The sequence below is a fragment of the Benincasa hispida genome, chromosome 8, assembly GCF_027475165.1.
Source record: "Benincasa hispida cultivar pf3 chromosome 8, pf3_genome.v1.1, whole genome shotgun sequence".
NCBI classification, from domain to species: Eukaryota; Viridiplantae; Streptophyta; class Magnoliopsida; order Cucurbitales; family Cucurbitaceae; genus Benincasa; species Benincasa hispida.
This window is the reverse complement of record NC_143485.1, coordinates 39,473,366-39,584,305: the sequence shown is the minus strand read 5'-3', so window position 1 is coordinate 39,584,305 and position 110,940 is coordinate 39,473,366. Positions and strand designations below refer to the sequence as shown.

The following is a 110,940-nucleotide window of genomic DNA, read 5'->3' as shown; positions in this document are numbered from 1 at the left end:
ATGTTAAGGAAAAAGTTGATGGTAGGAAAGATATTGGTCAATGGGGTGTTTGGTAGAGGCTTTTGGACATGGTGACATGGTGAGTAAGTTGCAATGATAGGCTTGTAGATAAGGAGGAGGTTTGGATATTTTGGTGGATTTTCTAGGCAAAGGCTGTATAGGCAAGATTGGTGAAGAAAAGACTAAATTGGATGATGAAGTTGAGGTTTGTGAGGAAGCTTGTGAAGGATATATTGAGGTATATAGAGGTGAGGGCTGCGATGGGAAGAGCTGATCAGAGGAAATGAGTGATATAGGTTATGAGGAAGACTGATCTGATGGATTAGGTGACAAAGACTTTAAATGGGAGGGTTGGTCTGAGGGTTTGGAGACTGATGTAGAGGGTTGGACAGAGGGATGGGCTGAAGAGTGAGTATCACTATTAGTGACATAGTTTGGTGTGGATGGGTTGGCCCTGTGTTGTTCCATATTAAAAGAATTAGCAGAATCAAAAGATTTGGGAAAAACAAAGCTAGGAAATGGACCAACACTATCTCCACTCTATGTAATATTATGAAAAGGAAACATTTCTCCATGAAAGATAACATCCCTTGAGCAAAAGAAACATTTGCTCTCAATATCATACAATTTATATGCTTTCATACTAGGGGGATATCCAACAAAAACTGCTTGTATGGCCCTTGGTTGAAACTTATGCCTTCCTTGAGTCAATGTAGATGCAAAACAAAGGGAGCCAAAAACTCTCATCATTTTGTAGTCCAGTATAGAACCAATGAGCTATTGAAAAGGAGATTTCCAATTATGTAGCTTGGATGGTGTTCTATTGATGAGAGACTGCAATCAAGACACATTCACCCCAAAAACTCAGTGGCACACGAGATTGGAAGAATAGAGCTCTAGCAACATTGAGAATATGCTGATGTTTTCTTTCTACCATAGAGTTTTGTTGGGGGCAGGCTACACATGAGAATTGGTGAATAACTCCTTATTCCTTAAAAAAGTCAATGAACATTAGTTCAGGAGCATTGTCAGACCTGAACTGCTTTATCTTCTTGTCATATTGAGTGGCAACAAGTTTAAACAACTGAGGAACAATGACAGAAACATCAGACTTGTGTTTGAGTAAGAAGAACCAAAGTAAACCTAGTTGCATCATCAACAATAGTGAGAAAATAAGAATGACCAACATGAGTAATAGTGGAAAAAAGGCCCCAAATGTTTGCATGAACTAAATCAAATGCATTAGAAGACAAATGATTGTTTGAAACAAAGGGTAAATGTTTTTGTTTTGCTAGGTGACACACATTACATGAAGAATTCTTTTGGAGCAATCTAGGGCTCAAATCCAAAACAGTAGATAAAGTAGTGATGCACTCATTAGAGGGATGATTCAATCTTTGATGCCAGAGAACAACCTTGTTACCAGTTACAGCACATATATGATTCAACAAGATGTCAAAACTTTGTGTATTCAGGAGATATAAGCCACGCACAAAACTAACATTGCCAATCTTCCTTGAAGTGTACTTGTCCTGAATTATGCAACCATTAGAGTCATTAAGCCCCATGAGAAAATCATCAGGTGCTCAGTTTGAAGAAAAAGAGCCATATCACGAATTCCTCCACAGTGACATGTTCCACAGGTACAAGAAGGACGATAAGTATTGAGTTCATCAATGAGAGTCTTAAATTTGGTGAAGTACATACTCCCCGAATCTTAATTTTGAGACAGAGTAGCAAGATTCCTTTTGAGTTGGAAGATACGCGGAGCATTTTTCTTCTGGAATCGTTCTTAAAGGTTAAGCCAAATCGATCGTGCAGAATCAGCAAAAAGAATGTTGGCAGATATCGGCTTTGAAACTGAGTTCAAGATCCATGAAATAACAATATTGTTATTTTGAATCCTCACGGGAAGAAACTCACTGGATGGTCGAGGAAGAGAGTCGTCGACGAAGCCAAGTTTATTCTTGACAGAAAGGCCGATCACCATAGCTTGACTCCAAGAAACATAGTTATCTTTAGTCAAAAGTCAGAAACAAGAGCGAGACTGGTATTGTCATTATGATGGACATAATATGAATTGATGTAAGAATCAGATGGACTCTGAGAAATTGAAGACGTGAGAGAGTGATTTGGAGGAAGAATGTTAGGATGAACCGGGTCTTGAGTATTGAATGGAATGCTCTCGTTGGTCATGGTGGGAAAAAATGAAAAGGAGCGAGAGGGTGAAAAAAAAACGAGAGGGTGAAAAGAGTGAGAGGTTGAAATGAGCGAGAGGGTGAAAATGAGGAACGAAAGAGTGGAAAAATTAAAAGAAAAATACTTATGATACCATATTAGACATGAGCTAAAAATTTCCTCACACTTTATTAAATGGCCCATGCCCAAATATTTATACCGAGAGGAGTTGAGCTTAACAAACTATAACAACCTAACAAACTTAAAGTGATTGGGCCTTAACAGAATAAAAACTTAATTGGCCCAACAATTGAATAAATACTATTCAGATATAACTCTAAATTTTCCATTTCCAAGACCATAAGTAGCGTCTTGTGTCGGGATTTCTTAAACCACTTGCATCCGTGTTAATGTTGTTGCATTTTTCTTCCTTCGCTTACTGAAAACTAGAGGTATGCTCGATGCTCATCGCTCGATACAAAGCATCGAATAGCGAGCCTCGAGCATAGTGTATTAAGGAAGCCATGCCAACTCCTCATGGTCTTGTAGAGGAAACCATGGCAGCTACTCGATGCTCTATGCTCATCGCTCGAGACACCATGCTTGCCGTTTGCTGCCCGATACTCTTACTTCATCCTCCTGGCTTGCTCCTCATCCGTTTTGTAAAGGAAGCCATGGCAACTACCTTCAAAATCCCGTCAGTGAACCCAATAAAACATAAAATATGAAAAAAAAATGCACAGAGCATGAAGGAAGATGTTGAAAGGAAGATGAACTAGTAAAACAAAAAGATGAAAAAAATGAAAAAATTTCACAAAATGACCTAAAACCCAAAAACTTTTCTACCAATGACCTATTCTTAAAAGTTTTTCTACCACTAACCTTTTGTCCATGCAAAATTCCAAAATTATCTCTAGTTTTTAAAACTTCTCAAACTGTACCACATTTCTATTCCTTCAACGATTTCTTCAGCCATTCATTTAATATGCATTCAGTACAACACCAACATTTCACCAAAACATTTATTCCTAGCTAATATTGTACCAATAGTATTGAATGACATTGGTATGAAGAGAATGGAAGGTCACTCTCAGTATTCACTTTCTGTCGAACTCCCCACGAAATTCTCTCATTGTTCTCTCGTAGCTTTCTCTCAGAGTTTCAGTCCAACATCTTCATTGATCTCTTTCATTGTTAGATTCAGAAATGAAGAGAATGTAAGTGATATTCTACGATTTCTTGTCCCATATCGCTTTCATAAGTGTCGTTTAACATTAAATGAACAATCGTATAGTAATATATACACAATCGTTCATTACAATATAAACGATTGTTCATAAATTATTAGACGATCATTCGTTACAATATAGACAACCGTTCATAAATTACAATATGATTGTATAGTTAATTATAAATGATCGTATAGTAATTTATACACGATCGTTTAGTAAATTATAAACGATCGTGTAGTAATTTATCAACAATCATATAGAAATTTATAAACGATCATGTAAACATTTATAAACGATCGCATAGTAATATATAAACAATCGCTCACTTATCAATGATTTGCTTATCCCATTGTAGATTAATGACGCTACTTCGAATCTTTGTACGATTTGGTGGAGATTGGGATGAGTCCGAAAGAAATTATGTTGGTAGTCATATGAAAGGTCTGAAAGTTAGAATGATATAACAATCAATGAATTAGTGAGTATGATACACCAACGATTGAATATTGATCCTAATATGTTTGATATACACATCAAATGTTGTTACAATTTATTGGTCCCAGCTCCCCCAATTGACATAATCGATGATGAAGACCTTACTTTTTTTTAGAAGGCAGTGATGTATACCGGGATGCCGTTATTTGTATCAGTCACACCTCATGAAAGTCATGGAGTACACATGGACAATATGTACCAGCATTGCATCATACTCACTAATTTATTAATTGTTATATCATTTTTGATTTCCAGACCTTTAAAATGACCACTAACATAATTTCTTCCGGACTCATCCCAAGCCCTACCTAATTGTACAAAGATGCGGAGTAGCGTCATTGATCTACAATGGGATAAGCAAATCATTGATAAGTGAACGATCATTTATACATTACTATGCGATCGTTTATAAATGTTTACACGATCGTTTAGAAATTACTATACGATTGTTGATAAATTACTACACGATCGTTTATAATTTACTGAACGATCGTGTATAAATTACTGCACGATCATTTATAATTTACTAAACGATTGTATTGTAATTTATGAACGATCGTCTATATTGTAACGAACGATCATCTAGTAATTTATGAACGTGTATATATTACTATACGATCGTTCATTTAATGCTAAACAACACTTATTATGAAAGAAATTTGGGACAAGAAATTGTAGAATATCTACATTCTTTCCATTTCTGAATCTGACGATGAAAACGATCAACGAAGATGTTGGACTGAAACTCTGAGAGAAAGCTACGAGAAAACAATGAGAGAATTTTGTGATGAGTTCTACAGAAAGTGAATACTGAGAGTGACTTTCCATTCTCTTCATACCAATGTTATTCAATGCTATTTATAGTATATTAGTTGGGAATAAATGTTATGGTGGAATGTTGGTGTTGTATTGAATGCACATTGAATGAAGGACTGAAAAAATCGTTGAAGGAAGAAGAAATGTGGTGCGGTTTGAGGAGTTCTAAAGACTGGAGTAATTTTAGAATTTTTGCATGGGCAAAAGGTTAGTGGTAAAAAATTTTTTAGGAAGAGGTCATTGGTCGAAAATTTTTTGGATTTGGGTCATCTGGTCAAATTTTCCCCTCTCATCCTCTATTTCTTCCCCATCTTACTTTTCTCTTCCCCTTCTTAATCTCTGTATTTATTCCAGTTTCTTAACCACCATTACCATCACAGCCTCTTTTATGTCAATTATCAACCAACTTTAAGTTCAACTCCACCGCGTCCGTTGAGTAAAACCCTATGTACCCCATCACTAACCCATATATCCTCCGCACACCGTTCAGTTTCCACAGGCCACTACCCAGCTCTTTGATCATTGTATTTTTTAATTTCAATTTAATAGGCAGAAATCATTTATAAGCTAAATTTGGACATTTAAAAATACATAGATGAAAATAAAATAACAATCAAATTTTAGGGATCAAAATGATATTATATATATATATATATATATTAAAAAAAATGTCTCTTTGATTTACGTGGCTTCTTAAAGTAGCCATTGACTTCATTCTCTCTGTCTTTTTTAAAAAATTATTTTATTTATTATTATTTTCTTTCTTTCTTTCTTTTTTCTTTTCCTATAAATAAAACACTTTTCCGATTTCAACAAAAGTAATTCTTTTCACACATATATTTCCAATCTCTATCTTTTTCTTTTTATTTCTCTTTCATTTTAAACTCCTTATCCAACACAATTTACACAACTAAATACCCAATAAGTCAAAAATAACCAAATACTAGAAGGTTTAAAAGTGAGTCTTACACCACGTTACAATTAAGCTATATGGATCATGGTAAGAAGAATGAGAATAATGAAAATATCAATAGATTTTAGTACTTAAATATTTTAACAAAATTCTACGTTAGTAGTTGAGTATGTGTTAATAGTCAAATACATTTGTTTTATTTGACAATTTATCGTTTTTATATGTTTAAACATTTAAGGGAAGATTTTGATTTTGAAATTTTGTGAGATTTTGTGGGATTTTATGTTTAAACTTAAAATTTTGGTTTTTAATTTGATTGTCGAAAAAATTGGTATAAAAAATGGAAAGATAGGAGAAAAAGGAGAATATCTATATGAAAAAAAAAAAAGAGGATATCTATATAATTTGTTTTAAAATTGGTTATTTTTTAGTGCACGAAAACTTGAAACAAATTCTTCACCATACTAATGATAGGAGAATTTTTTAACTTTCTTTTTAAAATTTTTGAATTATTTTTGCAATGAAGTATTAACGATTTATATTCATGCACTAACGGTGAGGACATTTTTACTTCTTTAGGTTAGGATATTCTTGAAACTTTTAAAAGTTTAGAGTTATTTTCGGAACAAAACTTTAACAGTGTCCTTCCAAAATTAAACGTAAGAATATTTGTTAACACTTTTTAAAAATTTAAGAGTAATTTTGAAACTTTGAAACTTTATGTATTTTTATCCTAAAGTTTAAATGTATTTTTTATATATAATTTAGCCTTCTTATTCATTTTTAAATTTCTATGTTATGTTGCTTGCTTTTTATCCATGTTTTTAAAAACTAAACCAATTTAAAACTAAAAAAAAAAAGTTTTGAAAACTTAGTTTTATTTTTAGATTTTTAAAAACCAAATTAAGCCAACTCCATTCCTTTGTCGCTGTCCATGATGAATTTTTGGAGTTTATGAACTTATCTTCCAATTCTTGTCAATCTTGTTGAGGTATGCCAATGGAGACTTTAGTTATGTGGGTGGCGATTTTTCTGGGTTGTTGAGGAAGAGTTATTTTTTAAGTCATGAAGATGGGATTCAGTTTGAACTGGAATGCCCTAAAATTATAAGTGGTGATGGATAAGAACTTTTTATCTTTCTTATAAACTATTTTTGCATTAACCTGTCTATAATATTTTGAGTTTGATTGTTTCTTTTACTCCTTTTTGTAAAACAATCTTGTGATCTAACAATTTATTTGCCAATTGTTTTCCATGGCAGGAAAAAGTGTTCAATGGGAAAAGGTCGTCATAGGTAATTATTATTCTTATGGTTGGAAAATGAGCTAACTTGACTATCAAATGGAAATGATATATTCTACAACTTGATTTCACATTACTGACATTAACTTGACTATCAATGTAAACCCCGTACTCCATTTTTCCTACATAATTGAGAAATAGGCATGTTAAAGTAAAATTGTGAAAAGAAGTAAGAAAAGTAGGAAGATGAAGGAAGAAAATTCTAAGTATTGGAAAAACCCAGTCTTGGGTGAGTTTTAGATAGTTTAACAAGTAAAAAATTGGCTAAGTATAAAAGCCAAGAGAAGGCATGCGTTGGTGTTGGAAAGCATTGACGCATGAGGTTGTGTGTAGTAACCGAGGCTTGTAAAGGTTGTGTGAGGATAAGTGTTGAAGCCAAAGACAAACTATACGTTGGAGCTAAGGATGAACGCATGAGTTGAAGGATTTTTCATGATACGTTGATAAGGCATGCGACAGCAAGGGGTTTGCGAGGATAGTGAGCTTGCAGGCAAGGCATGTTGGCCGTTGGCGCAAGGCTAAACATTGAGCCTAGCACACGCGTGCAAGGATGTGCTTAGGCTTGCGCGGTCGTGCAGTGAGAAGGAGCCATCGTGCAACAAGTAGACCAGGTGTGAGAGAGGAAGCGCTCAGTTTCACGCGAGCAAGGCGCTGGGCATTGAGGCATTGCACGAGGGTGATCACATGGGGTATGCGATGCGCGCATGACTAGACGATGAGCGCAAGGCTCTGAGCATTAAGGCTAGGCGTGCGCGCTGACCAGTGTGCGGCATTGAGTGCAAGATGTTGAAACTCGATGCACACAAAAGCTATGTGATGGAGCGAGTAAGTATACGATGACATATGCGATTGCACTGGAAGGATGTACAATTGCTTGGGAAGCGTTGGCAGTCTTTATGTTAAGATTAAGCCATGCATTGGTCTAGGTATGCAACCAAAAGAGGGACGCGATAGCCTCAAAGTAAGCTATGCGTTGGCCAAGTTGGGTAATGCATTGTTTGAAGGAGGCATGCGACCATGTGGTTGCAAGTGTTGGCTTGGGAGTTGACCCTTGCGTTGATGACCAAGAGGAAAGGATTAGCATAGTGACTAATCAACTAAGCCAACTGTCATGCTCAGGTTTGTTGTTATCTCTTTAAGGATGAGGTGATAGCTTGACATTGAGGGGTTATCATGCAACTGCTAGTATAAAAGGGAAGCTGGGCTTTGAAGAGAGGGTTTGATCAATTTACTCGTGCAAATGGAGTGTCAGAGCCATTCAAACCCTGAGTGTGTCTAATTGTTGAGGTTGAAGTTTTGGAAGGAAATTTTAGAGGAACTAGGTTGGAGATCGAAAAATCTGGCTGAAGGTCGAGCTCTCGGGTAAACTTGGGCCAGCCTTGATGATTTGAGGATTCCAACCAAACCACGAGGAGTTCTGAGCTGAAATTTGAAAGTAAGTTTGCTAAGACATTTTAGAGCAAGTTTTTAGAAGGAAATTTCTAGAGAAAAGGCCTGAAAAATTAGTTATTTAAATTTCAATTTAAATCTTGAATCTTAAACAAGCAGACAGGTGCTTGGGATGAACAAGCAAGCAGCTTGAAGGGCCAGAGGATGATGCTGAACGCATGCGCTGAGACATAAGTTTCGCGTAAGGGATGTGTTGGCCTAGGCGCAAGGATGCCTTAAGATACGTTGGACCATGCAACACATGCTAAGGATGTAAGTGCAAGAGAATGATGAAGGCATTGGTCCGTACGACTGAGTGAGTGTTGGACTGTGCAAGCAGGCGCGCAAGGTGTTAGGTGAAGGAAATCAGACATGAGGATTTTCATGAGCAGCAGAAGGATCGTTCCAAATTCCATTCAAAATTGAACATAAACAATTACAGTACAAGAACGAAAACTAACAGGTCATGCAACAACTAGAAATTACTGCATGCTAACAAGATAATCAAAGGATAGAGTATGCGTACCTTTGAAGAAACATTCTTCAAACTCCCTTGATCAATCTACCAGCGTCCACAACAATACAACCCTCGAATGCAATGACCGGTGCAACACGATCACTAGCACAAACACAACGAACACAATGATCACGAACCCAACGAACGACCTTCAGAATCTTGAAATCAATCGAGTTGAGTGAGGAAACCACCATAATGTTTACCTTGGTATTCTCGATGTGAGAATTCAGGAGTTGTGGGCTCTGTATGAACTTGGTTAGAGGAAGAGACTAGAGGACAACAATCATGTAGATGATTGAGCAAGTGGGAGATGACACAGTCTATCATATAGACGATGTGCTCAATCGTGTAGAAGATGACAGCCTATCGTATAGACAATGTCACACGATCGTTTAGCTACGACTAGCTAAATGAACTATCGTATAGTCAATATGCACGATTGTTTAGTCTTTCTATGAGCTATCGCTTAGTGAAACAATTTCACTTGATAGCCTTGTCCGTGAGTTAACTTTCCGAAAGTAGCAACTCATCTAAATTTAGGAAAACCTTTTTCCTTTTATCTCATGGTTACCATAAAACCATCAATAACCTCACACTCAATTGGCTATTAGAAAAAAAGAGAGAATTATCAAATAATTATTATAAATAAATATGATAACCAACTTACCATATTATATTTATAACCTATAGTTTTAATATTTCATCTCATGAAACATATAAACCATAGTTCTTTTTCTATTTTATGGTACTTAATGTAAATCATATTTACATTAATCCTCCACTTGATGTATCTTATACATCACGCCAATTATATCATATAATTGAATTTCCTCTTGTCAATATTAACATTTCAAATCAACCCCAAGAACTGATTCTCAACTTGAATCCATTGAGCTACCAAAGAGACCTTATGGACCTGTAGCTCTTAGCTCCAACGGTACGTGAATAACTGACTAAACTCTTTAGTCACAAGATCCACCATCAATTAACTGCTGGGCACTCCACTAAAGACCGACAACTACACTCTCTTTACTATATATATATATTGTGTCCATATCAACCAATCAACAGTGCAATAACCCTTCACAGATCGCTCATAAGTACAGCTGGGCCAATTTACCGTTTTGCCACCATAGTTACATCTAACTTCTTAAGTACCACTAATCCCTCTAATGAACATAAGTCATAGTCCTACTATGACTGAGTCCTCTCTTCCAAAGAGAGGTTGTGGCCGCTATGTTCAAGACTCGGAATCAGCTCTTAAGAGAGTAATCTATCTACTAACCTCTGCTTCGAGGAAGGAGTGATTCCATCTTGTGTAACTGAGTTCCCAACTCCCTAATCAGACAAATCCTCAAAAAGGTAGGCTTGTTGAGTCGGAAATCTGGCCACTTTCACCCATACTAATCAAAGGACTACTCTCAAAGGCTGGAGTTCCCAAAACACTCAGGATTAAGGTCATGTCACCTATGGACGTTTAGGTGAGATGTAAGTCTCAAGTATCAACAGCGTTATATAAAGAGACAAATCATTTCGTGGCCCGATCTTATACAAACTCTTTGTATAGGACACCCCCGCTCGCATGTCTTCACATGAATGGTCAGGATCAGACCATCTGTAGTAGTTCACAATACTTGCAAACCTCTACAAAGCGGGTCATATTCGTAGTGTCACCAGGATAAGGTATCCCTCTTTATACTACAGACCTTTTTAGGTTATTACTTAAGGCATGATCCACTTGTATATCTCATATACATGCTTAAGTTTACATATAATAATCATTGAGCTTTTTTTTTTATTGGATATGAGTAAATGAAAAAGAAAATAATTCTTATTTTATTCATAACAATGTGTACAATATTTACAAACTACGAGACTCCGGGAGAATTAGGACACCATCCCAACAAGGCGCAAGGTTGCGCTGGAGCATGTGGGCGTGACTGGACGAATACATGGGGCATGTGTTGATGTGCCACAAGATGGGCGCATATGTAGTATGACGCAAAGGATTAGCCATGCAATGGGTTGTAGGCATGGGTTGGAAGCTTGAGCGCATAGGAGGCGTGAATGCCTAAGGGAAGGCATGGACGCAAGCAATGGACGCATGGTGAAGAAGTTGCTGCCTAGTCAAGTTAAGGCCTAAGAATTTGGTTAAGCGTTCAACGCACAGTGAGCTTAGCATTGAAAGGTAAGGCTGTTCACTAGGACAAAGTAAGATAGTTATGGAATGTTAGACCCAAAAAGGGGGCCAATACTAATGAATAGAATGCATTGTGATGTCCGCAGGTTTGACATCAAAAGGAGAAGTACAATAAGAGGATTTTCCAAAGACTGTGAGTGACTTTAAATGCTTTAAATGCTTTAAGTAAATTGAAAATGCTTTAAGAATGTTTTAGCAATACATGTTTACTCAAAGCTATTGATGACAACTATTCTCAAATAGTTTCCAAGTAACACATCTCTCTTTAATGTTATGTTTATGCTATGCATTTCCATGATCACGAGTATGCATTAGTATTGAATGCTTTAGGGCAACTAAGTCATAAAGAGATAATAATGTGCCTTAGAACATATGAATAGCTTAGTACTGAGGGACTAAATGAGAAGGTACTAGAGCTTAGTCTTGGATTTGAATAGCTTGATACTGAAGAACATAGAGAAGGTATCCGAGCAGCTCAATACTGAAGAACACTGAGAAGGTATCTGAGCGCTAGTACCTAAGTTACGACGGTACTTAACTAGAACCACGTGCACGTAAGTGGGGTTGACGTTGGTAGTGTTGAGATTACTCCACACCAACTAAGGATTGACGTTGAGGAATTGAGAAGGGTTCTCTCTCAACTAAGAATACAAGTTATGTTTTTTTAGAGAGTTGAACAAAATGGTTCCTTCTCGTTAAGTAGTAATGCAGTCAAGTATGGTAAAGAGTGAGTAAGAGGGCCACTCTCAACTAAGGCATAGTTCAGCAAAGCATATATTATGATTTGTTATGTTTCAGTTAAGTATGATAAAGAGTGAGCAAGAGGGCCACTCTCAACTAACGCATAGTTCAACAAAGCATAAATTATGATTTGTTATGTTAATGATTACGTGAATAATGGTTGTCTAAGTTTATGTTTTCAGTTAAAGCTTTCAATTTTACTATCAGATTAATGTATGATACTTATGTTTTAAGAGTTAGTCACTCGCTAAGCTTTTAGCTCATATTTTCAATGTTTTTCCCCCTTCAAGTAATGGTAAGTTCTCAGAAGACATCTTTACTGCTGCTCTGCCACTCAAAGACTCAGGTTGAAGGAAGCTTAATTGATGACTCTGTATTAGTTAGTACACATGTGTCTGTCTTATAGGGACCAGTGTTGTATGTCGGGCTCACTAAGAGTAAATGCGATAAGTTTCGAGTAAGTATGTTGAAGAAATGTATGTATGCAGGGTTCGAAACAAGTTAAACAGGTTTGTTAGGCAGTAAGTGCCAGCAAAAAGGGTTGGTAACTGCAGCAGTCACATCTCCTTCTAGGTTAAGAGGATAATCTGAAGCGGGTTGTGAGAATCAACCCCGTTTTTCAGGTGCTTTGAGAGCTATCATTATGCTAATAATCTCTATTCTCATTATCTCCATTTACTATATGATAAAAAGCATATCAAACAAAGTCACCAAAGTATAAGAAGATATTCCACGCAAACACCCAAGCGATCTAGTTACTCAAAGCTAAAAAAATCACCGACTCCTTCAGGAACAAACTTGGCTAAGGAGGATTTAGCACTGTCCACAGAGGAAAGCCACTCGACGAACGCGATGTGTGGCTATAAAACTTTTGAATTAGTTTAGTGAAAATGACCAAGATTTTATGAAGGAAGTTGTTAGCATCACCAGAACTTTGCATGTACATATAGCCTCACTCTTAGGTTTTTGCTATAAAAGGAAGAAAAGACTTTAATTTATGAATATATGTCTAAAGGGTCATTAGATAAGTATCCGACAAAGAGCTACAAAGAAACAAAGTTGAGTTAGATTGGAACACACTCTATAGGATCGTTACCAGTGTAGCTCGATACTTAGAGTACTTGCATCGTGGTTGTAATATAATGATTTTGCATTTTTGACATCAAACCACACAATATTCTTTTGGATGGTGACTTTTGTCCCAAGATTTCAGATTTTGGGCTTGCCAAGCAATGCAAGGTTAAAGAAAGTCATGTGTCGATCATAGACGTAAAAGGGACAGTGGGATTCATTGCACTTGAATTAATGTTCAGGAACTTTAGTAGGATTTCTTATATATCTGATGTTTATAGCCATGGAATGTTAGCAACTGTGAGACAAATTGTGGCCTTTGCTTTTGTTCTGATGGATATCATCTTGAAACCTACGAAGAGGGTAACTTTCTAGAAATACTAGTTGTGTAGAATAGGAAATAAATTTTGTATGAATGAAATAAAAATGTTTGCTCACATTTTTTTAAACTTTTGTTGTTGTTCCAACAATTCTCTCTTTTCCCTTCTTCGCTCACAATTTTTCTGGTGTCGGATCCATTCTCTTCTGTCTTTGAACATCTAATCTTAGCTTGATACTCCAACATACAGAAGCACAACAACAACTAATCTCCACTGATCCAGGGTCGTGAGTGAGATGGTGAAGGAAGAGAGAAAGAGTTTTTTATTTGAGAGAGGGAAATGAAAATGGAAGAGAGAAATATTATTTTATTTGATAATTTTGGTAGGAAGGAAACCAAATTTGAGAGGGAAATGAAAATAGGAGAGGGAGGGAAACAAAAAATAAAGTGAAAATGATATACGATCACCTACCAAATGCTACACGATCGCTGAGCTCGACTACACGATCGCTGAGTAACAAAATGTTATAAAATCGCCTACCCAATGCTATATGATTGCCTACCAAATGCTACATGATCGCTGAGCTCGGCTACACGATCGTTTAGCTTTGCTACACAATCGCTAAGTAACAAAATGCTATACGATCGCCCACCCAATGCTATACGATCGCTTACCAAATGCTACATGATCGTTGAGCTCGACTACACGATCGCTTAGCTCTGCTACACAATCGCCTACCAAATATTATACGATCGCTTACCCAATGCTATACGATTGCCTACCAAATGCTATACGATCGCTTACCAAATTGGAGGCCTATCAAATATCTGAAATATTCCGTCAATCTCTGCTTTTTTAACCCTTTTACTTGACACGAAAAAAATGTCAAGTGAGAGCTTCTTATACTTGACACAAGACCTTATATTACTTGACATGAAAATCATGTCAAGTAAAGGTTCACATGAAAATATCCGAAATATTTTGTCAATCTCCGCTTTTTTAACCCTTGACACGTGACCTTATATTACTTGACACAAAAATTGTGTCAAGTAAAGGTTCACGTGAAAATATCCAAAATATTCCGTCAATCTCCGCTTTTTTAACCCTTTCACTTGACTTTGTTTGTCCAAAATTCATATTACTTGACGTTTTTTCCACATAAACGTCAAGTAATTAAAAACTACAAGTGTCAAGTAATGTAGATTTTGTAGTAGTGATCTTTTTTTGTTGAGTTAAACAATTGACTACTTCAAGTAGGAAAGCAACCGTAGATATACTCAATGACGAAATCTTGACTTAGGTGGAGTGGGGTCTTCACTTATTAACGAGACTGATTTCCATTTCTGACTCGTAGACCAAATATGTTAAAATTCATAACATATATTTTATTGGGAAATTCTTAAAGTTGAAACTTGCTATGTATTTGTCCTAAGGGCATTTTGGTCATTTTACATTGCTCTACTGTATTAAGGTTTGTCTTAGTCTATTTATATCTTGGGTCTGTGATGTATGGATAAGTTGAATAACAAAGAATTCTTCTATCGTTGTTTTTCTCCCTGGTCTAGGGTTTTTCATGTAAAACTTTCGTTGTTCTTCTTTATTTCAATACTTAAGAAGCAGAAATTGTCCGTCGTATCAAGCATTGCGTATAAACATCAATGTTGATGAAACAACAACGTTGGATAAAAGCCTGTTCCCGTATCCTAGCGACGATCTGAACAATAGGAGCACCAGTTATTAGAGATATTAAAATAAACATCAAATGAGAGATACAACATTAACACACGTTCTTCAGTACTAGCAATTGCTTTTGGACGAATATTTCTTGTTATGAATTGATCATATCAATTTTTCTTTTTTGTCTTTGTTTTAACAAGGGTAACTTGGGGAGAAGAAGATAATACTTCTCAGATTAATTCATTAATAATAGTTGCATATATTTATGTAGAGTGGGTTAACTAACTAACCACTCAAGAAAAAGAAATAGAAAATAAAATGCAACTAATACTTCCCCTCAAGTTGGACTAAACCTTTATAATTCCCAACTTGGATAACAATGGATACAAATGAACAACACACCTAATGTCTTTATAGACATATCAGCTAATTGAAATTGACTTCAAAGAGGCAACAACTTGACAAAACCATTTGCTACTCGATCTCTAACAAAATGGCAGTTCAACTCTATGTGTTTCGTTCGTTCATGAAAAATGGGATTAATGGCTATGTGCTTTGTTGCTTGATTGTCACAAAACAATAGAAGTGGAGTTTGAACCTTAATTCTCGAATCTATGAGCAAAGAAGAAAATCATATTAATTCACAAGATATCAATGCAAATGCTTTATGCTTTGATTGATGATCTTGAAACTATACTTTGTTAACAACGCTTTGGTATATATCTAAGAGACAAATCCATATAGACTTCAAATAATTCACCATGGAGAAAGGTATTGTTAACATCTAGTTGAACAATAATATGCCAATTTTTGGAAACTGTTATTGTAAGAAGACCTCAAACTAGGACAAGTTTAGTCATAGATGAGAAAGTTTCAATAAAATCTAGCCCCTCCTATGAAGTATATCTATGCACCTTGTAACGCTCAATGAACCCAAGACCTCAAACTAGGACAAGTTTAGTCATAGATGAGAAAGTTTCAATAAAATCTAGCCCCTCCTATGAAGTATATCTATGCACCTTGTAACGCTCAATGAACCCAAGACCTCAAACTAGGACAAGTTTAGTCATAGATGAGAAAGTTTCAATAAAATCTAGCCCCTCCTATGAAGTATATCTATGCACCTTGTAACGCTCAATGAACCCATTTATAACTAATGCTATGCTTATTCTTGGTAAAAGAACAATTGTCCAAGTTCTAATTTCATAGCATCTTTCCAATGAGCATAAGGCAAGGTTTGGTGGTAAAATTGTGGTTCATGGTGAGAAGAAACCTATAATAAAAAGGTTCTGAAGGAAGAAGACAAAGGGTGATATAAAAAAAAAAAAAAAAAAAAAAAAAAAAAAAAAAAAAAAAAAAAAAAACATATTTGTGGGGAGGATAACAGGTAGATGACTCAGATGATGGTAGTGGATGGTTAAGGAGATTGCAATAGTAATCTTGAAGATAAGATGACATTTTAATAGAACTAGAGGATTTGCATGGTGCTAACATTGGAGCAGTAGGAATGATAGGAGATAAGGAAGAGGAGCCTCAAGGTGAGGCTTAGGATGAAGAGGAAGTTGTGAAAATAGAAGGCTGAAGTAATTGGTCTGAAAAATTAGGTAATGATGAAGTTGTGGTAGTGGAGGGAGTTTCTGAATTATGGATAGGAGTGTCAGTAGGAAAAGAATTCTCTGGTGTATTTTCTGGAGTGTAAATATTAGGCAAGGCATTGGGCAAAGTTGGATAGTTCTCTGGCGTAATTTTCAGGTGGTGAGGGATATGGCAGATTAAACGCACGACTTGGGTAACACAACATTAAAAAAAGGGTCGGTTTGCTCACTATGCTTTTGAAAGAAACGAATATATTCTCATGAAAAAAAACATCCCGGGAGACAAAAAGAATTCTTGCTTATTTGTATCAAAACTTAAAAGCCTTCATGCCATGAGAGTAACCAACAAAAACAATTGGAACAACTCTTGGAGAGAACTTAGTTCGTTTTGCATGCATTATTGAAGCATAACATAAGCATCCAAAAACCTATAACAAAAAATAATCAACAACTACTCCATTTAACAATTCATTGGGAGTTTTCCATTTCAATGAATTGAACTAACCGTCAAAATGCATTTAGACCAAAGATTAAACAAAACTCGGACTTCAAAAAATAAACCACGTGCCACATTTAAGATACGTTAATGTTTCCGTTCAATAATTGAATTATGTTCAATGTACAATCTCTTTACTATGAAAAATTCATCAAACAACAATTTCGAGACATAACTAATCGAAAGGCTTTAGACTCTCAAATAGTCATCGAGACTTAACATTCAAATTCTGGACACCAAATGCCTCCTTTATATCTTCCCATATTGTCATAAATGCACTCTAAACGAACTTCGTCCTTTTTACCCACTTCTTGAAATTTTAGATCAATCCTTTCCCATTCTACACGACCAAAATTCTTCGAAGTCTTGTCCTTTGTGTTTTAAAATGTGGTGGGAACCTATAACCAACCAAGTTCATGATCATATTTGGACCGCCCATGTTGTCCATTGTTTTAGATGTAAAAAAGAGCTCGCAAAGTTTGTCTTGATTTTGTGCGAGATGAAGAAAGTGAAACCACACTTTCAAAAGGAATTTGGAATCTTCTATTAAATGTCATCAAAAGTGTGGAAGTGATCTTAAGTTAATTCTTATGCCACAACATTCTCAAAAAGAAATCTTCTGATCATTCTATCCAATTGTCCCACCTCCAAAGTCTTCTTCTGAATGATTTCAAAACGTGTTATTGCTTGAACCAAGATTTGTCTTTTCTTATCCTAAAATAAAGATTTCAAGGACTTAAAACAAGAAACAAACCCCCAAACCTAATCCAAGCATTGGTTTCGCATACAAAACACTGAAATTCTCCTTCAAAACCACCCTCCATTCTCCCACCTTCCTGTAATTCCTTCACCTTCTTGTTTACTCTCAACTCATCCATTCCTTCCATTTATGGATTTCAAGGCGACCACTTTTCTTCTTATCATCTTCTTCATCATCGTAACTTGCCAAACTCTGTCTTCAGACCAAAAGACTGAAGCTTGTGCTCCAAAATCCTGCGGGAAAGGTCCAAATATAAGCTACCCTTTCCGGATAGCTAATTCACACAGCCCCTTCTGTGGAATCCCAAGCTTCGATATTGCCTGCAAAGATGAAAACCCAATTATCAGAATTGCAGAAGATGATTATATTATCAGAGATATTTTCTACAAAAACCATTCTTTTCTTTTGACAAATGCTGCGGCTTATGATGTGAACTCCCCAACTCCTCTTCATAATTTGAGCCTCCAACGAACCCCCTTCAGTTTCAGTTCAAATCCTTATGGATTCTTCTTCTTCTACAACTGTACTTCCCTTCCTCCCGATCATAGCTTCCCAATTGGTTGTTCTAGCACAGGCAAACTCCATTCTTTTGCTTCTTTCAGTGATGGATCTTTGGGGTCCATTAACTCCTCTTACCATTCTTGTCAATCCTTGGTTGCGATGCCTTTGCACTTCAGTAATAATGAGGAAGAGGATTTTAATGAGTTGTTCAAGAAGAGTTATTCTGATGTCTTGAAGATGGGATTCAGTTTAAATTGGAGTGCTCAAAATTGTAGCAAATGTGAGACAAGTGGTGGCCGATGTGGATTCCAAAGCAACAAGTTTGTTCGCTTTTGTTCTGATGGATGTCATCTCGAAACCTGCAAACAGGGTAACTTTCTAAAAATATTAGTTCTATAGAATAGGAAATGAGTATTTGTATCTATCAACTGGAATTTTTTGCTCATTTGTTGGCGGTCTTTTTCAAAACAAAGTTTTCTAAATTTTTGTTGTTTTTCCGGTTTTTTTTTCTTTTCCCCTCTTTGCTCACGATTTGTTTGGTGTTGGATCCATTTTCTTGTGTGTTGGAACGCCTAATCTTAGCTTGATACTCCAACATACAGAAGCAGAACAACAACCAATCTCAACTGATCCAAGACTTCCAGATTTGATTACCTTTCTTCCTTGTAGTAAACAATTGGCAAATTCATGCAGGAAAGGAACTGTAGTCTGTAGATATAATTAATGGTAAAATCTTGACTTAGCTGGAGTGGGGTCTTCACTCATCAATGAGAGTGACTCCCACTTATGATTTCCCAGATCTATTAAATCGACAAGGTGTCTCATTGGGAAATTCTTAAGAAGCATTGTTCGTTGAATCAAGCAATCTGTTCAAACATCTATGTTGACTAAAAGTCGTCTCCTTCGCCATCTTTTTTTTATGATATTATTTTAGCTCTGCCTTTCTTAAAAGTTGACCGTCCGCTCGGATTTGATTATCTGTTTATGAGCATTTGTAGTTCAAGAAATTGGAAATGCGTCTCAAATTTGACCTCCCTAAACCCCAGCATCAGCAACATCTTCTTCATTTCCTTCATCGCTATTCATCTTTTCCCATGTTTAGGGTTTAGGATTTAGGGAGAAAATTTGAATTCAAGTGCAACGACAACAAGATCACAAGGATTGAATCAACTCATTGGAATGGAATAAAACGTTGTGAACATCAGCCAATCGAATTAAGAATGACGGTGCAAGATCAGACCTCTTCGATGATTACTGACCTGAAAATCAAATTGAAACAGTGAATGTTGGATAAAAATCTTGTGTTTTTCTTCACCATCGTTTGGTTTGAACTTTGATCTTCAGCTCTGTTTCGGCGATGAGGCCAACGACAAATTTAAAGCTTGCGATGTGGATTATAACTGCGGAGATTTGGTTTACATATCGTATCCATCTGGGGAATGAGCGGCAAGAGTTCTGCGATCGGCAAGAGTTTGGACTGAATTGCAAAGACAACAAGACCACAACGATTCAAATCAACACTATGGAATATAACGTTGTGGATATCAGCCAATTGGATATAGAATGAGGATAGCAAGATCAGAGTTGTTCCTTGCTTGGGAAAATGGGTTAAAACACTCTTTCTCAACACAAATGATTTTTGCTTACTTTTTAAGGTTTAAGAAGACTTTTTGCTTCCTCATCATTAAGCAATTTTACATTATTTTTTTTCATCTTCTTTCTATGCGATCAACTTCGACAATTCCACACAGTCACTACCACGAGCTCTGACCTTCTTCTTCTTCTCTCCTTTATTCTCGGGTGTTGCAGAGTGAGAGTGCAAGAGTAAAACTACGAGAGAAAGAGAGACAAGAGAGCAATCTATGAGAAGAAAGGGAATGGGAAAGCTAGAGTACAAAAGCGAGTACAAGAGCGAAAAAGCCCATTCTCCATGTGCGAAATTCATATTTGGCAATTTTACCCAAATTTGACGTTAATAAAGGGTTAAAAAAAAACTTCATTTTCAAAAAGTGGAACAAATCTCTTTTTTCCCCAAATTTGGATTATTCATTCGGCGAACACCTCATACAAAATTGATTAAATGACTCCTAAGGCTCAAAATGATTTTTTGCCCCATGTTTTAAAATTTAAGAAATTTGACCTTCTGCTTACCTCATCATCAATTAATTTTACAAAACTATCCTTATTTCTTTTTCTTCCGGTGCTCTTCTTCTCCAATGCAATCAACTTCGATGAGACCAAGCACTAGTTTCGGTGACTCCACACGAGCAGCACCGGTCGTCCTCCTCTTCTTCTCTCCTTCTATTTAGTTTGTGTTGTAGAGCGAGACCAAGTGTTATAGATCGATCTGTGAGAGAAAAGGGAGAGAGAAAGCTAGAGTGCAAAAGCGAGAACAAGAGAGCGAGATAGTGACAAAAAAAGAGAGGAGTGATCTGTGAAAAGAAAGAGAACAAGAAAGCGAGAGTATAGAAATGAGAAAACTCATTCCGCATGCACCGAAAAAAACCTCATTTTAAAAAGTGGAGCAAGTGTCAATTTTTTCTCCCAAAAATTGGCACATCCATATGGTAACCATTAGGGTACCGGGTCTCTGTGGGCTAATTCTCCATTTTGTTTGTTTGTTTGAAATTAATTAAAATTGGTTTAACCTACAAGTCACAGTCATTATTATTATTATTTGGAGTACAGTATTATTTTTATTTTTATTTATTTTAATGAAGGATTAAAATTTTTTTTAGCATTTTTATTGTAAACTTAATACAAAAAGAAATTATATTATGAAATTAAATTAAAAATGAAATAAAATAACACTAATACAAACACTAGATTACAATTTTTTTAAAATATATATATAGTTATTAAAAATATTAGAAAATACATTATATATGTTAATATATTATTAAAAAAACAATTAACAAATATTCAAATCGAGTTCAAGGTCGGGGACAAGGAAGGTTGGGGACTCGAATTCTTGGTCTTTTCTAATTATACTGTTTTTGGATTAACCTAATGCCTAATTTTATTATTGAGTTTGACTTTTTCTTTTACTCATTCTTTTTGTAAAACAATCTTGTGATCTATAGATTTGCATGCCAATTACTTCCCATGGCAGGAAAAAGTGTTCAATGGAAAAAGGCCATCATGGGTAATTATTATTCTTATGGTTAGAAAGCGAGCTAACTTGACTATCAAAAATAGAATGACATTATTCTAAAACTTGATTTCAGGTGCATCTGCTTCAGGAACCATCATTTTGATAATCTCTGTTATCATCATCTCCATCTACTCTACGAGAAAAAACATATCAAACAAAGACAAAATTGAAGAAAGTATAAGAAGTTATTCCACACAAACGCCCAAACGATATAGTTATTCAAAACTGAAGAAAATCACTAACTCCTTCAAGAACAAACTTGGTCAAGGAGGATTTAGCACTGTCTATAGAGGAAAGCTACCTGATGAACGCGACGTGGCTGTGAAACTTTTGAATCAGATTAGTGAAAATGGCCAAGATTTCATGAATGAAGTTAACATCACCAGAACTTCGCATGTAAATATAGTCTCACTGCTAGGTTTTTGCTACAAGAGGAAGAAAAGAGCTTTAATTTATGAATATATGCCTAGAGGGTCATTAGATAAGTTTATATCCCACAAAGGGCCAAAAAGAAACAACATTGAATTGGATTGGAACACACTTTATAGGATTGTTATCGGTGTAGCACGAGGCTTAGAGTACTTACATCGTGGTTGCAACACAAGGATTTTGCATTTTGACATCAAACCACACAACATTCTTTTGAACGATAACTTTTGTCCCAAGATCTCAGATTTTGGGCTTGCGAAGCAATGCAAGTCCAAAGAAAGTCATGTGTCGATGACAGGCGTAAAAGGGACGGTAGGATTCATTCCACCCGAAGTAATATTTAGGAACTTTGGTAAGGTTTCTCACAAGTACAATGTTTATAGCTATGGGATGTTGGTTCTTGAAATGGTGGGTGCAAGAAAGAATCCCAATGATGGAGTCGACCAGAGGAGTGAAGAGTATTTTCCTGATTGGATATACAAGGATCTTACCCAAAATGAAATAGATGGAGGTCGTTGGTGGGGCATCACTAAGGAAGATGAAGATATGGCAAGAAAAATGATAATTGTGGGGTTGCATTGTATTCAGACATCGCCCGATGACAGGCCGTCAATGACCGATGTGGTTGCAATGTTGGAAGGCAGTGTTGAAGGCTTACAGATTCCACCAAAACCCTACTTGTTCGGACGTCCAGTCATTGAGCGGCCCCAATCTTCTTCTTCTTCTTCTTCTTCTTCTTCTTCATCCAACTGAATTTCTAATGATAGTTTGATATTCTAACCGAGTTGCAGAACAACAATCATATTTTCCCTTGAAGGAAGACTCAGATTTCATGTCCTTTATCCTTTTGAGTAATACAAACTTGTATATGATTTGATGACAATCACAAAACTATAAAGTGGAGGAAAATTTCACCTGAAATTTTGTTTTAAACTACGCATTTGATGAATATTTAACAGTCTGTGGTACTGTTTACAATTAGGGTACTTGGTTTACTTTTACATATCCTCCTTCTAGGAAAATGAGAGGGAGAAGTGTTGTGAGCTGTAAGAACCTGAGTAGGAGATGATAATCATATACAAATCTACATTTAAAATTAATTCGTTGGCAATATAACCTGAAAATTAACTAGTTAAATCATAGAATAAACCGTCAAGATCATACCTCTACAATTTTTGTCACAAAAATAAAATCAAAACATTTCTAAAGAAAAATTGCAAAACCTGATGAGCTTCCATGGCAGACAAGGTTGAAGATTGGCATAGAGACAGCAAGTGCTCTGGCCTTTGTTCATGCTTCTGAGACCATCTACCGTGACATTAAAACCACCGACATTCTTCTTGACAACAACTATGGTGTTAAAAGTCTCCGATCTCGGACTATCTCGCCTTTTTCCTACGCAGGCCACCCGTGTTTCAACTGATCCACAAGAAACTCCTGGCTACGCCGATGTGGAGTATTACGAATGTTATCAACTTACAAATAAAAGCGACGTCTTTAGCTTTGGAGTAGTAGTGGTTGAGCTGATTCAAGCAAGTTTCGTTTAACTTACAAATAAAAGCGACATCTTGTTTATTCTCAACTCATCCATTCCTTCCATTTATGAATTCCAAGAAAACCCTTTTTCTTCTTGTATCTTCTTCATCATCTTAACTCGTTGAACTCTGTCATGAGACCAAAAGTTTGATGCTTGTGCTCCAAAATCCTGTGGGAAAGGTCCAAGTATAAGCTGCCGTTTCTGGATAGCTCATTTGCACAGCCCTTTCTGTGGATTCCCAAGCTTCAAAATCGCCTGCAAAGATGAAACCCCAGTTACCAGAATTTCAGATGATGATTATATTATCAGAGACATTTCCTACAAAAACCATTTTCTTTTTTTTTGACAAATGCTACGGTTTACGATGTGAACTCCCCAACTCCTCTTCAAAATTTCAGCCTCCACCAAACCCTAATCACATACAGTTCAGATACTTATGGTTTGTTCTTCTTCCACGACTGTACTTCCCTTCCTCCCAATTATAGATACTCAATTAATTATACTTATGGGAACCATGAACTCTCTGTTAGACCCCGATCATTCATACATATAAGAGGAGGGGTAAAAGGGGAATTACTCCTAAGATAGTGGGAGAAGGTTGTAACCGTCAAGGTAATGGAATTCCAGAGGGGGGACCACTGGGTTGAGCTTTACAACAGAAGGGAGGGAGGCCTTAGGAGGCAGGAATCTTTTAGGGAAAGCTGCCATAGCTGAAGCCCTCTCCAATTGGGTGTATTGCTGCGTTCTATTCTTTATCTTTATTATCATTTCCATTTCTTGTCCTTTTTTCTGGTGTATTTTTTATTTCACTGAGTCTGTGAATATCTTTTGATAATAAAATAACTCTAGAACAGAGGTTGTTGCCCTGTTTCTTCTGGTTGCCATTGTTGTTGGTGTTGGGTTTTACTGATTGCAAGGAAAGGTACCTAACACTCTCTTACAATTCTTGTCAATCCCATGCACTTTAGTAATAATGAGAAAAAGGATTTTTCTGGGTTGTTCAGGAAGAGTAATTCTGATGTCTTGAAGATAGGTTTCGGTCTAACTTTTTGTTGTTTTTCCGAATTCTTTTTCGCCCCCTCTTCGTTGGATTCATTCTCTTCTGTGTTTGAACGCCTGACCTTATTCTCGATACTCCAACATCCAGAAGCACAAAAACAACCAATATCCACCGATCGAAGACTTCCAGATTTGAATATCTTTTTTCCCTTGAACTAAGCAATTGACTAATTCAAGCAGGAAAGCAACGGTAGATTCAATTAATAGTTAAATCTTGACTTAGCTGTAGTGGGGTCTTCACTCATCAGCGAGAGTGACTTCCATCTCTGACTTCCCTGACCAAACATATTCAAAATCATAACTTATATTTTTCTGGGAAATTCTTAAGAAGCAGAAATTATTCGTCGAATCAAGCAATCCTCTGTTCATGTTCATGAGCTCTCTTAACGGAAATGAAAACTCCCGTCCCTCTATTTCTCTTCTCATTCTTCTTCAGAATCGTGTGGTTTGATCTTCAGCTCTGTTTCGGCGATGACGCCCACGAGGAATTCAAAGATTGCAGTGTGTATTACAACTGTGGAGATTTGGTTAACATCTCGTATCCATTCTGGGGGAATGACCGGCAGGACTTTTGCGGTCGGCGAGAATTTGGACTCAATTGCAAAGATAATAAAACCACCACGATTCAAATCAATTCTATGGAATATAATGTTGTGAAAATCAGTCAATCGGATCATAGACTGACGATCGCAAGATCAGATCTGTTCGATGATTACTGCCCTAATAATCAAATCAAAACGGCGACCTTGGATCATAGTCCGTTCAAGTATTCTTCGAATGATCTGAATCTGTCTGTGTGGTACGATTGTCCACCTCTAGAAGGATTCCTGGGGGATTTCAGGTTCTCGTGCGGATCGGAAGTGGAAATAATCGGGAGAGCGAATTATGCTTTGGAGACGAAGGATGCGATGTATTGGAGAAAAAACATGAGCGACTGTGAATTGCACATTGAAGTGACAATTACGATGGAGGTATTGAAAGAAGGAGAAATGAATAGAACGATAGTGGTGGAAAGGGGAATAAAAGAAGGGTTTGAAGTGGAATACGGGGATTTCTATACGGTATCGTGCGAGGGGTGCAAGGAATATGGAGGCAAATGCGGTGGAAATGCGACTCATGAGTTTTACTGTATTTGTGGAAATGGAGATATACATCCTTATGTTTGCAAACCTCCTTCCTCTGCTCCTCGCGGTATGTTTAATTCCTTCTTCATTCTTCTTCTCTATCATTAATACTGCAGTTATCAATGATAGTAATAGATAATACATTTATCAAATTAAAAGTTATAAATGATAGTAATGGATAGCACATTTCTTAAATTAAAAGTTATCAATGATAGCAATTGATAGCACACATGGATAGTGATAAGTTGATAACAACTATCATTGATACTCACTACTAACAACATCACTAATAGTTAGTACATTTCTTAAATTGAAAGCTATCACTGATAGCAGTTGATAACACATTTTTTAAATTGAAAGTTATAAGTGATAGCAACGGATAACACACATCTCAAATTGAAAGCTATCACTAAGAACATATCAATGAAAGTCACTGACAGCAAATGTCAATGATATTCACTAATAGCAGTTATCAGTGATAGCAACTGATAGTATATTTCTCAAATTGAAAGTTATGTAGTGCACAAAATGGTGTTGGGCGTGGGTTTTTTGGTTTTTTACCATTTTTTGTTCTATATATGCAATCATTTTGTCCTTATACTACATATTCTATTATTTTGCACTTGAATTCCATTTATGCAACTAACTCTTACCATAAAATTTTAAAAGAATATTTTTTTTCATTTTAAAATTGAGATTTGACTAAAATTGTAATTTAATTTAATTTATTTTCCATAATTTAATATTTTAATTTTACTATGTCTTAAAATAAAATTTCTAAACTTTTATTAGTTTAACTAATTTGATAATGATTTTTTTACTGTAATATGCTAATATAAAATTAAAATAAACTAGTATTTTAATCTTAAAATCAATTCTTGAAAAATTATATATTTCTAAAGTTTAAGGGGAAAAAAATTTTAAAGTTTGAATTTTATTTTTTTATATGGTCTCTAAATGGTTAAAAACCAACCTTTCATTCGAGTTTAAAAAGTGATTCTCAACCTTCACAAGCTAGTTAAATTGACTAAAAAAATTGAAAATATAATTAAATTAAATTAACCAAAAACATTATTGTTACCTAGAGATACCTTGTGCAAAGCACACTAATAAAATTTGAATGGTAACTTTGAAATCAAAGACACGATTATTTAATATAATAACACTTTATTTTAAACTAATAAGAAAGGTAAACGAAATTTTGAAAACTCATCTAATAACAGTAATAATATTTTAAAAAAAATCAAAGAGAAAAAAAAGTTAGGAGAGAGAGAAAGAGTATTTAAAAAAATTATTGTTGCAATTAAAATAAATTTAAATTTTAAAATAAAGAAAAAAAAGTAACCCATGAAGTTAAAATTGGGAAAGGTATAAGAAATCGAGTCTTTCTAGATCCTTAGTGGGACTTAGAATGTCTAATTCAGCTCAAACACAATCCATAAGACAATATCAGAAATAGGTGTATTAAGTTTCTAAGATTTCAAGTTGTACTATTTTACTTCTCGAGTTTTTTGTAAATAGGGTTAAAAGGTAACTTTTTAATAATTATTTTAAATATTAACATGGCATTTAATTTTTTTAAACAATGATCTTTTCTCTCTACCTTCGCTCCCACCTCATTCCTAATTCTTCTTTAATTATATTGCTAATGAGAGTGTTGAAATGAATGCATCAAACTTGAATATAGCTCTCAATTAATTTAAGATATAAACTCTCTAAACATGTTATTGAATTATATACATTGCAATTATGAGTGACATGTTTACGCGTAAATATATTCATGACAAATTTTGGTAAAAAAGAAAAAATTGGATGCATAATATCACAATTTATGCAATATAGCACAATTTTAAGCTTCACAAGATTAGAGTGAAAAGTTCAATCATTACCAATCAATCTATACTAACGAGTCACAGATCACTTATTGAAGTCTATCAATAATAAGTGATATCGTATTTTTTTGGAATTTAAGAATGGTTCCAATTCTCGTCAATCCTCGATTGAGGTGCCTATTAAGACTCTAGTGACGTGGATGGTGATTTTTCTGGGTCTTTGAGGAAGAGTTATTCTGACATCTTGAAGATGGGCTTCAGCCTTCAGTTTAAATTGGAATGCCCTAAAATTGTAGCAACTGTAAGACAAGTGGTGGTGAATAATATTCTTGGCCTTACTTATAAACTGTTTTTGCATTAACTTGCTTATAATATTCTTGAGTTTGACTGTTTCTTTTTTCATTCTTTTTTTAAAACAATCTTGTGATCTAACGACTTGCTTGCCAATTGCTTCCCATGGCAGGAAAAAGTAGAACACGGGAAAAGGCCATCATAGGTAAAAACTAGAACTTGATGTTAAATTATAGACATTATCAGTCTTGTGGTTGGAAAGTGAGCTAACTTGACAATCAACTGGAATATAATGACATTATTCTAGAACTTGATTTCACATTAGAGATATTAACTTGACTATCAAACCCATTTTTCAGGTGCTTTGGGAGCCGTCATTGTGTTAGGACTCTTTGTTATCACCATCTCCATCTACTACACGAAAAAAAGCATGTCAAACAAACAAAAAATTGAGGAAAATATAAGGAGATATTCCACACAAATACCCAAGCGATATAGTTACTCAAAGCTGAAAAAAATCACTCACTCCTTCAAGAACAAACTTGGCCGAGGAGGATTTAGCACGGTCTACAAAGGAAAGCTACCCGATGGACGCGACGTGGCTGTGAAACTTTTAAATGAGTCAAGAGAAAATGGTCAAGATTTTATGAATGAAGTCGTTAGCGTCACCAAAACATCACATGTAAATATAGTCTCACTCTTAGGTTTCTGCTACGAGAGGAAGTACAAAGCTTTGATTTATGAATATATGCCTAGAGGGTCATTAGATAAGTATATATCTCATAAAGGGCTACAGAGAAACAAAGTTGAGTTAGATTGGAACACACTCTATAGGATCGTTATCGGAGTAGCACGAGGCTTAGAGTACTTGCATCGTGGTTGCAACACAAGGATTTTGCATTTTGACATCAAACCACACAATATTCTTTTGGACAATGACTTTTGTCCCAAGATCTCTGACTTTGGACTTGCCAAGCAATGCAAGGCCAAACAAAGTCATGTGTCAATGACATGCGTAAAAGGGACGATAGGATTCATTGCACCTGAAGTAATATCAAGGAACTTTGGTAAGGTTTCTCACAAGTCTGATGTTTATAGTTATGGAATGTTGGTTCTTGAAATTGTGGGGGCAAGAAAGAACCCCAATGATGGAGTGGAGCAGAGGAGTGAAGAGTATTTTCCTGATTGGATATATAAGGATATTATACAAAGTCAAATAGTTGGAGGCTGTTGGTGGAGCAACACACATGAAGATGAAGAAATGGCAAGAAAAATGATAATTGTTGGGCTGCATTGTATTCAGACATTGCCTAACGACAGGCCGTCCATGACTGATGTCGTTGCGATGCTGGAAGGCAGTATTGATTGCTTACAGATTCCACCAAAACCCAACTTGTTCGAACCTCCAGCCATTGAGAAGCTCCAACAACCTTTTTCCTCTTCATCTAACTGAATCTGTAATGATAGTTTGATATTCTAGCAGAGAAGCAGAACAACGACAATCATATTTACCCTTGAAGGAAGACTCAGATTTCATGTCCTTTACCCTTTTGAGTGATACAAACTTATATATCATTTGATGGCAATCAGGAAAGTATAAAGTGCAGGAAAATTTCACTTAAAATTTTGTTTTAAACTACACACTTGATCAATATTCAACAGCCTATGGTACTGTTTACAATTAGGACTAGAAGACTTAGTTTTGGTTTACTTTTACATCTACTCCTAGGAAAATGAGAGGGAGCTGCAAGAACCTGAATAGGAGATGATAATCATAAACAAATCTACAATTAAAATTAATTCGTTTGGAATATGACCGTCTGAAAATTAACTAGTTAAATCATAGAATGACCCGTCAAGATTATACCTCCTGTACAATTTTTGTCGCGAAAATAAAATCAAAACATTTCTAGAGAAAGATTGCAAAACCTAGTGAGCTTTCATGGCACACGAGGTTGAAGATTGCCGTAGAGACAGCACGTGCTCTGGCTTTTCTTCAATCCACCGTGACATTAAAGGCACCAACATTGTCCTTGACAACAACTTCGATGTTAAAGTCACCGATATTGGACTAGCTTACCTTTTTCCTACACAAGCCACCCATGTTTCAACTGCTCCACAAGGAACTCCTGGCGACGTCGATGCGGAGTATTACGAATGTTATCCAACTTACAAATAAAACCGACGTCTTTAGTATTGGTTGAGCTGATATCTTCAAAGCCTGCAATTGATATCACTATTTTTTATTTTACTGTTTTACCCTTAAACAATTGGCTTTATTATCATTGTATTATCTCTCCTTTTTGGTTATTTTACTCCAGTATGAGTATTGTATTTAACAGAGGATATTTTCTCATTGATGGATAAGATGATTTTCATTCCTCTCAAGTCGAGTAATATGTTGGAACTCCTAAAGAAGCACGACGACTAATTTCCCCTGGTCGAGGACTTTCAAATTTGAGTATCTTTTTTCCTTGAAGTAAAGTAAACAATTGAATAGTTCGAGTTGGTAAGATTCGATGCAAGCATGAAAGCAATTTTAGATATATTTAATGGCGAAATCTTGACTTGGAAAATTTGTTTAAACTTAGCTGGAGTTGTTCTTCAATGAGAGTGACTGGTACTTCGCAGACCAAATCATGTGATTCATAACAATGTTTTTATTTGGAAATTCTTAAGAAGCAGAGAAGTCCGTTGAAGAGAGCAAAGGTAACTAAAAGTCCTCGTCTCCTATATTGTTTTTAAGCTCTCTTTGAATTTGAAGAAGACAAAACCAAATGACTATGTTGGATAGGGATAACAACGCTCCAACTATCTCCATAATAGTATGATATTGTCCACTTGGGGCATAAACCCTTATGACTTTACTTTTGGTTTCGTCCCAAAAGGCTTTATAACAATGGAAATAGTTGTCTTCACTTGTATACCTATGATCCTCCCCTTATCCAACAAATGTGGGACTTTGGCAGCATTCACAACAATCTCCCTCGAACAAAGAACCACTGAGCCTCCCATTAAATAGTCATCTATCCGTTCAACTCTTATCTAGGCTAGTTCCTTTTCATCCCAGCACACCGTGTATGCAAGTTCAACCACGAATCACACCATGACTACTTCCAAGGCTCCACTATACATCTTTGTTCTGAAATTAAAGATTTTATCGACATGGCTAAGTTAAGCGCATGACTCCAACTACTTGATAGGGGACAATGACCCTTCAACTATCTCCACAATGGTATGATATTGTCCACTTTGGACATAAACCCTCATAACTTTACTTTTGATTTTACCTCAAAAAGCATCATACCAACAGAAACACTTTATCCCCCGCCTATGTACTTTCTCAACATTGAGACATGGAAAATATTGTGTACTGCAGACAGAGACGGTGGTAGTGTCAACCGATAAGCCACAGAGCCGATTCGCTCCAAAACTTCGAATAGCCTCACAAAACGCAGATTGAGCTTCCCCTTCCTTTCAAACCTAAAGACACATTTCATAGGTGCTACCTTCAGAAACACTTTATCCCCCGTCTCGAACTCAAGACCTCTACCCCTAACATCAGTGTTTTTTTTTTTTTTTTTTTGTCTGTCTATGCTATTAGCATTCGGACCCTAATCTTTTACATGACTTCATTTTTCATATGCATCAGCTCAGTTCCCATCAACTTTCACTCACCAACTTCACCCTTTGTAAACGAGAGACCTGCAATCCTTACCATACGGGGCTTCAAATGGCGACATGCCAATAGTAACCTGATAGTTGTTATTATATGCAAACTCTACCAAATGTAGGTGAGTATCCCGACTCTTTGAAAACTCCAATGCACTGGCGTGCAATATATCTTCCAAGATCTGTTTCAAGCGCTTTGTTTGCCCATCAGTCTGAAGGTGGAAGGTTGTATTGAAATTCAATTGAGTCCCCAATGTTGCCTGAAGGCTCTTCCAAAAGCTGGAGGTAAAACGAGGGTCTTTGTCGGACATAATTGACATTAGCATCCCATGCAATCTCACCACCTCTTTCATATATAGTTGCGCCCATTTATTCACCAGACACGTTGGCTTCCTTGGAATGAAATGTGCCATCTTAGTGAGTCTGTCTACTAACACCCAAATTACTGTATAACCCTTAGCTAATCTTAGTAAACCCACAATGAAATCCATGGAAATACTCTCCTTCTTCCATTATGGTACACTTAAAGGCTGTAACAAACTGGCTAATTTCTATCTCGGGGTCTTCACCTGCTGATAGACCAAACATTTACTGAAATAATAAGTTATCTTCCTTTTCATATTGAACCACCAATAAGATCGTTTCAAGTCTTGGTACATCTTAGTGCTATCAGGATGTATCGAGAATGGGGAGCTATAAGCTTCTGCCAACAATTCGCTCTTAAGAGCACTATTTGCAACTACGCATAAACGTCCCTGATAAAGAAGACCATAATCCAAGGACACCGAAAATTCATTGTCATGTCCTAACTCCACCTGACGAAACTTCTGGACAAGGAACAAATCTCCCTGTTGTGCATCTATAATTCTCTATCTCAAAGTTGGTTGTACTGTCAATTGTGCTAACTACGAGGTGACTTCCCCCTACTGTTATTGCGATCTCAGCTCATTTAAAATCCTTACGTAGTTGAGCCTGTGTGGTGACTAAGGCCGCAGAGTGAGTCGTCTTCCTACTGGGAGCATCGACCACCATATTTGCCTTGTCAGGGTGGTAAAGAATCTCACAGTCATAATTTTCACTAACTCGAGCCACTTGCATTGTCTCATATTCAACTCCTTCTAGGTGAAGAAATATTTCAAACTCTTATGATTAATGAAAATTTATATCTTTTTCCCATACAAATAGTGTCTCCAAATCTTCAAGGAAAAAACCACCATCGCAAGCTCTAAGTCATGCATAGGATAATTCCGCTCATGGTTCTTCAACTGCTGGGAGGCATAGGCAACCACTTTACTATGTTGTATAAGCACGCAACCTAGGCCCTTCTTATAAGCATCACTGTAAATCATAAAACTTCTGGAACCATGTGGTACTGTAAGAACCGATGTAGAGACCAGCTTTTGCTTGAGGTTCTGGAAACTATCCTCACAAGCCTTGCTCCAAAAAAATGATGCTCTCTTTCTGGTCAACCAAGTCAAGGGGGTGGCTATGCAAGAGAAATTCTCTACAAACCGACAGTACTAACCTGCCAACCTTAAGAAACTGTGCACCTCTCCAACTATCATGGGGTGGGGCCAATTCATAACTGCCTCAATCTTAGCTAGGTCCACAGATATGCCATCCTTTGACTGCATATGCCCAAGGAAGGACACTCTACGTAGCCAGAATTCACACTTGTAGAATTTGGCATACAACTTATTCTCTCTCAGCGTTTCCAAGACCTTCCTAAGACGTTCCTTACGTTTTGCCTCTATCTTAGAATAAACCAAAATATCGTCAATAAAAACTATCATGAAAGTGTTAAGAAAATCCTTGAACACTCTGTTCATCAGGTCCATAAACACCATTGGAGCATTGTGAAGGAACTCGTTTTACAGAGAACCTTTGAGCAGAAGTGGATCATCCAAATCCCATTTCAATTGAACACACACATTTACAGTAAAATAAACAGATTATGCATAAAATATAAATTACAGCATGCTTCTGAATAATAAAAAAGAGTTTAAAGATTATACATTTGAAGAACTCTTCTTCAAGTAAATCCCTCGAACTAACTCGTTCACGAACGCATCGAACAAATCACGAACACTCCAAACGAACAACAACAAATAACAACGCAACTCTAACCAAAAGGTAGAGGACACACCACTTAGTTACCTTGGTATTCTTGGTATGAGAACCCAGGAGTGGTGGGCTCTGGCTATTTTGGTTAGATGGTGTTTTGGATTTGGAGGAGGAAGACGATCGGGGAGGAAAACTCTCTATTGCATAGAAAGAATTCTCAATCGTTTAGTTAACCGAGTCTATCGCATAGGTTCTCAAGGTTGTCGTGTAGAATCTTGATCGTGTAACACTTGTCTATTCGGAATAATAAAATCATATTTTCATTTTATTCCAAAAGCCACAAAAACTAATTAACTTCCCACTAAGGGTGGTTAGAGAGAAGAAAGGAATTAATTATCAAATAATTAATAATATAAATAAATATGATAACCAACTTATCATATTGTATCTATAACCTATAGTTTTAATATTGTATTATATACAATATATAAACTATAGTTCTTTTTTCTCTATTTTATGGAATTTAATATAAATAATATTTATATTAAATTTAACAACTATTAATCTTATTCAGAAGATATATTTTAATTATATTCAAATATTTATTCCTTCAATTAAACAATAATGTATCAAATATATTATGTCAATTATATCATATATAATTGCATTGATTTAATTATATCATATATAATTAAATTCACTCTTATTAATTTAAACATTTCAAATTAACCCAAAAACTGATTCTCCTCTTAAATTTTTTGAGCTACCAAGGGGACCTTATAGACCTATAGCTTGAAGTTCCTACGGTACGTGAATAACTAATTAAACTCTTTAATCATATTATCCACCATTCGTTAATTGTCGGATACTCCACTAAAGACCGACAGCTACATTCTTCGCACCATGTGTCCATTGGATATAACCAATCAATAGTACGAGGACCCTTCATAAATCGCTTGTAAGTATAGTTGGGCCAAATTACCGTTTTTTCCCTGTAGTTACATCTTAATTCTTAAGTACCACTGATCCCTCTAATGAACAATAGATCATAGTCCCACTATGACTGAACCCCTCTCTAGCCAAGAGAGGGTGTGGCGTCACATTATTCAAGACCCGAAACCAGTTTTTAACAGAGCAATTTATCTACTTACCCCTACTTAGGGGAAGGAGTGAATTTCATCTTGTGTAACTGAGTTCCCAACTCCCCAATTAGACGAATCCCCAAAATTTGTAAGTTTGTTGAGTCGACGATCTGACCACTCTCACCCATACAAATCAAATGATCACCCCTATAGGCAGGAGTTCACAACTATGGTCATCCTAGTAAAATAAAAGTCTATATTATGAACAGTGTTTTATAACAAGACTAAACATTTCATGGTGCGGTCTTATACAAACTCCTTTGTATAGAATATCCCCGCTCGCATGTCTAATACATGAATGATCAGGATCATATCATTTGTAGCACTTTACAACGTTTGTAACACCTACAAAGCGGGCCATACTCATAGTGTCACCAGGATAAGGTATTCAGCCTTATCCATATACTACAGACCATTTAGGTTATCACTTAAACATGATTCACTTGTATATCTCCACATATATGTTTAAGTTACAACGATAACCATAGATGTTAGTTTATTGGTTTGTGGTTAATGCGACTAAAATATCATATATTTCATAGACAAGATGAATAAAATATCATATATTATTAATCAGAAATGTTTGTTCATGCAAGGTTTACAAACTATAGGACCCTACGAGATTTAGGGCATCAACCCCAACAATCTCCCACTAGACCCTATGAGATTTAGGGTATCAACCCCAACACATTGGTTAAATCAAACAACATTACAATGAACTCATAATGTCCATGTCTAGAATGGAACATAGTCTTAGGGATGTCGCTATCTTTTATCCTCAGTTGGTGGTAATCTGACCTAAGATCAATTTTGGAGAATATTGTAGCTACCTATGGCTAGTCAAACAAATCATCAATCCTAGGGAATGGGTACTTGTTTTTTAAAGTTACCTTGTTCGAATTCATGTAGTCTATGCATAGGCATAATGAACCATCATTTTTTTTTACGAATAACACTGGCGCACCCCAGGGTGACACACTTGGGCGTATGCAACCCTTGTCAAGCAGCTCTTGCAATTGAATCTTCAGCTCTTTCTATAACGACTGAATCCTTACATATTATGGTTTGACCACTACGACATGCATACTTAGACTTTTCTATCATGGGATGAGTTTTGGCAAAAATCTCAAAAGAACATATCTAAGATTTTATTAATTAGGTAGAAAACTATATAAAAAGTTTATTTTACAAAACACTAGGATCCATAAAACATTAGTGTAGTGATACAAAAATGCATATGCCTATAATAGTGAGTTTGATGGTTGGCCATTTAAGCGACGTCCAATTCTGCCACCTACGTTGTGTCCTTACCTACAAAGTCTGTAAAAATAGGATGGGTATATAATATACCCAGTAAGTAGTTCTCACATAGGGTAGTGACCAAATGCACAATCACATGCAACATGTCCTGGAAACATATGATTGGGACTGAAAACATATAATAATATGTGGTGATCGGTTATGCTTCTAACATAAATTTCTCCGCCCTGACAGGAAGATGAAGACTTAGGCGGAAACTAACCCATCTGATGATTAACGGGTTATGCAGTCAGTAGGGCCAAAGTCGCATCCAACATCAACCATTAACATAAACGTAAGATTGGACTAGAGGGGTATAACCATACATACCCTGTTAGTCCCTAGCATAAACTTGACATAGAATTGGGTCTAGAGGGGTGCAACCATACATGCCTTGCTAGCCTTAGAAGCATAACCTTTATCTAATTAAAATTTAGTCTTATTTCATCGTTGTGAACAAGCATAATGCATGAGGTCCCTAGTCGATAAACATATTTTAAACATGTAATGCAACATAACAATAACATAATTATGCAACATATTAAAGGTACACTACCCTGAAACACTTCAAGAGAGGGTGAGATAAACTACTTACCTTGACTATGATCCTAGTATTCTTTATGGTTTAATCAGTAGAGCTTTCCCTTTTAAATCAGAAGAAAATTTTGGGCAGCACTTCCCTTGCGTTTCCTCCTTCTAACTAACAGAATTACTTCACCCTTTTCATACGATTTTTACTACTGAGTTTTGTTTGAGAATCCGTTTAACTTCCAGCCTAAAGCCTTCTATTTATAGTTGTTTCCAGCTTTTCTCTGTGTGACAACTCATCCTACAAATGGCTTCTTTAAAATTACTTAGGTTTAAGAATTTCTCTTAATAAGACACCTAATTTTGGCTAACGTTTGCCCTTACGTCATCAACCTTTGTTTGTATTCCATTTTAGGGTTCTCCATGTATAATTTAGAAGATCGTGGCCAAATTCAACGCATAATCCATGCTTCTGTCCAAATCTCGCTCTTTCTGTTCTCAGAATCTCGCTCTCTCCAGCTTTCTCGTTGGTTTGGCTCTCACTCTCGCTCTCGTGGCTCCCGCTCTCTCCCACTGTCTCGCTGAGAATCTCGCTCTCTCCACTCTCGCTCTCTTCAATTTTCTTTCCAATCTCGCTAGTTTTCACGCGTGAGTTGCTTTCACTGCTTGTGGATTCCACTTCCCCTTTTTAACTCTTTCAAATTTTAAGAGTATATGGGTAATTAATTCACCTCCAATTCTTCCAATGAGCAGTGCCCAAACAAAAAGTTATCTATTGCCCTTTGTCTCCTGAATTAGCTAGCGTCCAACTTCTAATTAATCCTCCCTGATTCTGCCCCTTATTCATTATTTTTGGATAATTAATAAATTTCTTATTTTTTTTCAATTCTTAATTTCCATCCGATTTTCCTATTAAGTTTATATATTTTTCATTCTTAATTATATATTTTATTTTTTTTTCTACTTTCTAAATTAGGGTTAGAGTATTACATTTACCACCCCTTTAAATAAAATTTCGTTCTGCTTAACATTTGACATTTAATTTCCTGTAGTGTATACGTACAAATTTGGGTTGTTACACTTTCAGTTCCGTTGGAGCCATTCTATAAGGGGCTTTAGAGATCGGGGTAGTTCCTGGCAACCCAGGAGATCCTTTGGAAAAATGTCTGGATACTCCCTCACAACTAGCTTAAATGATAAGGTAACTTCAGGGTTTCTGGTATCAACTGCACTGGCCAAAAGGCCCTAAGCACCCTGGCTAATCAGTCTTAGCTCCTCTAAACTTGAAGCTAGCTCCTGCAGGCAGGGTAAAGACAACCTCTGTACGAAAATAATCTATGATGGCATGGTTGGCAGCTAACCAATCCATTCCTAAAATAACATCAATCTTATCATATCCATGACTAACAAGGTCATATCTAATATATGCTATGCTATCACAAGCTGACATGCTTTTACCTTCTGTATCACATGAATTATATCTCCAAATGGAGTAGAAACTAACAACATATAATACAACGTCTCTAGTTCTATACTAGCATGCTTCACAAACACAGACAATATGAATGAATACATCAAACCAAAGTCAAACAATACAAAGGCATAATGTCCAAAAATAGGGAGTGTATTGTCACCATTGAGCCTGACTTTTCTGCCTCACGCGGAGTTGTGGCATAAACTTAACCCTACTGTTGCTGTCGATTTGAACTCCCCTACTGAGAATTCGGGGGATGACCCCTACCACTTCCAGAACCACTACTAGGGCATTGGTCGGTCATATGTCTTGCCTACTTACACTTAAAGCAAGTCCCTGTACCGATCAAACAACGCCCTTAATGTCGCTTCCCACACGATTTGCACACAGGCCTATCCTTCCAATCTCATCCTAAACTAGAAGCTTGCTGCTTGATATGTCCCAGCGATCTGTCTGTATTCTGACTTTTTGTGGAAACTCTGAAGTTCTTTAATTCTTTTTTCTCTTTTGGCCTGAGATGGGTTCTACTTCCAAAGACTTAATAAACTCTAGCCCTTATGGATAGCCTACTCGTGTTACCGCATGAAAGCCTGCTGCATAGGTGGTAGGCTCAAATGCTTGCACAATGCCTCACACCCCATCTCGAAGTCCTTGAATAAATCTTTCAGTTTTCTTTACTTTAGTGGACCCTAAGTCAAGGGTGAAACAAGACAGCCTGTCAAACTTCTCCTCATACTCTTCCACTGTCATGGTCTTCTGCTTTATGTTCATAAACTCGGCTTGTGTGTTGTATCTCACGTAGACAGAGAAATACTTTTTGTAAAATCGTTCTTTGGATTGGTCTCACGTTGCCTGGCCTCCATTGGCATCTATCATTCTCTCTGCTGAGTGCCACCAACGTTTGTCATTATCAATGAGTACAATATGGCACACTACAATTTTTGCTCTTCTGGGCACCTCATGTCCTAGAAGATACCTTCTATGGAAGACATCCATAACTCCGCATTAGTGGGGTCCTTCAAATGTCGGAGGGTCATATTTTTTAAAGTTCTGTAAGTGCCTAGCCTTCTTGGTTCAAAGCTTGATTCTGATTCTACCTTGTGGCATCAGAACCTATGGGGGTGGTACCTGCTGCGACTGATGAGATATTTGTTCCACCACGATGTTCTTTAGTTGCCCCATCACAACCTTCGTAACCACTTCTCTAATTGCAGCCATGGCAGTATACTCAATCGGGATCTCTAGGGGTGTCGAACTCGTAGGGGTACAATTGAATTTTAGGGCCCGCTTCTTGTTCTAACCCTTTGCCAGGTCGACCTAGAAGGGTCAAAAGACAGTAAGAGGTTCTCTTATGCAGGCGGGTCCTATGCTTCTGGGTTTTGCACCCCAGGGTCTTGTACTTCAAGGTCTTGCTCCTTTTTAACATTTTTACCTCGACCTCCCCTTCCTATAGTCCATGATGTCATCTCCTGATAACCATACGTAATCAACTTTAACAAAATCCCTTACAAGAAATCCTGTCAATTACGACTATAACTCAGCTAACATTTCATGCATAAAATCCTAAAGGACTTTCCTTTAAGGGACATACCTTGCAATGATTAGGAATCCATTTGTGGCCAATTTATCTTAAATATTTATTTCCACATTTATTTAAGGGAATTGATTATTCATCTTTTGATTGTGAAAGTTGCATTTTCGCAAAGAATCATCATTCGGCATATTTTCCAAAATCTTACAAGGCTTCAAAACCTTTTTATTTGATTCATACTGATGTTTGGGGTCCTTCTAAGATTACGACTCATAGTGGAAAAAGATGGTTTGTTACTTTTATTGATGATCATACTCGTTTATCTAGGGTTTATTTAATGTAGAAATAATCTGAGTCGAAAGAAATTTTTAAACATTTTTACAATATGATTGTAACTCAATTTCAAACCAAAATCTGCATTTTACACTCTGATAATGGAGCCGAGTACTTTAATGAGTTTTTTTTTTGTGAATTTTTGAAAAACAAAGGTATCATCCATCAGTCTACATGTCGAGATACTCCTCAACAAAATGGAATTGTTGGAAGAAAAATAGGCATTTACTTGAAGTGGCACGTGCTATAATGTTTTCTATGCAAGTTCCAAAATATCTATGGGGGGAAGCAATTCTTACAGCTACCTAAATAATAAATAGAATGCCTAGTAAGATCTTGAATTTTAAGACTCCTATCAATTGCCTTAAAAAAGAATTTCTAACATCCCGCATGTATTCTAAATTACCCCTTAAATTTTTTGGGTGTAGTATGTTCACATACTAGATCAATTCTAGTCCAAACTTGATCATAGAGTTGTTAAATGCATTTTTGTGGGTTACTCTTTAAATAAAAAAAGGTTATAAATGTTTTGATCCTTTGATAAAAAAAATTGTTTGTGAGTATGAATGTGTCTTTTTTAGAAAATCAACCCTATTTTCCCCAAATTCCCTTCAGGGGGAGAAGTCAAATTTGGAAGAAATTTTTTGGGATGTTTATATTCTTTTTTCCAGTCCTAATCATACAGATGTTACTAGATCTATGATGCCAAGTATAGAAACTTCTCAATCAGGGAGAGAAATATTACAAAATGATCATATTGATCAAGTGCCCGAGTTTAAGTTTTATAATAGAAGAAAATTCAATCAAGGGAACCAAGAAAAGATAGTTGGTCCTTCACACGACCAATCTGAGCCCCCGACGACTGAAACTGGTAATTCTTCTTCTATTCCTACTCCTTCAACTACTCAAAGTACTTTTCTAGTAATGTCTGATCTCGATGTTCCCATTGCCCTTAGAAAAAGTATTCGCAGTTGCACCAAACACCCTATTGCAAACTTTATGTCATATAAAAAATTGTCAGATAGTCATAGATCTTTCACATCAAGGATTGATGACTTGTTTGTCGCAAAGAATATACATGAGGCTTTAGATGATCCAAATTGGAAATTAGCAGTGATGGAGGAGATGAATATGATAACGGGCAAAAATGACGCAGTTGAGTGTTCATTCGATCCACCACCCTGCACGTTATCATAGTGTTAAGTTATTAAATAATGATGGATTGCATTGATAGAATATGTTAAATTGCATCCATTAAGCATAAATTCTATCATATTGCGGTCGCATGTGTTCAGCGTAGTAGAACTATTGATTTTTGTATTTTTGTGCAGAATATGCGTTAACGCAATGCAAGATTGCGATCATAGGAAATTATCGATCGAGCATAACTTCATCGCAAGACTTTGCGTTGATCGTGGTCGCAAACATTCGTCCGAGAAGGATCGTCGCAACTTGGTCAGCGCAACATGGTGGACACATCTGGGTGAAGGCAAATTAAGAGCGATGAGACAGAAAGCTGGCGACAGTCGAATCCTAATTAAGTTGACAGCCTATAACGGTCACAAAGTACATTCAGCTTTATCGGTAACAATCATTCGGTGCGTCAATCAGGAATTAAAGCTGTCCCATCTGTACAACCGGGAGAGAGAAGCCGCCTTTCACCATTGATGCCCTATAAATACCAAGTGCATTCTTTAGAAAAGGGGTTGATCGGTTGATGAGTTAACCAGTTGCTTCTGTTCATAGTTTTCTTCCATTTTTAAGGCAGAGCAAAAGAAGAGTTGTGGCACCGGAGATCGCCCAGCGCAACTCGAGAGAGAACCTTTGGGCGTAAGAACAGAGAGCGGGCTGACTCTAATGAGAGCGAGAATATCTTTAGAGCACGAGTAGAAAGAGTGTAAACGCCTGGCAGCAAGAAATTGCTACCAGGATCTTTATTATACTTACATTGTTATTTTGTACTTCATCTTCATATCTATTCAATGGAAGTTCTATTTCTACATCTGCTCACTCTCTTAATATGCATGAGTAGCTAAACTAGTTGAATGGGTTGAGAAGAACTAAGCTGACATGACCTAGGAAGTTCATTGCTTGCGATTGTTTTGTTTTATGCTGTGCAAAATACCCTTTAGAGTTACTCGAGAGAGAATCTAAAGAAAGAACCTAATGTCTCGAGAGAGCTAGGTTAGAATCTGGACTCGAAAGAGCAAGATTAGGCTTGCATAATTAAGAGATAGGAACTTAGAGATAAGCTTCATTTGTCAACTTGCATCGCATGCATCCTAGGAATGGGAATGATATTATGTGGTCGCATATTTGTGTGAATGTCATGTTGTCATCGCATAAATAGAGATAGAGGTTTATGTGTAAACCCTATAGACTTATCGCATATTTATAGCATCCAACTAGCCTTAGAAGTGGTAGCATTCACGTTGAGAGATGGTTTACTATTGTACGCATGTTGCATGATTGCAAAGCATGAACGCATTCTAGGGAGTGTTAGCCGAAACTTTTCTCAACCCGTTCACCGCATATTCATCGTATTTTCCATTTACCAACTCTTTTCAAACTCTGCCACAGTCGTTATTTATTTTCATGAACGCAAACAACAAACCCAAAGATTTATTTATTTAACTAGTTACCGCAAGTCTTCATAAAAGTCACCAACGCATCTATTTTCACAAGTCCCTGTGTTCGATCCTGGACTTACCAGGAAACTCAGAGGAATTTACACTTGAATTTCGCTGGGGAAACTTGAGTGCACAATGCAATTCCATCAACGCATATCATCCATATTTCCACTAAATAAAATAACGCACCAGAATGCTCTAAAATAAAATGGAACTTGGGAAATAGTAGAATTACCTAAGAATAAGAAAACAGTGGGGTGTAAATGGGTGTTTGCCATTAAGTGTCATGTTGATGGTAGTATTGAAAAATACAAAGCCAGACTGGTAGCTAAAAGATTCATTTAGACATATGAAGTTGATTATCAAGAAACATTTGCTTCTATTGCAAAAATTAACTCTATTAGAGTTCTTTTGTCTCTTGTAGTTAATTTAGATTGGCCGTTTTACCAACTTGATGTGAAAATGCTTTTTTGAATGGTGATCTTTAGAAAGATGTCTTTATGAGCTTACCACCAGGTTTTGAGAAAGAGATTGGCTATAATAAAATTTGCAGATTAAAGAAATCTCTCTATGGTTTTAAACAGTCCCAAAGAGCTTGGTTTGAAAGTTTTGGAAAAGTTGTGTCCAGTTATGGATTTCTTCAAAGTCAAGCAGATCATACATTATTTTATAAACATTCAAAGAATAATAAAATCTCAATTTTGATTGTTTATGTAGATGATATTATTCTCACAGGTGATGATGAAGCAGGCTTAGCTGATCTTAAGAAAAAACTGACTTGTGAATTTTAAATTAAGGACTTGGAAACGTTGAAATATTTCCTAGGAATGGAATTTGCAAGATAAAAAAAGGGAGATCTTTGTTAACCAAAGAAAGTATGTCCTTGACTTACTTAAAGAAACAGACTTGCTTGGTCGCAAGGCTGCAAAAACTCCTATTGAACCTAATATAAAGCTTCAAGTAGCAAAAACAGAAGAAATAAAGGACAAGGAACGATATCAGAGGCTTATTGGTAGATTAATTTATCTGTCTCATACGCGTCCTGATATTGCATTTGTTGTGAGCGTGGTTAGTCAATTTATGCATGCTCTTAGACCAAATCATTTTGAAGCGACCTACAAAATTTTGAGATATCTTAAAGGGTCTTCTGGAAAAGGTATTCCATTAAAAAGGAATAATCATTTCCAAATAGAAGTCTATACTGACATAGATGGTGCTGGAAGTACTATAGATAGAAGATCTACCTCTGGTTATTGTTCCTTCGTTGGAGGAAATTTGGTTACTTGAAGGAGTAAAAAAAAATGTGGTGGTCAGAAGTACTGCTGAAGCAGAGTTTAGAGTCTTGGCTCATGGATCAAAAGGATACTTGAAGAGTTGAAGATTTCTTTGAGTATGCCTATACGTATTTATTGCAACAATAAAGCAGCAATTTCTATTGCCCATAATCCAATTCTACACGATAGAACAAAACATATTGAGGTTGATAAGCATTTTATTAAAGAAAAAATTGAAGTAGGAATAATATGTATTCCTTATCTTCCTACATCGGAGAAAATTTCTGATGTGCTAACTAAAGGCTTTCCAAAGAAACAATTTGACAGATTGATTGACAAGCTGGCTATGGAAGACATCTTCAAACCAGCTTGAGGGGCTGTTGAAATTTCTATATTTGTATATGAAATGTTTTTCTTTATTGTCTTTATGTTTATTTTTTCCTCTATTGTCTTTATTCTTTCCATATTTATAAAAGGTCTTTCTCCTATATAAGAAGATCTTATATGCACATATTGAATAAGAGAAAAAAGAGATTAATATTTCTATTCCTCCAATTTCTACATTTACCAAAACCGCCCAAAGTTGATCCTTAACACCACGGGACAACGGCTCCAAAGGCATCAAACCTTCAATTTTAAAATCAAAATCATAAGATTTAGGCTAAAAACTTAATGGGCATTAAGGAATCAAACAAAAAACAACCCAAATTGCCCAAAATAAATCATAAGATTTAGCCCAGAAACTTAATGGGCATTAAGGAATCAAACAAAAAACAACCCAAATCGCCCAATATCTTACCCCAAATGGCTAAACCCGACGAACTCTGACTAGAAAAATGAGGTTGGCGGACGATGGCGGTCGAAGGGCACCGATGAGTGATGGACGGCAATGCTTTGCACAGTTGGGTGGTCAACAACCGCGATGCAGCTAGTGTGAACCACGAGCGGCGTGGTTGGCATGAATTACAGACGGTGCAGTTAGCTGGTCGGAAAAACACTGAGTGGCAACGCGACGAGCAGCGGCGTGGCTTTGTCTGGAGGTCATTGTCGACTGGGGAATAGTGGCATGACTAGCCGACATTTGGCAAGGATCCTCTTGGAGGGGGGAGGTCACGTACTGCTCAATGAAGAATGAAAAGAATTTCCTTCTTTTACTTTCATTTTCTTTTTCTTTGCTTTGCATGCATACCGAGGCACCTCTTTATATAAATAAAAACTCTTAAAACCTTAATTCTCAACTTTTTCCCTCAATCAAAAAATATAAACCAAAAATATTTCTTTTCCCCATCAACCATAAATTTTTTTTTTTCACTTCAAACCTAATAATTAAGTTTCCAATAGGATTTTAAATCTCCATCAAACTCTAGTTAGAATCTAATTGAAATCCACCCATTCCAAAACCAAAATGAAATTCTATTCCAAAAAATCGTATTAATTTCATATCTTTGACCAAGTTTAATTTGAATTGATTTAACCGAAATCAAAAAATTCCAAATCTTTAAAGTTCAAAATCCAAATCTAAATAATCAAGATAAATACATGCAATTTCTTGGAATTTGGCTTGTTACAATAAACATAAGCCAATCAGATCAAAGAACGAGGATCGCAAGATCAGACCTCTTCGACGATTACTGCATCCCAATATACCAAAGGAGAATTGCAATATTGGAAAGAGTCAGTTGGTGTATTCTTCGAAAAATCCCTTTCCATTTGGTATGACTACACAGACCTACTCGAATTTTATTTAAGTTTTTGGTACGATTCAGAAGGGGAAACAACAATTTTTTGTGCCCTGCGTGCCTTCATGTTTTATGACCCGTTCCCCACTATCTTATGAATTATATCCTTTTGCTTATGTTAGAGGGCATTTCAGCCTTTCCAATGAACTTTCGCTCGGGATAAGATCTCTAGTCCGGTGTCTTTTTCAAAGCCCGAACCCATTACTATCATAAAAATGCGATGAAGAAATTTAAGGGGAGACCCGACGACCTAATGATATCAGGTTAAGGATGAACTTACCGGGTCGATTGTTTTTTGAAGCCCTAACCTGATTTCAAATATGAAACCCCATTAAAATCCAAAACTCAGATGACATTACCCATGACATAGCAATAAGGGTGAACATCTCAGCCCAACAATGCCTTTTCTAAAGCCTTAACCTGATAATAAATAAAAGGCCCGAAATTCAAGTTTATTAATCATAATGAAAAAAGCATAATCCAAATCAAATATAGTATGTACATTAACTCTATCTCCACCTGTCACTACTTATATTGCTTAATAATGGCTGGTTGCATGTTGTCTGATTGTGTCCTTGATTTCTACACCTTGGGCACCTTTGGGTTGGAAGGTGTTCTCCAATAGATGGAATTTTGTTAACACGTGGCCTACCAACATTGATTGCTATTTTTGGTGGTAGGATAACACATTCTATGTAGCCTGGTGGTTTCCTCCACTTAAAATAATGTTTGATTGGGAATATTTGTTCTGCGTATGCTAGGATTAGTGATTCCACGCTATAAATTTGATTACAAAGTGTGTAGGGGTTAATGTTCCTCGACCTTGTAGCAACTATTGCATGTGAGCATGGAATCTCTAAGTAGTCGAACTGTTTGCATATGTACTGATGGGTGTTTAAATTGGCGACACCATCCAAGTGACCGTCCTTCACGATGAACGTATGACAGTCAATTGAGCTTACTTGGTACCACCTACCACTCTTGAATTCCTTAGCCACCTATTTTTTGGCGTAATCTGAATATAAGGACGTACTTGTGGACCATTCGGTTATGTATTTGAAAAACCATTCCTGGAGCTTGTCCCTAATAAATTCCAACAATAATATGATTGGTAAGAGTCTAGCCTTAGTTGTAAGTGCATTGAAGCACTCCACAGTGTTGTCATACTGTCATACTGTCATACTGTCTTGAAGATCGATGACCCTGGTCCATCGCTCAAAGCCAACGTTCTCTAGGTACTGCATTACAGCCCTGTTCTTGAATCCACGTAGTTTCTCCTAGTACCTGTTGAATTTGGATAGTCTGTATGCCCTCGCTGAATCATTGAAACACTTCAGAATTGTACTATATTTGAAGTGCGTTGCTACGTTATTTTTTAGGTGGTAAGTACACAATGCATGGAATGTGTTGGAGAAGACTCGATTCTCTACATTCGATATACTAATGTGGCGGTCAGAAACAATGACCATGTTCGGCACCACAGTTGCAATTGGGTTAGGGCTTCGAAAAAGGCACCGTCGAGCTGAGATGTGCACCATTATCGCGATGTCATGGGTAATGTCATTCAAGTTTTGGATTTTATTACCCACGTTTCATGTTTGAAATTGGAATAGGATCTTGGAAAAGCAATCGGGCTGATGAGTTCATCCCCAACCCGATATCATTAGGCTGTCAAGTCTCCCCTAAAATTTCTTTGTCACATTATTATGATAGCATCAGGTTCGGGTTTTGAAAAAGGCGTTGGGTTAGAGATCTCATCTAAAGTGCGAATTCGTTGAAAAGGCTGAAAGTGCCCTTTGACATAAGCAAAAGGTTATACTTCATAAGATAGTGGGGTGGTGAGTTAAAAAACATAAAGACGCATGGGAGAAGGTCATTCGTACAAAAAAATTAGGGAAACAACAAATAGAAGAAGGAGTTATGCTCTAGAATCGGAGGCGATGGATTTAAGTGTATATTTTGAAACATGTTTCACGAACATGGAAATGGAAGTTACAAAAATAAGGTCGAAAGAAAGGAAAAAAAAACAAAAAGATGATGGTGGAGAAGGCTGTGAGGGAAGGGTTCGAAGTGGAATACGAGGATTTGTATATAGTAGCTTACGAGTGATGTGAGGATTAGTGGCACGTGTGGAGGAAATTTGACGCATAGATTTTACTGCTTTTGTGGAAGTGGAGATGTGCAACCTTATGTCTGCAGGGTTGTTCCTAGTTCTGAATCTAGTTGGTACCTCCTCTTTTTCCTTCCATGATTGAGATTCTATTAGATAACCATTTCGATTTTTTTTTTTTAAATCAAATCTATTTCTTGAGTATAATGGTTGATCAATTCTTAGCCAAATTCCAATAACAAAAAACAAGTTTTTAAAAACTATTTTTTTTTTTAGTTTTTAAAATTTGGCTTATGTTTTAATAAAAAATCAAAAATCAAATGATTATCAAACAAGGCCTAAACTATTTGATTTTTAGTTTTTAACAATGTTTTCTTTTCCTAAATCATTTTTAGATGATATATATATATATATAATAAAGGTATAAATCGTCTATTAGCCAAAAAAAAAAAAGTTTGTCAAAATAGAGGTTCAAAGAGTTATGAAGTCTAGGGAGTCGTGAATTCCTGAAACTCACATGTAAAGTTAATGTTTTTTATAGTGGACCCATAAACTTCTTAGGCCAAACAACAAGTGGAGTTCACAATTTTTATTTCCTAACTCTTACTTTCCAACTCCTTGGGCTAAATACACTTTAATATACTGTAAATAGTCTATCAATTGACTATATAAATGGTATAAGAGTAATAGACTAAATTATTTTATTTGGTGACATATTTGTAAATATGACAATCAATTTTGTTGTACACTAAAATTATTCTTTAAATTTTATTCTATGATTATTTTAAATTAATTAATTGAAAGCTAACATCTAAGACGACCGATTTAAGCATTAACGAACAGTTAAAAATAAAAAGTTGTAAAATATAGAAAAACCTAGTTACCAAATAGAAAAAAAACTAAGAACTTAAAAGTGTGATTGAATTGAAGGACCAAATAAAAATAACATCCAAATATAAGGACTAAAAGGTATTTTTATCTCTAATTTGATATTTTTATTCAATCACTTCAAAATATTGATCCCGCTCGATGTTTTCTTTTGCAGGAAAGTGTCAAAGAAAGTATTACTCAAAGTTACTTGAGACTTTTATCTTACACAAAAAAGTAAGGGTTTTTTTTTTTTTTTTTTTTTAATATAGAACAATGAACCAAAATATGTATAAAATATAGCAAAATTTTAGAACTATCAATGATAGACGCTGATAGAAAGTGTTAAACTTCTATCAGTGTCTAACAGTGACATTGTTAGACACTGATAGAAGTCCATCAATGTCTATCAACGTCTATCATTCATAGTTTCGAAATTTTACTATATTTTGTAAATATTTTCAACAGTTCATTTGAAATAATTTCCCAAAAAGTAATATCTAATTATAAGTTATTTATGTTACTATTTCTTTTGTACCATCCGTTATCCTATTCGAGAAAGTCGAAAAAAATGATTTTAAATTCAGTAATTTGAAATTCGAGAATGCTTTTAAATTTTTTACTCATTTGAACAAAAAAAAATTTTTAAATGAATGTATCTAAAACTTTTTAAGAGAAAAAAAAAGTTTAGAAGCTAATATAATCTTTTAAATTTGTTAAATTGAAAAGTAAAATATGAGAAAATTAAATAAGTAATTTACATCTAAATTCTATAAAATCTAGCCATCTTAAAATATCATGAAGTTTCGGAACAAGCTATTAAACTTTGCAAGAGAGAACATCTACATATTTCATTCATTATAATTGAATAATGAAATAAAAATATAACAGATCTAGTGTTAATAAGAACTTAGCTCAACTAGTATTTGTATATATTAAGGATCAAAAGGTTCTTGGTTTAAATCCCCACCTCCCAATTGTACTTGAAAAAAACATAACACGTCTAGTTATAATAATCAAAAATAAATCTAATAACACAATTCAAATCTAAGTAAATAAAACAAACCTAATTCAAACTACAAATCTAAATTAAGTCTAACTAATTACATAATCTAACAGCATTCACTATGATTTGTCCATTGCGTGGCTAATTGCTCTACTAAATCATTGAGCATATTAAATTTAAATCTATGCTGCAGTTGCAATTGCTTCAGGAAGCATCATTTTGATAATCTTCATCATCATATTCATCTATTACATAAGGAAACATATATCAAATAAAGACGAAGTCGAAGAAATTATCAAGAGATACTCCACACAAACACCCAAGAGATATAGTTACTCCAAGTTGAAGAAAATCACGCATTCCTTTAAAAACAAGCTTGGCCAGGGAGGATTCAACACAGTCTACAAAGGAAAGCTATTAGATGGTCGCAATGTGGCTGTAAAACTTTTGAATGATCCCAGAGAAAAGGGTCATGATTTTATCAACGAAGTGGTTAGCATCATTAAGACTTCACATGTAAACATAGTCACACTCTTAGGTTTTTTCTATGAGCAGATAAAAGAGTTTTGATTCATGAATATATGCCCAATTGGTGCTTGGATAAGTATATATCCCATACAGTGTTGAAGAATGGTGCGGAGTTGGAATTGAACACATTGTATAGGATTGCTACTGGTGTGGCTCGAGGCTTATAGTACTTGCATCACGGTTGTAGCACAAGGATTTTGGATTTTGACATCAAACCATACAATATTCTATTGGACAATGAGTTTTGTCCCAAAATCTCAGACTTTGGCATTGCCAAGCAATGCACGAGAGAGAAAAAAATCCCAATTATTAACATTTGAATGATTTATTAATCAAAAGTATATTTTTTTTCGGTAGAGTATAGAGGATTAAATACAATGAAGTAAAACTAAATATAGGACCTAAAATATCTCTCTAATTTACCTAATTTACCACAATACACGTTCATACCCTCCCTCAAACTTAAGGCGACAGAGAAGAAACTAACTTGATTTTGTTAAACAACTTGTGGAATCATTCAGATGACAAAGCTTTGGTGAAAATATCAGCTGGTTGGTTGATAGTGGAAATAGATCGTAAAAGGAAAGTTTTACTCTGAAGATAATGACAGACAAAGTGATAGTCATTTTCAATATGTTTGGTACGTTCATGAAAGACATCATTTTCAGCAATCTGGATGACATTACGACTGTCACGGTGAAGGATAGTTACTGACTATTAAGGGACTCCCATATCAGCAAGAAACCAGTGGAGCCATAATAATTCTGAAGTAGCATCAGTCAGAGGGTGAAATTTAGATTCAATACTAGAAAGAGGGACAACACTTTATTTCTTACTCCACTAAGAAATGAGAGAATCACCTAGGTAAAACTAGTAACCTGTGGTAGAGCGTTTATCAATAGGATCATCATTCCAATCAGCATCAGAGTAGCCAAATAACATCAAGGATGACTGCAAAGAGAATTGAAGTCCATGCCTTAAAGTATCATTGGCATATTGAAGGATTCGGAGACCGGCGGTAAAATGATGGTTCTATGGAGCAGCCATGAATTGGCTAACAGTATGAACTATATATGCAATGTCTAGACGAGTTACTGTCAGATAAATAACGCTACCAACAAGTTGCCGACAGAGACTAGCATCTTGAGGAATGAGTAAGCTTCGACACCTTTAAAGGATATATTTCTTATAGTTGGATATCTTCCACGTAACCCGTTTGGCCAAGCCAAAACGAAGGTGGCATAGTCTGGATAAGGCTTCCTCTTTTGTGTAAAGTAAGAAAAATGTAAAAGAAAAAGAAAAAGAAAAAGAAAAAAAAGTAGAATAAATTTTGGTTCCCTTAAGTTTTAGATTGCCACCTTGGGTCTAGGAAGCTTAATACTTGATCCTCCGAGCCAGAGTAGGGGAAAAACAAGTTAAGGACCGAATAAAACCTTCCTGGGCTAGTAAAGACCTAGATAGGATTGGAGGCACACACACATGTAGGGGATAGAGAATTAGTTTTAAATTTCTTGATTTAGTGCATGCATTTAAATGACCCTATCTTTGTGTAGTTTGTTATCTTTAGCCTTGAGATTAGAGTCGCTCATTTGCATCACATGATTCATACCTATATTTTGTTTTGCCTTGCTCGAGACGAGCAAAGTTTAGGTTTTGGGGTGTCTGATAGCTCTCCAAAAGAGCTACTTTTATGGCTTTAATCTATCTTGGTTTTTATGTTTAATATACTCAAATGATTATAATTCTAGATTCTTGAGCAAATCTTGCATTCTAAAGCATTATGGGCTGTCAAGTTTAATTTGGAGCTATTAAAAGTGATCGGGAGCTTTCAAGGCTTCAAATGGGAGAGAAAATGATTAAAGTATGTTCTGTTACGAGATCCAAATTCCTCCGTTCTCGTAATAATATAATTTCAGTAATAAACTTGTAACACCAGCATAATGAACTTTCAAGGACGAAATTTCTTTGAGGAGAGAAGAATGTAACACCCCACATATTTTTTTAGTAATAATATAATTTCAGTAATTGTTATTAGTTGGAGGGCATTTTTGGAATTCAAGTGTAAGTGCGGGAATTTAATTGTTGGCTTGAAATTATTCAATTTGAAATTCAAATTGGAAATTAATGGTAGGAATTAGTTTTTTTTTTTTAAATAGAAAGAAATTTAATAGTATAAAAAGGAAAGGAATTAAATGTAATTATATTTATTTCCTTTTTCGTTTTATTATTTTATTATTATTGTTTTTTTTATAAAAAGTCAAACCCCACCCCATTTTCTTCCTCACGTTCGTGAACCCGTCCAATGCCGCCCAAAGCCGCCGCGTCAGTTCCTTCTTCATGACCTCCGTCCACTACTACTCAAGCGTCGTTCGCTTTTGCCGTCACTGGATCTATCGATTTGGGTAAGATTTCTGCCGTTTAGGTTTGTTTTCGGTTGATTCTTGAATACTCATTTACTTTTGGCATCAATTGGTTGATACCCATTGTGTTTCAACTTTGGATTCAAGTTTGTGAAGGTATTGAGGTGAACTTAGAGTTTGTTTTAGCGAGTTTTGGTAAGTTTTATGCTTTGATTACCCTCTTGTGAATTAATTTTGGTTGTTGAGAAATTTCGGTAAAGTCGTTTGGAAGTATTTTTTTTTTTTTCGAAGCTACATATGGATAATTTATTTGAGACATTGGTAGTGAAGTATGTATTTGATTCAAGCTTTAATCATGTAAGCCTAATTTCAAATTATGATTAGGGGGTTGATTCAAGAATTTCATTCAAGATGAAGAAGAGTTTGGTTTGCTAATTATTTGGGCTTAAAATTGGAGGTTTGGAAGGTGAATTCGAATTGGACCACACCTTAGGTAAGGTTATCTGGAAATATTTTGTAATATTTGGGTGTTTGGAATTTGGCCTTAACTATTAATTTTAAAGCTTGGTTTATGTTTAGGCTTGATTAAGGATTCAAGAATTTCACAAAGATTCAATTGCTTTTTGGTTCGACCTAATATCAAGGTAAGTAATCTTACTACTGGAACTGCCCACGGGCCAGGCATTAGATGTATGCTAGCATGTTAAATGAAGGTTATGGCAGAATGACAGCATGAAAGATTGATAGTATAACATGATTAAAGTATGTTCTGTTACGAGATCCGAATTATTTATTTATGCACATAGACACTTGAATGCTAGTATGAGATGGTATGTGCTTCCATGGTTGTATTTGATCTGATGATGTTGAGGTATACATGTATGTTGTAGAACCATGATGTTGAGGTATATGTGTATGTTGTAGAGCCATGATGTTGAGGTTTATATGTATGTCATAGATTCGTACAGTGATGATTATGATGTTGAGACTGTGCAAATGTCCTTACTGATTAGTTAGATGCCCATTAGATTTTGTGTTTCCTTGGGATTCACCAGTTTGTGTTTCCTTCGGGATTCACCAGTTTGTGTTTCCTTCGGGATTCACCAGTTTGTGTCTCCTTGATTCACCAGTTTGTTTCCTTCGGGATTCACCAGTTTGTGTCTCCTTCTCCTTCGGGATTCACCAGAGGTAGTGGGCATACTTAACTACAGTAGGATAGGACTCAGTCTCCTTCTTGTTTCATGTGCATATGTGTCCCATGAGGACTAGAGCAGTTTATATGTTTCACCAGAGGTGGGTATCTAGAGGACATAGATGCCCAGCCTGACCCCAGTAGTGGGGTTACTTACTGAGTATTTTATACTCATTCTTTCTCATGTTGTTGTTTCAGGTAAGGGTAGAGATGCACCGGCGATGGACAAGCGGAATTCGTGATCGAGCCACTGGGACTAGTTTTTACGCTTCCGCATCATGAGATTTAGAGTTCTTTTCATGTTTCTCTTAATGTTTAGTTTTGATGTTTGAAACTTATTATTAAGAATTGTTTTTCATATTTATTTATTAACCTTTATGATTTATGGGTACCCTATTATTGTTTTTAATATTTGAATTTAATAAAGGACTTTTGAACTCCCTTATTTATTTAGCATTTATTTCATCATAAAGGAGTGTCGTTTTAAGTTCCATGCATGCATGTATTTTAGTAACGGCCTAACTTAAGTCCTAGGGGGTCGGGTCATTACAGTTGGTATCAGAGCCCATGTTTTGGGTTCTGTAGACTGACTTACTATGTAAGTCTAGATTGTCCCTGTGGCCCATGAACGGATTCCTCGTCATCGCCAGGTACGTCTTATCAATTACAAGTTTTATGATAGTTGTGCATTAAAATATTTGTTTAGCTTAAATGCACCAGTTATGTTCTAATGCTAGGTCAGTGACTCGTTAGAAGTTATTATAAGAGGATTATCAGGTACGACACTACAAAAGGAGAAAAATAAAATAGAGTAAATTATGAGGTCACTTGGCACTAGTTAATCTCATGGAAATTATGTTAGAAACGAACAAATATATACCTCAGTTCAGCAATGTTAAAGGTTGATGAAACTATGTAGAGTTATGACAATTTAGGAATGAAGGTATTTAAATGTTTAAGCCAAAGAATAAAATTGTCGAGACAAGAATTGATCAAGGACTAGTGTTATGTTTTGTGTTGGATAGTGCAATCGGTGGTAGTATAAATACACAGGCCAGTACTCAAGTATAAGGTTAAAAGTTGTTTTATGAATAAGGAGGAAAAGAAAAAGAGTCTATAAATTTATTGAAGGTTTTGAGGTATTAAAACCCAACATTTCGAGAAGAATTTTAGAAAGGATTCATAAGTCATAATCATTTGGGTAATACTACGACTTGATGAACTAGGTAAAGTATGTGTAATGATATGAAGAATTCTTTTGGAATATCTAGCTAAGTAGATGTCATTAAAGGAAGCTGAAATAGTTGGACATGACCTTGGACTTAAAGGGGTTAAAGCAAGGTGTTATTTGTTTAGGTTGAAGGATTATTTTAGTATACCTAGACTAAACCCAGAGCCTTATTGTGATAAGGAGATCCAAGTTAGCAAATTTGAAGAAACAAAAGTCTTTTGGAGTTTAAAAGTATGCAAATTGGCAAAGGAGAATTCTACAAGATGGAAATTCTTAGTGAGAGAGATAAGATTTATGGAGGAGTTAAGTAAAATATAATTTAGTAAAGAGATTATGTTCCAATTGGACAGTGGAAAAAAAAGTGTCTTGAATTTAGTGGTTTTATCAAAGATAAGTGTAAAGGAGAGAGAAGTATCCAAGGAAGTTTACTTTTTGGAAAGAGAAAGGAATTTAATGTGTTCGAAACTCCTAGTTAAGTATGGTTTGAAGGCTTGATAAGAGGGGTTACAAGGTATTTGTTTTGGTGTAAAAGAAGAATACCTCATTATCATGTGGAACTTTAGGACAATATGTGTTAGATGGAAAGATAGCTTATGTAGGTGATTGGTATGGAACTTTGTTTTAACACAAGAATCTATTACCGAAATAGAAGGTTGAGAAGGGATAAGTTAAAATGGAGTTACTAGTAACAGTAGATGTTCGAGAACTATTGATATGTATGAAGGCTTCATTAGTTAAGACGTAAAACATTAAGGGCATTAGTAAGATTTAAGGGATTTTGACTTTGTGTGCAAGTGTTGGAAACATGAACTAGCAAGACCATCAATTTGATTGAGAAAAGAAAATAATCCAACTCGAGGTAGACAATAATGGTATATGCACAAAAGTAAGTTGGATCTTCCAATATAACCATTGGTATAAGGGATAGACTTGGCAATAAAGTTGAGTTGATAGTAAGAAGTTACTAAAAGTGGGTTTGGAGCATTACAAGATAGCATGTATTCTCTTGCATGGGCATTGAGTTAACTAGCTTTAGGGAGTATGAGTAATCCAAGCTAGGACTTATGAATCAAGAAGGTTTTATCGTTAAAAAAAAAAAAAAAGACTTTAAAGATCAATTACGGTTATTACGAGGTTATGAAAATGTGTTATCAATTAACTTATGCTTTAGCATCCAGAGACTTTAAAACCTCATTTTCGGGGGAATTCTGGACTCGTTCGCAGCAAGGTCTAAGTAATGATATGTGATTGTTTCAAGCCTAAAGAATAATATGAGGATGGCTCAAACAAGTTTTATAGCTCATGACAACATATAGCCTCATGATGAGTTTCTCATGAATGTGAGACTTAATTAGACAGAGTTATTCTCAGACATGTAGACCCTAGGAAAGACATCACAGTTGGCACTTCTAGAGTAGATGCAATTTTCAGTTGACTAGATTTGTTCTGGTACGTATCTTCAGATGACGCATTATATAGTATTGACCAGTTTCTTCACTGCACATATGAAGTTTTCCCCGTGACATGGTTGACTCAGATATATATTTTTAGTATATAAGACTTTCTTAACTTCATGACTGTTTTCACACTTCTCAGCTCGGACGTGTAGAACTATTGCAGATTTTCAACATCTTAAGTTTCATAGTTATTTATGGAAGGGGTTGTTACACCTTTTTTGGTACTAGTTTTAGCTATGTCAAATGATGACCCTCATTTTGCATCTAGTTTTTTTGAAAAGTCTCCAGTTAGCATTGGGTACTCTATTAGATTTTGGTACAATTTTTCACCCATAGACTAATGGTCAAATAGAACATCTGAACCAGATATTGGAAGATATGTTGTGCACAGTGCGCACTAGAGTTTTTAGGGAGTTAGGACTCTCGATTGCATTTAATGGAATTCGCATATAATAATAGCTATCAGACTGCCATTGGCACATTGCCATTTCAAGCCCTATATGGAAAGAGTTGCAAGTCTCCAGTATGCCGGGGTGAGGTTGGTGAGAGGAAGTCGCTAGGTCCTGAGCTAGCGCAGACCACGAATGAGGCAATACAGAAAATCAGAGCTTGTATGCAAATAGCTTAGAGTAGACAGAAAAGCTATGCCAATGTGAAATGTAAGGACCTGAAATTTGAGAATGGTGACAAAGTGTTCTTAAGGGTGGTACCTATAAAAGGTATTCTGAAGTTTGGCAGGAAAAGAAAGTTGAGTCCAAGATTCATTGGACCTTTCGAGGTCCTGGAACGAGTTGGCCCCGTAGCTTACCATTTGGCATTGCCCCCAGAACTGTCTTCAATTCATAATGTCTTCCATGTTTCGATGCTAAGCAAGTATGTGACAGACCCGTCCCATGTAGTTGACTACGAGCCCTTACAATTGAATGACAACTTGAGCTACGAGGAGAAGCCTATAGAGATCCTCGCTAGAGAGGAAAAACATTGCGCCGCCGGAAAATTGCTTTTGTGAAAGTCATGTGGCAGAATCACCAGTTCAAGGAAGCTATCTGGGAGCGACAGTATGAGATGAAGGCCTAGTACCTGGAGATTTTTCAAGAATGAACTTTCGAGGACGAAAGTTCTTTAAGGAGGGAAGAATGTAACACCCCCGGAGTTTTTTTTAAGAATGAACTTTCAAGGACGAAAGTTCTTTGAGGAGGGAAGAATGTAACACCCCACACATTCTTTTAGTGATAATGTAATTTCAGTAACTTTATTATTTAGAATTTCAGTAATTGTTATTAGTTGAAGGGCATTTTTGGAATTCAAGTGTAAGTGCGAAAATTTAATTGTTAGCGTGAAATTATTCAATTTGAAATTCAAATTGGAAATTAATGGTAGGAATTAATTTTCTTTTGAAACGAAAAGGAATTTAATAGTATTAAACGGAAAGGAATTAAATGTAATTATATTTATTTCCTTTTTTTGTTTTATTATTATTGTTGTTGTTGTTGTTTTTTTTATAAAAATTCAAACCCCACACCCTTTTTCTTCCTCACGTTCGTGAGCCCGTCCGACGCCGCCCAAAGCCACCGTGTTAGTTTCTTCTTCATGACCTCCATCCACCACTGCTCAAGCGTCGTTCGCTTTTGTCGTCACTGGATCTATCGATTTGGGTAAAATTTCTATCGTTTGGGTTTGTTTTTGGTTGATTCTTGAATACTCATTTACTTTTGGCATCAATTGGTTGATACCCATTGTGTTTCAACTTTGGATTTAAGTTTGTGAAGGTATTGAGGTATTGTTTAGTGAAGTTGGAGTTTGTTTTGGTAAGTTTTATGCTTTGATTACCCTCTTATGGATTAATTTTGATTGTTGAGAAATTTCGGTGAAGTCATTTGGAAGTGATTTTTTTTTACGAAGCTACATATAGATAATTTATTTGAGACATTAGTAGTGAAGTATGTATTTGATTCAAGATTTAATCATGTAAGCCTTATTTCAAATTATGATTAGGGGGTTGATTCAAAAATTTCATTCAAGATGAAGAAGAGTTTGGTTTGCTAATTATTTGGGCTTAAAATTGGAGGTTTGGAATGTGAATTCGAATTGGACCACACATTAGGTAAGGTTATCTGAAAATATTTTGTAATATTTGGGTGTTTGGAATTTGGCCTTAACTATTAATTTTAAATCTTGATTTATGTTTAGGCTTGATTAAGGATTCAAGAATTTCACAAAAATTCAATTGCTTTTTGTTTCGACCTAATATCAAGGTAAGTAATCTTATTACTGGAACTGCCTATGGGCCAGGCATTAGATGTATACTAGTATGTTAAACGAAGGTTATGGCAAAATGACAGCATGAAAGATTGATAGTATAATATGATTAAAGTATGTTCTGTTACGAGATCCGAATTATTTATTTATGCACATAGACATTTGAATGCTAGTATGAGATGATATATGCTTCCATGGTTGTATTTGATGGTATACATGTATGTTGTAAAACCATGATGTTGAGGTATATGTATATGTTGTAGAGCCACGATGTTGAAGTTTATATGTATGTCATAGATTCGTACAGTGATGATTATGATGTTGAGACTATGCAAATGTCCTTACTGATTAGTTAGATGTCCATTAGATTTTGTGTTTCCTTCGGGATTCACCAGTTTATGTTTCCTTCGAGATTCACCAGTTTGTGTCTCTTTCGGGATTCACTAGAGGTAGTGGGCATATTTAACTATAGTAGGATAAGACTCAGTCTCCTTCTTGTTTCATGTGAATATGTGTCCCATAAGGACTAGAGCAGTGTATATGTTTCATCAGAGGTGCATATCTAGAGGACATAAATGTCGAGTGTAACGACGACCGTTACTAAAATAAATGCATGCAAAGAATTTAAAATGACGCTAAGTTATTTGCAATAAATGCTAATTAAAACAAGAGAAGTTCAAAAGACATTTTTAAATGCAATTGTTAAAAAAGACAATAATAGGGTACCCATAATTCGTAAAGACTATTAAAAGTATACAAAAGACATAATCCTTAATAATAAGTTTAAGATAGTAAAACTAAACATTAAGAGAAAAATATAAGGACTATAAATGTCATGATGCGGAAGCGTAAAATCTAGTCCCAGTGGCACGGTCACGAATTCCGCTGCGCCATCGTCGGTGCATCTCTACCCTTACTTGAAACATCAACATAGGAAAGAATGAGCATGAAATACTCAGTAAGTAACCCCACCACTGGGGTCAGGCTAGGCATCTATGTCCTCTAGATACCCACCTATGGCACATAAACAAATGGAACAAACAAGAAACTGAGTCCTATTCTATTATAGTTAAGTATGCCCACAAAAACTGGTGAATCCCGGAGGAACCACAAAACTGGTGAATCCCGGAGGAAACAAAAAACTGGTGAATCCCGAAGGAAACACAAAACTGGTGAATCTCGAAGGAAACACAAACTAGTGAATCTCGAAGGAAACACAAAACTGGTGAATCCCGAAGGAAACATAAAACTGGTGAATCCCGAAGGAAACACAAACTGGTGAGCATCTAACTAATCAATGAGGATATTCACATAGTCTCAACGTTCAAAGAATCAACACCGTACAATTCTAAAACATACATGAAATCCTTGGTACCATAGCTATATCACATACACATAATCCTCAACAACACATTATACAACATTCATGTAGACCTTACATCATAATTCTACAACATACAAATATGCCTCACACCAGCAGATATGACGTCGACATATGAAAACACATACCATCACATACTAACGATCAAGTGCTTAGGCGTGTATTTAAACAATTCAGTACTCGTACCAGAACATACTTTGATTCAGGTCATACTATCAATCAACATGCTAACAATTTACCATAACATATACTCACCATTCTAGCATACAACTAAATCCTGGCCCGTGGGCAGTTCCAGTGATAAGATTACTTACCTCGAAGTCAAGTCCAGATATTAGTCCAAGCTAATGCTCTTCAACAAAATAAATCTTGAATTAAGTCCCCTAATACAGACATAATACTAAATTTCAGTCTTGGAACCAGGATCCAAATATACAAATTGCATCCAATGATCACCAATTAACTTACCCAAAACGAAACTTGCTCCACAAACACTCACAAGATTTCGACTCCAAAATCTCCTCTTAGCAGATTTTAAAATTCAATGGATGACGACTTGGAACCTTCAAGAATACTTAAAATTAAACCATCCTTTAGTCCAATAATCAATGGGTACCCAACAACCAACAAGTCCAATAATCAATGGGTACCCAACAACCAACAACAAGGATCATAACGCTTACCAAACTACTTGCCGAACGAACTCGAATCCACTAGGCAACACGTTGCGCACTCTGAAGTACCCCAGTCTTGGATCTAAATCCCAAATATAATCGGTATCAACAAAAAGGAAAAATCCACAATTTTAATGGGCAACCCAAAACCTTCAAAACTCAACTGACCTCACTCAAAACTTACCAACATTCGTCGAAATCCAACGAACGACAGTGGAGGAAGGCAGCTAGGCTCGGATAGCAGGCTGGACGAGCGGCGAACGAAGCTGGGTTTCTGGTCACGCGAGTCCGCAACTGGAGCGAACGTGAGACGACGGCTGAAGCGGCGAACGAGGCTGGGTTTCTGGTCGCGCGAGTCTGCAGCTGAAGCGAATGTGAAACGGCAGCGGACGTGCGGATCCGGAGGGCGGGGCTGAGCTCTGCAACGATGCAGCGGAATCGGGTTAGGTTGGTGGTGGCAGAGACGGCTCGGACCGACGCCGACGGAACGCTGGTGGCTGGAGGCGGCGAACGAAGCTGCGTCGACGACGGCTGGAGAAATGAAAACAAAGGGGACGGTTAGGGCTTTCAGTGGCTCAAGGAAGAAGAAGAGAAGGGTTGTTTTTATAAATAATAATAATAATAACAATAATAATAAAAATAATAATTATTTATAAGGAAATAAAATAAACCCTTTATTTTATTCTTTTCCTTATTCTACTATATTTCATTAACTACCTTTCCTTCCCGAAAAGAAATTTATTCCTATCATAAATTTCCAAATTGAACAATTTCCAAGATTAAAAAAAATAAATTCCTGCACTTACACTGGAAATCCAAAATTCCAAAAATACCCTCCAATAATAAAATATTAAAATTACATTAATACTAAAAAAATACAAGATGTTACATCGAGCCTGACCCCAGTAGTGGGGTTATTTACTGAGTATTTTATACTCATTCTTTCTCATGTTGTTGTTTCAGGTAAGGGTAGAGATGTACCGGCGATGGACAAGCGGAATTCGTGATCGAGCCACTGGGACTAGTTTTCATTAGATTTAGAGTTCTTTTCATGTTTCTCTTAATGTTTAGTTTTGATGTTTGAAACTTATTATTAAGAATTGTTTTTCATATTTATTTATTAACCTTATGATTTATGGATACCCTATTATTGTTTTTAACATTTGCATTTAATAAAGGACTTTTGAACTCCCCTTATCTATTTAGCATTTATTTCATCATCGAGCCTAACTTAAGTCCTAGAGAGTCGGGTCGTTACAGAGGATGAACCAATTTTAGTCAAATTTCTTGACTTCGTAGGAAGACCTAGAGGTTGAGGTGGTCACTTGGGACAATTGTCCAAAATATGGTCACGTTTGTGACAATACCTGCACACTGTTATAGGACAATCAGCAAACTTGTGTCTAGAGAACTTACAATTTTTACAAAAGAGAGCTCCATAAGTATTGTGCATATAAATGCTTGCAAGACTTCAGATTGCCTGGAGGTGACGATGCCAAATCATTTTTCCTCAAACAAGATTTCTTGAATCGTTGTATCCAGTGAAGGTAGAGGATTGCAAAGTAACAAAGCAGCATGAATAGATTCATATTCTAGACGAAGCCCCATAAGAACTTTAATAAGATGAAGATGATCTATACTGATTTTAGCTTGATTCCATTGTGTCCAAATTGGTTGAAGAGTTGCTAAGTATTCATTAACTAATTGACCAATATCCTGATTAAGATTTACAAGAATACTGTGCAATTGATAATAACGAGCCAGTCCAATAGATTGAAAATGCATACATAGGAAATCCCACAAACTCTTAGCATCATCAAATGCATCGAATTGAGCACTAATAGCAGGAATAGATGTATTACCTAGCCAAGTGATAATCTGGTGATTCTTATTGTCCCAATCTTCGAATCGTTCAAGAAATTTATTGTCATCCTTAGTGGCTATCTTGATTGGCTTAAAAATATCACCGGTGATTATTGCATCTAACTTGTGCCCAATTAGAAAACTTTTCATCTGATGGGTCCAAGTAAGATAATTGGTCCCACCAAAAATAGTGTTAATATGATGAAGTCTTTTTCCATTTGTCAAGATGACACAAATAACACAAATCCCACAATAAGATTGCAGAACATAATACTGGCGCTGACCTTTTCATTACTTCTTTTTCTCCTTTCTTTGCAAATGACAATTATTTAACTTACATCTGTTAAGACTAGAAAACCAACAAATATTTTCTGATGCATTTGGTTGTTCAGAAGCTCAAGAAAATGAGAACCAATTTCACATTGACTTACTTTCTAAGCCCCAGCATCAGCACAATCATCTTCATCGCCTTCATGTCGTTTTGGTTTCCTCCATGTTTCAGCCAAGACACCCTCCATGAATTTAAAGCTTGTGGTGTGAATTACTACAATGGCAGAGACTTGGAAAACATCTTCTATCCCAAAATTGGCAGGAGGCCGAAATTGGATTACACAATTGGAATGAATTCATTGGAATATAACGTTCTGAAGATCAACCAGTCAATTCATCGAGTGACGATCACGAGAGAAGAGCACATTGATCATTTCAGAGCAGTTAATAAAATGGAAACAGAAACTCTGGATTACCATGTGTTTATGTATTCTTCCAATGACAGAAACATCTCTGTCTGGTGCGATTGTCCCCTGGAAGAGAAGAATTGGGAGAATTACAGATTTCCTTGCAGCTCAAAACAGGCAAAATAGGGGAGAGCCAGCTATGTTTTTGAAACGAGTGGACAAATTGGAGGATGTAAAATGAAGATCGAAGTGGTAGTTATGATAAACGGGTCGGAAGGTGGAATAAACAAAACAAGGCCGGCTTTGGTGATGGAGAAAGGTAGGAGACGATGGTTCAGCTTCAGATACAAGAATCTGTATGTCACAGAAGGCTTGGAAGGTAGAAATAATGGAATGGCACTGTTAGAGAAGGCTAGGAGACATGAATTCACTGTGCGCTACATGGAGCAAACTAACAAGGTAATTACTCAAAATAAATAAATAAAGGAAAATTTGCACAAGCCCCATAAACTAGATGTTCGTTATAATTATTCATCTAAATTAGAATTTGATGCATCACTCATGTGAACTATGTGAGAATTTTTTTCTTGGGTAGACTTCTGTCAGTGTGAGAATTCTACCACTGATTTGCTATTAGTGATTGTTGACATCGTGAACCAAAAACACTAGCTCCTTGAGCTCTCTGTCTCCTCAGCCCCTATTCAAAGATACAGAAACAGTTAGCAAGTTGTTACAAATTGTTATTTTTCTGCTCATCAACTCTCTGTATAAAAAGAAGCACAATGAAAAGAATGTGTAATTTTCTTTTATTTTTCAGTATGAAAAATCTGTGAGTATTTTGTGAGAGGGAGTTGTAAAAGGAAACACTTATCTGAGTCTTGTAATCTTGAAGCTATTGAATAAAGAACTTGAAGATCCTTCAAAGTGGATGTAGGTGGAGCTAAATTACCGAATCACTATACATGGTTGTGTTCATTTCTTCTTCAAATCTTTGTTTGCATGTTGGTTTTCAGTATGAATAATTCACATACATTGAATCTATCACAGACCTTAGAAGGTAGAAAGAACATGATGGATCTATTGGAAAAGGCTACAAGACGTAGGTTCAACAACATATTCCAGAGAGTACAAACAATGGAGGGATTGAAAGAAGGTCGAAAGAACAAACTGGGCCTGCTTGAGAAGGTTACATGGTTCGATTTCATATACAAGAGGTACAAAAATTATAGAAGGGATGAAATAGAGGGCTTAAAATTCGAAGGTAGAAAAAATAGAATTAGTCTGTTGGAGAAGCCAACAACTAGGACGAAACAAGAGTTGGATGTTGAATACAAGAATCTATATAAGATAGCATCTGATGCATATAGAGAAACCCATGGAAAACGTGGAGAAAATGCAAAGTACCAATTTTACTGCGGTTGTGAAACCCATCATCAGCATTGTCCTGGTATGTCCAATTCCTTCTTCCATCCAATACACATCAAAGTTGAAAAGAAAAGGTATTCGAGATCAGCTCCATTAATGTTAGACACAAACCTCAAAGTTCAAAAACTAAACTTGTAAACCTATTTATGGATAATAAGAACTCAGAATTTGTTCTTTATCTATATAGAAATTAATCTACAGTAATATAATATAAAAGGGTAGTAATATAACATAATCACAACTAGCTTGCTTTCTTTTCTGGACTTGTGAATTGAATCCCATAGGAAACACAAATTTCTATTTCACAATTCTATTACTTTGACATGAAATTCAGTTTCAAATCCCTGTGGAATATTTTATTTCCAATAAATCTTAACAATTCATGTTTTCTTATGCAGCAAAGACAAAGTCACTCAAGAAAATGTTTACCATAGGTACTACACACTTCTAGTTTACGTTAAAATTTAATAACCAACCATTCTTCACTACTCTTCATTCTCCTTTTACTACTTTTTTTATATCATTCACCAGATTTCAGCATTGCATTGTTGCTTTACTAATCATATAAATTATTGGAACCCTTTTTTCTTCAGTTGCAATTGCTTCAGGAAGCATCATTTTAACAATCTTTATCATCTTCATATACTACACAAGGAAACACATCTCAGACAACAAGAAAATTGAGGAAATAATAAGGAGATATTCTACACACACCCCAAAGCGGAGTTACTCACAGCTAAAGAAAATCACAAATTCCTTCACAAACAAGCTTGGCCAAGGAGGATTCAGCACTGTCTACAAAGGAAAACTACGAGATGGTCGTGATGTCGCGGTGAAACTCTTGAATGAATCAAAAGAAGACAGCCAAGTTTTTATGAATGAAGTTGTTAGCATCACCAAAACAACGCATGTGAACATAGTCACCCTCTTGGGATTCTGCTATGAGCGAAGTAAAAAGGCTTTAGTTTATGAATATATGTCTAATGGGTCACTGGACAAGTATATATTCCAAAGAGGGCTACATATCAAAAATGGTGTGGAGTTGAGTTTGAGCACACTCTATAGCATCGTTGTTGGTGTGGGTCGAGGCTTAGAGTATTTGTATTGCCGCTGCAACACAAGGATATTGCATTTTGACATCAAATAAACAGCATTCTTTTGGACAATAATTTCTGCCCCAAGATCTCAGACTTTGGGCTTGCTAAGCAATGCATGGCCAAAGAGAGTCGTGTGTCAATGATAGGAATGAAAGGGACAGTAGGATTCATGGCACCTGAAGTAATTTAGAAATCTTGGCAAAACTTCCCATAAGTCCGATGTTTATAGTTACGGAATGTTGGTTCTTGAGATGTTGGGTGAAAAAAAATGTCCTAATGAAGGAGTGGGGCAGAGAAGTGAAGAGTACTTCCCTGATTGGATATACAAGGATCTTACACAGCGTGAAATAGATTGAGGTTCTTATTGCTGGGGTAACACAGAAGAGGAAGAAGAAATGGCAAGAAAAATGATAATTGTGGGGTTGCATTGTATCCAGACATTGCCCCATGGCCGTCGATGACCGATGTGGTTGGAATGTTAGAAGGCAGCGTTGATGGCCTACAGATTCCACCAAAACCCAACTTGTTTGGACCTCCTTTCACTGACCTACTCCAAGTCCAAGTTGCTGCTGCTGCTGCTTCTTCTTCATCGAACTCGTACTTATGACACTGGCTTTAAATGCCTTTTTGCCTATTGGTTCAAACTATTTGTAAAAATATTGTTGTTTTAAATAAGTAGATTTTTGAACCCTCGACCTTCTTTTTTTTTTAAGGAAAATATTGTTGTTTTCAAACGGATTTTGTCATCTCAGCAAATCTGACTAAATAACGAGCTAATGAATCTCCTTCTTTTTGCCACTGAACTTCCCAATCAAATTCGAGAGCGAGATTATGGGAGACAGCGAGAGTTTGAGAGAGCGAGATTTTGAGCGAGAGCGTGAGCATGAGCGTGAGCGAGAGCGAGACCGTGAGCGAGAGCGAGACTGTGAGCGTCAGCGAGAGCGAGAATGCCGTACAAATTTCCCTTTTTTTTCCTTTTAATTATTACACATTCCACCTTCTTCTTTCTAATCCTTTCTTTTTTTTTTTAATTTTCCATTTTATAAAAAAAATTCTAAAAAAATTTATTATTTTATTATTATTTTATTTAAACTCTAAAAAGAATATATTAAAAAAATAATAACTCATAAAAATTAAAAAAATGTAAATTAAATATCTCATTTATATAAAAATAATTACAAAAATCAATGTGTCCCGCAAGAAGGACGTCGTCGATTTCGAGCTGGTTGTCGTCGTCGACTTCGAACTTGAGGTTGCTCGGGTTCTTCTTGATGTTGCTCTGGTACCTCTGCAGGCGCTTCATAATATAAATATTCATTATGCTCTCCACGACCCCGACCATGTCCATGCACGTATGAAGATGAAGGACCAGCCTCTGAATCATAATGTCTTAAACCAAATGCTGGCATCATCATCATCGGACTAACATAATCAGTTTAACTCTGCGTCTGCGTCATATGGAGCAACTCTTCCACATTATGTGCAACCTCATCAAACTCATCCTCTTCCCGAACAGGTCTTCTACGTCTAAGAGCTAGTGGAGGAACAATAGGTATATCGTACATATAATGAATTTCCTCCATATAGCTTTGGTTGTCACTACATATAGCAAGAACCTGGTTCGGATCATTCGCAACCTCACAGAGTCTACTATTGTTCGATCTCTGTGAATTATAAAACAATTAGACAATATTTAAAATAAATTTAAATTTAAAAAATTAGATAATATTCATTCATTTACCAGATGACCCGCAGCTGCTCCCGGACGAGTGATGTAGCGCCTTATGATATTACTATACCAATGAATATATTCTGGAGTGATATCTATGTCAAACTGTTCAAGAGAAACCCCACTGCAATAAACCTTGCATGATAGTGTCATCGCACTACCAAATGTGTAACTTTTACGGACCAATCTCCAGTCCTTAGGTCAATATCATGCAGTACGGGTTCAGTATTACAAGGCGATGGGATATCCTGCTGAAAACCGAATTGTCTCATCACCCTGTCAGAAAGATGCCACCCACCAATGTGAAAACATATGAGAGGACTCATCGTCCGCCATATGTTTTGACCATTCGTACAAAAATTAGACAAAGTATGCACAATAATTTTGTACGGCTCCCAAATAACTTGAAACACAAAATATTATATTAGAGAATATTAAAGACAAATATAATCAATTAGGTTTAGTGTAATGTACCTATTCAGGTTGAAGCAGATCAAACATGTATCTATACTGATTGACTACATGTGTGGCTGTCCTAGTCACATAAATTTTGTCTCTCCACCTAAATTTTTAAATTGATATTTTAGAATTTAAATTAACTAGATCAGTGATATAAAAATTAAATTGAATTAAAACAACATACCGAGAACCATAGGCTCGTCCAACTAACTGAGCGTCATTAACATGATGTAGCTGTTGAGCCATTGTTGGAAATCGCTCCCAAGCCTATAGTTGCAAAAGTATGAGAGACCCAGCTATCTCAGGTCTTGTTGCTTTGCATAGTTGTCTATACAACCATGCCAAGCATGCTCCACCCCACGAATACCGCCCTGCATCATGGAGGTTAGCTAACAGTGGCAGGAACATCAAGTGAACAAAATGACTTGATTTCTCTGAAAACAGACTTCCACCCATCATTTTTAGTATATATGCTCGCGCATATCTTATGACAGTTTCCTCGTCTGTATCATCTGTGAGCTCACGAAATTGTGTTCCTAACCATATTAAACTTAACCTTGATCCTTTAATCTTGTCGGCAGATGGGGTCGCACCAAGGTACAGTTGACAAACTTCTAACTAGTCATCGTACATCACTCCGGTGACCGGCTCACCGTCAACAGGTAACCCCAACAACACTTCTATGTCTTGTAGAGTGATAGTGCACTCTCCAACAGACATATGGAATGTATGCGTCTCGGGCCTCCATCTCTCGACCAAGGTTGTGATCAGGTGCCAGTCCAACTGAATAAATCCTGCCTCTCGACGTCTACAAGATATTTCTCCAGTAGTACAATCTCGTCTTACAACATATGATCGATGAATGGACTGGTCGTACAAAACATCGAGATCAACAGGTCCTGGGTTTATCATGACGCTCCAATGCATCCTTTATTTCTGCTCTTCTTTTCTCGAAATAGTTCACGCATTTGAAGAATGTTATCTGAGCAAGAGCATTTATAGGCAACATTTGAGCTCCTTTGAGGACTCCATTTATGCACTCTGGTAGATTTGTCGTCATCCACCCATATCTGAATCCTCCATCATGTGCAAGTCCATTGCTCTAAACTAATGTTATAAAAAAAAACTTAGACAATTCCGATTTATTCCTTTGATATCTTCAATTGCTTTGTTGAACTTTTGAATTTGAAACTGACACCCGACACGATAAACATAACTGACACCTGAAAAGTTCACGTTATCACAACGAGATGGATTGGATAGAACCAACTACTCGACAACGATGTGGATTTTGTAACCAGTTAGAACATAATCGAAGGAAGTGTCATTCGTTACTAAGACGAGCTTCAGATAGTTAGGGATTGAATAATAAATAATTTTTTTTTATTATATATTCATTTTATTGTATATTCAATTTTTTTATTATAATTTATTGTATATTCAATTTTTTTATAATAATCTATTGTATATTCAATTTTTTTTTTTTTTTTTTGTAATCAATAAAGTTTTACATTATAATAATCTAATATATTCAATTTATAGTATAATAATCTAATATATTCAATTTATAGTTGTCTAATGATTATTCAATTATAGTATAATAATCTAATATATTCAATTTGTTGTCTAATGATTATTCAATTATAGTATAATAATCTAATATATTCAATTTATTGTCTAATGATTATTCAATTATAGTATAATAATCTAATATATTCAATTATAGTCTAATGATTATTCAATTATAGTATGATTATTAGCTCTTTTTTCTCTTTTTTTTTTATATATATTTCTATGGAAAGTTCAAATAAAGTGAAAACTCTCGCTCTCTCCTAAGATCTCGCTCTCTCAGAATCACTCTCTCCTAAGCTTTCGCTCTCGCTCTTGCTCTCAATATCTCACTCTCTCTGTTATTATTGTTATTTTTCCATTAATGATTACTAGCTTTCATTTCTTCTGGAACAATCACAAACACTTTTTTGATTATGAATCTACATTTTTGTTCGTAGACAAAGCTAATTCGGAATTGTCTTTCATTCCAAGGCATAACTTGTATCCATGCGATTCATATTCGACTGGAGTTCGCTCCCAGAAATATAGCCACCCCACCCCCTCACGTCAATCCCACAAGCCTCCGTCTAATTCAAAATGATAACAAAATGCATAGGTTGTTAAAAGCAACTTGAGTACACAGATACATATAGTATACCATCTCATTACTTTATTTCCAGGGAAAAAGAAAAGTAATAAACCTGCAATCTCGAGGATGGATGTGTGTCGAAACTTCAACCTTCGACAACCTAAGCGAGATTCGCAAGATTTCCCTTGTCGAGGGTTGAAGTTTCGGCTTATGTATTGTTTCCAAGTTTTTCTTTGTTCGTCGAGTTTTCAACGTTCGACCTCCAAATTAGTCGAGTTCTCAACGTTCGACCTCTAGCCTCGAATTCCCAAAACAACAATATTTCTCTCATAAGTTTCAAAACAACAATATTTCTCTAATAAGTTTTGAAAACAATAATATTAATATTAAAGGTCCGCTCAACAGAAGCAACACAGTAATCACGGATTTTAGAATTTAAATGTTTTAAAAATTATCCGTTAGTAGTTGAGTACGCGTGTTAATAGTTAAATACATTTCTTTTTGTATTTGACTCTCTATTGTTTATATGTTTTAATGAATCTTTTGATTTTGTAATTTTATGAGATTTTATATTTGGGATTTTTTTTTTTTTTTGTTTTTATTTTAGACCTTGAGAAAATTGACGTAGGAATCTGACAAATATGAGAAAAATAAGACTATTTATATGAAAAAAGATGATATTTATAAAATTTGTTTTAAAATGAGTTCTTTTCAAGAAAATTTCAAATAAATCAATCACCATATTAAAGGTAGGAACATTTTTTTTTGTTGAAATTTTAAGTTATTTTTGCAAGTATTATTCTTTTTTAACTTTTTAAATTCAAGGGTAATTTTTAAATTTTTAGAAGTTCGGGAATATTTTTTATTTAGAACACTAACAACTTTCCTCCATAATGATAAAGGTGTTTTTCAATCATTTTTAAAGTTTTAAGAGTATTTTTAAAATTTTTGAAAGTTCAACAAAAAAAAAAAAAAGTTATTAGTGTTCTATGTGTATTTTTTTCAGCATTTAGAACACTAACAACTCGGATATAATTCAGCATTTTTTTCTCCTTTTCCATGTGTATTTCAATAACATCACATGTGGACCCTCAAATTAAAAAGTTAAAAAGTAAGAAAGATGTTAGAAATTAGTTTAAAAAAAAGAGGTTACTTTTGAACACCCAATAACTTTTTAGATTAGAAATAAATATTTTTCCGTGTTAATGTTTTATTATTAAAATTTATTGTTAATATACGGTTGTTTTGAGGCTTATTATACAAATTTAGGCCCGAACCATGAAAAGACAAAAATGAACATGACCCATTTTGAAAAGCTTCTTTCACGGTTTGGCCCACCGAGCTCTATAATCAGGGAAGACAAATCACTTCCAACCCTTCATCTTCCTTGATTTCGCTCCAACAGTGTCATTCTTCTTCCCCTTCGATTTCACTCCAAACTTCAGAAGGTACGTTTCTTCTTCTTCATTTCTTTGTTTCTTCATCTCTTCATCACTGATAGCAAAACTTAGAAAACATAGAGCTTCGTTCTTCTTCCATTGATAGATAATTTCGATTCTTCCCAATATGATATATGTTGATATTTTGTTGATAGTTCAATGATTTCCTTCAAATTAGGGCTACATGCATTCTCCATATTTTTTAGGTATTTCACTCACTGTTTTATTATACATTTTGATCAATGTGACAGCTTTTTTCTAAAAAAAAGCTGATTATATGAAGTTTATTTGTTGATTGTTGTTGATATGTTGATTGTAATTTGCTTATTTTTCGGTGAATATGTTGATAGTTTGTTGTTAATTGTGTTTGATTACTAATTATATAAAATTTATTGTACAGTGTTTGATTGTGATTTGTTGATGTTTCAGTGAATGTTTTGCTAATTTAGTTAGTTATCAATTATAGAAGTTATCAATGATGTTTCAGTGAATATGTTGACAGTTTATTGATAGTTTGTTGATGGATTTATCTATATTTCCTGTATTGTAAATTGTTGATTGTTTATTTATAGCAATAGTATCTATCACTATTATTGTTATCAGTGATACTCTTTTATAGCTATCACTAATAGTATCTATCGCTGATAATATCACCTATGAAGCACAGATACTTCATGCGAGACAAAAAAATCAGTATCAGACACGTATCAAATGCCGATACTTCCAGATATTTCATAGATACGTATCTAACACGCGATTTAACGTATCTATTTCTATGCATACGTTTTTTTTTAAGAAAAAAACCAGTAACTCATAATCTTTCTCAATCTAAAATTAGGCAACCTATTTAAAAAGCTCACTACTCGAGTCCAAAACCAAAAGAAAAATAAATAAATAACGGATCAAACCATAGACTAGAATCATCTAATCGCCATCATCACATTTGAGTCCCCACAAAGTCCACCAAAATATAAACCATTTGGATGTCTTCAACAATAAGTTCTTCGTTCATCTTCATACTTCTCTCTCTAATCTTTTCTTCTTCTTCTTCTTCTTCTTTGCAATATGAGTCACTTTTCTATTGTATTTTATTAACTATTGTACTTCAACATCTTAGATGTTTTTTTGTATTGTATTTCAGTGTTTGTATTCTATTTTGTGCTATTATTATTAACTTGTATGCTAAACTTATCTACATCCTAGATTTTCTTAAAGAAAAAAATGTATCTTCAACGTATCAGTATCCTCTTTTTTTATAAATATATATATAAAAAAAGTGGTGTATCCTTAGACGTATCCGTATTTTAGTTTTTTAGAAATTGACGAATCGTCGTATCCGTATCGTGTAGCCGTATCTGTATCTGTGCTTCATAGAGTATCACTACATTAGGAGTATATAATTGATAGCATCTTCAAATGATATCTCTAATAGGCTACTATCAATGATATGAATGAAATGTTTCCATATGTTTCTTTTAAGGATAAATGAAGAAAGGAAATAGAAAATCATTGGAAAGATCAACATCTGGAAAAAACACAAGAAGATCAAGTTCCACAATCTAATGATATTTTATAAATTTATATAAATTTGTGGTTGCTTTTTTCTTATATTTATGTTATTGTTATATATGCAGGAAAATGTATTAATTGTTCCTGAAACTGAATGGACAAACCTGTTGAAAGTCAACTCTTCATAAGGTTAGAAGTCCTATCTAACATAGGAAAATTAGATAAGACATCACTCCAATTAGTTAGGGAAGACTTTTTTGGGCAACTTCTTAGATATGAAAATGAAAAGGATGTTCAACCAACTCATACCCTAATTAAAAGGCAATGCACGACTATAAAATAAAATATCTTGGCCTTTAATTTAGAAAGACATATTTCAGAATTCGTCCTCTAACAAGTTTAAATTGATATGTTTACCCTATGGATGGTATCTATAGTGAACAAGAATCGATGGACAACACAATTAGGAACTTCTTTTTCAAGACAAATACAAAAATTATAAGGAGAGAGCTTCAACATACTTTTAATTTGTTAGGTTCAGATGTCAATATACCAATTGATATAAAGGTCAAACTTGCACACTTTATTTTCTAGAAAGCTTCCTAATTCCTACACAAGGACATAACAAAGTAAGTAGGAAACATTTAAAAATGTTGGATGATGAATAAAAGTTTAAATCTTATCCATGGGGCAAGGTTTCGTAGAGTTTTTTAAGAAGGTTGTCATCAATAAGCCATCTTCTATTTTCCTCTCCAAGGATTTCCACTTGCTTTGGTATATTGAGCTTTTGAAATTATACCAAGATTATCCAACCCCACTATTGGATTTGCACTAAGAATAAAAAACGATGGACCTAGACTTACTCAATGGGAATCTCAAGAACTTGTTGATTGACAACACATCAATAGCAATATTTTCAAAGCCACTGGTGTAAGTGTCTTTTATCACTGTTATTCCCTTTATTTATATATATTATTAGCATGCTATCAAATGATAGAAATTATCACGGATGTTTCAGCTTTTATGACATAAAGATACCATTGATTTTAAGTTATCTGATAGCTTCTATCACTAATTTCAAACTATTGTGACATCTTTAATCATTGATAGCATGTTATCGTAGATAGAAGCAATCAATGATTGTTTCTATAAACATGTTGTATCACTAACATCTTTATTAAACTTTTAGTTTACCATTGCTTTATTGATTCCAACTGAAAAAGAATTACAATCAAACTATTATGGCTATTTTGTGGAGTTGGAAACAAGGGAGATGGATATTGAAAAGGAAAAAAAAAAGAAGGAAAACAAATGTCAACTGGGAGAAAAATTACATCATTACAAGAAGGAATTGAAGAATTAAAAAGAGGACAATAAGACATTAAGAAGGACATCCATGAAAAGCACAAGGAGATTCTTGATATATTAGGTCACATAAAATAAGCTATCAGTAATAAACTTCCACAAAAAGAATAAGGTGGTAAAAAGCAATCTAAAAAATCTCTTGAGAAGAACAAAGCGTCATCATCTAGTTTGGAGCTTTTAGATGCAAGTTTGGAAGTTCTAGAGGTAAAATTTGTGATTTTCTTTTTCTATAAAGAAGTACAATAACATAAATGATATATGCATGCAGGCTGAAATTGAAATTGCTAAGGACAAGGAGGCCCAAGAAAAGGGTGTTCAAGAGAATGACCAGCAAAAACAATTGCAAGATGAATAGAAAGATCCTGAAGATGAAGAGAAAGATCCCCAAGATGAAGAGGAAGATCAAGAAGAAAAAATGATAAAGATAAAAAAGCGGAAGAGAATGTAGATAAAGAAGATATGACCAAAAAGAATATAAGTATTGTTTGATTGATGTTTTTAAGTATAAGATATTAGCATGTTATTAGTGATATCTGAAATCATTGATAATCAACTATCAATGATAATACACTATTTCTGATAGTTTGTTATCAGTGATAGTATAAATAATAGGAAGCTTTATTTACTTGACTGATATTGATAGCACATTGATGGATGTCATGTTATATTTGATTCCATGATTTTAGATTAGTGAAAAGACAAGTCAAAAAAAGTATAGACCAAAGGTTGTGTGGTCGAAAATATGGAGGACAACAAGAGACCAAAACAACCAAAAAAACCAACCAAGAAAATTTAAATATTTGATATACATTACTATTTTGTTTAATGTTTGATATTTTTAGGTTTGCGTTCTCCAAAATTTGACCACAACCTGTGATCTATATTTTTTTGGACTCTTTTTAAGAGTCTGAAATCATGGAATCAAATATAACATGACATCTATAAGTGTGCTAAGTCAAAAAGCTTCCTATTATTTATACTATTACCGATAACAAACTATCTGTGATAGTGTGTTATCACTGATAGTTGGTTATCAGTGATTTCAGATATCACTGATAGCATGTTAATCTTATACCTAAAAAAATTAATCAATCAATATTTACCTTCTCTTTGGTCATATCTTCTTTACCTACATTCTCTTTCTATTCTTTATCTTTATCCTTTTTTTCTTCTTAATCTTCCCCTTCATCTCCAGGATCTTTTTTTTCATCTTCAAGATCTTTCTCTGCTGGTTATTCTTTTGAATATCCTTTTCTTGGGCCTCCTTGTCCTTAAGGGTTTCAATTTCAACTTCCATGCATATATCATTTATGTTATTGTACTTCTTTATAGAAAAAGAAAATCACAAATTTTACCTCTAGAACTTCCAAACTTGCATCTAAAAGTTCCAAACTAGATGATGGCACTTTGTTCTTCTCAAGAGATTCTTGAGATTGCTTTTCACCACCTTCTTCTTTTTGTGGAAGTTTATCACTGATAGCTTCTTCAATTCCTTCTTGTAATGATGAAAAATTTATGACATTTGTTTTCCTTTTTTTTTCTTTTTCCTTTTCAATATCCATCTCCCTTGTTTCCAGCTCTGCAAAATAGCCATAATAGTTTGATTGTAATTCTTGTTCAATTGGAACCAATGAAGCAACGGTAAACTAAAAGTTTAATAAAGATGTTAGTGATACAGCATGTTTATAGAAACAATCACTGATTTCAAGCTATCACCGATTGCTTCTATCTACGATAACATGCTATCAATGATAGAAGATATTGCTATTGATATGTTGCCAATCATTAGGTTTTTTAGATTCCCAATGAGTAAGTCTAGGTCCATTGCTTTTTATTCTTCGTGCAAATCCAATAGTGGAGTTAGATAATCTTGGTATAATTTCAAAAGCCCAATATACCAAAGCAAGTGGGAAGATGACTTATTGATGACAACCTTCTTAAAAAACTCTGTTAGTTCAAAGGAAACCATGCCCCATGGATAAGATCTAAATTTTCTTCATCATCCAACATTTTTAAATGCTTCCAACTTATTATGTCCTTGTGTAGGAATTAGGAAGCTTTCTAGAAAATACAAGTGTACAAGTTTGACCTTTATATCAATGGGTATATTGGCATCAGAACCTAACAATTTAAAAGTAGGTTAGAGCTCTCTCCTTATAATTTTAATCTTTGTCTTGAAAAAGAAGTTACTAATTGTGTTGTCCATCGATTCTTGTTCACTATAGATACCAACTACAGGGTAATCATCACAATTTAAACCCGTTACTAATTTTGAAATATGTCTTTCTAAATTAAAGGTCAAGATATTTTGTTTTGTAGTTGTGGATTGTCTTCTAATTAGTTGTGATATGAGTTGGTTGGGCATCATTTTCATTTTCATATCTAAGTGCCCAAAAGGATATTTCTTAAATAGTTGGAGTGATGACTTATCTAATTTTCCTATGTTAGATAGGACTTCTAAAGTTATGAAGGAGCTGACTTTCAACGGGTTTGTCCATTCACTTTCTGGAGCAATGAATACATTTTTCTGTATATATAATAACATAAATATAAGAGAAAAGAAACCACAAATCTATATAAATTTATAAAATATCATTAGATTGTGGACCTTGATCTTCATACTATTAGTGATAGCAATAAAAGTGTATCACGGATAACAATAATAGTGATAGATACTATTGCTATAAATAAACAATAAGCAAATCATAATACAGGAAACGTAGATAAATCCATCAACAAACTATCAACAAACTGTCAACATATTCACTAAAACATCAATGATAACTTCTATCACTAATAACTAACTAAATTAGCAAAATATTCATTGAAACATCAGCAAATCACAATCAAACATAGTACAATAAACTTCACATAATTAGCAATCAAATACAATCAACAACAAACTATCAACATATTCACCGAAAAACAGCAAATCACAATCAGCATATCAACAAATAAACTTCACATAATCAACTTTTTTTTAGAAAGAAAAGCTATCACAGTGACCAAAATGTATAATAAAACAGTGAACGAAATACCTAAAAAAGATGAAAAATGCATGTAGCCCTAATTTGAAGGGAATCATTGAGTTATCAATAACTATCAACAAATATCAACAAAATATTAGCAAATATCATATTAGGAAGAATCGAAATTATCTGTCAATGGAAGAAGTCCAAAGCCCTACGTTTTCAAAGTTTTGCTATCAATGATGAAGAGATGAAGAAACGAAGAAATGAAGAAGAAGAAGAAGAAATGTACCTTCTGAAGTTTGGAGCGAAATCGAAGGGGAAGCAGAACGACATTGTCGGAGCAAAATCAAGGAAGTTGAAGGGTTGGAAGTGATTTGTCTTCCCCGATTATAGAGCTCGAAAGAAGGTGGGTCAAACTGTGAAAGAAGGCTTTTCAAAATGGGTCATGTCCATTTTTGTCTTTTCCTAGTTCTGGGTCTAAATTTGTATTATAAAAACTCTATATTTGCAATTAGTTTTATCTTCTTATATAAACTTTAATATTTATTATATAATCACTATTTATGCAACTTCCCTTAAAAAAACTAGTTTTTTTTTTTGGAACTATCTACACAAAATAACAAATTTTAATTTTCTTTTATAGAGGCTAATAGATATATATTAGTGACTATCAATGAAAAATGAATGTGGTATACATTTAAAAAAAATGATGCATTTAACTCATAAAAAACAGAAAATAGATTTGATTAGGTGAAAAATAAATAAATATATAAAATAAATTTTCTTTTTAAAGTATAAAATTAAAAACTAAATATTAATTAAAAATTCTATCAGATTTTAAGAGAATCGAAAAGCTAGAAGGATATTACTTTAAAAATCAACGTGAAATTAAATTTGTTTTACCAATCGCAACAAACAGTTTTCCAAGTGGCTTTCTTTACTACAACTAAAGCAATGCCAAACGTAGTCTTAATTTCCAACATACTAAGTTCAAAAATTTATTTGGCAGAAAATTAAATATTTTATCTTTAAAAATTACAATTTTAACAAATATGAACTCGAGACTAATTTTTTTCTTAAAAGAAATTAGTTCTAATTTCTTCCATTTAGACCTGGATTGAAAATTTTCAAAATGCTCTTTATAGGTACCACTGACTTCCAACTAATGCTAAAAACTAAGAAGCAACCTCTCATATTATTTTCATCCCCAATGTTCAGGAGCAGTTCCTCCGGTTGGCTTCATTTTAATAGCCTCCATTATCATCTTCTTCATCTACTGCAAGAGAAAATTTTCAACCAAAGACAAAATTGAGGAAATTATTCAGACATATTCCACAAAGACGCCCAAGCGATACAGTTAATCTAAGTTAAAGAAAATCACAAACTCCTTCAAGAACAAGCTTGGCGAAGGAGGATTTGGCACTGTCTACAAAGGAAAGCTACCAAGTGGATGTGATGTGGCTGTCAAACTTTTAAATCAATCCAGACAAGAAAATGGCCAAGATTTTATCAATGAAGTTGTTAGCATAACCAAAACTTCACACATAAACATAGTCACGCTCTCAGGTTTCTGCTATGAGCAGAACAAAAGGGCTTTGGTTTATGAATATATGCCTAAAAGGGTCACAATATGAGTATATATCCAACAACAGGGTGCAGAAGAATGATATGAAGTTGGGTTGGAACACACTCTACAACATTGTTATCGGTGTGGCACGAGGCTTAGAGTACTTGCATAGTGTCACGGTCATGCTTGTCCAGGGCCTGTTGCCCATGGCCGCATGCCCAATCCAACCCCCTTCTAGCATACTTTCATATCTTGTATTGTATTAACTTAGTTAGCTTGCTTTCTTTACATTTTCATTGTAAGTGACCACTCGTCCTTTTGCATATGCAAGGGCGCCAGTTGGTTTTTTGTTCAGAATGCACTATATGGGGATAAGACTAACCATCACTTCCTCATACCCGAAGTAGTACTCTATAAAGCTGTTGTTGTTGCTTATTGCTTTCTAGTCTACTACAATCTTTCTTTCTTTATTCACACTCACAAAAACTTCTTACGAAAACCTTTTCTCCAAACCCGTTTTCTAAAACTGTTTTCCCTAAAACGGGGGTGGAGGTTGCGAGAGGCACTCGGTGTGCCACCAGCAGTCCGTATTCGAGTTGGCTGACTTGTTCGTGAGCGGGAACAAGTGCCGCACAATCGCTAAGAGAAGCTTCCGAAAGAGCGATTGTGACAGTTGGTATCAGAGCCAGGTTAGCTTACAGAGGGAAGGTCAGTGATCATGTCGGCGACGAAGAACCTGAACAAGTCCCATGCGGACAGATTGGTAGAGATGGAAGAGCAAATGCTCTACCTAAGAGAGGTCGCGGATAATGTCCATTTCCTAGAGACTCGACTACAAGAAGTTGCTGAGAAAGCCGATGGAATTGATGCGGTAGTAGGCCGCCTAGACGGATTACCCGTCAGAGAATTGATGATGAGGGTAGAGACCCTCGAGACCAAAACAGCAAGATCCGGCAGCTTTGAACGAGGCGATAGCTCATCGGGCTCTGTTGCCCACATAGAGGAGCGTGTCGAAGAGCTGGACAGCTCCCAAAAAGCAATACTTCAGATGGTGACCGATTTGTCTAAAGACTTTCGGTCGGCTCTTGACGTCGTCAGAGCCGAGATAGTGGATGTGAGTGCTAGGGTGAATCTCACCATCCGAGCGGTAGGGAACCAAGCCCCATCTGGGGGAGTAATGGCAGTAAGCAGAATAAAAATCCCAGAACCAAAACCCTTCTGTGGGGTGCAAGAAGCGAAAGCCCTGGAAAATTTTATCTTCGACCTTGAGCAATACTTTAAGGCGACGAACACAGTGACTGAAGAGTCGAAAGTCACACTAGCAACAATGCATCTAGCTGAAGATGCAAAACTGTGGTGGAGATCACGGTTTACAGACATACAGGAAGGACGATGCACTATTGATACTTGGGATAGATTGAAACAAGAACTTCGCTCGCAGTTCTTCCCTGAAAATATCGAGATCTTGGCTCGACGAAAACTCCGAGAGCTGAAGCAAACAGGTAACATCAGGGACTACGTAAAACAGTTTGCAGGACTCATGTTGGACATACGAGATATGTCTAAAAAAGACAAGGTCTTTTGCTTTGTTGAAGGGCTGAAACCGTAGGCAAAATCAAAACTATATGAACAGAGAGTACAGGGTCTCCCCTCTGCCCATGCAGCAGCTGAACGGCTATACGATCTTAGCATTGACTCACAAGATGTGAGGAAGCAGTCAACTTCCTCAAATGGGGGAAACAAAAACAGTCGTTCCAGTCCTCCCAGACCTGGGGGAGGAGACAAGAACACAGGGGGGGACCGTAAATCATCCCAACCGAAATCAGGAAACAACTGGCGGGGGTCGCCGCAACAGCTTAACAATTACAATCGCCCCCTGTCTTGTTTCATATGTAGAGGGCCACACAGGGCGGGCGAATGTCCAAATCGAACCGCATTCAATGCTTTTCAAGCCACGTTAGCCTCTACCTCCGAAGACAAGACCGAACTAGAGGAGACGGTAACCGAGCCAGCTGCAGAAATTGAGAATCCCAGGATGGGGGCATTGAAATTCTTATCTGCGCTCCAGAAGAAAATGGGAAAGGCGAAGGAGCCACTAGAGAAAGGACTCATGTATGTGGACGCTTGGGTCAACCAAAGATCGGCCAAAAACACTATGGTTGACTCTGGGGCTACCCATAACTTCATGGCTGAAACGGAAGCTCGCCGCCTGAACTTGACTTGGGAAAGAGATGCAGGGAAGATGAAAGCTGTGAATTCCGCAGCCCTACCGATTACGGGGATAGCGAAGAGAACTCCAGTGATGTTAGGAGACTGGAAGGGCTTTGTTGACTTCGTGATTGTCAAGATGGATGATTTCGACGTGGTATTGGGGATGGAATTCCTACTTGAACATAAAGTCATACCAATGCCCCTCGCCAAATGTTTAGTCATTACCGGATCTACACCCACCGTGGTCCAAACCAGTATCAAGCAGCCAAGTGGGGTGAGAATGATCTCAGCCCTCCAATTGAAGAGAGGCCTGGCCCACGACAAACCCACGTTCATGGCCATCTCGATAGAATCAGTTGAGTCCACTGAAGAGGAGATCCCCCAAGACGTTCTATTTGTCTTGGAAGAGTATCGGGATGTCATGTCGAAAAGCTTGCCCAAGTCCTTACCCCTACGAAGGGGGATTGACCATGAGATTGAGTTGTTACCAGGGACAAAGCCGCCTGCCAAGAATGCATATCGGATGGCCCCGCCAGAATTGGCCGAACTCCGGAAACAGTTAGACGAGTTGTTAGATGTAGGATTAATCAGACCGACGAAGGCCCCTTACGGAGCCCCAGTACTGTTCCAGAAGAAGAAGGATGGGAGCCTCCAGTTGTGCATCGACTATCGGGCCTTGAATAAGCTCACAGTCCGCAACAAATATCCCCTTCCTATCATTACTGACTTATTTGATCAGCCTCACGATGCTAAGTATTTCTCGAAGCTGGACCTACGGTCTAGATATTATCAGGTCCGAATTGCTGAAGGAGACGAACCTAAGACGACCTGTGTCACGAGATATGGGGCCTTCGAATTCCTCGTGATGCCCTTTGGCCTCACCAATGCTCCAGCAACTTTCTGTACCTTAATGAACCAAGTGTTTCACGAATACCTCGACAAATTCGTCGTAGTATATCTTGATGACATTGTGGTCTATAGTGCCTCGCTAGAGGACCATCGACGTCACCTCCAACTAGTCTTCGAAAAGCTGAGGAAAAATCAGTTGTATGTAAAGAGAGAGAAGTGCTCCTTTGCCCAAAAGCGCATAAATTTCCTCGGCCACGTGATTAAGTATGGTCGGATTGGTATGGAAGAGGGCAAGGTGGCCACGATTAGAGATTGGAGGGTACCATCATCCGTGACCGAACTACGATCCTTCCTCGGACTAGCCAACTACTATAGGCGGTTCGTAGAAGGATTCTCGAGAAGAACAGGGCCATTAACCTTACTGTTGAAGAAGGATAGCCAATGGAGCTGGACTCTTGAGTGTCAAGCCACCTTTGAGGGCTTGAAGAAAGTGATGATTGAGGGGCCGGTCCTCGGAATTGCCGACATGACCAAACCATTTGAAGTAGAGACTGATGCTTCTGACTTCGCGTTGGGCGGTGTCCTCCTCCAAGACGGACACCCCATCGCGTATGAGAGTAGGAAACTAAATGATGCCGAACGGAGGTATGCTGCCTCCGAGAAAGAGATGTTAGCAGTAGTTCACTGCTTGAGGGCCTGGAGACAGTATCTCTTGGGGGCCAAGTTCGTGGTCAAGACCGACAACAACTCCCTTTGTCACTTCTTCAACCAACCGAAGTTGTCGTCGAAACAAGCACGGTGGCAGGAGTGTCTAGCGGAGTTCGACTTCCAATTCGAACATAGACCGAGGAAAAGTAACCAAGCGGCTTATGTTCTTAGCCGAAAGAGCGAACATGCGGCCCTGTGCATGTTCGCCCGCCTACAAGCAAGCACGTTGAATGCAACAGTACGAGAAACTGTCAAAACTCACTTGACAAATGACACAGCGGCGCAAGCCATCCTACAGTTGGCCAGAGAGGGGAAGACACGCCAGTTCTGGGTGGAAGATGATCTACTATACACCAAGGGCAATCGCCTCTACATCCCCAGATCCGGGGAGTTACGAAGGTCGCTGATGAAGGAGTGTCACGACACACCGTGGGCAGGACATAATGGTTGGCAAAGGACTTATGCCCTTCTGAAACAAGGCTACTATTGGTCAAGCCTTCGAGACGATGTCATACAATTTACCAAGACTTGCCTTGTCTACCACAAGATAAGGTCGAAAGGGCGAAATTAGCGGGTCTGCTGGAACCCCTACCTGTGCCCTCTAGACCATGGGAGAGCGTGTCTCTCGACTTCATCACCCATTTGCCCAAGGTGGGAGAGTTCGAATCGATCCTTGTTATCATCGACCGGTTCTCAAAATATGCCACTTTCGTCCCAACGCCGAAAATGTGCACAGCCGTGATGACTGCCCAGCTGTTCTTCAAACACATCGTGAAATTATGGGGCGTCCCCGCGAGCATTGTTAGCGATCGGGACGGAAGATTCATTGGTACATTCTGGACAGAACTGTTCAAAATATTGGGGTCAACATTGAATATCTCCTCTAGCTATCATCCCCAAACTGACAGCCAGACGGAACGCTTCAACAGTATGCTCGAGGAATATCTACGTCACTTTATCGACGCTAGGCAGAAGAACTGGGTCCAGTTGTTAGATGTGGCTCAGTTCAGCTTCAATAGCCAGCAGAGTTCCGCAATCGAAAAAACGCCCTTCGAAGTGGTGTGCGGTAGACAGCCACTCATGCCACACTTGGTGGACCACCCTTATGCAGGCAAAAGTCCTCAGGCACATAACTTCACTAAAGAGTGGAGCAAAACCTCTGAGATAGCTCGCGCCTACCTAGAAAGAGCATCAAGAAGGATGAAGAAGTGGGCTGATAAGAAGCGGAGGGCCCTCGAGTTTCAAGCCGGGGACAAGGTCCTGATCAAGCTACGACCGGAACAGTTTCGTTTCCGAGGCCAGAGAGACCAACGGCTAGTAAGGAAATATGAAGGTCCAGTGGAGGTAATTGAGAAGGTCGGGAGAACCTCATATAAGGTTCAGTTACCCTCATGGATGAAGATTCATCCTGTCATCCATGTGAGTATCCTGAAGCCCTATCATCCCGATCCCGAGGATGAACAGCGAAACATGCTAAGGCGCCCACCGGTCACGATGAAGAGTTCTGCTGAGAAAGAAGTTGCACAAATCCTGGATAAACGTACGCGCCGTGTTGGAAGACCCAAACGAGAACTGACAGAGTTCTTAGTGAAATGGAAGGATCTCCCCGACGAAGAGATCAGTTGGGAGCGGGCCGAAGATTTGAAGAATGCAGCTCCAGCCATCGCAGATTTTGAACAAGGTCAGTTGACGGGGACGTCAACCAATTAAGTGGGGGAGAATGTCACGGTCATGCTTGTCCAGGGCCTGTTGCCCATGGTCGCATGCCCAATCCAACCCCCTTCTAGCATACTTTCATATCTTGTATTGTATTAACTTAGTTAGCTTGCTTTCTTTACATTTTCATTGTAAGTGACCACTCGCCCTTTTGCATATGCAAGGGCGCCAGTTGGCTTTTTGTTCAGAATGCACTATATGGAGATAAGACTAACCATCACTTCCTCATACCCGAAGTAGTACTCTATAAAGTTGTTGTTGTTGCTTATTGCTTTATAGTCTACTACAATCTTTTTTTCTTTATTCACACTCACAAAAACTTCTTACGAAAACCTTTTCTCCAAACCCGTTTTCTAAAACCGTTTTCCCTAAAACGGGGGTGGAGGTTGCGAGTGGCACTTGGTGTGCCACCGGCAGTCCGTATTCGAGTTGGCTAACTTGTTCGTGAGCGGGAACAAGTGCCGCACAATCGCTAAGAGAAGCTTCCGAAAGAGCGATTGTGACACATAGCAGTTGTATCACAAAGATTTTGCACTTTGACATCAAACCACACAACATACTTTTAGATGATGACTTTTGCCCCAAAATCTCAGATTTTGGATTTGTCAAGCAATGCAGAGCCAAAGAAAGTCATGTGTCGATGACAGGCGTAAAAGGGACAGCAGGGTTCATTGCACCTGAAGTAATTTTTAGAAACTTTGGTAAGGTTTCTCACAAGTCCGATGTATATAGCTACGGAATGTTGGTTCTTGAAATGGTGGGAGCAAGAAAGAATCCCAATGACAATGATCGAGTAGTGCAGAGTGAAGAGTAATTTCCTGATTGGATATATAACAATCTTACACAAAGTGAAATAGATGGAGGGTGTTGGTGGGGAAACATAGAGGAAGAAGAAAAAATGGCAAGAAAAATGATAATTGTGGGGCTGCATTGTATTCAGACATTGCCCGACAACAGGCCGTCGATGACTAATGTGGTTGCAATGTTGGAAGGTAGTATTGATGGCTTACAGATTCCACCAAAACTCAACTTCTATGGACCTCCTTCCACTGGTCTACTCCAAGCTGCTGCTGCTGCTTCTTCATCGAACTCATACTAATGACACTGCTTTAGATGCAAGCCCTCTTGCTCGTTGGACACATCCCATCTGTCTTTGAATTCCTATTGTTAGTTTGTAAGTCCAGCAGAAGCAACATAAGAACAACAATTTCCCCTGTTTGAAGACTCCCAAAATTTGATATCTTTTTTCCTTTTTGAGTTAACAATTGACTATTCCAAACTGGTATGATTTGAAGGCAAGCAGGAAACCATATAGTACACGTGCATAGTCCAACATCATTAAAATACCTACTCCATGAGATCAGAAGTTCAAACTGTCACACATGTGCATTTGTTCGTACTATGAAAAAAATTAAAATCACGGTAAAATAATCTCTACCATAATCGCCATTTACTAAGCAGGATGAAAGGGTTTTTACATCTCTATAATCAATCCTTCCCTTACCATAATCGCGATTCATCTTTCACCATGTTTCAACGAAGACGCCCTAGATGCATTTGAAGTTTGCGGTGAGGGTTACAATTGTGGAGAATTGGTAAACATCAGTCATCAAGTATCCCTTCTGGGGTACAAGAAGCAGAAGTCTTGCGGGCGGCAAGAATTCAAACTGAACTGCAAGAAAAACCAAACCACCACAATTTACATAAATTCTGTGGAATACAACTTTCTGAAAATCAACCAATCAAATAATGGAATGAGGATTGCAAGATCAGACCTATTCGAGAATTACTGCCCAGAAAATGAAATCCGAGTGGCGACTATGGATGGGCATCTGTTCGCGTATGCTTCCAACAATCAAAACATATCGGTGTGGTACAATTGCTCGGGGGAAAACTACATTCCAATTCCGAAGAGGTACAAATTTTGGTGCAGTGGGAAATGGGGAAAGCTTCGGAGAGCGAATTATGGATTCGAATCGTCGGCGGCGATTCGGAACATGGAAAAGGTGGAATGTACAATGAACATAGAAGTGATGGTTACGATAGATTGGTTGAAAGAAGGTATAAAAAAGGGGAAAAGTTTGGTGGAGAAGGCTGTGAAATGTGGTTTCGATGTTGAATACGGAAATTGGTATAAGGAAGCTTGTAATGAATGCAATGAAATGGGAGGCAAATGTGGAGGGAACAAGACGTATCCATTTTACTGCATTTGTAAGAACGGAGTTGCTAATCCTTGGAAATTTGTACAGATGATCCAAAAATTGGGTCCAAAATGTCAAATGACCTACTTTTAAAAAATAATGTCAATTGACTCTGCTGATATTATTGTCATACCAAATTATGTAAATTGTCCTTACACCGACCTCACGAGGTAAATCTCGCTCTCGTCTGATTAAACGCTCTAGCTCTCGCTTGAAATTCCCTAGTTCGATGTGATTGTTCGTCAGTGTACTGTTGATTTGACAAAATGTCACGATGAAAGATTCAAATCAAATCAATAATGCCTAAACACAATACAATGGTGATTTCTTTAAACTTTAAACTCTATTTCAAAGGTAATTATTTCTCTGGTTTTCAACGGTGTTTTGTTGAACGAAGATTTTTCGAACGGTGATTTCCAAGACGAGGCTTTATCAGAAAGGAACAACTTTTTCAAAAAGGTGAATTATTTTGAGTCTGTTTAATTATTTTTTATGTGTTATTTCTGGAAAGGTAGCATTACGAAATTTTGTATTGGGAGAGAGTAAGAAAGAGAGCGAGATTATGATAGAGAGTGAGATTACGAGAGAGGATGATATTTTGAGAGAGCAAGATTGTGAAAGCGAGAGCGAGAGTACACTTCAATTGCTTGTATAGCTTAATGAAAAATATTCTCTTGCTTTGTAGGATGACAGAAAAGTGTTTATTTATTCGATTAGGGGGTGATTGGGATGAGAATGAAAGTTCGTATATTGGGGGACAGTTGAAAGGAATCGTTGTGCCCCCTACAATGAATTATGAAGAACTTAAATCTCACATTTATAGGGCTACAAAAGTCAGTTTTTCAGAGTTTAATCTTATCCTGAAACTTAAATATAATCTTGAATTTGAAGCCCCTTCACAATGCATAATAGATGATGATGATGTTCACTTCCTTCTTTTGTGAGAAGAGCTTAGTAAACTTCATATAGATGTAACGTTGAAGTCTAAACAGGACGAAAGATTTGGAATGGGGTTTAGAAATGTGAGTTATGATGATACGGCTGTGGACAGACAATACAAGGAATCATATCAGTTTCGTCGGGAAGAGGATGATATTCCATTGTCTACCAACACCGATATTCCATTGTCTACCAACACTGTACCATCAATATTCGATTACATGGATTGTGGTCCTTCAATGGATGTGGATGTGAATGAGCAACCAGCAGGATTGAATGAAATAGATTGTGATCATGGAGATGTGCGTCGTTCTACAGCAGCTTTAGTGGTTCCACCATCTGTCTTCAAGTCATAGGACAGAGTTGATTATGCCTAGCACCTCTTCATCTGGGACAGAGGAGTTGAAGTTGGTCAACTATTTTTGAACAAAAAGGACTTGAAAATGAGATTATTTATTTTGGCCATCAACAGAAATTTTGAATTTAAGGTCAGGAGATCAACCAAATCTCTGTTCACTGTCAAATGCATTAGGGAGACATGTAAGTGGAGCCTTCGTGCAGTCAAAATGGAAAGGTCTGATATATTCAAGATCACAAAGTACTGCAATTCGCACACATGCTCCATATGAATTTTGAATCACGACCATAGACAAGCAACTACTACAGTTGTTGGTCAACTCATCAAGGATAAGTTCACAGGCATAGGACGTATTTATAAACCTTGTCATATCATTGAGGATATGAAGAGAGATTATAGAGTGAACGTAAGTTATGATAAAGCGTGGCGTGTAAGGGAAACCGCGTATAATCTCACTAGAGGTACTCTAGAATACTCATATTCCATACTACATGCTTATGGAGAAGTGCTAAAAATAGAGAATCCGGGTACAATCTTTGAGATCGAACTTGAAGATGAGGTGCATTTCAAGTATATGTTTATGGCATTAGGGCCTTATATTAAAGGTTTTGCAAGCTATCGGCCTTGTATTGTTGTTGATGGGTCGCACTTGAAAAGAAAATACAAAGGCACCATGTTGGTTGTGGTTTCTATGGACAGGAACAATCAATTATACCCACTAGCATATGCAATAGGGGACAATGAAACCGATCGATCATGGAAATGGTTTATGTCAAACTTGAAATGCCGTATTGGAGAACCCGATAATCTGGTGTTTGTGTCTGATCGAATGGTATCTATCGGCAATACTATTCATGCATTTTTTCCCACAACATTTCATGGATTATGCACATGACATATAGAACAGAATCTGGTTACATACTTTAAGGATAGCACAGTTGTTGGGATATTTAGAGATGCAGCAAGGGCTTTTCGCATGACAGAGTTCCAGACAAAATGGGTAGGTGCTGTCATGAACTATTTGGAAGACATCGGTCTTTAAAGGTGGGCACGAGTTTACCAAATAGAACGAAGATATGATAACTTGACATCCAACAGTGCAGAGTGTTTCAATTCCTTAACTAAAGAGTATCGACTAATGTCCATAGTATGCTTGATTGAACATGTTAGAGGAATGCTCCAATCCTTGTTCTACGAACGGAGCAATTACGGGGCATCTCAAATGACATTGCACTCTAACTACTGTGAAACCTGATTGGCAAGTGAAGCCGATAAGGGCAAGCGATATTGGGTGAAGCCTATTGATTGTTATCGGGTACACGTGCGAGATAATCGATTGAACGGTATTGTCAATCTTCACAAGAAGGAATGCACATGTAAGGAATTCGACTCACTTGGTATCCCGTGTTCCCATGCAATTGTTGCTGCAAAGGAAAGAAATATACCCATCCACAGTCTTTGCAGTCGATTTTATACAATGGACTCTCTAATGACTGCGTATACAGAGCCTACAAATCCACTTGGCCACATATCTGAATGGAAAAGACCTTCTAGATACATAGAAAAGATTATCCTTCCTCCAAAGTTTGTGCCACAAGTTAGGCGACGAAGAGTGAGAAGAATATCATCCAGAGGAGAATTTCGCAAACAAATGAAATGTGGTCGGTGTGGGAATTATGGACATAACCGCCAAAATTGTACTGAACCGCTTACAACAATGCGACGTGCCAAAAATGCCAAAGACCGAGACACAAACACCCCTCATCCAGTTTAGTTATAAATACCATTGATCATTTTTTTCAAACGTCATACTTGTAACATACTTCATACTTTTTCATACTTCTAACAACTTCATACTTTTTCATACTTGTAACATACTTCATACTTTTGCATACTTCATACTTGTAACACTTCATACTTCATACTTTCATCTTGTAAACAAAAAACAATAACAAGCTGGAGTATTTATATAATAGCAATATTCATACTCTCTCAGTCTTCATACTTGTAACAAAAATGGATAACTTCATACTCTCTCAATCTTCATACTTGTAACAAAAAAAAAAATACTTCATACTTTCTCAATCTTCATACTTGTAACAAAAGTGGATAACAAATACTCTCTCAATTTTCATACGTGTAACAAAAAACAATAACTTCATACTCTTTCAATCTTCATACTTGTAACAAAAATGGATAACAAATACTCTCTCAATCTCGCTCTCCATGAATCTCACTATCTCTCAATCTCGCTCTCTCTCCCAATCTAGCTCTCTTGCTTAGCTATTACCTATGTGGAGCGTGCTAAACGATCGTGTACTTCAGGCTTCATCGCTTAATAAAGGTACACGATCGTACATTAATAACTAAACGATCGTTTGGATTTGTCTAGACGATCGTATAGTAAAGCTAAACGATCGTTTAACTCTGGGAGCGCTGGTAAACTAAACGATCGTACATTAAAAACTAAACGATCGTTTGGATTTGTCTAGACGATCATATAGTAAAGCTAAACCATCGTTTAACTCTGGGAGCACTGGTAAACTAAACGATCGTACACTAATAACTAAACGATCGTACACTAATAGTTAAACGATCATTTGGATTTGTCTAAACGATCGTATAGTAAAGCTAAACAATCGTACACTAATAACTAAACGATCGTTTGGATTTCTCACAATCTCGCTCTCTCACAATCTCGCTCTCTCTGAACATCTCGCTCTCTCAATCTCGCTCTCTCTCACAATCCCGCTCTCTCTCAACATCTCGCTCTCTCAATCTTTGAACTTTGAACCTTGAACTATATAATGTTCTAAGCTCAATTACGCATGTTCTGATAAAATTCTGATATTGAACTTTGAACTTTGAACTTTGAACTTACATAAAAAATACATGTTCAATTATACAATGAAAAGAGCAGTAGCTCTATTATACATAAAAAAATGCATGTTCTGATAAAATTCTGATATTGAACTTTGAACTTTGAACTTTCATAAAAAAATATGTGTTCAATTGTACAATGAATGTATTTACATACATAAAAAATAAATGAATGTTTTTACATAAATAAAAAATAAATGAATATTTTACATACATAAAAAATACAATAAAAAATACATGTTCTATACATATAAAAAATATGAAGTGTTTGCCCATAGTTGACACGCTAATTGCATCCTATATTCACTCATCTTCTCCTGAGTGATTACGGATGGATCAACACCAGTCACCAGGTGTTCCAATAGTTTGATTGCGAAGATGCCACAATCAAGCAACCCATGTTGTATGTCGACATTCATAGGTCGCGATATTTTCCAACGGGCTGTGGATAGATCCGTCTTCGATCGATCCACGTCACAGTAGTGAAATAGGGATGGTACTGTGACCATCAATGGCTCTAGCCAATTCACCAGCTTTGTCATTGGTGTGTATGACGGAAGTGAATCAAACATAAATATATGGCCTTTGTTAATGTCCATTGCAAGGACCATCCAATGGTCACTGATATTCATCATCGTATAAACGAAATCCACATCTTCCCATTTGACATCGAATTTACTGGTGACGTAGTCCTTATACGTGTTTTCATCTTCCTATGCTAGGGCAGCCTCCAGAAGTGACTTATTCTTTATTCGCTTAAATACCCCGCCACGAGCATTAAGGTGACTCTGTCAAATAAAATGAGAAGTTAAGTAAGAAGTAAAGACTAGGAAACTTAACGAAATGAGAAGTTAAGAAACGAAATATCAAAATTTACCATTACACCAATTGGCAAGATGGTGAACTTGTGCATGCACATGTCAGGCCGGGTATAAAATTTATCTTTCATAAAATAAAATAAAGTATTTATGGTTTGCACGAAAAATTAATATGTCAGTAAAAGTACAAGATAGCCAACATGTAAAGACGTAAAGACTAGGACACTTACATCGCACTCGACCAACGAATTCGGGGTAATCAATTCCTTGAAGAATTGTTTACCGAGTGGTTTAAAGGAGTTCTCTTGAACCTTATTGTCTGTATTGTCGTTCGAGATCCAGCCCATCATTTCTGTCAGGATATTGTGTGGAACATCGTGTGCTACATTATATGTGACGATCGATCTGGATATTGACGTAGCTACACATGGGAGAGGACTTTTAGCCACACTTTTCTTCTTTACTTGGGCCGGGGTGTATATTTATCAATAGGTTTTCTCTTACGACTAATTCTTCTTTGATATTCCTACATAAACAGATAACAAAACGTTACTCATCAAGAAATATAAAAATATAAACAAAGATTATTGATTAATAAATTAATCACCAGTGGAACTCCTTCTGTGGTCGTAACAATCCCAAAAGTGTCGGCCTCTGTATGTGGCATGATGAGTAAGGCATACATGTCGGGCTCTGTTTGTGGGACGTCGGCCTGTATAGGTTCGACTTCAATTGGTGATGTCGTGGCAGTGGTGGTATCGGGCTGTATAGGGGGGTGGGAATAGGTGAAGTGGTGGTATCGGGCTGTAGAGGGGGGATGGGGATGGGAGTGTCAGAGACAGTTGCAGTCATATCGGGATCTCAAGATGGGATGGGTGACCTGGTCGTCTCCTCATTCACCGTGGTACCCTTCAATTAGTAAAGTAAAAATAGTGAGTTCACGAACATTAAAAACTAAACACATAAAGACATAAAATGATGCAAACCTTGCTCATAGATTGCAACAATGGCAGGATGGCTAACAATTGCCCTTTCATGTCAGTCATGTTTTCCTCCATACTGGATACATGACTATCTAAACTCGATATACGACCATCCAACCTCGAGAGTGAGCTATCAATGGACTGAAGATACGAATAAATAGACTCGTCGGGATTGGCTCCCTCCCTACAACAGGCAGCACACTCAAGACACTCCTCATCCACAGGTCACTCTGTACCGGAGTCCGCAAGATAGACATCAACTTGGTTCAACTCGTCCTCTTCACGTACGTCCCCCATCATATCATGGAACATATCATCACTAGGTGTGTATGTCCCTCCTTCCACCCTTCCATATTCAACATCTTTGTACTAAGAATGCTCGGGTTCATCCCCTCCCTCCACCTGACAACTTCATCATTGTCATCTCCACGATGATCATCACCGTCACTTTCACTTTCAGGACTACCCCCCTCATTCTCGACCTATTGCCACTTTCAGAATATCATCATCTGCACCTAGCTCAAATATAGGTCGTCGTTCCACTGGGGTATCCCGAAACTCCCTTTCAACATCTGACATGATAATGCCCTCTTTAACCTTTATCTGCATTAACAACCCAGTAAATTGGCGACAAGTATGATAAGTCCCAAAAGATCTTTCCATTTTTATTATTAATATTGGAAAGTGACTTTTTGATAGTTGAAATAAATTGAGATACTGATGCAAGTTCTTCCCTTCTGAATGAACCCAGTTACCATAGGGAACATATTAATAACCAGATAAACATATTATGCATAGAGTAAACGTACATTGTTAAACTCGAATATCTCTCTCTCGGGTACTTTGAAGGACACTAAGTGGGAGCATGACCATCGTAATATGAGGGATAAAGCCACCTTGCTCCTTCGCTCTGCAATGTTTCTAACTATCGATGAAGCTAGGATCTCGTACGTTCATACTTAAATAAAATTTAAAATATATTAAGAACAATAATAATGTTAGATCAAACAACACGATTATTATGTTAATCAAATTTACCTGGAATGCTTGTGGAAATCGACGTAAAGAGTACTTCACAACGTAGTTTTTATTTGCTTTGACCCTCATCTTGTATAGACTACTCTTATCATTCAATGCAGTCTTTAGGGCATCCAATGTCCTCTCCCAAATAATGGTACCCCAATCGAGACTATTGTAGTACTCCAAGTTTTGAACGTCCTTGAAATATTTGAGGTCAATTTCATTTTTCTGTTTGTTTTTCCTCATCATTGCGACCTCAATATAGTAAACTGGGTTGATTTTCACAGCATTATCATCATTTTCAAACTCTAAGTCCTTGTATTTTCTTCAAGTTGATGGAGGTGTAGAGTGTCCTTCGTCACTCGATTACCAAAATACTTGATAGCAAGTTCATATGAGGATTGTTAGTTCCAATCAACTTGTGTTGGGGATTGCTACAAACCAGTCATTAACAAAAAGTCATCCTTCGAAAAAGTGACAACCTTCCCACAAACAGAGAATGACATTGAGTCTGATCTTGTCCTCTTCACTTCTCTAAGCAACATGTGATGGACGATTGGACTGTTAAAACCCATGTCAACGTCTACAAATTGCCCAAAAACTATTCTCTTGAACATGTCTAACAGATTATAGAGCTATGAATCTGGGAGTGTGTGAAGAAATCTGGTTGCAGAAAGTTTTATCTGGTCTTCACGAGAGTAGTCCGGGGCCCATGAAGCTGTATTGTGATAATAAGGCTGCCATCAGTATTGCAATAATCCCGTGCAATATGATAGAACTAAACATGTGGAAATTGACAGGCACTTTATTAAAGAAAAGTTAGACTGCGGAGCTATTTGTATTCCCTATGTACCTTCAGTCCAACAGATTGCAGATGTTTTTACGAAAGGGTTATCAAGACAGATGTTTGAAGCTTGTATTAGCAAGTTGGGTCTTGCCGATATCTATGCCCCAACTTGAGGGGGAGTGTTGAAATACGTTGAATTAGCCCTAAGGGCATTTTTATAATTTTTGCTATATTTGCTAAATTAGGGTTTCACCTCATTCTATTTATATCTGAGGTTGGGTCTATTGTAAATATGACATTAAATAATAAGTCCTTTTCTACCGTGGTTTTTCTTTCCTGAATTAGGGTTTTCCACGTAAACTCCTTGTGTCGTCTTCTTTTTTTCTATTTCAATATGGAGAAATAGCAACAAACGTTGTTTGAAACTTCCCGAGTCTTTGATGGCTGTGATTTGAAAGTATGATTACTCCAATTAGCTACATTCTTTAGACTAAAGTGATACGATGCTCCCCATTTAACATAACAAAAAAAGAACTTTAACCCTCAAACTTCTCTCCGTTAGTTTTGAAAGAATAATGGCAAAGAATGAGTATAAAATTTTGAAGGCAATAGAAACTGGAATGAGAGTTCAATCAAAGTTTTCCAATTTAATGAATTGGATATCAAGATCAGAGAACTTCGATTTAGGAAAATTAAGATAATATTATCCTTTTTGAAAATATTTATAAAAATATGGTTGTTTTGAAATAACTTAGAAAAATATTGTACTTTTTTTTAAAAATTTAGTTTGTCGAGTCTTGGAAACTCGATAAAGGATATCGAGTCTTCAAAATTCGACAAGTCTAAATCGAATTTTGAAGACTCGACTTCCATCATTTTTTTTAATTTTTCATTTGGTTATTTTAATATTACATCTCTCTTTGTTATTATTTTTTAACACCATATTCTTAACTTAACTCTAAAAAATATCATATAAAATAATATCTCATTCACGTTTTCTTCCATAACTTAAAAATAATAAAGTGTAAATTAAAATATTCATATTAATATAAATATTATCTCATTTATATAAAAATAATTTTAAAAAAATAGTTAATGTGTCCCACAAGGCGGACGTCGTCAATTTCGAGTTGGTTGTCATTGTCGACTTCGAACTTGAGGTTGCTCTGGTTCCTCTTGATGTTGCTCTGGTACCTCTGCAGGCACTTCATAATATATATATTCATTATGCTCTCCACGATCGTGACCGTGTCTATGCACGTATGAAGACGATGGACCAACCTCTGAATCATAATATCCCGAATCAAATGTTGGCATCATCATTATTGAACTAACACAATCAATTTGGCTCAACGTCTGCATCATAGGGGGCAATTCTTCCACATTGTGGGCAACCTCATCGAACTCATCTTCTTCTTCTCGAATATATCCTCTACGTCTAGGAGCTGGTGGAGGAATAATAGGTATATCGTACGTATAATGTATCTCTTCCATATAGCTCTGGTTGTCACTACCTATAGCAAGAACCTGGTTCGATCATTCGCAGCATTACGGAGTTTATTGTTGTTCCATCTCTGTGAACTATAAAAAATTTAGATAATATTTAAAATAAATTTATATTAAAAATAATTAGGTAATATTCATTTATTTACCAAATGACTCATAACAGCTCCCAAACGAGTAACGTAGCGTCTTGTGATATTATTATACTAGTTGATGTAGTTTTGAGTGCTGTCAAACTGCTCAATAGAAACCCCCACTGCAATAAACCTTGCACGATAGTGCCATCGCACTCAAATGTGAAACTTTTTCAAACCAATCTCCAGTTCTTAAGTCAGTGTCATGCAGTAGGGGTTCAGTATTACAAGGCGATGAGACATCCTGCTGAAAGCCAAATTATCTCATCACCCTGTCAAGAAGATGTCACTCACCAATGTGAAAACATATGAGAGAATTTATTATCTGCCATTGAGCAAAGTGTGCATAACAAGTTTGTAAAGCTCCCAAATAATCCACAAAATATTATATTGAAAAACATTAAAGATAAATACAATAAAAATCTGTATAAAATAATCAATTTGGTTCAATATTAATGTACCTGATCAGGTTGAAGCAAATCAAACATGTATCTATACTAACTGACCACATGTGTGGCTGTCCTAGTCACACAAAATTTGTCTCTCCACATAAATTTTTAAATTGATAATTTAGAATATGAATTAACTAGATCAGTCATATAAAAATTAAATTGAATTAAAATAACATACCGAGAACCGTAGGCTCGTCCAGCTAATTGAGCATCATTTACATGTTGTAGCTGTGGAGCCATGGTTGGAAATCGCTCCCAAGCCCATAGTTGTAAAAGTATCAGAGGTCTGGCTATCTCGCGAACTTCAAGTTTGATTGCTTTGCACAGTTGTTTATACAACCATGCCAAACATGCTCCACCTCAAGGATATCGTCCCGCATCATGGAGGTTAACTAACAATGACAGGAACATCAAGTGAACAAAATGACTTGATTTGTTGAAAAACAGATTTCCACCTATCATTTGCAGTATATATGCTCGTGCATATCTCATGATGATTTCCTCATCTGTATCATTAGCGAGCTCACGAAATTGTGTCCCTAACCATATTAAACTTAACCTCGATCCTTTAATTTTGTCGGCAGGTGGGGTCACACCAAAGTACAGTTAACAGATTTGTAACCAATCATCATACATCACTCCGAAGACTAGCTCACTAGCGACAGGTAACCCGAACAACACTTCTATGTCCGATAGAGTGATAGTGCACTCTCCAATGGACATATGAAATGTATGCGTCTCAGGTCTCCATCTCTCGATCAATGCTGTGATGAGATGCCAACCTAACAGAATGAATCCCAATTTGGCAACCCCATAAAATCTAGATGTACGAATTACATCATTCAAAATAATATATTTAAAGTATAAATTGATATTTACATTTTATAACAATACTAATTCCAAATGCATTCTAGGTATATCATTAACGTATCAATAGTCAATCATCATTCATCATTCAAAATACAATATTAAGTATTACACTAGTGTATCAATAATTTATCAACACTCATGTAAAATTCATTTAAAATTTAATAGTGGTGTATTCATTAGTATATTAGTAATCATGAAAAATTCATTTCAAATATATCGTTGGTATATCAATAGTGTCATTGGTGTATCAGTAGTATATCAAACATTAATTTTAAATCTATTTTAAGTATAATATTAGTATATTAATAGTATATCAATTATATGCATTCTAAATTAAATTTCAAGTATAACAGTCGCGTTTTTTTTAAAAAAAAAAAAAAAATTACACACACACATATATATTATCATAACATTAGTGTATTGTTAGAATATCAATGTCAATTCAAAGTTTATTTTAAATATAACATTAGTGTATCATTATTATATCAGTACTTCTTAAGAATACACTTATTTTAGTATATCTTATCCGTTCAAAATTTAATTTCAAGTGTAACATGCATTAATAGTTTATCAACATACATTCATAATGGTTATTTAACCATTATAAAGTAGAGATGTTCAAAAAACTCGATGTTCCAAATCTGGTCAACCCATCCCAGCCCGTACGTATTGAGTTGGGTTATCAACTCAATCGGGTTAGATTAGGTTTAAATAAATGAAAACTTTATTGGTTGAATTGGTTCATGGGTCCACTTAAAATAACCCGAACCAACTCGAGTATTTTTTTTTTTTACTTTCAATACAATTATATACACAAATTTTTAGTTTTATTTTACTTAATTTAATGATTTGTTTAGATTATTTATTATCCTACGATTATTTAGAATAATATTTTAACACTATAAAAATAAAATTTTCATAATATATATTGAAATTGATTTGCTAATCTTAATTTAATATGTGAAATAATTAAACAAATTCTTTTAAATATTAACATGTTACTTCTTTTTAAAATAAAATTTTAAATAATGGCTCGAGTAACCTGACCAACCCAATTCAAATGATTCATGGTTGGATGTTGTTGGGTTCATGATTTAATAAAGGTTGTTTGAGTCGAAGAAACTTATAAATCAAAAGACTAAATTAGACCTAAAAAGTATTTCAACTTGACCTAACCCAACCCAAGAACGCTACTAATAATAAGTTGATGATGATACACTAGAGAGTAATACTTTGAAACAAATGAATTAAAATTCAAATTAAGTCCACGAATAATTACAAATACATGGACACTTATTGACTAATAAATTTGGTATAATGAATGGTAAATTTGGTATGTCAAATGTATAACGCTAATCTATCAATTATAAAATATATTAGTTAATTGATATACCTTCCGTCAACTCGTACATCAAATATAAAGTAAATCATATATACTACTAGTATAGCTACTAATACACCAACACAGGGTTAAATCGTAATAATAAAAAATGGGAATCATATCTTCTTCTTCTTCTCCTTCTTCTCCTTCTTCTTCTTTTTTTTTTTTTTTTTTTTTTTTTTTAATTTATTGAAGTTTATTATTTTTCCTTTCTGTTTTTGTTGAAATCAGTAAGTTTTCAGAAATGTTAAGTTTTTGTTTAGTTCAGTAACAAGTTTGTTTCATGAACTAGATTGTATCAAATAAGTTATTGAATTATATAAAAGGATTAATATAGGTTTCTAAATATTCAATTTTGTGAATGATCTATAATTGTTCAATTTTATAACAGTTCCTCGGTTATATAAGTGTCTTAAAGGTTTCTAGATCTAATATACAAGAATTTATTTAACACAAAATTAAATACTTTAGATTAAAAAATTACAATTTTAATAAAGATGAACTCTAATCTAATTTTTTCTTAAAAGAAATTAGTCCTAATTTCTTCCATTTAATCCTAGATTGAAAATTTGCAAAATGCTATTTATAGGTACCACTGACTTCCAAATTATTCTAAAAATTAAGAAGCAGCCTCTCACATTATTTTCAACCCCGATGTTCAGGAGCAGTTACTCAGGTTGGCTTCATTTTAATAACCTCTATTATTGTTGGTGAAAATTTATATTTTTTAAAGGAAGGAAAAGGAAGTAGAAAATCCCATGTTGATTAATTTTACAAGATGTCTGGGTTTGGATCCTAAGGATATCTGAGTTTTAGAGGGATGAGGAGGTAGGCAAATATAGTTATGGTGGTCATTTCATATGCCCGCACCACCGTCTAGTAGGGCGTGGCGAGACGAGGCGCATGTATGTGGATTTATTTTTTATTAAAAAATATTTTATTCATTTTATTTTTTTTAAAAATAAAAATATCATCCGTTACGTCCAATCGTCCAAACTTATCGTGGTCCTCCATCCGTTCGTTCCGTTCTCACACTTTACATACATACGCACGTTATCCTTCTGAAGCGCACTCTCAAGGCCTATAAATTGTCTTTAGTGCTTTAGAAGGAAGGTAGAACGATCGATCATACTTTCTTCCCTCTTTGCATTCTTCTCTTTTCTTTCAAGCTTTCTGTGCATAGTCAGTCTAGAGGAGTGTGAGAATTCCAATCGGCTTCCAGTGCAGTTCCGATCGAGATAAGGTTTTATCCTGGGAACGGTGTGGTATCTATTATGAACTGCTTACAATCTGGGCGAAAAATCTTAAAGAGAGCGAAATCCACGACTCAATCTTCTTTCACGAGTTTCTTTTTAGCAGTTTTTTTTTTCTAAATTCGTTCGTCAATGTTGATTCCATTGCCTACGTTACTGACACTATTCACGGGAGCCTCCATTCCTGTTGCCGTCTGTGTAGTTGTTTCAACAATTATCATCTTCTTCATCTGCAAGAGAAGAATTTCAACCAAAGACAAAATTGAAGAGATTATTAGAAGATATTCCACAAAGGCACCCAAGAGACATCGTTACTCCAAGTTAAAGAAAATCACAAGCAACTTCAAGAATAAGCTTGGCCAAGTAGGATTTAGCACTATCTACAAAAGAAAGCTACCATGTGGATGCGATGTGGCTGTCAAACTTTCGAATGAATCCAAAGAAGAAAATGGTTGTTAGAATAACCAAAACTTCACAAATAAACATAGTCACACACTTAGGTTTCTGTTACGAGCAGAACAAATGGGCTTTGGTTTATGAACATATGTCTAAAGGTCATTAGATAAGGATATATCCCACAACAGGCTGCAGAAAAATGATATGAAGTTGGATCAGAACACACTCTACAACGTTGTTATTGACGTGGCATGAGGCTTAGAGTACTTGCATCCAGGATGCATCACAAGGATTTTGCACTTTGACATCAAACCACACAACATACTTTTAGATGATGACTTTTGCCCAAAAATTTCAGATTTTAGACTTGCCATGCAATGTAGGGCCAAACAAAGTCATGTGTCAATGACAGGCGTGAAAGGGATGGCAAGATTCATTACACCTGATGTAATATTCAAGAACTTTGGTAAAGTTTCTCACAAATATGATATTTATAGCTATGGAATATTGGTTCTTGAAATGGTGGGAGAAAGAAAGAATCCCAGTGAAAGAATGGGAGAGAGCAGCGAAGACTACTTTTTTTATTGGATATACAAGGTGATAGGAAGTATAATCATGCAACAGAAGTATTTAGAATCAATAAACACCCTAATCACATTAAATTTGAGTTCTAAAAGCATGCAAAAAAGATTGTCAAATAAGAGGGTTTTAAGAATCATATATCTTTGAAGAATTCTCCAAAACCAAGCTGCTATTCACAATTTCTGAACTGCAAATAGAGATGTCCAATTTTCTCACAGGACGGGACCCACGGGGATTCCCCGATTAGGCGGGGAATGGGGGAGGGAGTGGGGGAAAAATTCCCCGTGAACTAAACGGGGAAGGGGACGGGGAATCCCACCCCCGACCTCGGCCCCGCCCCATTCCCTGTCATTGTCTCGATTAGCTTTTACATATTTATTTAGTATAGTTATCTAATTTTATGTTACTATTATTATTATATAAATATTACATTTAAATTTCAAATTGATTCTTTATTAGAAAAGATAATGAATATGTTTAAATTGAATGTTTAAATTTAGATTATATATGTGAATAATTTGATTTATATATTTTTTTTTTTACTAAAAAAATTAATTAGCTTTTTTAGGCCAAAATTTGAGCAATTTATCTTTAAATTCAAATTTTCATATAAAACTAACCATAATAAACAATTTAGGGATAAAGTTAATTATTTAATTAAAATTTGCTCGCATTAGTGATTTAAATTAATTGGCTTTTTACAAAAAAAAAAAAAAAAGTGGAACCCGATTCCCGTGAATTCGCCGCGGGGAATCCCCACCCCGATCCCCATGGGAAATTTCATGAGGATGGGAATGAAATAGGGAGCGGAGACGGGGATAAGGAATGGCATCCCCGACCCCACCCTGCCTCGTGGACATCTCTAGCTGCAAATTAGTAGTAGACCACCAATAGATATTCTCTACTATTCTCAGCCTTGGATTTGAGTGGTGAAATTCAAGATTTAAGTGAAATGTCAAGGGAATTGGTGAGGGTTTGAGAGGATGATGAATTTGCAGATTTTTCCAGCATTTTCTTCCCCTTGAATCTGATAATTTAAGAGTTTTTATGTTATATTTACCTGCAAGCATTGAATACCAACCAAATTGACACCTCAATTGGATAAAGTTAATGGCCTAGGTGAGATTAAGGAGGTTAATCCACCTTCTACTTCACAAATTGTGGAAAAATCCACTAAGGATCCAATTTCCATTTTTTTCATTTTTAATTTTAATTAATTCAAAATTAATTAAAATAAAAAAAAAACAATATTTCAATTTTTGAAATTGAAATAAAAATGAAAATTCATTTTATTTTAATCAACTAAACAAATTTAATTAATTAAATAATAATTTACTATCAAATATTAAATTAATCACACACCTAATTTTAAACATGAATCATATTCATGTAATTAATATTTAAATCAATATTTAGACTCTCCAATTTCGTTTAATTTCGATAAATTAAATGTAAATTATATCGAATATAATTATGCAAACCTTAATTGCAATTTGAACACTTCAAATTGAAAACCCTAAATTTATTTTAAACATTTCAAATTGAAATCATTTCAAGTTCACTCAATTTACTAATCCAAGGCGATCATGTTTTATGAGCTAGTAGAGAGATCATATAGACCTACAGATCATGAACTCCAACGATTAGAGATTAATTGACTAAAACTCTTTACACCAAATTAATCAATATTCGTTAACTACCTTGCCACACCACTATAACTCGATAGTTGCACTTTCTTCACTGTAGATATATTTATGTCCACTTGATTTAACCATAATCAGTAAGTTGACCCTTTTAATAACGGTTGGGCCAAATGTTGTTTTACTCCCGAAATTACGTCTTGCTCCTTAAGTTCCACTGATCCTCTAATGAACAATTGGTTTGTGATCCAATCACTAAACCGGATCTCTCAAGCCAATGAGAAGGTGGGGGCACCTTGTTCAAGACATGGATTCAGTATGAACAACCTTTCTCCTATCCCTAAGTGGGGTAGGCTTGAATTCCATCTTGCACCCTATGTCTCCATCTATCTACCCGGGCTTACCCTTGAAATGGGAGGCTTATTGAGCCGACGCTGTTGAGCCAACTCTCACCGATCAAATCTAAGGATAATCTTGAATAAACAGAAGTTCATAGTTAGATTATGATTAAGGTCGAGTTACCTAAGGTCATCTATGCGAAATAGTCGGTCTTAAACAGTAAACAATATTATAAACTACCAATCTTATGTAAACTCATTGCATAAGACGCCCCCACTCCTCATGTCAATACATGAACGAATCAGGATCACTTCATTTGTAGTACCTTACAACAAATTGTAATAACTATATAGTGGGCCACATCCAATACTTTTACCAGAATAACCTTATTCGTATACTATAGACCGTTTTGGCTATTTACTCAAACTTGATCCGTCTTTATGTCTCCACATAAAGTTTAAGTATTCATATAATAGCCATGAATCTTAGTTTATTGGATTTAGTCTTTTAAGTGCAATTTACAAATTCAATAACAACTTTATTGAATAAATGTTGAATAACATTTTTATTGATAATAGAAAATGTTTAACTTTATAAATTGTGAGTTTTAAGACATACAACCCAACAAACTCCTACTTGGACTAAAACTCCAGTGGATATATATAAATATATACAAGTTGAGTTTAATGAGAGAAAACATACAATATAATAAATACAGTAAACTAGGACATCAGATACCCAATATTTCTCCCACTTGTCCTAGTTCTAACTGTCTCGTAGTCCTAGTTCAACTAGGTGACCTTCGGATACTTTAGCTGAGAAGGCCTTTGTAAAAGGATCAACCAAGTTGTCTTGTGAGGCTATCTGCGTGACGATCACTTTTCCTCTGTGTACAATCTCTCTGATGAGATGGTACTTTCGCTCGATGTGTCTTCCATGTTTATGACTTCTAGGTTCCTTTGAGTTTGCAACCGCTCCACTATTATCACAATATATGGTGACTGGCAGGTGCATATTTGAAACTACTTCCAAATCAATCAGGAATTTTCTAAGCCATACTGCTTCTTTTGCTGCTTCACTTGCAGCTACATACTCAACTTCCATTGTGGAGTCAGCAATACAACTTTGCTTGATACTCCTCCATACTATTTTTCCTCTATTTAGAGTGAATACTAACCTCGAAGTTGATTTCCTAGAATCAATATCGATCTAGAAGTCAGAATCAGTGTATCCAGTAAGGATCAGATCCTTAGCTCCATATACGAGCATATAGTTCCTCGTTCTCTGAAAATACTTGAGGATGTTCTTAACGACAGTCCAATGATCATATCCTAGATTAGACTGAAATTTGCTAACAATTCTAACTGCATAACATATGTCGAGACGAGTACACAACATGACATATATTAAGCTCTCTACTACTGATGCATATGGAATTCATTTCATAACCTCAATCACTTGAGGTGTCTTAGGACCTTGTTCCTTAAACAGATGAATTCCATATCTGAAAGGCAACATTCCTTTTTTAGAATTGTGCATTTTATATTTAGACAACATCTTGTCTATATAAGATGCTTGAGATAATGCTAAAGTTTTATTCTTGTGGTTCCGAACTATTTGGATTCCAAGAACATACTGTGCTTCTCCCAAATATTTCATTTGGAGTTGCGTAGCAAGCCATCTTTTGACGTTAGCCAGAAATTCTACTTCATTTCCTATAAGTAGAATATCATCAATACACAGAACCAGAAAAGCGACAATTTTATTGATAATTTTCTTATAAACACAAGGTTCGACAAATTGTTCAAAGCCATAAGATTTGATCGCATGTCAAATCTCATATTCTAGGATTGAGATGCTTGTTTCAACCCATAAATGGATCTATTAAGCTTGTAAACTTTTTGCTCTTGGCTCCTTCTGGTTGAGACATATAGATACTCTCTTCAAGATAGCCATTTAGGAAGCCTGTCTTGATATCCATTTGCCAGATTTCATAATCATAAAATGCAGCTATGGACAAGAATATTCTAATAGACTTTATCATGACAATCGGAGAGAAGGTTTCTTCCTAGTCTAACCCCTCTCTTTGGGTAAATCCTTTTGCCACAAGCCTAGCCTTGTAGGTCTGTACCTTACCAGCTTTGTCTCGTTTTCTCTTATAGATCCACTTGCAACCGATGGTTTTACCCCTTCTAGTTAATCTACAAAATCTCAAACTGAATTGAAATACATTGACTCCATTTAAAGGTCCATGGCTTTAATCCACTAGTCCTTATCCACATTTTCCATTGCTTGTTTGAAAGTCAATAAATCCTCTAAGCCATCATCTGGTATGATGACTTGAGTTTTAGTTAAACCTATGTACCGGTCAGGCTGTTGCACAACCCTCTCACTACCTCGAGGCACTCTCAACTCTTACGAAGGATATGAAATACTAATTTCATCAACTGTTGATGGACCTGCTCAATCAACAACTCTGTTGATGACTTTTTCATTTCTCTAGTTATTTTATCTATTACTAGCCTACTACGAGGTTGATGATTTTTAATGTCATCTTCCTCTAGGAAAGTTGCATTTATCGATAAAAATACCTTATTGTCCTGAGGATCATAAAAGAAACCATTTTTTTCTCTTTAGAGTAACCTAAAAATAGGCATATCTTTGAACGACATTCCAACTTCTTAGGATTTTTCACCAACAGATTTGATGGGCATCTCCAGATCCTGAAGTGACATAAACTACCTTTACGTCCTCTCCATAACTCGTAAGGTGTTTCTGAAACACTTTTTGAGGGAACCATGTTCAATATATACATTGTAATCTCAACTGTGTGTCCCCAAAAAGAACTTGGCAACTGGGCATAACTCATAATAGAATGAACCATGTCTAACAAGGTCCTATTTCTCTTTTCTGCCAGACCATTTTATTGAGATGTGTCAGGAGTTATGAGTTGTGACTGAATTCCATGTTATATCAAATAGTCCTGGAATTTTAAGTTCACCACTTCGATTTGATCGAGCTGTTTTAAACTTTTTACTTAATTAGTTCTCAACCTCAACCTTATATTCCTTGAACTTCTCAAGTGTTTCGAACTTATGATGCATTAGGTAAATATGTTCATACCTTGAATAATCATCAATGAAGTTGATGAAATATTCATACCCTCCTCTAGCTTTAACATTCATCGGACTACAAAGGTCTAAATGTACCAGCTCTAAGGGTTCTTTGGCTTTAAGACCTTCTCCAGTAAAAGATCTTTTTGTCATTTTCCCTGAAGACAAGATTCACATGACGGTAATGAACTATCTTCTAACGGATTTAGATGATTGTTCTTCACCAAACTCTCAATATTGTTGAGAATGATGTGACCAAGTCTCAAGTGCCAAAGATAGTCATTTGGAGAAATTTTTTATTTTTTATTTTGAGTCTCATCTGTTTTAAACATCTCTATGTTCAAACGGCTTTTACCTCAGTCGATTTTAACATATACAAGTTATTTTCTAGTTTTGTAGAACAAATTTTGATATCTTTCAAAGTAATGAACACTTCATTAATTTTAAAAGAACTTTGTAATTTTGTTCTAGTAAACATGAGATAGATATTAAATTCCTTTTCATAGAAGGAATATAATAAACATTTTCAAGTAAAATGTGCCTATCTCCTATAAATAACTTCATGTCTCCCATTGCTTTAGCTGAAACAACCTCCTTGATTCCTACCTTAAAGTTTGCTTCGTCTTCTATAAATTGTCTCTAGAAACTTGTTTCCTGAGAGAAAATACAGATATGATCATCGGTACCTGAATCTATTATCCAGTTCTTTTTATCATTTTCCACTAAGCACGTTTCAATGACAAGTAAATCGTATTTACTCCGTCGTTCGATTTTTCGCAATCTCATCTATATAGTTCAAAACTTTAAATGAGACGAGAGATAAAGGACATTCCTCTATTAAATTTGTTTTGAATCATCATTTGCTAATAATTTACATATTGAATTGTTATTCCCGTTAACTAAAGCAAAAGCGAGTATTATAGAATAATTCAACATGCTGAAAATTTAAACAAAATCTTTATTAGAAAATTGCAACTAAATCCAAAGTTTTAGCAAAAAGTAATAACGTACCCATAATCATTATTTATTTGCAACGATACTATAGTGAGTCAGAATAAGTTCTACCGAGGGCCAGTCAAATACTCCTTCACTAAAGTAAGATTTTCTTGACTAAATACTATCTTCAGAATAACTCTTATTCCTATAATCATTTAGTTACCAGTTTTGGTCAGAAATTACTAATACTTAGTAATTCTGTAAGTATAACACTCCATTTCCAGACTTCAGACGTTGGCCCCAACGACGCTACCGAATTGGAAAGTCAAGGTTGGGAATAGAACTAAGAAATAATTTCCATTTTTGGAGTTTGAGTTGTTCCGAATCCTATGTTACAACCTTCCGAGGGAATAGCTATCGTTAAACGACTAGCAAGGGCCGCCTAAAGTTAACCAGTAGGCACAACATAGGAATCTCATGGTCTAAACCAACGGAAGAGACTACAAGATACGTTAACAAATTTTCTTCACTCACTTACTATGAATTACTTCTTCCATTCACCTTGATCTTGATCCATACAAATACTTTTCGAATGGGGATCACTCCCAGGGTGACATGAAGCATCGTATGAATCTCACGGTGTGAACTTTCTAGGGACGTGAGAGTTGAAATCAATATATCACATATTTGATTTTACAATGAACAACTTCCCCTTATTCACCTTGATATTGACTTATGCAAATACTTTTCGAATGAAGGTAACTCCCAGGGTGACACGAAGTGTCGCATGAATCTCACAGTGTGAATTCTTTAGGGGCGTGAAAATTAAAATCAAAACATCGTATATTTGATTTTACTGTGAACAACTTCCCCTATTCACCTTGATCTTGATTCATGCAAACACATTCTGAATGGAGGTCATTCCCAGGGTGACACGAAATGAAGCATGAATCTCAATGTGAACTCTTAGGGATGCGAGAGCTAAAAAAGCAATATATCGTATATGTTATTAATCTCCCACTGAAGTATTCTAACAATGTATCATATACGTTATTAAATTCCTACTGAAGTTACTAACAACATATCATATATATTATTAAATTTTCACTGAAGCGTTCTAACAATTATATGGGTATATTTATACTCAGGTTTATTTCGACTAATTAAATAACCCTAAATCTATGTGGTTTATCCAAGTATAACGTTTATAAATGGATTTAACTAACGATGTCTAGGTGATAAACCATTTTATTACCTTACATTGCTCACGTATGCTTATAAAAACCGATTAACAATGCTCAATTATTCAGCCATAATCCCCAAGTAGGAGGTGTTCCGTAGACCGTCAACTTAAGAACCTCCAGCCTTAGACATGATTATATACCGATTGAGTTTGTAACCATGATTTATAAGATAACGACCTATTTTAACTATTAAAACAAGTGTTTAACGTACATGAGCATGCAACTTATCTTTGTTATGAATTTTAATGTCTAATTCAATTTTATAACAACTTATAAAAATAGACATGCTTTGTATCTATAACATTCAACAAAGACATTCAATATTTAATATAACACTTACATGAAATAAAGGAAACCCTAAGCATTCATACTATATATTATAACTATTTATAACATATATCCAATGCATGTAACATATTTCCTCTGGTGGGATTTTAAATCTACATGGCATACAATATGCACAAACATGTTTTCATTTAAATATAATATACATCACATGCATAAATATTTAAACAAACACTGATATGGTTCAACTTTGCCATTCTAAGTAAGCAATAAAAACTAAATTATTATAAAATTGGTACAAAAACAACCTCAATTCTGATCTGGACCGCACGTACCGACCCGAGCCGGACCTCTAGAGCTTCAAAAGATGTTAAACCGAACCAAAACGGGCTGAACCAGACCAGAAGAAGCCAGACCAATTGAACCAGTCACCTCTCACATAAACTGGCTCACGGACGTGCGTTGTTCTTTGGCTAAGATGAACAACGTCGACACTGTTCATCATTATGCTCGAAGCGTTACGACACTTGATGAACAACGTCGCGACGTTGAAGAATAGAAGCTTCAGTCCAGATATCTACAACTCGACCACCCTTGCTTCTCACTTCGATTACAGCCTAAACTCTATTGACTCTAAATAAATTATAGACTCTAGATCACACATATAAGCTCATGAAACAAGAGCCAATTACAAATTTAACAATTGAATTAAAGAGAAATCTAATGTCAAAGTTGATTGACACACTATATCAGTCCCCAAACATGCAATCATAGAAATTCACCCACCAAACTCAAATTAACGTTAATTGATAGGAAGTATAATCATGTAACAAATGCATTCAGAATCAATAAGCACCTTAATCACATTAAATTTGAGTTCTAAAGGCATGCAAAATAGATTTTCAAATAAAAGGGTTTCAAAAATCATATACCTTTGAAGAATTCTCCAAAACCAAGCTGCTATTCATAATTTCTGTACTACAAATCAGTAGTAGACCACCCATAGATCTTCTCTACTATTCTCAGCCTTGGATTTGAGTGATGAAACTCAAGATTTAAGTGAAATGTCAAGGGAATTGGTGAGGGTTTAAGAGGATGATGAATTTCTGCAGATTTTTGTAAAATCCAACATTCTCTTCTCCTTCAATTTGATAATTTAAGAGCTTTTATGTGATATTTATATGCAAGCACTGAATACCAAACAATTGACACCTCAATTGGATAAAATTAATGGCATAGGTGGAATTAAGGAGGTTAATCCACCTCCTACTTCAGAAATGGTGGAAAAATCCACTAAGGATTCAATTTCCATTTTTTCATTCTTAATTTTAATTAATTCAAAATTAATTAAAATAAAAAATATTTCAATTTCTGAAATTGAAATAAAAATGAAAATTAATTTGATTTTAATTAATTAAATAAATTTAATTGATTAAATAATAATTTAATATCATATATTAAATTAATCAATCTTAATTTAAACATGAATCCTATTCATGTAATTAATATTTAAACCAATATTTAAATATTATAAGCTCTCCAATTTCGTTTAGTTTCGATAAATTAAATGTAAATTTTATCAAATATAATTATGCAAACCCTTATTGCAATTTGAACAGTTCAAATTGAAAACCCTACATTCAATTTAAACACTTCAAATTGAAATCATTTCAAATTCACCCAGTTTACTAATCCAAGGTGTTCATATTTTACAAAGCTAGTAGAGGAACCTTATGAACCTACAGATCATGAGCTCCAACGATTAGAGATTAATTAGTTAAAACTCTTTAGACCGAATTAATCAATATTCATTAACTACTGAGTCACACCACTATAACTCGATAGTTGCACTCTCCTCACTATAGATATATTTGTGTCCACTTGATTTAACCATAATCAATAAATCGACCATTCATAGGTTGTTCGTAATAACAGCTTGGTCAAATGTTGTTTTAGCCTCGAAATTACATCTTGCTCTTAGGTTCCACTGATTCTTTAATGAACAATTGGTTTGTGAGCCAATCACTAAACTGGATCCCCTCGGGTCAATGAGAGGATGGGGCCTCTTGTTCAAGACATGAATTCAGTATTTAAGAGAATAAATTTTCTTCTATCCTTAAATCGAGTAGGCGTGAATTCCATCTTGCACCCTATGTCCCTATCTATCTACCCGATCTTACCCTTGAAATGAGAGGCTTACCAGCGCTGTTGAGTCAACCCTCACCTATGCAAATCTAAGGATAATCCCAAATAAACATGAGTTCATAGTTAGCTCCGAATTAAGGTCGAGTTACCTAGGTCATCTATGCGAAATAGTCGGTTTTAAACAGTAAACAGCGTTATAAAATAAGAGTGACTTATTTCTTAGTCCGATCTTATGCAAACTCATTGCATAAGACACCCCCACTCCTCATTTCAATACATGAATGAATCAGGATCACTCCGTTTGTAGTACCTTATAACAAATTGTAATAACTACAGTGTGGGTCACATCCAATAGTATTACTACCCAACCTTATTCATATACTATAGATCGTTTTGGCTATTTACTAGAACTTGATCCGTCTTTATGTCTCCACATAAAGTTTAAGTATTCATATAATAGTGATGGATGTTAGTTTATTAGATTTAGACTTTGTAAATGCAATTTACAAATTTAATAATAACTTTATTGAATAAAT

At 35.9% G+C, this 110,940-nt stretch overlaps 2 protein-coding genes, 4 long non-coding RNA genes and 4 pseudogenes across 22 annotated transcripts; 7 read left to right on the top strand and 3 right to left on the bottom strand.

Annotated features, from left to right (window-relative positions):
- The first annotated feature begins 12,304 nt into the window (after positions 1–12,304).
- LOC150034573 (LEAF RUST 10 DISEASE-RESISTANCE LOCUS RECEPTOR-LIKE PROTEIN KINASE-like 2.1) lies at positions 12,305–14,968 on the top strand (annotated as a pseudogene).
- A 2,603-nt stretch (positions 14,969–17,571) lies between these two features.
- Positions 17,572–23,266, top strand: LOC120084043 (LEAF RUST 10 DISEASE-RESISTANCE LOCUS RECEPTOR-LIKE PROTEIN KINASE-like 2.1). Its single transcript, XM_090316257.1, has 2 exons — positions 17,572–18,612; positions 21,470–23,266. Exons 1-2 carry the CDS (start codon positions 17,871–17,873, stop codon positions 22,576–22,578), a joined length of 1,851 nt encoding a protein of 616 aa, XP_090172383.1. The 5' UTR covers positions 17,572–17,870; the 3' UTR covers positions 22,579–23,266.
- On the bottom strand, positions 17,751–61,039 carry LOC120082632 (uncharacterized). Of its 5 annotated transcripts, XR_016531227.1 has the most exons (10): positions 60,604–61,039; positions 60,429–60,501; positions 60,214–60,308; positions 60,060–60,128; positions 23,940–29,889; positions 21,983–23,617; positions 21,698–21,821; positions 20,394–20,589; positions 19,502–20,072; positions 17,751–18,601 (listed from the first exon to the last, which is right to left on the bottom strand). It is a non-coding gene; the product is annotated as an uncharacterized LOC120082632 (long non-coding RNA). The 5 variants fall into 5 exon arrangements; XR_016531226.1 differs by lacking the exon at positions 17,751–18,601 and having other exon boundaries at positions 19,111–20,072; XR_005483232.2 differs by lacking the exons at positions 17,751–18,601; positions 19,502–20,072; positions 20,394–20,589; ... (1 more) ...; positions 21,983–23,617; positions 23,940–29,889 and having other exon boundaries at positions 49,231–60,128; positions 60,214–60,319.
- LOC120082630 (LEAF RUST 10 DISEASE-RESISTANCE LOCUS RECEPTOR-LIKE PROTEIN KINASE-like 2.4) lies at positions 24,814–29,292 on the top strand. Its single transcript, XM_039037882.2, has 3 exons — positions 24,814–25,612; positions 27,841–27,873; positions 28,028–29,292. The coding sequence occupies exons 1-3, from the start codon at positions 24,814–24,816 to the stop codon at positions 29,119–29,121; spliced, it is 1,926 nt and encodes a 641-aa protein (XP_038893810.2). The 3' UTR covers positions 29,122–29,292.
- Positions 60,880–61,561, top strand: LOC150034572 (uncharacterized). Its single transcript, XR_016531230.1, has 2 exons — positions 60,880–61,015; positions 61,383–61,561. It is a non-coding gene; the product is annotated as an uncharacterized LOC150034572 (long non-coding RNA).
- Positions 61,562–63,401: 1,840 nt separating this feature from the next.
- Positions 63,402–86,374, bottom strand: LOC120082982 (uncharacterized). Of its 12 annotated transcripts, none has more exons than XR_016531218.1 (9): positions 85,921–86,374; positions 85,650–85,817; positions 78,282–78,370; positions 77,384–77,510; positions 67,854–73,971; positions 67,685–67,772; positions 67,223–67,486; positions 65,119–67,145; positions 63,402–64,419 (listed from the first exon to the last, which is right to left on the bottom strand). It is a non-coding gene; the product is annotated as an uncharacterized LOC120082982 (long non-coding RNA). The 12 variants fall into 12 exon arrangements; XR_016531220.1 differs by having other exon boundaries at positions 67,223–67,461; XR_016531216.1 differs by having other exon boundaries at positions 63,402–63,656; positions 64,364–64,419; positions 67,223–73,971.
- Positions 64,649–66,215, top strand: LOC120084042 (LEAF RUST 10 DISEASE-RESISTANCE LOCUS RECEPTOR-LIKE PROTEIN KINASE-like 2.1; annotated as a pseudogene). The gene is made up of 2 exons (XR_016531213.1): positions 64,649–64,818; positions 64,978–66,215. The product of XR_016531213.1 is annotated as an LEAF RUST 10 DISEASE-RESISTANCE LOCUS RECEPTOR-LIKE PROTEIN KINASE-like 2.1 (transcript).
- LOC120082985 (uncharacterized) lies at positions 72,881–74,592 on the top strand. Its single transcript, XR_016531229.1, has 2 exons — positions 72,881–72,946; positions 74,391–74,592. It is a non-coding gene; the product is annotated as an uncharacterized LOC120082985 (long non-coding RNA).
- LOC120084041 (uncharacterized) lies at positions 79,380–85,291 on the top strand (annotated as a pseudogene).
- An 8,849-nt stretch (positions 86,375–95,223) lies between the features above and the next one.
- On the bottom strand, positions 95,224–96,682 carry LOC150034571 (serine/threonine-protein phosphatase 7 long form homolog; annotated as a pseudogene).
- Positions 96,683–110,940: the final 14,258 nt, after the last annotated feature.

Coding starts and splice junctions, on each gene's coding strand:
- LOC120084043 (XM_090316257.1), top strand. CDS start 17,871: ATGGATTTCAAGGCGACCACTTTTCTTCTTATCATCTTCTTCATCATC. Junction 18,613..21,469: donor TCTCGAAACCTGCAAACAGG/GTAACTTTCTAA, acceptor ACTTGATTTCAG/GTGCATCTGCTTCAGGAACC.
- LOC120082630 (XM_039037882.2), top strand. CDS start 24,814: ATGAAAACTCCCGTCCCTCTATTTCTCTTCTCATTCTTCTTCAGAATC. Junction 25,613..27,840: donor TCCTTCCTCTGCTCCTCGCG/GTATGTTTAATT, acceptor TTCCCATGGCAG/GAAAAAGTAGAACACGGGAA. Junction 27,874..28,027: donor ACGGGAAAAGGCCATCATAG/GTAAAAACTAGA, acceptor CCCATTTTTCAG/GTGCTTTGGGAGCCGTCATT.